This window comes from Gavia stellata, chromosome 17 (genome assembly GCF_030936135.1).
Source record: "Gavia stellata isolate bGavSte3 chromosome 17, bGavSte3.hap2, whole genome shotgun sequence".
Lineage (NCBI taxonomy): Eukaryota > Metazoa > Chordata > Aves > Gaviiformes > Gaviidae > Gavia > Gavia stellata.
Genome location: NC_082610.1, coordinates 19,376,282 through 19,520,460, shown reverse-complemented (window position 1 = coordinate 19,520,460; position 144,179 = coordinate 19,376,282). Strand labels below are relative to the sequence as shown.

General features: G+C 40.7%; 2 protein-coding genes across 2 annotated transcripts; both read left to right on the top strand.

The window, feature by feature from the left end:
- Positions 1 to 22,827: 22,827 nt before the first annotated feature.
- On the top strand, positions 22,828 to 73,528 carry MUC2 (mucin 2, oligomeric mucus/gel-forming). Its single transcript, XM_059826127.1, has 51 exons — positions 22,828 to 22,897; positions 24,549 to 24,813; positions 27,281 to 27,395; positions 28,081 to 28,171; positions 28,567 to 28,676; positions 28,915 to 29,131; positions 29,580 to 29,705; positions 30,426 to 30,543; positions 30,866 to 31,004; positions 31,650 to 31,760; positions 32,776 to 32,845; positions 34,532 to 34,669; positions 35,212 to 35,376; positions 35,958 to 36,052; positions 36,889 to 37,019; positions 37,673 to 37,924; positions 38,685 to 38,737; positions 39,010 to 39,119; positions 39,548 to 39,699; positions 40,164 to 40,302; positions 40,866 to 40,976; positions 41,291 to 41,470; positions 42,518 to 42,757; positions 43,987 to 44,143; positions 45,329 to 45,457; positions 47,368 to 47,515; positions 48,398 to 48,441; positions 48,999 to 49,196; positions 49,570 to 49,599; positions 49,976 to 50,470; positions 51,354 to 51,455; positions 51,537 to 51,578; positions 52,713 to 53,294; positions 57,201 to 61,261; positions 62,422 to 62,596; positions 63,157 to 63,404; positions 64,574 to 64,757; positions 64,889 to 65,093; positions 65,416 to 65,594; positions 66,250 to 66,319; positions 66,641 to 66,741; positions 66,906 to 66,937; positions 67,112 to 67,289; positions 67,943 to 68,047; positions 68,664 to 68,704; positions 69,371 to 69,493; positions 69,962 to 70,060; positions 70,684 to 70,812; positions 71,203 to 71,242; positions 71,534 to 71,663; positions 73,070 to 73,528. The coding sequence occupies exons 1-51, from the start codon at positions 22,828 to 22,830 to the stop codon at positions 73,323 to 73,325; spliced, it is 11,481 nt and encodes a 3,826-aa protein (XP_059682110.1). The 3' UTR covers positions 73,326 to 73,528.
- A 10,646-nt stretch (positions 73,529 to 84,174) lies between these two features.
- On the top strand, positions 84,175 to 129,379 carry LOC104256763 (mucin-5B). The gene is made up of 47 exons (XM_059825711.1): positions 84,175 to 84,256; positions 85,935 to 86,190; positions 87,652 to 87,766; positions 89,140 to 89,227; positions 90,569 to 90,702; positions 91,610 to 91,835; positions 92,637 to 92,762; positions 93,511 to 93,628; positions 94,893 to 95,031; positions 95,638 to 95,739; positions 96,769 to 96,838; positions 97,085 to 97,222; positions 97,935 to 98,099; positions 98,963 to 99,057; positions 100,556 to 100,682; positions 104,398 to 104,650; positions 105,686 to 105,738; positions 106,081 to 106,181; positions 106,482 to 106,633; positions 108,460 to 108,598; positions 109,351 to 109,461; positions 110,221 to 110,400; positions 110,795 to 111,031; positions 111,937 to 112,093; positions 112,283 to 112,411; positions 112,859 to 112,943; positions 113,150 to 113,187; positions 114,248 to 114,403; positions 115,625 to 115,717; positions 116,412 to 116,653; positions 117,166 to 117,343; positions 117,644 to 117,894; positions 118,323 to 118,506; positions 119,060 to 119,252; positions 119,936 to 120,114; positions 120,642 to 120,711; positions 120,863 to 120,984; positions 121,347 to 121,378; positions 121,824 to 122,001; positions 123,008 to 123,112; positions 123,754 to 123,794; positions 124,382 to 124,504; positions 125,451 to 125,546; positions 126,741 to 126,869; positions 127,749 to 127,788; positions 128,504 to 128,627; positions 129,205 to 129,379. Exons 1-47 carry the CDS (start codon positions 84,175 to 84,177, stop codon positions 129,377 to 129,379), a joined length of 6,327 nt encoding a protein of 2,108 aa, XP_059681694.1.
- The last annotated feature ends 14,800 nt before the right edge of the window (positions 129,380 to 144,179 follow it).

Genomic DNA, 144,179 nt, shown 5'->3' with positions numbered 1-144,179 from the left:
CAGGCCATTTGGAGGCTATGGGAATGCTTTTTTCATGACTAACCAGGGAGGGGCTCTGAAGGGTGTGTGATGTTACGCCATTCTCTCTGAAAAAGAACAGTATTTCTGATGTTGATCATCTTCACCAACTGCAAGATGAAGCAAAGTGCATTTTGATTGGAAATGGAATGTTAGCATTTCTTTACACAGAGGAGAAATTTATATGTTTCATGCTAAGGCTATTAAGAAGTGCTTTATTTGTTGTTGGATAGCAAATGCTGTGGACTAGAGGAAGCAGCTGCTTTTCGTAAGATAGAAATAATCTCATTTGTATGATAAGGTTGTCTTACAGGATGGTGAATGAGAAGAGCACAGGTGTCTAGAGAGAAAAGATTCTGACTTCCTGGGGTTTTGGCAATTAAAGGCCAAGTTGTAGTAAACTCTGTTTAAGTTCAAGGAAGGAGGAAGAAGGGAACATGACAAGAATTTGCAAACAACCCTCTTTAGTTTAGGCCTATGCTGATGCCAGTGTGGCCAGATCTTGAGAGATCTCAGATCTCAGCCTTTGAGCGACTTGCAGGCATTGTTTGAATTGAAATCTTTCCTCCTTCCCTGTCTCCAGAGAGAAGCAACCAGTTAGGGTTGCTGCAGGTGACAGAGCATATCTGGCATTCTTCTAATGAACACACTAGCGTTTGGATGAGTCTGTACTAGAGAGAAAGTATCTGTCAAACCTCCTGTAGAAGAAAAGAGGATTAATGCAGAAACTGAAAGCTAATCCTCCCTGCCCCACACAGTTGAAACTGGATCAGACTTCCCATTGCTTCTCCATCCTCTCAGTTTTGTAACAGCAGGAAGAGAAAGGGAAAGAGGGGACACCCTGGACATAGTTGAGGGACAAAGCTGTCTCCTGCCGTTTCATACCTAGGCCCAGGAGGAAGGTGGATGGTCTTTGAGGTTGGAGGAGGATAATAGGAGCATGCATCGGAGTTGAAGTAGAAAGCTAAAGCATGTATAGTTAATTTGGGGAGATGAAGGAGTGGGGTGAGGTGAACACAAAAGGAATGAACTAGAATTTGGGGGATGGGAGAGAGTGGAATAACAGGAAGTTAGATGCCCTGAATCCTAGGGCAGACTTTTCTGTAACCTAGGTTACTTCCTGTAACCTAATTTTATATTAAGAGCTCTTGTATTAAAATCCAAATCACCTTACTTCTCTGTGTTTTGGAGAGTCGGTTGTTCTGCAGCCATATTAAGTTTGAGTACTGGGGAATTGGGAAAAACAAAGATAGACCAAAAGAGGAATTAAAACCCCTACCCATGAATTTTCTGTGGTTTGGGTTTTCTGTAGGTTCGACTAACAGTACCATGTACCTCTAAGAACTGATACTGCAATTGCAATCCTTGCATAGCCAATACTCTTATTTTCTGGTGATTCCTTTATGGTTACTCTTATTTTCTGATTATTTTCTCACTGTCTCAGCTGGAGGCACAGTTGTTTTGGATTAGTGCTTTTCACTCAGTTTTGTTCAGTTTGTTTTCCCATTCAATAGAAGTTAAACTTTTAGAGACACTTAATATTAATTTACTGAAGGATGTGTGACGTTAATGTGAAGTCTAATGGAATTTCTTCTATGTGTGTGTAGACAGGATCTTTCCAATGGTTAGCAGTGGTAATATCTATTACAGTAGCAATAACATCAATGAGGTTGAGAACTGCAAACTCAGTGAGCAGATTCCCCATATTAATCTTTTGAAAAGGACAAACTCTTTTAAGAAACAACAAAAATGTCGCGATATGAATGAATGACAGTTAAATCATATTACATAGTTTCTTATATTTTATCTTCTATCTCATGCCAATGCTAGCAAAGCTAGGTTACATGCTTAAGCTTTTGGCTGGACTTTGTTCCTTTTTGCCTGTGTCTTTCAGAATCATAGAGTCATTTAGGTTGGAAAAGACCTTTAAGATCATCGAGTCCAACCTAACACTGCTAAACCATGTCCCTAAGTGCCACATCTACATGTCTTTTAAATACCTCCAGTGATGGTGACTCAACCACTTCTCTGGGCAGCCTGTGCCAATGCTTGACAGCCCTTTCAGTGAAGAAATTTTTCCTAATATCCAATTTAAACCTCCCCTGGTGCAACTTGAGGCTACTTCCTTTTGTCCTGTCCCTTGTTACTTAGGAGAAGAGTCTGACACAGAAGTGACTCCATAACTGATGTCAGCAGAACATGTTTAGTACGTGGACTCTTCACCTAAATTTAGGGGACACTATACTCAGTAAAGGCATCCTTAGTGTCATCCTCTTTGCTAAAACAGTATGGGAACTGGTTATCACTTAAGTACAACATTTTAAATGGTTCTTTCTTGGCAGGCCAGCAAATAGGCTTATTCTCTTCATTGGAAATACTGTATTTGTTGGAGTATAGAGCCTAAAGAGCTTACACAGTGAACTGCAACACCCAGTTACACTCTATTGAGGTTTGTTGTCATGCTATAAAACAGCATTAGAAAGCAGAGGATGAACTCTAAAATAGCACGGAGGCCTCTAAATGAGATCAGTCCAAAAAGTGCTGCCTGAAATGCTGTATTGTGCCTGGGGTTTCCAGCAGAAAACTCCTAGAGTGCCTGAAGATATGCTAATGTACATACTTCATAATCAGTGACTTTGCTTTAAGCTAACTGTCTACATGTCCCATCTCCTTCCTTTGAACTATTAATCCGGGAACTAAGTGACTTTGTATTTAAACTCCCTGAAGAGACTGGTATGTTGGCATGCTCTGAACATACCTAACTCCATCTGACTGTGCTGAGTCAGACTTAGGCCAGCACTGACTCCAAAACTGTTGCTGCAACCTGAGAAGGTTTAAACATTAATTTTGAGAGTGTCTTCACCAAAATTGTCGGAATGTGGTAGTGGATGTCCCTCCATTCCTGCTGAGGCTAATTAACTGTGAGAAAGTCAGCTAGTAAATCAGGAGCCCTGACAGGAAAGAGACAGTCAGCTGGAAAGTGGAGAGACCCTGAACACAAAGCTTCCATTGTTTTCTGTATCTAACGCCTCCTCGTGATCGTGATGTAATGAACCATAACTGCAAGTGCCTAAGTGACTCTGTGAACCCATCAACATTGTGATTTACAAAAAATAATCTGAAACACCTTTCTTAGTTTCTGTATCAACTGGAATGCATTTCTTAATCATATTGAATCTCTGTGTTTACCATTACACTTCTTGGATGGTTAAAAGCAATTGTGTCCCACCTGAGTGGGACTTCAGTAGAAGCATAGCTGTGGAACAATAAGATTTACTTTACTCTGGCCCTTTTTTACAGATATTTAATTACATTGCATGCAGACACTCAGAAATTTAGTTCTCTATTATGCTATCTCAAGCCAAACTCTATAGAAGAATGATTTGAAATTGGCACTAACAGCTTTTTTAAAGTGGTGAAATGAAGTGGTAGAATCAGTGTATGGCTTGTCAAGAGAACTTTTTGTTGCCAAAATTGTTACTCCTCCAAATGACAAATGCTCTTTTTAGATAAGATGTGAGAAGTTCCAAAATATGCTGTATTTTTGTTAGGGAGATTTCTACCACAGCTCTTTACATGGCCTTAGATTTCCAGTTTTCTTCTCTTGCTGTATTCATCCTGAATCCTTTATGAAATTTTTCAGCTGTCAGTCTTGGCAACAACAGCTAAACCAAAATACAGCACTCATTCCTACGTGAGCAAAATAGTTTGTTCTACAAAGATAAGAATTTTGCTGGATTATTTGGAATGTACAAAAGTTGCTTTTTACTCAGCGGTGATAGTTGCGTAAGATTAATGAATTCACATTTATAATAAAAATGTTACCTCTGTGTGAATGCCATTAACTTTAACATTGAATTAAAACATCTTTGGGTTGAGGAATATAATTGAATGAGAGGTTATTTAGTGTTTAGCACAATAGGTTCATGTCTGGATGGACAGATCTATGCTACTGCTACAAAATGGGAGAGCTAGATATTTAGAAGTTCTTTGATCTGAGTCTGCCCCCAACAGATGTAGTTACAAAGCGTTTATTAAAAAATAATGGCAAATCTCCCATAAACTTAAGAATATAAATTATTTTAAATTAATAGCAATAATGCACATAGATTAAAATGTTGGAAAATAAAATATACTTACGCACTTAAGTATATTAACTAAAATGTAGTTAAGTGGACAATATATTGTACTATCGAGCCTAAATGTAGGAACATAAACTAAGCAATATTGGTGGTTTTTTCACATTTTAGAGTTCTGTTTGTAGCGCTGTTTTCAATCCAGGTGCTTTAACAGTCACTTCATTTCAGTATGATGATTATAAAAAAATATACTGTGCAACAGAATATGTGGCGTTTTAACCTATGGTCGCAGTCAAAACTCATTGACCTGCTCTGTTGCATACAAAGATGACATAGTATCACTATGTTATCATGTATGAGAACTGCCTATTTTTATGTTAGGGGAAGAGGCTAATTTTCTTAGGAAATGATTAGTAGAATCTTACATTCATACAGTTGTAGGAAGGGCATTTGTTTACAAAACCGGAACTCCCTTTCCTTGCACCAGGAACTTGCTATAAGTCAAGTCACATACGTGAAGACGGGTGCAAACTCCACATATAGCAATCTCATAATCATTATTTTTTTATCAGCTGTGGCAAGCAGCTGTTGTTAATTCTTCAGCTCCTCCCAAAACGTTTATTGTTTGTTGCCTTTGGAAACTGGGCAGAGATTAAATAATGACTGTCCTTACTGGATGTTTGTCTTGGGCCAGGCAGCTACTTTAATGAGATTGCTGTTCTTTATTGTAAAGAAAGTTTTCATTTTCAGAATCTCAGTATTACTACAGCATTTTGAGAATTTAAAACTACTTCTTCAGAACCACCAGCTTCTCTTCAGTGTTCTTCTCCAGAGTCGGTCAGAGTTTTTTCTGTACCAAAGTGATCCAATTTCAGAGATGCTTCCCTCCACAAAGTGCAATCACTGACTCTTAATGGCCTTATCTTTTGACTGAGAATCCAGTTAATGAAAAATAAGTGTGTCATGTCCAATAAATTGAAAGTGCATGTCTGTGTTGTGATGAATGAAATATCATTCACCTGTTGAGCTGTATGTTAGTGCAGGTTATTGCAATACGATTCTGGAAGGCAGAAATCCTTTGTTGAGGATAGAGTTACGGCATTTGGTTAAGGTGGTTGTGCAAGCAGCGGGCTGTATTTGTGGGATTGGAGGAACACTCGGTGCAGAGAGCTGGTAATGATTTTCTACTTTCACTGAATATGAATGTGTGCACTGAAACATGGTGTGAAGTACATATTTTTTAAATTGAAAAAATACTTTAGTACTTAAGGAATAGAATACACCTCTGCACCTGGGGGCATAAAACACTTCATAGAACCACAGAGTTGATATAACACAGTCAGTACCAGTTTGTGCTGCTTTACCCTGTCTCATCATAGTTTTGCTGATGCAGAGTGACCACTGGCAGTAATGAAAAAATATATTAATTATTGTTGCATTTGATTATGATTTGAGTCAGATGAATGCCTGCCTGCAGAAGCTAGAAAGAAAATAGCACATTCATATGCATACTACTAAAGCTGTAGTGATTTAACCTCAGTACCATTACGTAAGTTGGTTTCCAATTTCTGGCCAAGATATAAAAAGGCTCAAAATCCCATTAACAATTCTTGAGAAGATTAAGAGACTACAGTGTACAGTACTGTGCAAACTATGGTATCTATTTCAGGCTTCATGCTTTTGCTTCTCATGTGCAACCTTTCTTGGTATTTATCTTTTAACCGCTTTTTCCAATCATGCTTAATTTTACGTGTGATTGCTAGAAAAGTTGCCATACTTGTGAAGGTTTCTTTTCAAACTGGGTGTGCAGTGACTTTACTGTGACTTTAAGATGGGATATAAAAGGAAAAGGCTAAGCTGTAATGACATGCTCTTGTTTATTACCCCTTAAACTCTGCTTCCTCCTCAATTGTTGCTTTAAAAAATTGAGGTCAGTACAATGCACTAGAAGGTGTGTGGTATTAGTGGTACCAAGTGTAAAGGGACTGGTCAATCTATATGTCATCTATGCGTATAAATGCATATATAATGTTTGCAGGGCTTTTTTCTAATAATTACTATCCTGTTGTAGTTCAGTCAGCAAAGTATTTCCTTTTCTTTTTGATGAAGAATATTAGATTGTCCCTGATAATCTATTGCAATGCAGGTATTAACAATATATGTTAGTTTTGCTACTGTTAAAATGTGTATGTTCATTATACACTAAAGATGGCCATACATTTAAGAAGGGCATAACTATTCAGTGTAAAAATTCAGGAGAAATTAGGACTGTAGATAGCTGCCAAGGGAAATTTAACACTTGCTCACACTTACTAAAAGCCTATGGATGTCAAAAAGTGGAATATGAATTATTTCTGGAATTCAAAAATAAGAGAAGGAAGCTATACAGTGGAAGCTCCTGGAAATGCCATCATTTGAGTCATTTACAGCTAGATTTAAGAAAATAAAAAGTATATGCCAGAAAGCAAGCATGTCTGCAAAGAGCAGAGACAATAAAAAGAAGTGTGTGTCTCTGCATTCAAATAAATTAGGAGATAACTTTCAATCACATTTGTCTGTATTCTTTGACAGGAAAACCCAATACACACATGATTGATCCAATATAGTTTTATATTCACTCTTTCTTAATGTGGCTTTTATTTGTTGGTCTTTTTTTTGCAATAGCTTGAAATAACTTTTGTGACGTAAGAAGGAACTAGCACTAGCATCTATAAAACTATTGTGTGCATAAGCAGTTTAGTTTGTAAAAAGGATACATTTAAATAAAGTAGGTAAATAGAGGTGAAAAGGCAAGTCTTGTCTAAGAAATGAACCCTGTAAAAGAAGTCTATCAAATACCGACATATTACATAACATCTCACTGCAAAACTGATAGGAAGAGACAGTAATAAGCAGTCAAGCCCTCAGAGTGAGAGGATTAATTAGTGGTTCTAATTGTGGGGCAAATTGGGGCTTTTATTTCACAAGTTAGAAGACGCTAAATTGGCAGAAAATGCTAAATATTGGTTCTCAAGCCAGTCAGAATAACTATGGGACTGTACTGCAAATGCTACAATGCTGTATTCTGGCTTGCTAAAGAAAAGACTTGATGAAAGGAATACTGATCAAAAATCCCATTGTTATATGAGATAGTACTGTCCCAAGTATTATGTTACCCTGTTAGCGTGTCCGTGTTCATCACCACCTTTATTGAGAGGCTGTGGGGGTTGCATAAATAGGAATAGCCAAGACAGGGTAGTTAGTGTGTTGAATTACCTCTATTCTTGCAATGTATTACTATTTATGCGCAAGTGACTGTACATCATCTGAAGTCTTCCTTCAGAAGAATAATGACTAGAGACTAGTAGCATGTGCTTAATGTGTGTTCTTAAGGCCTTTGAATGCAGCATGTTGTGGAATGGTTTAGGTCCAATTAACTTGACTGGTTTCCTTCAGTTGAGATTTTGGCCCCACACCTCCACAGGTGAGGAAGTTATGCTCCTCCACTCTTGCAGTAAAGAAACGAATAAAAACATTTGCCAGAGCTAGTGTTTGCTTTCAGCACCATGGCCAGAGCACACGGTCTTGACAGAGACAAGACGGCTGTGGAAATCATTTGTAATAAGAAGTAATTTTACCATGGATATGTTGCTGGCTGTACTTTCAGTGGATGACCAGTAGCATAAGGGCAGCTAGATTTGCCAGGCGTGAAACTGTTTGATTTCCTTCTACTCCTGATAGTCAACCATTAACAACAGCATGTTTGTTTCCCCTGGAAGTCAGAGCTGACAGCAAGTAAGGTAAATTGCAGCATTATTTATAATCCCTTAATCAGAAGTGGAAGATGTTATTGATTTTTCCAGATTTTAAATCAGGCCCAAAGGGAACTACACTCATGTCCTCTTCAGTGGTGCCTTATTTGGTTTCTTGCTCAGCACCAGAAGTCAGGAGTTCAGATGTTTATTCTAGGAAACATATTTCAAGTATGAGAAAAACACAGTAAACATTAGAAACTCAAAACTGAATCTGAAGGTATAGTTTAGCTTCAGAGAGAGAATAAAGAATATGAAGGATGTGCACGATTGTGCTTCTCTTTCTGCCTCTGAATCACAAATATAAAAATGGTCGTCTCAGCTTGTGCCCTTCGCCCCCAATCAGTTTGTAATCAGCGGCATATCACTCTGTAAGAAAACTTATGTTATAAAATTAAATGTGGGATCTTACGGGAAAGGAGAGCAATGCTTATTTACAAAATCTCTAAATGAGTGTATTTTATCCTCTTACCTTCGTTCTTTCATGAATTTCACTCATTTGCCCTTGCACACCCCCATAGTTACAAGCATCGAGCTTGGGATACCAAGTTTTGCCAGGTTTGGCCAGGATTGTTGGTGTGCAAAGTAGAGGATGAGACGCTGCTGTCAACTCCCCGTTGCATTTTTTATTTCTTCTTGATTGGTGGTGACAAACTACTTCGGACAGATCTGTGTATCCTTTTGTAGTCATTTGCTGTTAAGACATGGTCCTTTGCCACAGAGTATGGCTTATTTCAGCTTTCTTCGATCTTAGATCAGATTACTGCTCATTGTCCGTTTTTCTCCATTTGAATTATTTGTCTTTAGTCTGTTTTCTTGGTGAACTAATGGAAAAGGAATGGTATATGTAACATGCTGCTGCTTCATTGCCATCCTCCTGATATCACAATGCAGGGTCTTCTGCTGTCAAGTCGTCTGTGCTGTGGTCTTAGCAGGGTGCAGGCCTTTTTTTCTTGATGTAAACAACAGTCTTCCACTTTATCCCTGGGAGCAGTGTCTTGGGAACAGTTTCTCCATTATAATTGTGTGCTGTTCTTTCAACCCTTGTTCTGCTGCTTCTTCCAGTGCTTAAACACATACACGTTTCCATTCATATCACATTCATACCAGCCCCAAATCATGTGTCATTCATTCTGAAAATGTTTAGATAGGCTGAACTGGATCTTCACTTTCGTCTGTCATCCTGAAGAGGTTTTTTGCAGAACCATAACTAGTTGTGACTGAATTGACACTTCTGGTTTGGTTAGGCTGTAGAAATCATCTGTCTCGCATACACTGATGTTGTCATCTCTCCATGGTCAACAGAAGCAAAAAGCTGTGTGAACAAATACAGTGTCACAAACGCAAAAGCAAGTCTGAGGAATTTGCTGATGCTTTTATGATACCTTGCAGGATAGAAACATCATTTAAGCATCTTGGGAGTAGTCAGCAAGAGATATTCTGTTTCATGGTGAGCAAGCCAAGCACATAATAAGATTTTCCACAGCTTAACGCTTCTCAATTCCCCATTTTAAATATGTTGCTTAGTACGCATTTCTTGTCCTAGTGGCATTACTTGATGAATTGTAATTTTGTTTCAGATGCATGACAAGGGATATTGTGCCTCTGCCCACTAACTTGCTGTGTCCTACACTAAAGTGAATGTACTAGATTTTAAATTTCTTTAAGAAAAAAAGTCTTTAAAGACCAATACTGTGGTTTTAGAATAGACTACCAGAACATCAGTAGACCTCACCATTACCTAGTTCTGGAAATCATTGCCTTTTAATGGTGTAACCCACACTCAATGTCACTTAATATATAATATATACATTTAGCAATGGAAAAAATGGTGTAGAAGATGACAGCCAGCCATAGTTGTCTATGGCCATAGTTGTCTTTGTCCATAGCTGTCCACATTCAGTCCATGAGATGCATCTGAGGACATCCAAGGTCCTTGTAAGTGGTGAAAAGATCATCACTAGAGCCTGACAGGTGACTTTTTGACATGCATCCCACCCTGACTCTTGTTTTCCTTCTCTGTACCTTTTCTAGTTTTAAAATATGCTTCTTGGAATAGACTGCCTAGAATGGGAGGTAATTTTTTTTAAACATGGTCCCTCCATGAATGCATATAGAGTATTATAGTGTTGCTTTGTGTTTTGTTCTCTGTGCCTTTACTAACACTATATTAACATTTTGACTGTGACTGGTAACTTAGATAATATTATTCTGATGCTTGTCACATTGGTTTCAAGATATTTTTCCTGAGAGCTGATGACTTAACACTGCGCCCTTTGTGTGTGCGAGATAGGAAGACAGTGTGGGCACACTGGAATTCTTTTTTGCATTCACTGCTTTATACTGGTAGTCACTGATTTTCCTCTGTTGTTTTATTCCCTCTCAGTATTGCAGGCTAATTCTGCAGTTCTCTTTCAGTTTAGATTTGGCTCTCCTGGATAATCTAGGATCTTAACAAACCATGTAACATCACAGTTCCCAGATCTTAAACCCTGATGGAGCCTATCAGTTATTTCTGTCTATTGTGACAACTGGCTTTCCTACAGTTCGTTTAAACCTCCCAGGAAGTTGCTACTCCAGGAGGTGACCACCTATGGGAGCTTGTCCATTTAAGAGCTTTTGTTGGATTTTAGCAGTTGTATACTTGAGCTTCTTTAGAACACTTAAGGAATGCCATCCAGCCTTGGCAGTTTGCTTACTGTTCATTTTATCAATTTATTCTAAAACCTTCTGTTTTCATACCTTGAATTGCAAGAATACTTCTGACTCATACTCCATAAAAAGTGGCTGTTATGTAGGAGTACCTCTCCATAGTGAGTTAGCACTTCTGTAGTGAACAGTGGTAGAAAAACATCATTTAACTCTTCAACTGTCGTAGTTTCTTCCTTGCATGTTGTTTTTATCATCTCTCACTTCATTAAGTAGCAGTTCTCCTGCTTCTAATAGAATTGAATAATATGTTATTGTTTTCTAATGTCTCAAGGAGCTAACTGCTCCTTAAAGCCTTTGTAAGCCTTTTTGTTATTATTTGGGCCTCATTTCCTTTTGTTTGTTTGTACTAAGATGTTATTTTGCCTCCATTACTGTTTTGTTTGGCCATGCTGGCTTTTGTTCTCATTTCTAGTCCTTTTAGGTCTGTTTTGATTGGTGGTATTTGCCTATTCTGAGCCTCTAGTACGGTGCCTTCAAACAGTGACAAGGTCACTCCTTATTTTGACTGTTTCACTTGTTCACAGACATTTTGTATTTTTAAAGATAAATATTAATTTGCTATTAATTGCTTTATTACTCCTATAGGTGTTGAATTACATACATTAAAGCATTATGATAGCATCTCATATCTCTATTCCTACCTATAGCGGACAAGTCCCCACATAGACACATTGCAAACCCAGTTCTCTCTATGCTTGATAATCAGATTCCCAACACTGTAGCTCTGGTAGTCTCTGCCTTAGTGAGAATCTTGTTCTTAGCTGATGTCCATGTGTAAGAAAAACAAACAAAAATTCCCCCAAACAACCCTGCCCCCTAACATTTAAAGAAAAATAAATGAACATTATAAATGTGTCATTATAATGAACATCATAAATTTGTGAATCTACCCAGCAAAAAAAAAAAGCCACCTTTAAAAAGACATGTTGATAATGTAAATTAAAATGACTCCTTGACTCAAAACTACTGCTGTTTTAGTAGCTGAACAAGCTACATCCCACAAGCATAAGCCATAAACCTGCAACAGAAAGAGGCTACTGTGTCAGCTTTCTGAAGTAGGTGTGTAGGATATGGATAGAGGCATTAGGCCTGTAGGTGCTCTAGATCTAACTGTCTTTTCTAATACTGTGTCTCTGTGACTTATGTTACAGAGGAGGTATGCAAACTAATTAGTTGTAGAACTGGAGAGGTGTAGAAAGATTAGGCTGTGTCTCGTGGAAGTATGTTTCCAACTAGCAATGCTCAGGATCATCTGAATATTTTCATTAGGTTTTCCCCAGAGTCAAGAAAAAGGGCTCTGGGAAATTGTACTGGTTTGGGCTGGGATAGAGTTAATTTTTTTCACAGTAGCTAGTATGGGGCTGTGTTTTGGATTTGCACTGGAAACAGCGTTGATAACACAGGGGTGTTTTCGTTACTGCTGAGCAGTGCTTACACAGAGTCAAGGCCTTTTCTGCTCCTCACACCACCCCACCAGCGAGTAGGCTGGGGGTGCACAAGAAGCTGGGAGGGGACACAGCCAGGACAGCTGACCCCAACTGACCAAAGGGATATCCCATACCGTATGATGTCATGCTCAGCATATAAAGCTGAGGGAAGAAGAAGGAGAGGGGGACGTTTGGAGTGATGGCATTTGTCTTCTCAAGTAAGTGTTACGCATGATGGAGCCCTGCTTTCCTGGAGATGGCTGAACACCTGCCTGCCAATGGGAAGTAGTGAATGAATTCCTTATTTTGCTTTTCTTGTCTGTGTGGCTTTTGCTTTACCTATTAAACTGTCTTTAACTCAACCCATGAGTTTTCTCACTTTTACCCTTCCTATTCTCTCCCTCATCCCACCGGCGGGGGGGGGGGGGTGGGGGGGGGGGCGGAGGGGGGGCGGTGTGTGAGCAAGTGGCTGTGTGGTGCTTAGTGGCTGGCTGGGCTTAAATACAACTTGAGTCCTGTGTGGTTCACGGTTTGTTTTTGTTTTTGTTTTTTTTAAATATATCTTTTTTTTTTTTACTGTTCTTTTGCAACTTTTGACTCACATTTGTTTAGTGATTTTTGTACTGAAGCAGTTTCAGATACGAAGTGGCTTTTGAGATGCATTTGATTACTACATGGGGTAATAGGAAATGAGAAGATGAATGGTGGCAATGAAAGTTATGAAGGAACTAAAATTCAGTGCATTTTTCTATCCAAATGACAATGTTTAGGCGATCGTTATTCTGACATACCTGTCTTGGATTGAATTCAAGTATCTGTTTATGGATTGTGTAGAAAATTAGAAACTGAAATCTTCTATTATTTTAATTTTCACTGTGTATTCTTATCTCTGTTTTGTTCTCTTCTCTTCCAGCTAATCAAATAAGAAATCTTACAATCAAATAAGAAATCTTATATGCACAGTCTACTCATGTAGACTGTGCATATACTCTCACCTAATTTACGCTCACTGACTCAGTAGTATACACTAAACTTCTGTTCACATCAGACTTCTTTTATATTTTTTAAATTTACTTTGTGAAATGGGAGTTACCAGATTGTATGGTAGTTCCTCAGGAATCACACAGAGGGTACACCTTCTTAGTCAGTTAGAGAGCTTATTATGAAGGTAAATGCCATGAGTCACTTCCAAGTTCATTCAGGTATGCTTTGTTTACTGGCTTATTTTAACGTAATTTATATAACAGGTGTCAAGATAACGTACAGGATTATACAAATACTGTTAGCTTCATAAAACCAAATTCTGTTAGTTCAAAATTACTGCCTGCACCCTTCACGCAAATCTCATCTATGCATCCCAGTTTAGGATGAGGTGAATTGCTCTTTCCCAGTTCACCGAATTCCCCTCAGTTAAACTGCGAACAAAAAAATAATTTTTATTTTGGCTATGTTCCACAAAATAGCTCACGTGAGAGAGACCTGGCAGGTACCAGATCACAACATGAAAATGGCAGTTTCATCAAAAGAGGAGGTTTTTCCTACAACAGCTACAAAGTAGCTCCTATTAAAACTCAAATAATCCATGTTTTGCAATCTGTATGTTTAATCAGTTCATATTCTATGTGTTCGATATAGTTTTGTGTATAATCAATACCGTCCCTTGTATCGTTAGCAGCAGATTAAAATCTCACACATCCTCAGTCAATTCAGGGTGATTTTTTGCTTTGATTTGAATGACCTAATCTGAAAAGATTCCTGTGATGACAAAATGAAAACAAAGTGTTTAGAACAGGAGATGAAAGAGTTGGAAAATGGGGTTTTCTTTGACATATCTGTATTCCCATAAATTTCTTGCAAAGAAAGGGCAAAGTTTATCCCCAAATGCATTTAACATTACAGGAAACAATAATTTTTCAGGTGATGGCTAGAAGTATGATTTACATTTTGTTTTATTATAATAGTCTTCTTCAAAAGCTCATGTGCCTGTCTCAGTCTCTTCATTTCGGTAATATTCTAAGTTACTTTGAGAAGTTTGTAATAAATCTGCATTAAAGTCTGACCATTTTTAACCATTTTTGTTGTTTTAAACACCATTTTTGAATGATGGATGATTTACAGAAGAACTCTCCCCTATTGTCAGACACTGCTAGCACTTGGATTCAATACCTGTAGAGTAAATGTCTAATTGTATTGTTAGTTTATAGACAAGCATGTTCAGTCGGGTCTAAAATACTAGAAAAGATCCTTTTTGAAACATGAGGCTCTCTGAGATGGTAAAGAGATGTTTCTGTAATAATTTAGGTACAGGTGTATTGAGTTTACATGGCAAGATTTTGGTAGCAGGGGAGCTGCAGAGGGGGCTCTGTAGGAAGAGACTGGGACCACCCTGTGCTGGACACAGATGCTGCCAGCTGGCTCTGGCAGACCCACCACAGCGCACCGCTGAGCCCATCAGCCAAGCTGGTGGGGCCTCTGTGGAAATATATTTAAGAAAGGGTAAAATGCTGTGTAGCAGTGGGAGAGAGTAAGGACGAAGAACAGTCCTATAGAGGAGGGGGAGTGAGAGAGCTGCTGGGTGAGGATTCACAGCCAGCCAAGGTTAACCCACCACAGCAGGAAAGATAAAGACTCTTTTTATCTAATTACAGGTTTGCCTGACTAGAGCAACACTTAATGCAGTATTGGTGAAGTACTGTTCTGAACTGGAAACTTTACTCTGGTCTCTGTCTTGGGAAAGTACAGAGAAGATATTATCACTTATCTCCTGGACCTGCTTTCGATTTAGCCTTTTTATTAAGTTATTTGCTTAGAGCAAACATCTCTTACAGAGTTGTTATGAAATACTTTTTCTCTATATTGTTTCTAACATACGGAAGCATTGCTGGAAAAATAACTGTTCTTCAAACTGAGCAGAGAAAGATGATTTTACTCTGTTAGCCACGTTCTGCATGCTCTTACACATCAGCAACATTCTGCTGCAGTATGTTCAACTAAGTGTTACTGTTCAGGTCAAGATAAGAATTTCTTTTTTTTTTTTTTTTTAAATCTTTCTCTTTGCATAAACTGAGAAACATCTTTGTAAATGACCTTAAAAAAATTGGGCTTATATCCATACCAAAGTTTCTATTCCCAAGACATGAGCTATATTTTATATCAAATGTTTGGATTAACTGAGACCACACCCCTCCTCCCTCTTCTCATCAGCAAGTCCCTCTAATTTCTGCATTGTAGAGTCATGCTCACTCCTGCTTTCCTCGCTTTCGGAACAATGAAACGCTTAAGTATTTTGAAACTCTTCAACTTGGCACAGAAGAGGGAGGGAGCCCAGGGATTCAGGTATTAGAACAGAATTGTTCAGTTGGAAGGGACCTACAACAACCATCTAGTCCAACTATATTCTCACAGGAGATGTGAATGTGAGTCCCCAAGACAGATATATAGGTATGTCAGCCCTCACTGAATGAGTATTCAGTGAGCTGTAGAATGAAAACAGGAGTCCTCCTCTGGCATAATTTTGAGAAAAGACTCTGTTTTTTAAAAGGCATGAAGCACCCATGTTCATGAAGAGAATCGTGTCGATGAAGGTATTAGTCATGATGCACAGAAAAGAGTTAAAATTTAGACATACTCCTTTTTTTGAGGTTTTCCTCGTGCTTTGTCCAGGCAGCTCCTTGTTCAGAATGCTGGATGTGTACCTCTCATTTTGAGCCCTTGCTGTATGTTGCCTAAGTACTTTTGTGGTTGTGTATCTCTGCGGTTTAATTCTGCGGTTGTAAATATTGGGACAGGAGTTTTGTGGAGACACATACATCAAAATTGTGAGGTATCCTGATACTCTGGGAGACAGTTCTTCTGGATGTCAACTACCTATAATTTGAAGTTATACTCAGAATTTGTTTTCCAAATTGTTTTTATCCAGCCTTTCCAAAATTTGAAGGTAGGTAGTCTTAGTAGTTGCAATACATCACTGGATGGCATGGACTGTCAGTCTCACTGCTGGCATTTTTTAGGGCAGATGATCTGCTTCTGAGAATTGACATTTAAAAAAGCAGTAACTGAAAAGAAGAAGCACCAAGGAATGCTCATATGGATATTTTGGTTTTCCTCCTGGTTTTGTTCTCTATTTTTTCTCCCTTTCAGAAGGCACCTTAACGAGTGATTGGAGTCAAATTTTGAAAATGCATGGGAAATAAACACATACAGTGCAAAATATCATGGAAGTGTCTGAAGGAAAATATTTCTCAGGTTGTCTAATTCATCCTTCTTTCTCCTTTGCTGTGTGGGAGATAGCAGCTCTCAAAGTGTTCTTCAATATACACTGTTATATTCACAATGTTGATGTGATACAGCTCTCTGTATTGACAGTGTTGTCTTTTTGATGATTCAAAAGTTAATTATAAAGTAACGTTAGAAAATGTGCATGGCAGCTGGAAGGCTTGGATATGAGTCAGAGGTATTCTTGCATTTGACGTAGCTTTTCCCTCTCACACGCAACAGAAGGCACTATTAATTACGTAACTGCTTATTTACATAGCAGAAAAAAGTTAAAGTTTACCATAACTATGGCAAGTGTAGTAAATTGTACCAGCAGGATCGTACTATTTGGTGGTAGGAGGAGGAAGACTGAAGATTCTTAGCTAAATGTCCGTGCAAGTGAAGTCAAGTTTCTGTAGTGTCCTGTGGAACCATCACTGTAGTTATACCACGGTTCAGAATATTGTTTGGCTCAGCTATTTGATATTAAATCTTCAATTTATGAAATTCTGTCAGGTCAGTAGAAGTGGTGACTACATGCCATTAAGTAAGCCATTCCATTAAAAGTTGAGCAAAATGGAAAAATTTTAATCTATCAGCCAAGTCACTAGACTGGACATTTCGTAAAATAGAAGAATATACTGTATTAAGCAGGCATTCAGTGTGATATTTGGAGGGTCATTCAAAAATTCTGGTTTTGAAAGCTAAAAATTAACTCACAGCAAATGTTGACTTGGGGGCCATATCCATATACTGCTACAAAAAGGAAGGGACGAGCAAAGGGTTTGCTCTCTAGTTTTGTTTGTGGCAGTGAGTCTGATTTCCCACATGGCACCTGAAAATATTAAGTAAATGCAAATTTACTGCAGTTCCACCATCAGTGTCAATAGGAATTTTGAGACAAGGACATGGTAGAAAATATTAGTAGAGGAAAATTGCAATTAAAGCAAGTATGCTCACTTTGTTTCTTGTTCAAACTCTCTCTAACACCTCCTTGATATGTGAACTCCATTGAGAGAACACAGGTTTAGGTGTGCAAGCTTTGCCCAGAATGTTTCCGAGCTTCTTAGTGACCTGTATTTTCAGAAAAAAACCTTCTCCAAAGGACAGAGACACTGGGGTAAAATTGCCAGAGAGAAAGGAATGTGGAGTGTAATTCCCTTGATGCCTTTTCTTTGTCATCTCTTCTTGGCTCTGTCCATTTCCCTGTAGTAAATCCCATAGGTGCTTGAGTGAAGGAGAACTGTTCTAATCTTTTTTTTAAATCGTCCAATATTTGTCCATGTGTATTGATAGAGAAGCTGTGGTGCTGAGGCTTTTCGCAGACATACCTCTTCTAGAAGGTAAGTGTTAGTAGGAAACCTTACTAATTGAAGTGATTATTTACTACATCTATTCCTAATCTCCAGTAATTGTGTGTCACATGTTTATCCCCATTTATAATTAACTGGAAGAGAAAGAAATGTTTTGCAACCTTAGTCTCAGAGAATGAGCTACCAACAAAAAGAAGGAAGCATTATGAGTGGAAGATGGATGCTCATCTTAAAATTTCTATGCTAAGCCATTTAAGGAAGGGCATGTGAGAATGTTATACTCCAGCTAGCACTAGCAGATACCTTACACTATTGTATTTGTTTGAATAAAAAAGAATGCAAATAACCCAAAGACTTGCTCAAAGTCACAGCGATGAAATTAGTGGTAGAGCTGAGATTAGTCCAATCAGAAATCAAATACCTGAGGGTAAAATGATAGGATAATTAATTACATATTAGCCTGTTTCCAGAAGGGACCTAGGATCAATCAAAAGTATGTGGGGTTTTGTGACACTTCCTTAAATAAAAGCTTGATGGTTGAATACATTTAAATGGTCATTCTGTGTATTAAAGTTCTTTTTGTTAAAAATAGTAACTAGTGACTCCCCATTAGAAAGTCTGAGAGAGCAATAAATTGGTTATAGCCATGGGTTTTGCCACTTGTTTCTAATTCTTTAATAACATAGACCCCATAAATCAATAATTTCAGTAATTTTATGCCAGTTGTACATCCATATAAAAACTGGCTCCTTTTGTGTTGATAATTTTAGGTTAATCTGTTGACAGCATACATATCAAAAGGAAATGCCTCCCCATTACTTCTACGTCATCACTTTCACACTCTCTTTCATGCACTGTTCTGCCTTCTGCTGCTTGTCTCTATGCTTTTTAAGTTTTTGTCAAGGTGTGCTATAGAGTGCTTACTGGTGTCTCGGTCAGGGAAGTACTGTGATTGCGTGTCAGATATCTCTTAATTCATAATCTGTCTAGATTTTGCCAGAGCTATTTCAGAATGGCTGCCAGGGAGTTCAGACATTCCATCTCTGTGCTTGACATAAAGGGAATGATGTGTATATTGTGCAGTTGGATGGTCATGTGGAAGGCTTTGTGTGCACTGGTGAAATGCTGGCAGGCGAAAGAGTAGCAGAACAAAATCCCATGGCTACTTCTGCAGTGCAACATCACTGATAGAACATTGCTTCTTGGTTTGGCAGCCTGTGATCAGCAGCGAGTCAGGAATACAAAAGCAGATATGGAAAAAATTTCAGTCACCAGGTATAATTGTACTTTCTGAGGTATTTGTACAGTGGTCATCCTGGGATTGCTGTGACAAGACTGCAATGAGATTTCCTTTTGGTATGTTAACAGGTAGAAACAGACCCCAAATTCTTGAAAATTTATTTATTCTTCCTAAAACAATAAGCCTAGCCAGGTCTCTGCTTAATTTTATCTTAAAGTAATATAAATTTTCCATATAGGCCATTTTCTTCTGCTGTGTGAGTCAGAATGAAGACAATCTTCTGTGTAGGTTCTCTTTGTAACAGAAAGTATACTGCAAAATAAATTTACACTGTAATTAATATGAACATTAAAAGTTAGCTATGCTGATGGAATGATTAGAAATAGTCTCATAAAAGTTTAAGGGTAGGGAAACACTCAATGCATTGACACAGCTATGACTCAAAACACATTTTTTATCTCTCCTTCTGCATCTGCTGCTATAACAAACACACTTGCCATGCAACCAGTTTTGTTTTTTTTTTTTTAACTTTGAATTTTAGCATTGGTTGTTGTAGCACTGGTGTTGGGGCTCTGAGGTCAGGCATATAATGAAAGATTATGGGAACTTGTATTTCTACTCATGGACTTCAGGAACTTTTAAAAAATATCTCAGTTAAAACTCAGCAGTGGGACCTAAAGATGAAAACACTCCTTCTCATCGCTTGTTCTGGTGATGCCACTTGCCCAGTGATAGCTTTAACCAGTTAGGATTCCATATGTTTTCTGTTGTAGTGTCCCTACTGGGAGAGGACTGAAGTGCATGCAGAATTGTAAGAGAAAGTGTCATTGGTATTAAAGACAGATGAACACCTGGTATTGGAAGGAGGAAGATGACTTCTGATTAAGATGACCAGAAGCAAGGAAGGGCATGAAGTTCCACAGATGTAGAGAACTGATGTAAGCTTAAAGCAAAGATGCTAATGCTAAAGCAGAAACATCTTTGTTCCAAAATGGATTGATTACTTCAAGTTGTCAAACAATTTATAGTAACTAAATTAATGCATACATATGGATGTAGAGCTACCTGTGCATTAAAAGTGAGATTCTTCTGGATTAAAATGTGTAATCCAATAAACTGTAAGGTAGCTGAGCCTGAAATATTGCAGGCTATGATTTCTATAATCAGTCTTTGAACTGATGATTTCTGAAAGGCATATAAAGCAGCTGGTAGACAGGATCATTACCCATCTGGCAATAAGGAAACAGAGAAGGTATAGTTTAGGACACTTTCTAATGCTAGCAGAAGTACAAATACTTATGAGTTGTGAAGATAAGGATCTCTACTCATGTCTCCTTAGATTAGCACAGCCATGTAGGCTTGAGTGCAAATTCTGTAAGAATGGTCTCAATGTTCAAAGGCATATTGCTTTCCCTTATTCTCCAGTTTGGGATGTCACAGTGAGCCACAGCTTATGTCAGAAGAAGGGACAACGAGAAGTTGTTGGTCACTCTGAGAAGAAAAGACTGGAGAAGGAAAATAGTCTGGTTTAACTTTATAGCCCAAGAAGGAGTCATGCTCCCTGTACAGGCAGGCCAGAGCTGGAGCAGAGAAAATCAGTCACTAAAATTTAGTGGTGCTTGGCTAAGAGTAGCTCTTCAAGGGGTTAGACCTGTCCATATCACCTAAAGAGTGCATGTGTCTCCTTCATAGGAGAAAAACTCCAGCATATTGAACTGAGGGATGGTGCATCTTTAGGTGATGACCTTTCACAGTCCCAGCAAATGAGCGAGGCTGGTTCCAGATGTAGAAGTTTCATGGCAAAGAAACCTGAATGGAAAATATGCAAGTTTCCAACTTAGACCTGTGAGCATACACATCCAAATTAATCTAAAAAGGGGTCAGGTCTGCTGTGTACATGGAGTTGCTGTTACAGTTTGCAAAGACTGTATATGAATTAAGTCTGTATATGAATTAAGACTGTATATGAATTAATGGAGACTCTTTTTTCTGGGGTAATAGTAGTTCTAGACAGGAGACTATGGAAAAACACAGGGAGGAAAAGAAAAACTCAAAATAAAGTCCTTTGGGAATCTCCTAAGTATTTTTAGAAAACATTTCTAAACTAAGAGTTTTGGTGGCATAAAAGACAGAAAATTCCAAGATGGGAGATGTCTCTAAGGTGTCATAAGAAATTAGACCTGCTAAAGTAACCATCAGGGAAAGGTCTCTGTAGACAGTGTTTCTTGTTTTTTCTCTGAACGGTTTGTTCTAACTGGTTATCGCTGGTTTTATTTTTATTTTACAAGAAGGAAAATCAATTCTATATTCTTCTAGTGATAGACTCCCAAAGGAGAAAAGGGTGACTACTTAATTTCAGTCATGAATGTTGAGTGAATGATACCTATGTACGGGTGAGAGAAGTGCAAATCTGTATCTTCAAATAGGAAAAGCAGAAAGTCTAAAACCTTTTGAGATGTATTGAGGGAAAACAGGAAGATGTTCGTGTTGAGGCTAGGCTGTACTTGAGATAAAAATAGCAAATAAAAGAAAACAACAGCTAAAGACATGTCTTTTTGACAAAAGGGTGTTTCTAGTCGACTAGAGCAGCCAAAAGGGCTAAGTGAAGAGTTTCCTTGGTGTTTTACAAAACATAAAAGTTCTATTTGTAATTTGAGCAATGAAAGTAAAGAACACTCTGAACAATTAAGAGGATTAGAGATTTCTAGCCACTGTACTGAAAAACTTTTGATGAGAAAATACAGAGCTTGGCCTGGGAGCTTTAAGAAGTAAACCCTGTTAGTGCTATGACGCAGCCGTGTTAAAAGATCTGTTGAAATAAGTGTATTTTACCTCAAGGAGCCTGTGTTTTGCCTTCTGAAGAGAGCTGCAGAAACACCTTCTCAAAGGAATTTTTCCGAGTAAAATACAGTGCATGTGGAAATCTTGTATTTCTGAAGCAGCATTCTGAACTGGTTCCTGGTTCTGTTTTCTGCTTTCTTCAAGGATCTTCTTCATCTTTCTCTGCACAAAGTAAAGCTGACCCTATAGCTTTTGGAGGATCTGACATGGGACAGTAGACTGTAAATTTATCATTCATGTAGAAGGTAAGCAAGAAAGAGGTGTTTAGGGGGATTCTGTCTAAAAACAATTGTCATTCAGTCTGGACAGTAAAGTTTTCAGCTTTTTCCTCCCCCCCCCCCTTAAAGCTTAATATGTTGTGAGAGCCTCTACAACGTTTTAATGGACTTTCTGTTGTACCATGACAATGTTTGATACAGCATCTCTTTGGCTGTGAATTCCTTGAACTTACCTTGTCACCCCATCTCAGTTATGTTTTGGGCACAAAGTTTTAGATGCTCCCCAGAGCTTTACAAATGAAAGAAATGCAACAGTTGTCAGCAAAATAATTTTACAATGCACAGTGTATAATTTTTATTTGTAAGGGTTACTGTTGTCTACAAGGAGCTTCGCAAGCTAATTTTTTGTGCTGGTTTTGGCTGGGGTAGAGTTAATTTTCTTCATAGTAGCTAGTATGGGGCATAGTTTAATTTTTACATAAATCATTCTGTGTGATGGTGAAAAATGAAAAATCTTTTGGCTTTGAAGCCATTGTTTGAGGGTATCTCATCCTAAAGTTCCTTCAAGGGACTTCTTTGTTCAGCCATTCCAAAATTCACTATTTGTTATAGGATTTACTGAAGGTTAAACTTGGCATGAGCATTTGAAGGATTTTAAAAGCATAGCATCCTGTAGATGACATAGAGCAATAAAAAATTCCGTGATTACTGAATCAATATTATACCATTTCCTGTACACTGAATTCCTTCATTTATGGTGAAAAATACCTGTCTGTTTACTTCTTCTTATCTTCTGTAAATATCACGCCTATTTTTTTTACCCCTCCTCTTTCCTCCTCCCTTTGTATCTCCTCCCCTGTCATAGAACCAATTACATCAGTGGATATTATATAAAGTTTTCAGAGGAGTTCCCAGTTCACTCACCTTAGCCACCATGGGGCTAAGAGTTGCCAGCCTTTTTATGCTCTGGCTGGCTCTTTCCTATGCAAATGAAATAAGAAAAGGTAAGCTCTAGAAATGAAGTGGTAGCAGATTGCGTCCTAGAAAAGAGGGAGAGAATTAAGATACCACTGCAGAGGTAGGAGCCGGCAGTGCATTTAAATAACGCACTGGAGTTTTAAGGTGCCTTAATTTTCTTAATTAATATTGAGGCTACATGGCTCAGCCAACATAGGTAGATACTGCTCTCTTTGGAGAGATTAGTACCAATATCTACTGCATTAATCTCTAGTTTGATGTGCTTGGAAAATATTTTCAGTGTTGCTTTTCTTTCCATGCGTTGAGACTTTCCTAGGTACGGCAACTACTTGGCAGAAAGCAACTATAGGAGTTTGGGAGGCTCATTGTCGCAGCGATGAAGAAAGTGGATGATTGTGCCTTCCATTACTTTGGAATGACAAAAATACTTTCTTCAAAAGTGAATGTAGTAACATTGGACAAAGCTCATTTTGTCATTCAGGACATTAATAATCCTTCTGTAAAAGCTCTAATTTACTCTATTTGTTATCAACTTTGTTTGAAGTGTTCAAATGGAGCTCTTATACTGAAAACTATTTTTGGAGGAATAGGCGTTGCATTTTGTGCAGCGATCGGGTTTGGGGTATTGGTCTCTGTCTGCTGCGTCTTGAATTCAGGATGGGAGGAAAGCATTATCTTGCATTTGGTATTCTAGCTGTGAGCTCTGGGAGAATCTCTGTGAGGCCTTCCTTCTGGGGAGAGAAGCATACCAGCTTGCCTGGCTATATCTGGTATGATTGATACCATCAAAGTACAATAACTTAGAGGTCCCCTTGGTAGTTTTGCTTTCTCAAATTAAACACTGCAAGAAGATCTTGTAAAAAAGAGTGGCATGTGTGCTTTTGGTACATTGGCAAGCTTTGCAAATATGCTCAGCTTTTATGTTCTCCCCTAACCTACAGCATCTTGAGATTTATCAGATACCGTGTTAATTTGTATTATTTGTTGGTATAAATGGCTGGGAAGGGAATAAGTATCATCATCTTTTGCTATTGCCAAAAAAATTTTTTTTTTTTTTTTCTCCTACCATGGTTATTTTCTGATCTATCTTCTGAAAAATTTCTATTCTGTATTAATAGAAATCACTGCTACTGTTAGGAAAAGAAGGAATTCTTTAAAAACTCCTGTTATGCACAAGTCCTTTCATAACATTTAACCTGTTTGCCTTCCAGAGTAGGAGTGGTACTTTCTTGGTTTCCTAACTCTGTTTCCTTTCTAGTGCATGTTGCATCAGGGAAGAAAATAGCTCTTAGGAATATTTAATATTGCTAAGAATAATACTGTGATTCAGAATAAATTCATGTATTTGGCAAAACAACTCCAGTGCACTGATGCACCAGCTTGTTAGTGGTCAGAGGGTCAAGTTTCCCCACCTCATGTAGACAAGTTCCTTCACCTCAGTGAGGATTATAAGATATACCCAGGTCTCAGCAGTATTTGTTAATGTCTTATTTTCCATTAGAGATTCACATCTCTTCTGCTTAATAGGCAGATACTTGATCAGGCTTGAGATCTGTGGAATCACTGTGCACATGAGTGCAGGTGGTTTCTACTGTAAAATGCAACACTTATCTTTTCTTGATGCTAGCTCGCTCCTTTCACTTTTTTCATACCTATTTCTTTTTCACCACTTAACAGGAAGGAGAAGAAACCATGGCCACTCTGTCTGCAGCACTTGGGGAAACAACCATTTCAAAACTTTTGATGGAGACATCTACCAATTCCCTGGCATTTGCGAGTATAATTTTGCTTCTGACTGCCGAGACTCTTACAAGGAGTTCTCTGTCCACATTCAGCGTGCTCTGAACAGCAATAACCACCCTGTGATCCAGTATATTCTGATAACAGTCAAGGACTTTACGGTGTATCTCAGACCAAAACTGGCCGTGGTGGATGGGCGGATGTAAGTTCCTTTAGTATGATAGTATTTCAGAGAAATGTGCTGGGAACATAAAAGCAGGATTGATTCTTTACACACCTGTCTGTATACCATTAAGGTAACTGCTACAAGTATTTCCACAAGCAAAAAAAAAAAGCCCTTTGAAATCCAGTATAAAAATTGTTTTGGGGAGAGGCTTTAGTATTAATTGTAACTTCTACACTGGCATAAGGCATGATTTAAATGAAAGTCAGGAAGAGGTTTGAGTGAATCCTTCTTCTGGTTGTGCAGGAAACAACGCAGCTCATGAGCCAGATCTTTCAGTGGCGTAAAATGACATAGCTTCATTTGTTTTATGGCATCACCTTAAGTTTACCTTAGCAGATGGTCTAGCAAGTCCTCAAAAATGAAGATGCCTTTCTCCAGGGTCTTTTATTTTGTGGCAGAAGAGAGGTGTTTTGCTCTGATATTCATAAATAACTCTTTAAGGTCCAATGGCCATTCCTCAAGGGATTATTACAGATATAATGCAGGTCAAAATCTACACTAATCTGTATGTGGCAATATGTACTTTTTCACAGTAAGTTGTAGTATTTTTCTCCTCCTGTAACATGGTCACATAAGGAACTAGTCTGACACCATTACTGGTGCGAAGTAGTGTCTTAACCTAGCCTTTCCTATCGTTAGACTATGCTTTCGATGTGTGCGTATATACACACTGAAACAAGTGAAGCAACTCATAGGTTAAGACATAGATCTGAAGATGGAAGAAACTGGCTGTTAGTATGTCTTAGCATAATTTAAAAAAAAATCCTTTATTGTCATTGTAGGACTGGGTTTTGTCCAGAATTCAGCTTTTGCTCTGAAGTTTGGAAGCCACTGCAATGAAAATCTGTTCAAAGATAGAGAATAACATTCAATTTTCCAGGGATCATACCAGAATACATAACAAAATTATATGAAGTTATAAAAAAATGCATTCTTGACCCAAATTGAAAAAGCCCTTTATTGTGTACTCAGGTCTTAAAAAGAACTCTATGAAAAACAAGTTTAGAAATCCTTTAAAAATTGTTTTTCTTAATACAAAAAGAGGCTTAGTTTAGGTAGTGTTCATAAAACAATACATCCCTTCTGAACAGGTTTGTGCTGCATGGGGGATTTAGTTTTTTGTAGAACTTAATTTTCCATATTGCTCTTTAAATGACATATGATCCCTTGTCACGTAAAATAGCATTTCACACTACCGAAGTGAAAACTGTAAAGTAGAAAAATGTATGAATTTGCCTTTTGGTACCTGATCCACTGATTGACTGAATGTCCTAGTATGAGAAAAAAAGAGAAATATTCCACACTGTGATAGCTGAAAGGTGAAAACCTGCCCAATGTTTTATAATCCCTCTCCAAAAACATGATCTCTTAAGGCCTCGTTGTCCAGAGGATGAACAATGCAGCCAAAAGTAGAAATAATGGCTTCTGAGTTCCCACCTAGTATTTAGATGTGTAAGTCATTTGGCCATGTTAAAAATGCCTGAGGTAAATAGTTGGAAAAATTCCCAGTCAAGAGACTAGTTAAGAGGAGATGTGCGTAGACATACGTGAATCCTGATAGGTAACAATTATATTGACAAATCTGTAGAAAATGAACTGGTTATTTTGACTGGATTACAGTTTATGCTACTTCTGTTTGAACAGACTCTAGTTCTTTAGATTTTATAGGATGAGGCTGCTTGCCACAATCCCTTTATTGCTGAACGAAATTGTTACCTAGTGCACTCTAAGACACATGTACAAGAACAGGAGAGAGATCTGGTGAATTGATTCTTTATCAGACAAAAACATCTATGCTCAGCCTTCTGCAAAATATCTTCTGTCACGTCAACACACCTTGTTGTCACCGTTAACAAGCTTGGTCCTGTCAACCCAAAACTAATGAATTAACTACTGAAACAAACTACTGAATTCCTCTTAACATGCTCTTTTCTTTTCAAACTTTTGTTGGCAGTCCCTGTATCTGCCTGTGCTTTTTCAATTCTCTCTTGAGGAGGAAGATCCTTGTAAAGGAACATTCATTCTCTCTGAAATGGTTGTCAGGTCTTTTGCTAATGAAAAGTTTCCATTTATGTTTTTACTTCTTTCATTGAAGTAATTTATTAGTGAATGTTTGAATATCCTCTGTTAATACCAAAATGATGATGGATTTTCCTTTGATTAAGTTGAAGACATCTGATATTTTGGCTTCTTTCTTAAAGAACCCGTGCCCTCAGGGAAGCTTTGCCTCTGAAATTGCTTTGCCTTTTAAAGGCAATGAGTTACTACGTCAAGTATCAGAGAGAGGAATTTATGCCTCATTAAAACAAGGCATCCTGTACAGCTAGGATCAGGTAGACAGAGACTGGTTTCTCTATTCATTAGGGTATTTGGCTTGTTACAGACATTCATATCACCCCTTATGTTTCTGTACTAATGCAAAGTGTCTGATTTTTCTTCCTAGTGTGAAGACACCTTACTACAGCTCTGGTGTGCTCATTGAGAGCAATGACATTTACACCAAGGTTTATGCCAAATTAGGCCTGATTCTGATATGGAATCAGGAAGATGCACTGATGGTATGTGTAATCCGAGTCTTTTTTATTGGTATTTCCTGGGTTTAACAGATTACCGTATACTGAGCAGAAGTAGAATCTCATGAACTGAACAGAGCTAGAGTGTTAGGCTGACTCACCCAACTGACACTCATAGTACCTTATTTTAAAAACATAAAGTTCCCTTCTCTGCAATGTGACAGAGGTAGCAGTATGGCATGCAGATGATCTTACTTGTCTCAAGAAAGGGAGAAGGCACTTTCTGAGAAACAGCTAATGTTTTTGCTACAGCACCCCCCCAATCCAATCTACGTTTTCCTTTGTCTTTTAAAGGACTGCCATCATCGACTTTCCTCATTCATAGCAATACTTAAATTTTATCCCAGTAGGGAAAAAAAGAAGGTTAAAAAAAAAAGTCCTGTGATTTTAAGAATGCTTTCCTTTTCATCTCTGTCACCGTGCCATTTACTGTCATTATTGAAATACAGGAACTTTAGTCCTTTCTTTCTGTTTTCCGTGTTACTTTTTGCATCTAACTGTGTTTATTAACTATGTTACAAATCAATTTGCAATAGCTGCTTCTCTAAGACTTTTCCCCATCACTTCTGTCACTTAGGAACTTCCCTTTTGAGTAAACATATTTGCTTTGGAATGTCTTCATGCTCCATTTAATTCTTTTCTGTTTTTTCTTCTTCTTTCCATTACCTAGGTGGAGCTGGACAGCAAATTTAATAACCATACATGTGGTCTCTGTGGGGATTACAATGGACTTCCAATCTACAATGAGTTTATCAATGGAGGTGAGTCATCCTACCATACTGACAGCTGTCACAGAAGATAGGCTGATAAGCGTTGTGCATAGGAGCATCCCAGGAGAGCAAACTTCACCTGAGAGATTTCTGTATTGCCCCAGAATAAACATTATGTTCCAGTGCTGCATTCCTGGTCTAAGGTTATTTTATTCCAGATGAATCATCTTGTTCTTTTCTCTACTGGCCTTCTTTTCTCGTTACCACTTTACATTTTTAAGCACACTTAGACATAATAGACATAGTTCAGAGAGGAGACCTGTGTCTGACAGGCATATTTGATACCTTAGTATCTGTTTTCCTTAATCAGTAGAGTCCCAGGAATCAGATGCTTCTCGTTAATTTTTGGGGCTCAGCAAGTCCTCTTTGTAATTTTTTTCTCATAGTTACAAGCTACAACTCAATTACGTATGGGAATTTACAGAAGATCAGCAAACCCAATGCCAAATGTGAAGATCCTGATGAAACTCAGGCTCTTCCAAGCTGTAATGGCCATGTGAGTATTCCTAGTAGTGAATGTCACTTGCATGACACATGGAGACATCCTTGTGCTATGGGGAGTTAGTGTGTGAGGAGCTGGGAAGACTTTGTCCCTTCCAGGGCAAATGCTTGCTTCTTCCTTTCTTGAATAACTGTTGCTGTTCAGAAGACAATGGTTTTGAATGACAAGACAGGAAGTGTCTAGAAGCTCAGGTGCTTACAAATCTCTTAATGTTATTACTCTTCCTCCTTAGCGTCGTGAGTGTGAGAGGCTGCTGACTTCCTCTGCATTTACTGATTGTCGGTTACGTCTTAATTTGGAAACGTACATCCAAGCTTGCATGCAGGACAAGTGTGCATGTAATGGAAATGAGGACTCCTTCTGCCTCTGCAGTACCATCTCTGAGTATTCTCGCCAGTGTTCGCATGCCGGTGGCCGGCCGGGTGAATGGAGGACACAGTACTTTTGCCGTAAGCAGCTCTATAAATTTTACAAAGAAACAAATGTCTCATGGATGTAGCACTGTGAAATATTTATATTAATTCCTTCTTTACAAAACTGTAGGCATATATTATAAATTTCATACCAGTAGTGCAATAAACTACATACTATGTTCTTCCTGTTTTCTTCTTCTGTTATCCTTATTGTTAAGAAATATTTTTCAGCAAGCAGAAATTCTGTTCCCATTAAAAAACTGTGAGATCTGATGCTGCAGATGACTGGGATAATTTGATCTATTCAAGACCAAAATAAGAAAATGTAAAAAGTAGGGAAAACAGTTCAGAAAGTGACAAACATGCTTTGCCAGATGGAGTCTGGCTTGGGACACCACTGACTTGAGGGGAGTAGGGATATGATCTGTGGTTTCTCACTAACTGTGGTTTCAAATAACTGGTGGTGTCTTTCTCATTCTCTCAGCCAAGACCTGTCCTGATACCATGATCTATAGAGAAAGTGGCTCACCCTGCATGGATACTTGCTCACACTTGCAGATCAGCAGCCTTTGTGAGGAACACTACATGGATGGTTGCTTCTGCCCTGAAGGCAAGTGTTGTTCTTGCTATTGTATACGGAACAAAATCGAGAGCTTTGGCAAAGGAGGTCATAGCTAGAATATTAAATGTAGTCAAATTATATCTTAAGAAGTTAGCACTGCTACTCATTATTTCCCCCCCTAGGGGAACATAATTATAAGGTTTTTAAAAAAGGAGATCATAATTGATTAATTAATCAAGGATTTTATAGTTAAATCATATTAACACAATGATAGGTAATAAATCTGCTTCTTAATTCTCAACAAATGGACTTCTGCTAATATATAGAAAATCATGCTTTTTATGTTGAATAATTCTGAGACAATGGACATCATTTGCCCAGTGAGTGATAATGAGGGGCAGTGAATGAAATTCTCAGACTTACTGTCAGTCTTAGGAAAAAAGATTACAATGATAGTCTACAGAGTATGCCAGAAGTACTGAAAATCTAAACTTGTATACAAAAACAATCTCAGAATTTTATGTATTTTAAGCTTTCTATCCGTGTATTATTGTATAAATGGATAGACTTAGATTTTCAAGGCTGGATAAAAGTGTTTTCCATGTGCCTTATATTACAAAAGGTAGAAACAGTATCCTTGACAGTTTTGATAATCTCAGCCTCTGCTTTCTGTGTCAAGATGAGAGCATGCCTCCTCTCAGAGTTTACCCTCTGTGGAAATCGCTTATTTCAGAAATAGCTGCAATAGTTTACTGTTGCGCTTTACAGGAACTGTGTATGATGATATTACTGGAAAAGGCTGCATACCTGTTAGCCAGTGCCCCTGCAAACTCCATGAAAAGGAGTATTCACCTGGAGAAAGCATTACCAATGAATGTGAAGAATGGTAAGGATCATGGTTGTTTATACACCTTTTTGTGAATGATTGTAAATGGGTCTGCATTTTTCAATCTTCCACTCAGTCATAGGAGACTTCATGAAAGCATTCTGCACTTAACGTTTATATTGCACGACTATACAACCAATTTTCTGAAAAGTCATCTTGTATCTATGGCATATGGCAGAGCGGAAATCTTAAGGAAATAGTCAAAGATACAGTTTTAAAACACCTGGGGGTATCTTGCTGTCTGCTAGGCATACAGATGCTTTCAGTGCTCTCAGCTCCTGTAATATCTACAAGCATTTTTTTGTTATTTGTCTGTTTATAGCACCTGTGATTCAGGCAGATGGACGTGCAAAGATTTACCCTGTCCAGGCACGTGTTCAGTGGAAGGAGGTTCCCATATTACCACTTTTGATGGGAAGAAATACACCTTCCATGGAGACTGTTACTATGTGTTGGCCAAGGTACTGTGTACTGTAGGGCTTTTCTCTTGTAGAGTAAACACAAGTGTCTGCGTGCTGATAGGTAACAGCTATAAATTGTTGGTTTATTCCATTTTTATGGGATGAGGGAAGCAGAAATGCTAAAAGCTGTACTGGAAAATTCAGGATGGACTGTAATAGCCCTAGAGGGGAGTTGGGCACTTACTGCAATGGGTGGTTAACTTAGTCAGATAGTAGACTATGTATGCTGTCATTATCCAGTGGAGTCCTTCATGTATGAGAAATCAAAGGATCGCTCTGGCTGCATGGATCGGTAGACTGCAAAAATTGGCAGTTCTCAGGATTAGAAGCTCTCAGCCAGATCTGTAATAGCTGTTTCTGTGTCTGAGTGTCAAAGTCAACTAGGGAAAGCAGCTAGGCAGCTATTGTCCCTAAAATATCTGGTGCCTGTTTTTCTAGAGAATGACAAAGATCTTGTTGAACTAGAAACCATACCACTCAATTTCTTTGAAAGACGGTTCAGCTTCCAGAGCCAGTGCTGAAATGGTGGTCTTAATAGCTAAGTTCTAGGAATTGTTATTGCAGCTGATGACTTTAGTCTTTGTTTTGGAAATATTGTGAGATTTTTGGTTGGACTAATGGACATTTATTTCCCTGTGATTGTAGGGTACTGTAGATGACAGTCATGCTCTCCTGGCAGAGCTGGCTCCCTGTGGCTCCACAGACAGGCAGACCTGTTTGAAGTCTGTTGTGCTGTTAGTAGATCACAAAAAAAATGTAAGTGTTCTATGGGTTCTGCTAGATATGTTGAAAATTAGCATATTTCCCTTACTGTGGACCAATGACTAATTCTCCTGGAGTTGCTATTGTGGATAGATAAGGCACCTCAGACAGGCTGAAAAACAACTCAGGCTTCTACCTCGAGAACTCAGAACAGACCTAAACAGAACAAAAAATGAGATTCAAATAAGCTGGCATTTTCCCCTCTTCCCTTCTCTGCTCTGTGCTTTATGATTATTCTCACTGTATTCCAGGCTGGCTGGAAGGAAGAGTACCATTCTTCCTCCCCTCACAGTATTTTGCTTTGTTCAAATATAATTTTATAGATCTAATTGAGTCTTTTTCAGATGAGATCCCATCTTTGAATGTTGATACAGTCCAACCTTCTTAAATATTTATATTTTCATTCACTTGAGTATTCTGTTTGGTTATGGGAGTATCTAGACTATATTTATACATAATTTTACATATATGTCCACATAACTTTCCTCCCATGTTTCTGGTCTTCCATGTCCTTGCCAGCAAAACTAGAACAAAACCAAACTAAATCAGAAACCCATCATTTTATGTTTCTGTATGTACAGACCAGCATTTTACGAGCATTTAACAAACTGCTTTCTTACCATGCGCAAATCATACTAAACCGTTACACTGAAGATGTAGTACATGCTTTTATAGGGAATAGGAACTGGCTATAGATTCTGAAGGCCCAATATTTTCTTTTACTTGCTGAAACCAAGGTGCCCAATATAAACAAGCTTTGCATTTTGTTATTGCTATAAATTGTTGTAGGCAGGTGTAAGTGAAACACTGAATAGCAAGACAAAACCTTGCTTGTATCCTACAGGTCTGCTGCCACATTCAATTTTGAGACAGATTCTTCCTTTCAAAGATTTTAAATTCTCGTCACAGTCTAAATGTGCAAAATGTCTCCCTCCTTCATTTTTTTTTTTATTAGTTCGTTTTCCTCTCAGTACCTGGAACCTCATTGATTCTATTTGCTATTATACAGGTGGTGGTTTTCAGATCAGATGGCAGTGTGTTACTGAATGAGATGACAGTGAATGTACCTCATGTTTCAGGTAAGGGACATAGCCTTGTGTGGCTTCTCATGCAGAGGTGTATTTTTTCAGAGGCAAAAGTGGAAGAGAGGCATATGAAATTCGTTCAGATTTTGGAACAACTTGAGGATGAATGTGGTTTAATAGTCATGACTGAGAATTTCATGGTCAGACTGACTCTGTATACAGCAGATGATTGAAAAAAATGTCCCTTCACTTTTTTCATACATCTTGAATATCAGCATCTTGAAAGTCAGCAGCGGGGCTCCCCAGGGCTTGATTTTTAGGGCCAGTGCTCTTTAATGTTTTTATAAATGGTCTGGATGCAGGAGTTGAATGTACATTAAGTAAGTTTGCTGATGATACCTAATTAGGAGGAGCTGCAGACTCCCTCAAGGGTAAAGAGATCTGGATAGACTAGAGAGCTGGTCAGTCACCAACCATATGAAACTTAATAAGAGCAAGAGCCAGATTCTGCACCTGGGACAGTGTAATCCTGGTTATATGTACAAATAGGGGGACAAGAGCCTGGAGAGGAGCCCCACAGAAAGAGATCAGGGGGTTTGGGTTGATGGCAAGTTGAATATGCATCAACAGTGTGCCCTGGCAGCCAAAAGGGCCCACCGTGTCCTGGGGTGCATCAAGCACAGCATCGCTAGCTGCCCGAGGGAGGTGATTGTCCCACTCTGCACTGCACTGGTGCAGCCCCATCTTAAGTACTGTGTGCAGTTTTGGGTGCACATATAAGGTCATCAAACTATTAGCGTGTGTCCAGAGGAGGGCAACCAAGATGGTGAAAGGTCTCGAGGGTGAGACTTGTGAGGAGCAGCTGAGGTCACTTGATTTGTTCAGTTTAGAGAGGAGAAGGCTGACGGGTGACCTCGTCGCAGTGTACAACTTTCTCAAGAGGAGCAGCAGAGGGGGAGGTGCTGATCTCCTCTCCCAGATGAACAGCGATAGGACACGAGGAAATGGAATGAAGCTGTGTCAGGGGAAGTTCAGGTTGGACATTAGGAAAAGGTTCTTCACTGAGAGGGTGGTCGGTCACTGGAGCAGGCTCCCCAGGGAAGTAGTCATGGCACCAAGCCTGTCTGCGTTCAAGGAGCATCTGGATGACACTCTTAGTCATATGGTTTAGTTTTAGGTAGTCGTTCAAAGAGCAGGGAATTGAACTCTATGATCCTTACGGGTCCCTTCCAACTTGATCTATTCTATGATTCTAATTAGGAAACCTGGTTCCTCCACTATGCTGATTTTGTATTTTAGTTCTGCTGATGTTTCTATAATGGCTTTCTTAACTTATGTATAAGCATCTAACGTTTTAGTAGTAGTAGTATTTAGCTATGTATTGGCTTGTAGAGACACACTTATTACTTATTGTATACAACAGTGCTGGGATAATACTTTCTCAGAAAACTTCTTGCTCTTCAGATTGCTCAGCATTAATGAGTCAGCATTGAAGCTGTATCGCAGAAAATCTAAATTTAGTTCCAACCCCAGGGATGAGTCATTATAGGTAATCAACTTGTTAAGTTAGTGGAGACCAGCATTGTATCTATTGGCCAGCAATTTTTAGAGGAAAAAATGATTAATTTGTACCCGATCTCAGAGTTTTCATGGCAGGTGATACCTTAGAATCTAATAAGAAGTGTTTCTTTTGGCAGCCTATGTGTGTGTTTACTGCATAGTTCATGTTTTGTTTTTCAGCCAGCTTCTCAGTATTCAAGCCATCGTCCTACTACCTTGTTGTACAAACTTCTTTTGGGCTTCAGCTACAGATCCAGTTGTTTCCAGTCATGCAGCTGTTTGTGACTGTGGATCAGTCAGTTCAAGGAAAACTTCAAGGCAAGTGTCTGTTCCACAGCTGAAGAGTCGTGTATTCTTTAAATGAGTGATAATTCTTGCTACTTATTGATTTAAGAGGAGGAAACTAAAAGTAGAACCCAAAACGTTGGAAGAGGATTGACTCAAGCGATCTAGAAATGAGTTTTTATTATTTCATATTGAAGAGACCTATCACTCTGGTGCCAGTACATGAATGTTTCTTAGAATATTCCTTACTTTTGTATTCAGTTCAATTTCTAACCACAAAACCAGGCTTTTGGTGCATTTTGTGGTTTTAATATCATCAGAAAAAACACATGTTAGGGTAGTGATCTCCTGAGGCAGAGATATTTTCATGAAGACTATTCTTCTTAAGAGGTTAAAGATTTAAATTAGGGCTCCTAAATCTTCAGCACTTATAGTATGCATTAATATTGAGGTGGAATAATCAGCTGTATGAACTTTTTTTTCTAATGTTTGTGATCAGTTGTTCCTTTCCCTTTGAGCTTTTAGAATGAGAATGAGTAATAACTAGGTAAAATTTTTACTTTCTTTTTCAATAGGTCTTTGTGGAAACTTTAATGGAATGGAAGGTGATGACTTTAAAGCAACCGGTGGGCTGGTAGAAGCTACAGGATCTGCCTTTGCTAACACATGGAAAGCTCAGTCCACCTGTATGGACCAGGTAGAAAAGCTGGAAGACCCCTGCAGTCTCAGCATCGAAAGTGGTAAGCACACTAATAAGTCAGATGGTTGGCTTCTGCCAGAATGAGCAGTGGTTGCTGTATATTACTGCAACAGGCATGTAAGAGTTGTAGTGTGGCACTGAAGTTTTTTTTAGAGGACTGTCAAATTAATAATTAATCTTTGCAAGTATGTATACATACGAGCACTACTTTTCTATCAAATTGAAGTGAAAGTTTAGGGGGTGATCTTAGAGGAAGATAGGGAAGCAAGGTCATTAATTTATATTATCTGCAAAGGCAGCTTGTATTTCCTAGTATTATTTATCCCTATGTTTAACTTAGTTTTATGGTCCCCAAACACAATTCCATGTAGACAAGTTGCAGCAGTAAGATACGATTTTTGATTTTATGATTGCGTGTCTACTGCTAGATAACTGAATCAGATATTTGAAATACATGTGCAGTGATTGCACGTAGTTTCTTCACTCCCCAAAATGCACACAGTTCTCTCATTTGTATGGTTGCATTGCATTTATGTGACAACATAACTAGACATAGCACAAGGAAGATAAGTGAATGTGATGATTACAATGATATAATTTCCTTTTTCTCCTTTTTTTCAGCAAATTATGCTGAGCATTGGTGTTCCTTGCTGAAAAACTCAGAGGGTCCTTTTGCAAGATGTCACTTAATCATTGATCCTTCAGAATACTATAAGGTATTGTAATCTTGCTGTCTTTTTAGTACTGCTTTATTTCAGATGGATGACTGTAGACATTTATCATTGTTCAAACATTTGAGACATTACTGGGTAGCTTGCCCATAAGAGCTGGTGAAGTTTTTGCAGTGATTAACAGAGGCAGCATGCATCCAAAGTATGTCCTATGATGAGATTCTTATGGAGTGGTGCTGAAGAAAAAGATACATTTGTTCTTTTGTTTTTTATGTTTTGTATTTAATGTACATTTTTATTGGATTGAAGGTCAGAAAAAAAGAAAAAGTAAATATTTGTTAAGTTTCCTGTATTGGTTGGAATGTAACAACAAATAATTTTTATTCCAGAATCTCCATGGTTTCTTTTTCCCCTGCGCTCATCACTGTTGAGCAGTAAGTGAGCAAAAAAGAAGAAATTCCTAAGTCTTTGCTCATACCTGGAACTCAGTCTGAGCTCAAATTTTGTGAAGATCTTCATAGATTTGGTTAATATTTTGCCATTATGATTTTTGATTTTTATGGATCTCTGCATTTCTAAGTTGTAACTGAGAAAGAATGGTATCAAAATCTTTTAAGAAAGGTATTTTTAGGAGGCTGGCTACTTTTTAAAGGTTCAAGAGGCTTGGCTTAGGTTAGGATAAGCATCCAAACTTTTTCATTGTGTATGAGATGAAGCAGCACTTTAAGTCTCTGGTCTTTGTCCATTCCTTCCATTGTTCTCTGATCATGGGAATTAATAAAAATAGCGTCAGAAAAAGGACGCAGGATATTTCATAGCAACTGAGTTGCAATTGCCCCTTGGTTTCCTGTGGGCTTACTGACCTTTCATTCTTTTTTCAGAAATGTAAATATGACACCTGCCTCTGCGAAGACAATGAAGAGTGCTTGTGTGCTGCCCTGTCCTCTTACTCAAGAGCCTGTGCTTTCAAAGGGGTCATACTGGGAGGCTGGAGAAAAAGTGTCTGCAGTAAGTGGAGCTGTAATCCCCGTGGAATTAATTAGCCACGAGAAATAAGCATGTTCTCTGAATTTGGTTGTCAGTGATCTCAATTTTAAGGCATTTGGAGTATCTTAGAAATGTGTAATGGACTTAGAAGAGACACTGCTTATAATGTTTACTAATTCATGTTATATTCTTTAGCTGTCATTTGTTCATGACATGTTTAAAAGTAGAAAGCAATATTTTTCACTTTCACCTTCTTTCCCCAGTTTAAATAATAATGCTATTTCTATCTTTGACTAATGGTATCACAGCCATCGTGGTTTTTACATTGTCTTTGCTTATCAGGGTCTTTGTTTATCGTTGTGCTTGCTTTTCATCAACAGTACAGTATTGTTGAGACTAGGAGTTTATTGTATTGTGCTCTCTCTCTGATTATCAGGATGTGAAAAAAATATGGATATGAAAGTAGTAGTAGCAGTTAAAAAGAAGTCTTCAACTGGTAAACAAAGTTAGGCTAGCATTACTTGTGACTTATGACATTTTTGTACTTTAATAAGATGTAAGGGAGTATTTTTACCACTCCATGCTGCACAGCCAAAGAAACAAAAACAGAAATGTCAAGGTTAAACTGCCCATCCTGCATCCCTTATTTATCAGTTTGTTTATTTTCCCTCCAGCTAGGGAAGTGTCTACCTGCCCAGGAAATCAAATCTTCCTTTATAATCTTACAATGTGCCAGCAAACCTGTCGTTCCCTTGCTGATGGTGAAAAGCATTGCTTGCAAGACTTTGCACCTGTGGATGGCTGTGGCTGCCCATATAATACATACTTGGATAACCATGATACCTGTGTGCCTATCTCCAAGTGCCCATGTTATTACAAGGGGTCATACCTGGAACCAGGGGAATATGTCACAAAAGATGGAGAACGTTGGTATGTTTTATTGTGGCTTCTTCTTTGTGGGGATAAAAGCCCTTTTGAAATTTGCTTATTATGTGTAAGCTGCTTAGTGCTTTAATGAACATTTGTAATACATTTCACACCATCTTCACGCTGAGCAAAGCATCAACCTGTTGCTATGTAATTTAATAATTGAGAAGTGCAGCTTTGTTTGGAGGTGTGAGTACTGGCCTTCACAGACAAATGTTACTCTGAAGCTGCACTGTTAACAGGGCTTTGTTGAGCAGAGAGGTAAAAGAAAGAAAAAAGGCCAGCTATAATGTTACGTTGCTGTTTTCTTTTCTGTCAGAGACAGATTGCTTGTATTTTCCACTGGAGGAAGGTCCCCTTGATATGTCTTTACTGTAGCATAGGCTTTTGAAAACAAATTTCACGATTCTGCTATTTTTTATCATGAACTCTTGACAACTGTTTGCTGCATGAATCATCAGTGCAAACTGTGACAAACTTCCTTCTCTCATCTGGCAGATGAAGCATGCTGGCCAACAAATTTGCAGCAGATGAGTTGAATAGGCATGAAAATATACTGTGTATCCAAATGAAGTCTTTGATTTAAATTATCATTATTATCTGTTTCATTATTATCTGTTTCTCGAGTCATCAAAAAGCATAGTATTAAGGATTAACAGAATAGCTGTCATTCCTTAAAACGTAACCTTTCTGTGCTTTATGCCTAAAATCTTGCTACACTTTTTCTCCAAGTTCATTGCTACTTATTTCACTTCTTTTCTAGTGTTTGCCGAAATGCAAAGATCCAGTGTACTTCAGTGATGATAAGAATGAAAAGTAAGTGACATTCTATAAAGTAAAATAAAATAAAAAAACATAGCCCAAATCCAAACCTACACTTCCCATCTGAATTCTCTACTTACTTGTTTTGCATGTTTTTCTCTTTATGTGAAACAGTTACACATTTTCACTTTGTTCTGTCTTCATCGAGCCTCTTTTTTTCATAAGGATAGACATATCCTGAGATTTCTGTCTCAGTAACTACCACCTTTCAGACACGTTTCTTTTGCCTTTTCTTGGTTCATCTAAACCAACAACATACCTTTCAGGTGCAACAGAATGTTCTTCTAACAAGACTTACTTCGACTGCAATGCATCCCCAGAGTGGACTTCGCAAACGCTTGTACAACTTAGCTGTCATGCTCCTCAAGCTGATCATGTATGTGTTAAATTTTTCTCCATGGCATGTTTACTTTATTCTATATTCTTTAAATGACACAGTGCAACACAGAAAATGCAGTTGTAACTAACAGCTTATTTCTCTTTGGTTTATTCTTCCTTTCTTTTCTCCCCAATGATATTACTCTGTTGCCAGTTTCATGATGATTCCCCTTACAGTTTCCCTCTCTGTTTTCTTTTTACTGTGTCTTCAGTAGAGTCATACCTCCCAAGTGAAATATGATTTGGGTTCTTAGACAATCAAAAAAGAAAAGCAAAACATTAGAAACCTAGAAAGAAAAATCTTATAAAACAAATCAATATTAGGCTGTTTGGTTATAAATGCAGTTTTTACCAGTGTTTATGAAGAAGTGGAAGAAAAATGCAGTGCTTTTTCATAAAGTAACAATTTCTCCTTATATTCCTTAGTTCCAAGCAGAGTGTGTCTCAGGCTGTGTGTGTCCTGAAGGTCTATTTGATGATGGGAAAGGGGGCTGTGTTGAGAAGAAGGACTGCCCATGCATTCATAACAACCAATGGTATGCTCCTGGACAGAAGATAACAGTGGACTGCAACACCTGGTAAGTTATAATTTTGTACTCTCTTCTAGAATATATTCTATGCAGTAAATTAATAGTCATGTCTAGGCTTATGTACTACAGTGGCTATGATAGCTGCAGGTATTTTCAGGCCTTTATTTTCCGGCATACTTTCTGCTATCTGAGGAAATACAGATTGCGCTGAATATATTAGGATAATAGCTACCTCTGTTTTCAGTAGGCATCTCATATTGAGAAAGCGCACGCATTTTTTAAATATAAAAGCTATCAGATCTAAAAAACGTAGCTGTCCGGAATTAAAAATCATGTTGTAGGCTTAAAAAGAGGCTAAGCTATTGAAGTTGAGACTTAAGACACTCTGTAACACTGAAATGGGTATTATGCACATTGTGTTGTATCAGGTAGCTGCTTGGTTTGTTCTGCAGTTTTCCGAACAGCACACTCTTGGTGAGATCTGAAAATTCAACTCTTCTGCTCTTTTCTAGTACCTGCCAAGAAGGGGTTTGGAGCTGCACTGTAGATGTGTGCTATGGGACTTGTATGATATATGGAAGTGGCCATTATATCACCTTTGATGGAAAATTCTATGACTTTGATGGGAAATGTGAATATGTGGCTACTCAGGTAATGCTCATCAGAAGGGCTGAAATGGCATCCGATTGCCTTGAAGATCTACTTTCCTCTTTGGTTTTGTCATTCCTTATTGCCTGCCATCACTGTTCCTGCGGTGTTTACACATTCTGCCAAGATAAATTCTGTATTTTCAGTGCAGGCAAGCTGTGTGAATGTGGGGTATTTTTTGGATACAGTGGTCATAAACTGTATGTAACAGGACTATTTTATAGTGAGAGCTAACAGCTCATTATCAGTTGTGAAATAAATCAAAATTCTAAGTTTACACAGCAAAGATATTTATATTTAAAGATATATTCCTCATTTTGTTTTATTGTCCCGCTTGTTGTCCCAGGTTTTGCCACACATGAGACTGTATTAATTCTTTATATGTATGCAGAGATGTATATGTTCGTGCATCTGTAAAAATATATATACGTAGGATTTCACATATGAAGCAGCAGTAACGATTTATACATTGTGGAGATTTAAATGATTGTAATTATTATGAGATTAAACTGAAAATTAAATATTCTACCTAATTTTCTTATGCTCATTTTTTCCTTTTTTAATAGGATTTTTGTGGTGACAAAAATTCCAGCGGCTCGTTCAGTATCATCACAGAGAATGTCCCTTGTGGAACTACAGGAGTCACCTGTTCCAAGGCTGTTAAAATGTTTCTAGGGGTGAGTAATGATACTCAGTGAGTATATATCAGTATTCAAGTATTTTAAAAAAAGTAATGCTCCAAAGCAACATCCCTAAAAGCAGCTATAACAAATAAAGGTTAGAGGCCCTATCACATTAATCTGTAAAGGTGTAGATTCTCAGGTACCAAAACCTCTCTCAAACAAAGGTGCTACACCACTTTCTGCCATCTTGGAAAGTCGTCCCAGACTTTGAGCTATTGGTTTCAGAATGAATTGTATTGTTACGAGCGTCTAATATTTTATCTTATCATAAAAGTTAGTGTTATAATATTTCTCTTTTCATCTTTCAGAAAACTGAACTGAAATTGGAGGACAAAGATTTTAAAGAAATTCAGCGAGATATTGGTGATGATGTGCATTACTGGAACAGGACAGTAGGCCTCTACCTCGTTATTGAGGCTAGCAATGGTGTGATGCTTATCTGGGATAAGAAGACTACTGTTTTCATCAAGCTGACCCCTGATTACAAAGTTAGCACCTGTTTGTCTTTTTCTGAAGTAGTAGTATGAATAGATAAATGAGATGAGGAAACATAAACGTTCTTTTATTCTGACTCCATGTTTAGTTCCTATATCCTGCACACATTGATGATTAGATTGCATTGTTACTATCACAGCTTGTGGAGGTGCTGCTGGTACTGCAGTTCCTTACAGTCAGTCCATCACAATGCATTGCAGAGGATGCATAGCATATGATTGCAATAAAGCTAAACATCTAAGGCATTCTGAGTTTGTGAATATTAAAAGCCAAGCATCCAAAGTAATTTAGGGGATGTGAACTGACTGTACATGCACTTGGAAACCTGCATGGAATCTCAGCCCTGAGTTAAAACCAAACTCCTTATGCAATGTGTGGAGATGGTTCTGATTTCTGAAAATCAGCATGCTGATTTATAGAGTACTGAATTCATTGGGCTGAACGAGGAGGCGTGGGCTTGCATAAACAGGGACATACTGTTGCTTGAGGGCGCTGATGTACCTTAAAAAGCACTACCAAAAATTCAGTGTTGTGGGTAAGGTGCTAAGTTCTTTCTTTCAAGAAAAAGGTGTCCCTGTTGGTTTTTTTTCCCATGGATGAAGAAATGGTGCTCATTATGAGAAGCTCTTAATAAAAACAGTTTTGAGCAGAATGAAATTCCCTCAGGCTTATATTAATAGCTGAGTTATGATAAATTGAGAAGAATGGAAAAGAAATTAATTCTTCTCAGCTGAAGGAGGCTTAGCTACTCTTTAGTGTTATAGGCTGGATGAAGGGCTGCCACAGGGACATTGAAATACACTAGATATAATTGGCTTCAAGAAGGGAAGACATGGCAGCTGAATAGTTTGTTGAGTACACAGACAAATAAAGGTTTAATTTCTATACAATGATTTGGAAGTAAAGATGAAAATAGGTCATTTACACGGAGAGTCAGTTGTCCTTTTTAATGTCAATGGTTTGCTCTTACCTTACTAGAGTCTATTTCTCACTTCCATGGTATATTTAAAAGCTGTGGATATGTTAATTTTCTTTTCCAGGGCAAAGTGTGTGGTCTGTGTGGCAACTTTGATGACAAATCTAACAATGACTTTACAACCAGGAGTGGGCTGCAGGAGAGTAATGCTCTGAAGTTTGGGAATTCCTGGAAACAGTCTCCCATGTGCCCAGATGTCACAGAAGAGATTAAGCCCTGTGATGTGAAACCACATCGGAAGTCCTGGGCAGAGAAAGAATGCAGCATCATCCGGAGTGAAGTCTTTCAAATTTGTCACTCCAAGGTTTGTAGAGGGCAGTAAGTGATGGGACAGCACAGTGCATTTCTGTTATTGCAGAAGCAGAGAGAACATCAGAAATGAATGAAGAGATAGTTAAATAGAATGATCATCAACTAAGTCTTCAGTACAGCTACAGGCGTCAGTGCATTTCAGCGGGCCTTAGTCAAAGTAGTTGGAGTATCTGTGGCAACAGGACTGTGTTAGTAGTGGTGCCAGCCCAGGCTGCACAAGCCCATATTAAGTACCACAGTTTCACTGCTACTGCTGTCCAAGCTAGCTTCATAAATCTAGCTGACCAGGTCTGTGTGTGCTGCAGTTGCACCATCTCTTGTTGAGAGACTGTCAATACTGTAAGTTCTGAAAGGCCTTGGGATCATCAGACCCGTCTTCTGACAGAAATGCATACTATACTTGAAAGGTGGCTGTTGAAGAGACCACTGCTCCTTGTAATACTCAACACACAGAAAGGATCTTCTTGGAAACTACTGACATGGTGCAGTTTAGATGGTCTTAGCTGCTAGTACTGTGCCTCGAAATTGTTATAGCATACGCTATGTCAGGTCCACAGCTTCCAGAGCACAGTGCACAGAGAGCACTCCTCTCTCTTTCTTGTCTCTTTCCTGAAGTATGGTAATATTAACAACAGTTTGTTCTTAACTCACAGTGGAAAAGTCACAAAGGATTATTAATTTAATTAACTTAATATATGTTTCTATGTTGATTCCTCCAGCAGCAAAAATCCAGTCTAAGTTTCTCCTCTTGCAGTCCCAAGCAAAAAAGTGGAAATGTTTTGCTAATGTGTTATTGGATAAACTCCAAAAACTGGCAAGCACAAAATTCTCTGCTTCATATTTGCTGTGGAGCGCAGCCTTTCTGATATTGCTCACCACTTGGTTGGCAAAGCTTGCTGGAAGATTCATTGGCATCAATCCAGCTTGGGTTTGAGAGCAGTAAAATGGAACTCTGTTAGAAAATGTGGGCACTGCCAAGGACTCTTATTTTATTTTTTTAGTCATAGCAAATTATGAAGTTACTATATTGCTTTAAGTCTATTATTACCCAAAACACATTAAGCCGCTTCAAGCCTGTAATGTTTGTTTGTGACTTGGTAATTCTTAGAAACAGTCCTATTCCTGCCCAGCTCAATTCCCATATCTCAAGAGATCTCTCAAGCTTACTAGTTTGAAAACTGATTTGGAGACAAACTGGGGCATCATTTCTTTCCTCAACAGGTGGACCCGATTCCTTTCTATGAAGCTTGTGTTCATGATGCCTGCTCTTGTGACAGTGGTGGAGATTGTGAGTGCTTCTGTTCTGCAGTTGCTGCGTATGCTCAAGAATGTACCAAGGCTCAGGCCTGTGTCTTCTGGAGAACTCCTGATATATGCCGTGAGTAACAGTTAAACACAACTGTATCTTTCTGGCTGCTGTCAGAAAGCCTATCAAATAAATCATTAATACTATCACTGCAACGTCATGCTGGTTATGCAATGCAATTTATTATCGCAGCATATCAGGGAACAAACAGAACTAGTAAATTTGTGTATTTCAATTATCTTTTATTCAGCCTGGCTTGTCTTTTTTCCTTTTAGTCTTTTTTCCTTTTAGTCTTTTTTCCTTTTAGTCTTTTTTCCTTTTAGTCTCTCTTTTTTTTTTTTTGTATTAAGACTAGGTTTCAAGTCATTCTTCCATTTTGCTTGATAATCGGTGAACGGCAACTCCTGTTATCTTTCTCCTTTGTTGTTTTTTCAAATTATTCAGAATTTTATTTTAGCAAAAGTATATAGAAGTACTCCTGTGTAGATGAACCTAATCAGTATTGAGCAATTAAGCGGTGTCCATTAGCGGTGTTAATGCTTGTACCAGTACGTCATAAAATAATATAAAATAATATTTAAATTAATATTTCCCCAAAAAGTGCTCAAAACAAAATTTTGAGATTCTAAGTGGCAGAAATGTAAAATTTTTTAATTTTAAAAATTCATTCTGATTTGGAATTAAGGCTAGTTGTAGTTTTTAAGTGTAAGAAGTCAGTGAAACAGAAGTTTTATGTTTCAGTCAGTTCTGATATATCAGTTTATAAAAGCTCCTTCCTCTGTCCATAGTCATCTAAGCTGAATTCTGTTTTAAGTTGTATCCATAATGTCTCATATGCTTGCTGTTGGCCTGCTGGAGGTGACTCTCAGCCCATGTGATACATGTGATTTTGAATATACTGCAAGAGTTTTTTGAGTTTGCTAGTAGATAGGTAAGAAAAATACTCTCAGAAATTTACCCTTAATTTTAAATTAAAATCAATACTGATTTATTAAATTTTTTTTTTTATTTGAATCAAATATTTTCACCCTGCGGCTTGAGTATTTAATATGAAAATCTTGGGCCCCAGAGTTTTGACCCCAAATTTTGATATACCCTATGTTTAATTATAGTAGGAGAAAGTCCAGGTCCTATGCCTCAAGAGCAATTTTGCTGGCTTAACATGTAGATTCATTTAGCTTGTACCTTTTAAAGACCTGATGAGAGCTGTGTTCTGTCAACTGTGTTTTTAATGAACTTCTCTTTTTCTCTCATCAGCGATATTTTGTGACTACTACAACCCTCGTAATGAGTGTGAGTGGCACTATGAGCCTTGTGGCAGTAATATCATGACCTGCAGGATGATTAATAATGTCAGCACCAACTTCTCAGTACCATACCTGGAAGGTAATAAATTCCTTGCCGTTTTTGTATTTCATTTCATATAACTTTGTCCAGGTATCATTTAATGAATACGGAATAGTCAGCTTGACAAGATGTTCCTAAATTTGTTATGTTTAATTTGTCTCCAGTTTTACATAAATGTTTCCTATAATGTAGTTTATTATTTATTAACATCAGTGGGTGATAGTTACACTGCTGTCAGCCATAAAAGTAGGTGTGTGCTTGGATAATATCCTGAAAAATACAAGATCATTACACCATTGTTATTTTGCATCCCACCCTAAGGGCATTTCAAGAGAAGGAAAACCTTTTACATGGCAAAGAAGCAAGCTACTGATAGTTGGGGGTTTTTAACCTTATCATTCCTTATGCATCAGATCCATCTTGACCTTATTAGATTAATGTGCAGCATCCTCCTATGTTTACAATGGAAAATATCTTTGATATCAGACGCACTGATGCTGCTATCTGTTGGATTCTTAATGGAGACCACAAAATGTTGTCAGAGGGCTACTGGGGGCTCCATTTTTAGTGTATTTCATTTATAGTTTTTGCTTAGTCTTTGAGGCCAAGATGTGAGGCTAAAACAGGTTATTCTGCATTCCAGCCCAGTTAGAGGATGCACAAGGCATTTAAATCCCATTGAAGCCCTCAAAGTATGTGGAGATATGATATTAGTAGGTGAAAGTCCTTGTGCTTGATAACTGAAAAGGGATTTCACATTATGGGGACTTCAATGATCCAAGAATGTGAATGAATTTACAAATATCTTCTGTTTTACCACATGATAAAGTTGGAGAAAACAGCCACGTTTTTGGCCACACAGTCTTTTTGGTCTGTGCTGGAAGCCGTTATCTCCAGTTTAGGGATTGGAAAGAACTGCCCAGAGTTTGACTTTGCTACTTTAATCCTTGAACTGCTAGTAACAAAACAAAAAAAACCCAAAAAACCCTAACCAAAATATTAAAAAAAAAAAAATTAACTCTATGTTTTGTAATAGATTGGTTTAGATTATTAGAAAGATTTGGAAAGTGTCAGAAGGCAGATTATTATATATCCAATTATCTTTCTAAATTATTTTTGTTTTTTATCTTCAGTGGAAATGTAGAGCATACTTACTTTTGTTAGGACATCTTTAGTACAGTCTGGCTGTGTGAAATGACTTTTAACTACCAGGTAGTTACATGGTCATTCAGTTTATAGGCTATTTAAAACTCCAGTACAGTATAAAGGGGACTTTACGTAATTAAGAATGGGATTTTATGAGAGTTTATTTGGAAGCAGGACACAATAATTTTTTAGAAGTGTATTTACATGAAAAATGCAATGAGAATTGACAGACAATTAATTCCTTGCAGGGGTGGGGTTTGGTTCACTGGCCAAGGGTACAGAAAAATGCAGATAAATTATCTGCTTGGGGTAGAGATAACCTGGTCTGTTAAAGGCACGTAAACAAGGTCTAGCATTCCAATAAATGTGGTGGAAAACCTGTCTGTTAATGAATCCACTTCCATATTCTTCACAAAAGTATTCTTCATATAGTGATCACATTTCAATATCTGTAGAAAACTCAGGTTGTTTCTCTGTCTTAAAATTACTAGCTGACCATAGAAATTAATATAAACTAAGGGTTTCTCCAAGATCTTGAACTAGGAAAAAACCAACTTCCTTAGTTTTCATGACTAAACTTTTATTTACTCCTCCTCGCCCCAGTATTATCAATGAGAATTGTTTGATTTAAGTCCTTTGGAAAGACTAATTATCCAAGGATTAATTTGAATTGGAAATTTTTGATTTCTTTCACTATGCTTGATTCAGTGAGAATCATTTACCTTCAGAAGGTTATCCTATCATTGAGTTAACTCTTTATACTTTTTCTTCATCCTGTATACTGTTCTACTTGTCATCAACAGGTTGCTATCCCAGATGCCCTACGGACAAGCCTATTTATAATGAAGAAACAAAGGAATGTGTGCCTGAAGATCAATGTTGGTGTTATGTCAATGGAACTCATTTTCCCCCTGGAAATGAAATACCCACAGAAGAGAACTGTACAAAATGGTATATAAAAAATGCAAAAACACTTTCCGTAATTCAGGAAGGAATTTATGTATGCTGAGCCCCTCATTTACTTTACTGGGCCTCAAGCAAGTAGAAATGCAACTTCAGCTGAAGAGCTGTTGTATTCTAGCATTTATCTATACAAATCAGAGGAACAATGCTGTTTATTCCAGTTGAGACTTAAACTCAAAAAATGCTGCACTTACAGTACATAGAGATTCTAAACTTTTCATTCATAATTTTCCAAACCCACAATAATTGAGATTTCAGGTTGATAGTGTTGTTATAAGTGTATTAGCAAATTCATTAAATATACTCTTCAAAGTGTCATGAATGATACAATGGCATGAAACCTGGGTGTATTTCTAGAACAATCTTTTAATTCTCATGGCTCTTTGAGAAGACAGGAGCTACTCTGCTTTGCATTCTCACTTAAAACTGGGATTTCAAAATCACTGTAATCCAAAATGATCTGTACTAGCCCTGAAAGAGATAGTTGAGTCCTAACTGCTCATTCCTAGAGCCTTACTAGTGATAGCACTGGCAACTATGACTCCACATGGTGACCAGAGACAAAAAACCCACCTGATCTAGCTACAAGTCCACTGCCCTGAAAAACAGTTGTTATTATTGCACTATTGCAACTTGCAACACAAAGCGGTTCATGATAGTTTTAAGATGTTGTACTTAAAGGATGAACATGATGACTTAATTTGAATGAAATAATGATAGGCAATATTAGAAAATACTACACCCAGAAAAATATCTAGTAGTATGAATGAAGATCAAGAGACAAATTTCTATGTTTCTGTGCTCTTCGCTCTGCTAACAGGTGCCATAAAATATCTGCAACATTTTAATTTTTGGAAATTTTCCTTTTAGTATCTGTGGCCCCTCGGGATCCATAGAGTGTACACCAGTCCCAGGTAAATAACGCTTGGGTTTTTCTACAAATAAAAAGAAAGAAATGCATAGAACTGCTGTAACTGTCTCTACAAAAGACTTAGTAGTGTTTTGGGATAATTCTTTCCAGTACAAGTGAAAGAAAATTGGGCAGCACTTTTGTTGAACCTTGCTCTTAGTACTTCTTTTTCAACCTTTTTCTCATGTCCCTTTATTCTTTCTCCCCATCTCCCATATCCAAACTAATGGATTTCACTGCAAGAGTTTGCACTCCCAGAACACGTAGTATTATAGAAAAGTGTCAGATAGTGAATTGCAGTTGTTATTTCTCTCAGAACATTTTAAAACCTGGTTTGTAAGTCTGTTCTTCTAAGCGTTTTTTGCAGGGCTTTAATAAATATGTTTTAATATTCCTCTAAATGTAAAGATAAATAAGTGCGATGTATTAGAACTAAGCTCCAGGTATAGCTCTGAAAGGAGCATGCATGACTCATGTAAATGCTTACTTGTCCATAAGTAGTTTGCCTTTGTCTCTTACCTGGTAGTAGGAAAAATTGCACAGTAAAGCTCTTTCTTGCAGGGTGTCCTTGTGTCATCAATGGAACGAGTTACGAAGTGGGTGAAACTGTGGCACAAATACAGGATGGCAACATATGTATAACATACATTTGTACAGAAAACGGTTCTATAGGTGTTGACAAAGTTTATCCTTGTCCGACATCTGCTGTACCTACCATCATTTCAACCTCTTTTCCTACCAGTACTCTTACCACCACAGGTAAATCTTCAACAGAGATGTGCATCTAAAAAATATTTTCTTTAAGGAAAATACTTTAAAGTTAGAATGTACAAGTATATGGGCTTATAGTTGACACAGAGTGATACTTCTGAGTAGTTTTATCACAATACATTAAGAAAGATTTTTAACGCTTGGAGTTGACTTACTTCTCATGGAAGAAATAGTAACTATAAAAGTACAGGGTGCCTTCCTAATTCTGAAAAACATGTTAGCATCTCAGCATCCTGCTGGGATAGTAGAAATTGTCTCAGTAGTCTCAGCAAAAAAATATAATTATGATATTTAAAACTGCTATTATATTTTTTCCTGAAGGTTGCAGATGATGCAGAAATCTTTTCTTTTTCTATTTCAGTTACCACTACAAGCCCTCCAGTAACTACAAGTAAGTTTTGAATAGAATAATATGTTGTTAAAAAATGTCAAAGGAACATTTAAAGGAAGATGAAATTAAATTAAAGATGGCCACTACAAAAAAATATATTTAAAACAAAAATAAATAATTCTTTTAAATTGCAAAATGTGGTAAGTATAGGGAGAGGAAAGACCTTTAAAGGCTTCAGCTTGGTGATTTTATTTCGATGCGAAGCTTCCTCTTGAAAAACCTGGTAATATAGAACCAATTTTAGAACTCTCTTCTCTTGGAGAAATGAAAAGTTGCAATACATTGCTCTAGTCCTTAATGGAATAGAATACAAAATTAATCTTCTCAGAATGTTCTCTGTAAGCTTAGATGCTGAATCTCTTGTCTTTTCTTACAGCTCCATGCTTTGGATTAATCTGTGATTGGACTGAGTGGTTTGATGTTAGTAAACCTGAAGAAGGTGGCGGTGACTATGAAACCTATGATGCAATAAGAAAAGTACATGGAAAAAAAATATGTGAAGCTCCTGAAAAAATTGAATGCAGGGCTACAGAGAAACCCCATCTGAGCTTAGAGGAACTTGGCCAGAAAGTAGAATGTAATGTTACCTATGGCCTAATCTGTAAAAATGAGGAGCAAGACCCAACTATGTGGCCACTTTGCTATAATTATGAAATCAGAGTAAACTGTTGTGAGTGGAGTGAAATTTGTGAGACTACAAGTGCACCGAGTCCAACACCAACTGCAACTTCAACCACCACCAGCACAACAATACCCATCACGACTACAACCAGGCAGCCAACAGCAATTACCACCACGCCCATACCCACCCCAACCATCACAAGCGAATTCACACCATCAGTCACCACCCCCGTAACTTCAACCTCTCCAGGTATTTAGCAGGCCAATACTCTCTGCTCTTGCTTTGCCATAGGAGAAATAAAGGGTTGTCAGCTACTGAAGGCATGTCATCTCCATAGCAGATATTGAGCTTGCAGGAAGTCTTATTTATGCTGGTTTGGAGCTCTATCCTTCTGGTGGAAAGAAGTTTCCCAGAAGGATCCCTTGTGCAAGACTGGAGTAGGCCTTGGTTTAGAGTACCATCATTTTAGGCATTGTCTGGGTGAGGCTGTGCAGAGTTCCTTCCCTTTCTCCTCCTGCTTTCCCTCTGTCCGTGCTTACGTTTGCCTGTGGTTATAGATCTAGGAAGGAAGGATTCCCCTGGCAGGCTTTCAGGAACAGTTTCACTCTCCAGGCTGCCACTTGCTGTGAACTGTGGTCTTTGGCTGCTGGGATCCACTAGTACTCTGTGAACCTCTTCATCAGGCTGACATTACATGACAATCAGGCAGGAACATATTCCTGTTCATACTTCCTTACCAGACCACAGCTTCTCCTCTCAGTTCTTACTCCATGGGATAGCAAGGTGTTCTAAGTATTAAGGCAGAGATAGAAAGCATCACAGAGCCTTACTCCTCCTTATGTCCTACCTATTGGTAGGTATTTTCAATTTAGTGAGAAGCACATTACAGCAACATCCCTAGTCTCTTTGCTAGGGAAGGACTGTCAAGACCCTGTCTGTGCACTAATTTGGAACTAGTCTGCTTTCTGGGGCCAGAAGGGAAGGCCTAGTGATATAGGCCTTTACTGTAGTAATAGTGGGCTGATCGCTATAGGCAGTTGCCTAATGCTTAACTTCTGTTCAGTGCATGTTGTGTCCCACTCATGCGTCTTGCACCTTTGTCTGTTTTCTCTGTCCCTGCTGTTTCTAACAGCCCCACCTTCATCCACAACGACCACAGTGTCCCCTCCACCCATATTGACAACGACTCCCACGACAACGCCATCGGAGCCTCACAGCAGCACTGCCACCACCACAATACACTCCAGCAGCAGCAGCCCGGGGACAACGCTGACTGTTCCTGTCACATCAACACCCACCACATCTACTGCAACCACATCCATGTCCACGCCAACATACACCACCACCCCACCTGGAGGTACTTGTCTGGTCTGTGCACTCGCGTGTTGCCTTGCTGTGGCAGAAAAGAAGGTCCGTGAGCACCTCAACTTGTGCCTTCTGTATGGGATCAGGGGTGGGAGTAATTGTTGTGCGTTCCCTGAAATGGCATGTGCCCAAAGCTAGCCTTTGGGCTGGCTGTTTCAGAAGTGAGGAGGGTGCAGAGGTCCTGGGTAGAAGGTCTTGTGTTGCCTGACTCAACGGGGCTCCGAGGAGTTTTTTCATCCTGGTGCCTCTGCCCAGCTTAGACTGATACTGAACTGACAGGAAGTCTTGCTTTCAATGCTGCTGGACCTCGTCCTTCAGCTGGAAAGAATGTACTCAGCGGGACCCATGGTGTGCAATGGGAGTGGGGCTTGGTTTTGTGGCACTGTCATTTCAGGCGCTGGTTGGGCGCAGCTGTGCAGACTTCCTTCCCTTTCTTCTTCTCTTGTGTTGCCTCTGTGACCATTGCTGCTGCTCACCTGCAGTTCTGGCTGTAGGAAGCTTCGAAGGCTTTCCCTGGCAGGGTTTGGGGAAAGGTTTCAGACCACGGGTTGCCCCTTGCTACAGAGCAAAGCTCTGGGCAGCCAGTTTTTCCCAGCGTTACCATGAACATTCTACTCCAGCTTACCCCGCACTGCTGGGAAGCAAGCTGAAGTTTTGGCAGCAGTGTGTGTCCTGTGCCTGCTTCCTTTGTCATCATGACCCTTCCTGGTGCTTGGTGCCTCCCTGAGATAGTGAGGTGGTGTGAGTGGCATGAGAAGGTGAGAGAGTGGCGGGAGTCCCTGCTTAGTCCTGCTCTACCTCATGTGTTGCCCTTACGTGAGTGGTTTTTGCACACAAGAAGCCCAACACAGCAATGTGCCCTAGCTGCGAGGGGGAGACACACATGTTTCAGCAGTGCCTGTGTCCTGGTTTGGCCCTAGTGTGCTTTGTAGGGCCAAGAAGGGGAGGCCAGCCCACACAAGTGAGCTTTGTTGTGGCCAGGGTTGGCTGACTGGTGTAGCCGTGCCTGAGGAGCACCTTTGTGTGCAGTGGACTCCCAGAGCACCACCCGCGAGTGTGCTGGTGCCCCAGCTTGCTGCCTCTGTTCCGGCTGTTTCTAATTGTTCCTCTTGTTGTTGTCCCCCAGCGTGTGACTGCATCTGGACGGACTGGATTGATGTGAGTTACCCAGATAGTTCTGACAGAAACAGTGGTGACTACGAAACCTTTGAGAATATTTGGAAGAATGACTCCTCCTGGGTCTGTGCGAAAGCTGAGAATATTTCATGCAGAGCAGTGCATTTCCCTGACACTCCCATTGCAGATTTGGGGCAGAAGGTGCAATGCGATGTTAACACAGGGCTCATCTGTAACAATAGTGATCAGCACATAGGAGGCATAATACCGATGCCAGTCTGCCTCAATTACGAGATCAGTATTTGCTGCGTCCCCAACATACCAGAGTGTATTCCAAGTACCCCCGTGAGCACCCCAACAGCCCCACCATTGTCCACAACGAGCACAGTGCCCTCTCCACCTGTATCGACAACCACTCCCATGACAACGCCATCGGAGCCTCACAGCAGCACTGCCACCACCACCACCACAATACACTCCAGCAGCAGCAGCCCGGGGACAACGCTGACTGTTCCTGTCACATCAACACCCACCACATCTACTGCAACCACATCCATGTCCACGCCAACATACACCACCACCCCAACTGGAGGTACTTGTCTGGTCTGTGCACTTGTGTGTTGCCTTGCTGTGGCAGCAACGAAGGTCCGTGAGCACCTCAACTTGTGCCTTCTGTATGGGATCAGGGGTGGGAGTAATTGTTGTGCGTTCCCTGAAATGGCGTGTGCCCAAAGCTAGCCTTTGGGCTGGCTGTTTCAGAAGTGAGGAGGGTGCAGAGGTCCTGGGTAGAAGGTCTTGTGTTGCCTGACTCAACGGGGCTCCAAGGAGTTTTTTCATCCTGGTGCCTCTGCCCAGCTTAGACTGATACTGAACTGACAGGAAGTCTTGCTTTCGATGCTGCTGGACCTCGTCCTTCAGCTGGAAAGAATGTACTCAGAGGGACCCGTGGTGTGCAATGGGAGTGGGGCTTGGTTTTGTGGCAGTGTCATTTCAGGCGCTGGTTGGGCGCAGCTGTGCAGACTTCCTTCCCTTTCTTCTCTTGCATTGCTGCTGCTCACCTGCAGTTCTGGCTGTAGGAAGCTTCGAAGGCTTTCCCTGGCAGGGTTTGGGGAAAGGTTTCAGACCACGGGTTGCCCCTTGCTACAGAGCAAAGCTCTGGGCAGCCAGTTTTTCCCAGCGTTACCATGAACATTCTACTCCAGCTTACCCCGCACTGCTGGGAAGCAAGCTGAAGTTTTGGCAGCAGTGTGTGTCCTGTGCCTGCTTCCTTTGTCATCATGACCCTTCCTGGTGCTTGGTGCCTCCCTGAGATAGTGAGGTGGTGTGAGTGGCATGAGAAGGTGAGAGAGTGGCGGGAGTCCCTGCTTAGTCCTGCTCTACCTCATGTGTTGCCCTTACGTGAGTGGTTTTTGCACACAAGAAGCCCAACACAGCAATGTGCCCTAGCTGCGAGGGGGAGACACACATGTTTCAGCAGTGCCTGTGTCCTGGTTTGGCCCTAGTGTGCTTTGTAGGGCCAAGAAGGGGAGGCCAGCCCACACAAGTGAGCTTTGTTGTGGCCAGGGTTGGCTGACTGGTGTAGCCGTGCCTGAGGAGCACCTTTGTGTGCAGTGGACTCCCAGAGCACCACCCGCGAGTGTGCTGGTGCCCCAGCTTGCTGCCTCTGTTCCGGCTGTTTCTAATTGTTCCTCTTGTTGTTGTCCCCCAGCGTGTGACTGCATCTGGACGGACTGGATTGATGTGAGTTACCCAGATAGTTCTGACAGAAACAGTGGTGACTACGAAACCTTTGAGAATATTTGGAAGAATGACTCCTCCTGGGTCTGTGCGAAAGCTGAGAATATTTCATGCAGAGCAGTGCATTTCCCTGACACTCCCATTGCAGATTTGGGGCAGAAGGTGCAATGCGATGTTAACACAGGGCTCATCTGTAACAATAGTGATCAGCACATAGGAGGCATAATACCGATGCCAGTCTGCCTCAATTACGAGATCAGTATTTGCTGCGTCCCCAACATACCAGAGTGTATTCTAAGTACCCCCGTGAGCACCCCAACAGCCCCACCATTGTCCACAACGAGCACAGTGCCCTCTCCACCTGTATCGACAACCATTCCCATGACAACGCCATCGGAGCCTCACAGCAGCACTGCCACCACCACCACAATACACTCCAGCAGCAGCAGCCCGGGGACAACGCCGACTGTTCCTGTCACATCAACACCCACCACAACTATTGCAAGCACGTTCCCAATACCAACAATAATCACCAAAACGCCGCTGCCTCCGTCTTCAGAACCAATAAGTAATTCTCTGGCTGTGTTGTCACTTGTTGCCTTGCTATGGGAGAAATCAATGTTTCTTGGCAGCTTAACGTGTGTCTTAATTTTTGTGCTCTGAGGGAGTGTAGTTGATGCATATCTCCAAAAAAATCCTAGAATCACAGAATAGCTTGGGTTGGAAGGGACCTTTTTAAAAATCTTTTTATCCAACTCCCCTGCTATGGGCGGGGACATCATTCATTAAGTCAGGTTGCTCAGAGCCCCATTCAACCTGGCCTTGAATGCTTCCAATGGCTAGGCATCCAACAACTTCTCTGGGAAACCTGTTCCAGTGTCTCACCACCCTCACCATAGAAAATTTCTTCCTTATGTGTAATCTAAACCTACCCTCTTTCAGTTTAAAACCCTTGCCCCTCATCCTGTAACTACAGGCCTTGGTAAAGAGTCTCTTTCTGTCTTTCTTATAAGCCCCCCTTATATACTGACAGATTGCAACAAGGTCTCCCCGGAGCCTTCTCTTCTCCCACCTGAACAACCCCAACTCTCTCAGCCTCTTTTCATAGGGGAGGTGTTCTAGCCCTCTGATCATTTTTGTGGCCACTTTCTGATCATTTTTGTGGCCTTCCTCTGCACCTGCTCAAACAGTTTCATGTGTTTCTTGTACTGGGGACCCCAGAGCTGGATGTAGTACTCCAAGTGGGGTCTCACGAGAGTGGAGTAGAGTGGGTCATGTACTGAGCTCTCCATTTAGGAGAGAGACTGCACAACATGTTTCTGCTTCTTGGTTCCATTCCTTTGATTATGGGGAACATGAGGAGTTTTTTCATCCTGGTGCCTCTGCCCAGCTTAGACTGATACTGAACTGACAGGAAGTCTTGCTTTCGATGCTGCTGGACCTCGTCCTTCAGCTGGAAAGAATGTACTCAGCGGGACCCATGGTGTGCAATGGGAGTGGGGCTTGGTTTTGTGGCACTGTCATTTCAGGCGCTGGTTGGGCGCAGCTGTGCAGACTTTCTTCCCTTTCTTCTTCTTCTCTTGTGTTGCCTCTGTGACCATTGCTGCTGCTCACCTGCAGTTCTGGCTGTAGGAAGCTTCGAAGGCTTTCCCTGGCAGGGTTTGGGGAAAGGTTTCAGACCACGGGTTGCCCCTTGCTACAGAGCAAAGCTCTGGGCAGCCAGTTTTTCCCAGCGTTACCATGAACATTCTACTCCAGCTTACCCCGCACTGCTGGGAAGCAAGCTGATGGTTTACCAGCAATGTGAGACCCCCTAACGTCCTAGTGAATCCGCCTCTGTGACAGTACATCATCTGTTCCTGTATTTTCTTCTGAACATGAGGGAGTTTACCTGACCTCACTCAAATGTGAATTAATTTTAGTTGAAGGTCTGTCCTTATGCTGCTTCTTCCCAGACAGTCCACATCTTACCTCCTCCTATCCTCCAGCATTATATCTGTACTCTTACGTAGGCAGTGCTTCTCTGTCTACCCTCTGTCTCTCATCATGCTGTAAAATCACAAACAGATGACTCTGAGACTGGCTTCTGAGTGTTGTGAACAAATTATAAAAAGCTAATCAAAAACTATTTTAAAGGTGCCTGCATTAGGGCTCATAATGAACACTGGCTTGGTTGTGTTAGAAGGAAAAAGCAGAGAAGTGAATTTGGGGTTCCTAGCATTCCAAAATAGCTTGTGGGAGAGTAGTTTGAAAGGCCTGGGAGTTAGGTATGGAACACAGATTGTTCCAGCAACTGCTCAGTTTCAGCAGAATCAAATGACTCTGAGCAAAATCAATGCTGGTGTGAACGTGCCACATGAAGTAGCACTGGGAACAATGGTCTATCTGTGGAATACAGCACGACAGGAATATAGAATTAACTAAAGACTTCACTCATCAAATCAATTAATTCCCCTGGGTTTATGACTGCTGAACTCTTCTCTGCAGTATAACTTTTAACACTACAGACAGCTGTTCCATCCAACATTGATCACTGATAAAGTGTTTACATTAATGTCTACCATGTAAAATGTAGGACATTTTTTTAATAACCCCTCTGTTATACAAAAACCATTAAAACAGTTTCTGCTTTATTCCTATCTAAATAACCTCTGCCTAGGTTTCTTGAATTTATTTTGATTCTTAGAAACTGAGATCAAGTTAATAACAAAGGCACTTTGCCTCTTAAAATAACTCCTCCTGTTTTCTCCCTGTCTTAAAGAGGGTACAACACCTGAAATGGAAACACCGACAATGACGAGTACTAGAGTTACTACTTCAGCTAGTCCACTACCAACAACTAGAACGACAGAAACCGAAAGTACAGTGTCCACCATAGGCACAACTATTCTAGAGTCAACTCCAACGGTATCAACAAGCCCACTGACAGTCACCACCTCTGGAGTCACTGAAACAGGATCGACCACCACATCCACCACTTTGGGCCCCACATCCTCACCACCCACTCCCCACAGCACCACAATAGTAACGGTAACAGGTAGCCACGAAACCACTACCACCGGGACTGGGAGCCCTCCGACAGGATCACATACCACCACAACCTCACGACCATCCACCCCAGAGCCTACAGTCAGCACTACTGCATCACCACCATCGCCGCCAACAAGCCCACTGACAGCCACCACCTCTGGAGTCACTGAAACAGGATCGACCACCACATCCACCACTTTGGGCCCCACATCCTCACCACCCACTCCCCACAGCACCACAATAGTAACGGTAACAGGTAGCCACGAAACCACTACCACCGGGACTGGGAGCCCTCCGACGGGATCACATACCACCGCCGTCAGCACCACAACCTTACGACCATCAACGCCAGAGCCTACAGTCAGCACTACGGTATCACCACCATCACCATCAACAAGCCCACTCACCACCTCTGGAGTCACTGAAACAGGATCGACCACCACATCCACCACTTTGGGCCCCACATCCTCACCACCCACTCCCCACAGCACCACAATCGTAACGGTAACAGGTAGCCACGAAACCACTACCACCGGGACTGGGAGCCCTCCGACAGGATCACATACCACCACCTTCAGCACCACAACCTCACGACCATCAACGCCAGAGCCTACAGTCAGCACTACTGTATCACCACCATCGCCGCCAACAAGCCCCCTGACAGCCACCACCTCTGGAGTCACTGAAACAGGATCGACCACCACATCCACCACTTTGGGCCCCACATCCTCACCACCCACTCCCCACAGCACCACAATCGTAACGGTAACAGGTAGCCACGAAACCACTACCACCGGGACTGGGAGCCCTCCGACGGGATCACATACCACCGCCGTCAGCACCACAACCTTACGACCATCAACGCCAGAGCCTACAGTCAGCACTACTGTATCACCACCATCACCATCAACAAGCCCACTCACCACCTCTGGAGTCACTGAAACAGGATCGACCACCACATCCACCACTTTGGGCCCCACATCCTCACCACCCACTCCCCACAGCACCACAATAGTAACGGTAACAGGTAGCCACGAAACCACTACCACTGGGACTGGGAGCCCTCCGACAGGATCACATACCACCACCATCAGCACCACAACCTCACGACCATCCACCCCAGAGCCTACAGTCAGCACTACTGTGTCACCACCATCGCCGCCAACAAGCCCCCTGACAGCCACCACCTCTGGAGTCACTGAAACAGGATCGACCACCACATCCACCACTTTGGGCCCCACATCCTCACCACCCACTCCCCACAGCACCACAATCGTAACGGTAACAGGTAGCCACGAAACCACTACCACCGGGACTGGGAGCCCTCCGACAGGATCACATACCACCACCATCAGCACCACAACCTCACGACCATCCACCCCAGAGCCTACAGTCAGCACTACTGTGTCACCACCATCGCCGCCAACAAGCCCCCTGACAGCCACCACCTCTGGAGTCACTGAAACAGGATCGACCACCACATCCACCACTTTGGGCCCCACATCCTCACCACCCACTCCCCACAGCACCACAATCGTAACGGTAACAGGTAGCCACGAAACCACTACCACCGGGACTGGGAGCCCTCCGACAGGATCACATACCACCACCATCAGCACCACAACCTCACGACCATCCACCCCAGAGCCTACAGTCAGCACTACTGTGTCACCACCATCGCCGCCAACAAGCCCCCTGACAGCCACCACCTCTGGAGTCACTGAAACAGGATCGACCACCACATCCACCACTTTGGGCCCCACATCCTCACCACCCACTCCCCACAGCACCACAATCGTAACGGTAACAGGTAGCCACGAAACCACTACCACCGGGACTGGGAGCCCTCCGACAGGATCACATACCACCACCATCAGCACCACAACCTCACAACCATCAACGCCAGAGCCTACAGTCAGCACTACTGTATCACCACCATCGCCGCCAACAAGCCCACCGACAGCCACCACCTCTGGAGTCACTGAAACAGGATCGACCACCACATCCACCACTTTGGGCCCCACATCCTCACCACCCACTCCCCACAGCACCACAATCGTAACGGTAACAGGTAGCCACGAAACCACTACCACCGGGACTGGGAGCCCTCCGACGGGATCACATACCACCACCATCAGCACCACAACCTCACGACCATCAACGCCAGAGCCTACAGTCAGCACTACTGTATCACCACCATCGCCGCCAACAAGCCCCCTGACAGCCACCACCTCTGGAGTCACTGAAACAGGATCGACCACCACATCCACCACTTTGGGCCCCACATCCTCACCACCCACTCCCCACAGCACCACAATCGTAACGGTAACAGGTAGCCACGAAACCACTACCACCGGGACTGGGAGCCCTCCGACGGGATCACATACCACCGCCGTCAGCACCACAACCTTACGACCATCAACGCCAGAGCCTACAGTCAGCACTACTGTATCACCACCATCACCATCAACAAGCCCACTCACCACCTCTGGAGTCACTGAAACAGGATCGACCACCACATCCACCACTTTGGGCCCCACATCCTCACCACCCACTCCCCACGGCACCACAATAGTAACTGTAACAGGTAGCCACGAAACCACTACCACCGGGACTGGGAGCCCTCCGACAGGATCACATACCACCACCTTCAGCACCACAACCTCACGACCATCAACGCCAGAGCCTACAGTCAGCACTACTGTATCACCACCATCGCCGCCAACAAGCCCCCTGACAGCCACCACCTCTGGAGTCACTGAAACAGGATCGACCACCACATCCACCACTTTGGGCCCCACATCCTCACCACCCACTCCCCACAGCACCACAATCGTAACGGTAACAGGTAGCCACGAAACCACTACCACCGGGACTGGGAGCCCTCCGACAGGATCACATACCACCACCGTCAGCACCACAACCTCACGACCATCAACCCCAGAGCCTACAGTCAGCACTACTGTGTCACCACCATCGCCGCCAACAAGCCCCCTGACAGCCACCACCTCTGGAGTCACTGAAACAGGATCGACCACCACATCCACCACTTTGGGCCCCACATCCTCACCACCCACTCCCCACAGCACCACAATCGTAACGGTAACAGGTAGCCACGAAACCACTACCACCGGGACTGGGAGCCCTCCGACAGGATCACATACCACCACCTTCAGCACCACAACCTCACGACCATCAACGCCAGAGCCTACAGTCAGCACTACTGCATCACCACCATCACCATCAACAAGCCCACTCACCACCTCTGGAGTCACTGAAACAGGATCGACCACCACATCCACCACTTTGGGCCCCACATCCTCACCACCCACTCCCCACAGCACCACGACAGTAACGGAAACTAGTAGCCCAAGAACAACCTCTGCAACTCACACTCCTCTGACAAGGTCAACTACCATCACCACCACGACGACTTTTGGACCATCCTCCCTAGAGTCTTCTGCTAGCACTACTGTATCTCCAACATCAGTATCAACCAGCCCCATGTCAGTCACCACCTCTGGTACAACTCCAACAGAATCTTTTACCATGACTTCAGAAACAACCTCTAGTAGTTTTAGCACAATCACTGCAACGACCACCACCTCCGAAATAGTTTCCCCTGCCTCAACTAGTACTTCTGGCCCATCAGCAACATCAAGTGCAGTCACCATTCCAGGAAGTTCTACGTACAGTACAGTTACTCCACTCAGTGCTTCAAGTTCAACTACAAGTCCACCACCAACCACTCCTGGAAGAAATTGTTCTATTTTACCTAATGAATCTTATGCGGTGAGTAGATTTCATGAGCTTTTTAGTGTTCTGCTTTGGATGGAGACTAGGCACATAATTTCAATGTTAGTAACATACAGAGTAGGTATTAATCTGGATAGAAAAGGGCATATCAGTCCTCTCTGTTTCTTTCTGTTTTCTTGGGTATCAGCATGACTTCCAGTGATACTCCGTTTGATAGCTTATATACTGCTATTAGTTCTTCAAGGATAGTTTTAAAAAGGCTTTCTTCAAGAAGTCAGCTCATTTTTTCTCTTTACTGTAGGATAGCTTTGATGAAGAGGTAACCGAGGGCTATGTGGTGCTAAACTATCTTTTCTGTTTCTGCTTTTTAATAGGTCTACAATGGGGAAAAGTGGTTTGTGTGTTTACAGTGCAGCCCAACAAGAAACCATAGGGCTGAACTAGTCTGAGTTTGGAATGAGTCGTACTTGGTCATAGTGTGCTTTCAGGAGAGGATTGTGAATCAAATCACCACATTCAAATGCTCGTGAAGTTTGACTCAGAGTTCTGAGTTTTTTGGAACTCTCCACCTCTGACACAGACAAGCTAATGTCTTGTACATCTCTAAAGCCTCCTTACAGCTTAGGTGTCTGCTAACTCGCTCAGTAGATCTGCAAGCGTAAAAATTACACATGGCTGAAAAACTGGTGAAAGAAAAGATGCATACAATCATAATGCATGCACGGAATCATCTTAGACTTTACTCTCCAAATAGCTGGTTTTGAGTGTAGCTTTAGCTGTTAATCTATTCTAGGTATTCATGGAAGGGGATTGATCATATATTGATGACTAATATTGATCAGTGTCTTTCAGTGTTGATTAGGGAGGGAGTCTAGGTGATGAGATTAGATCACACATCTAACTTTGAGAACTGAAACTAAAAAAGGCAATTCCCACTTCAGGTTACTGGCTTGACTGTTGTAAGTAATGCTTTTCACTTAACAGCTCTCAGCAGTGCTAGCTCATCTTGCAGGCCTTGATGGTGCTGACTGCTGTACTTCCTTCCCATTTTCAGACCTCTGGTGGGGAAAAAATTGTCAATAAACACACGGCAGTTTCAAACTCTGTAAAAGATATTCAAGCATAACTGTTGTCAGTCTGACTGCTTCATAAGGTTTCTCTCTCTCTTTGTCTTCCCCCTCTCTTTCCAAACACAGCCAGGTGAGTCCTGGTGGCTCTGTAACTGCACTAAGGCAATATGTATAGAAGACAATATAGTCCAGGTGATTCCTATAATCTGTAATCCACCTCCTAAACCTGCTTGTGCCAATGGCCTTTCTCCTGTGCCAGTCATTGATGAGGATGGATGCTGTTGGCACTGGGAGTGTGATTGTAAGTATATATTTTATTGAATATTTTATCTCCTGTGGGAACAATAGTAGTGTCAAGAGCATCAATATTTATCAGGGGACAAGTATCGCGCAAGGCTGTGACCCTCAAACTTCTAGTGTTGGTCTGTTTGGAGTGCTTCATTGATTCTTGTTAGTTAATCAGGGGCTTTTACTTAATTTGCCATCATTACTACATAACTATTGTGCTAGTAGAATAAATTGGTCTCCCAAGGCAGGATTTAAATGTCCAGATGCAGGCATCTATAGGCTAGAAGCCTACATATAAATTACTTGTTCAGATTATTGGTAAAGGTATATCTAGGATGCAGTTAATCCTATTCTCAGTTGTCTATCAGAAATAAGTCAGATGAACTGTGCCCTGAAAGTGCCTGTTTTTCTCTATTATTGATGAGTTCTAGATAATGAGCTTATGCATTGACTTCAAAAATTTTAACGGCTAAAGTTAGATGAGATGAATCTCACACCTACAGATTTTGTTTGTAGTCTGATCTGATTCTGTATGTTGCCATAAGAAGCTAACCTAGCTGTATGTTTTTGCAGGTTACTGCACTGGCTGGGGAGACCCACATTACATGACTTTTGATGGACTGTACTACAGCTATCAAGGGAATTGCACATACGTCCTTGTGGAAGAGATTCATAAGACAGTTGACAACTTTGGTGTCTACATTGATAACTACCATTGTGATACACGGGATGTAGTCTCCTGTCCTCGAACGCTCATTGTGAGACACGAGACTCAGGAAGTGCGCATGGCAACAGTCAAACCAAATACTCTACAAGTAGAGGTATTGGAGAATGTTACCTTTGATTTCTTGATTAAAATATTAATACAGCATTAACCTGATAATTATATTCACAACATTAGGAGAAAAAATTAAAAAGCAATCCATGTTTTAGATTTAATACCAGTTTGGATTATAAAATAGGACTGCTTTGAAGGACTGCTTTTTTGGCTATGAATGTGGGGAAAAATTTCTACAACTTCTTCCCTTTTTTATCTGAAATATTTGCAGTGCCTTATCTCTCCTAAATACATAAATGTGGATAAATTGCTAAGAGTTAAGGGTATAAAATAAATTAATTAAGGATATAAAATAAATTAATTTATAATTAATATTAATGTAACAAAGGAAAAGAATAGATGTTGAATGGAAGGATACAACATAAACTAGACATAACAATAAAGTACTGGGCTTAAGCATTTTTAAAAAGTACCATTACTATCTTTGGTCTCACCTTTTTAATTTTTCAGAATAGGGGCACTTCTGTGTTTATTTCATTGATAAACAAGATGCCCCAACTTTGGGGCTTCAAAAGTGGGTGAGAATTGTTTGGTTTTAGGCTTTTGTGGGGTTTATTTGGCTTATTTTTGTACATTACTGTGTGGGAATATTATAAGTTAGGTTGCAGCATATTGTTGAAAATTTGCAACATTTAGAACTTTTTTTTTCCCTCCAGAGCAAGGAAATCTACCATCACTGAGTAAAAGTAGTAGTGTTAGTTCCATAGGTATATGATGGCTACTGTATTTAAATAAATAATAAAGATTTTGCCTTATTTTTTTCATTTAATTTTCCTACAAGCATGTTCCCTTTATGCCAAGAAAGTTAAAACTGTGTGCACTAGGAATTTAGGAGAACTTTTTATTGCACTTTCATGGGGTCTCCTCAATGCCATAGTCATTCTAATAAATCTGTTGAGTGTTAGAATTTAGCTGGTTTAAACTCTGAATTTTAGCCTAGTTTATCAGTAGCTGATAGGCCTTTTCTTTGGCTCAGAGAAGAAAAGTTCGACTTTCCAGTAACAGAAAAGGAAACACAGGGACACTTGTTACAAACTAAATGCACGTTATTTGCCTTTACAGTCTATCTCCAATGCAAAGTAATGAACAGTCAATCATTTTCTGAAGTAAAACTAAATATATGCCTCTTTTCTGTTTTCTTTTATTTATTAGGTGACAGTAAACAAACAGGCAGTGTCTTTGCCTTATAAAAAATTTGGCTTGAGCATCTATGAGTCAGGCATAAATCGCGTAGTGGAAATTCCTGAACTAAAAATAAATGTGACCTACAATGGCTTGTCCTTTTCTATCAGAATGCCCTACAGCCAGTTTGCCAACAACACTCAGGGACAGTGTGGTAAGGCTTACTCTTCTAATTTTTGTACTCTCAGAAAACCACAGACAGATAAATGACAGCCCTGCTACAAAGATGAATGGAATTTGGTAACAAATCTGTGAGTGAATTCTTTCTCCCCTTACCAATTTTAGGTACTTGCAATAACAACACAGCAGATGACTGCATGTTGCCAAATGGAAACATTGCAGAAAACTGTGAAACAATGGCAGATCACTGGCAAGTTGTTGATCCCTCCAAACCACAGTGCTCTTCAGGCCTAATTCCTACAAAAACACCTAGCACAACCCCAAAGCAGCCTTGCAAAGAATCTTCCATCTGCAAGCTTCTTTTGGGAAGGTAGACGTTCCTCTGTTGTTTATAAGCCTTTGATCTTCAAATTAAGCAACAATTTTACAATTCATTTCTCAGTAAAAAGTGTTTCTAACTATTGCTCCATTTCTTGTAGCTTTGTGGGTTGCTTCCATTCCTTTTACTGTTTCTAGATGTCATTCTTTGCTGATAGTTTGCTTCCAACCCTCTGGCTGCTACATTAACCTTTCTTGATGTTCTCACATTCTTCATCGCTACCTGCCCTCCGCTGTCCTATGCTCTTGCCTTTTCCCATGCTCACTTAGCAGAAAACAAAGTAACTAATAATGATAAAAGTTTCTGTTTCTAGTGTGTTCGAGCCATGCCATGGCTTTGTCCGGCCTGAAAAGTACTATGCAGCCTGCGTTTTTGATAGTTGTGCACTTCCCAACTTAGACCTGGAATGCTCAAGTCTGCAGATCTATGCTGCCACCTGTGCTGACCAAAGTGTATGCATTGACTGGAGAAGTCATACCAATGGTGTTTGCTGTAAGTATTTGGCCATTTATCTTGAACTATTAGGGAAGCTTATGTGGAACTGTTTTGGCAATAATGTCCTAACAGTAAGTCACATTGCTTTCTGAGCAATGAAAACACCAATACATCACATCAGCTGCTTTCCTTAAGTAATTTTACAGGTAACATTTTTAACAATGGAAATTATAAATGAGCCTGCAAAAATATACATCTATTGACTGTGCCAGAAACATCTGCATCAGCAGATACTTTTTTGTACACAGGCAGTTTTGTGTTTTGCAGGCATCAGCAAATCACTGTATTTAGTGACATATACATTAATTTTCAGCTGTAGTAAGAAGAGGACAGAGGGTAGGAATACACTCCCCTTTAAGAACTTGTGCAGAAGAGACTGAACTTACAAAAAAAACTGTAATCAAAATGTAGAGTCTTGGCTTTATCTCCTTAATGTAAAGTACGGTGCTATATCTCTATGGCTAAGTTGCATAAAATAATTCCATCCAGAGACGTGAGTCTGATAGCTGGGGTTTTTTCTCTTTGCTTCTCAAGATTGTCAAAGATGCACAGGAAAATGAGTAGTCTGTGTTTAATTTCTTGGCATAAGGTCATGGAGCTTTTATATGATGTTGTTACTGAGCTCTTCCTCCTTTTTGTTCTCCCATTCCAGCTTATAAATGCCCCTCAAATAAAGAATACAGAGCATGTGGTCCTATTAAAGAGATAACCTGCAAATCAAGGTAAATAATTCCTTCACTGTTAGTTATAGCTCATACAACTGTTCAGTCATATCTAACACATAGGTAGATGAGAGAAATCAACCTCCTGTCATGTCTTAAACTGACTGTCAGATTTGGTACCACTGTTCTCTTGATCCTAAATCTGTGTGCCTGTACTGTTTATGTTGTTTGGCTATACCAAACATGAACGCTGACAATCCCTAAATCACAAATGTGCAGATCATTAGCCACTGTATCTTCAGTGAAAGGTAATTTGGCATAATCTTTCTCTGCATGCCTATGACACTAATGGTGTTCCTCTGAATATTTTGTCTCATACAGTCAACAAAATGAAACTTCAACTAAACAAGTGGAAGGCTGTTTCTGTCCTAATGGAACAATGCTGTATGACTCGGGTGTGGATGTCTGTGTGAAAACCTGTGGTGAGTTTTACTGCTTCACTTGGATGCATGTTTATTTCCTCTTTGTTGTTTCCTTCTCCTGTATGCAACAGAGATCTGACTGTATGCAGTACTCCTACAGCATATAGTAGAGATGTCTGCTGTTATATGAGTGGTAATGGAAATTTGTTTTGATGTTTTCACAGGCTGTGTTGGAGTGGATAAGATACCAAGAGAGGTATGCTGCCATATGCTTTTGTATTTCAAGTAGAGGCTGGGGGTGGGGAGAGGAGAGTGATCTCCACTGGTGCAGTCTTGTTTTGTGGTCTCCCAACTTTTAATTCCTGTTTTTACTTCTGTTCTTTTTAATTGGTAACCATGCAATCACTCACTTTATTTTCTTTAATGACAGTTTGGGGAAAAGTTTACAGTAGACTGTCAGGACTGTATTTGCTTGGAAGGTGAAAATGGCATTGTATGTGGGCCTCATGAATGTCCCAAACAAAATAAGATGAGTTGTGATGGAGAAGGCTTCTATGAAGTCAATGAAGTAAATTCTGAAGACCCCTGCTGCCCCATTGTCACCTGCAGTGAGTTTATACTTTTGTTTCTAGTCTTTCTGCAGTGAGTTTATACTTTTGTTTCTAGTCTTTCTATATCTTTTTTAGGAATAGAAAGGAAAAGAGAACTGAACTAGTTTAGCACCAGACACCTGCAGCAGGGAGTTACAAAATAGTATCTTTCCTCATGCTTTTTAAAATCAGCTTGCTCAGTGTTAGTGAAAATACGTTTTAATATTGCAATGACTCAGCATAACTGAATTCACAATCATGGGATTCAACATAATTGAATCTATGTGCTTGAGTTCAGGACCACATTTTATTCAAGTAAAATGCAGATAGATTATGGAATTCTGTGTGAGTTCTCATTTTGCGGCACTTGCCTACAACCTTGGAGAGAGTAACAGTTGTCTACTACTTCTCTGCAAAGAATTGTGATACTTTTTTAGCACTTGGTAATTACATAGTAGAAAAAGTTTCATAAACTACTGCAGTCCACCAATCCAGTGCCTGGATTCATTAGGAAAAAGTGTTCTCTTTCTGCAATTTATTCTTTGGAGAGGGTCTGGACTGTTTCCTAGCAGTGGAAAGTCTATCCTAAACGCTTTGATAGATGCTTATTTCTAGTAGCTGTGATTTAGTCTACTTTCTGGCTTACTCCTTTTTTTTTTTATTTTTTTCAGAATGCAATACAAGCTTGTGCACAGCTAAAGCCCGCAAGTGTACACTGGGATTTGAAGTTCATTCTTATATTCCCAGTGGTCAGTGCTGTCCTGTGTACGAGTGTGGTAAGTCCCTTGGAAATATATTACAATGATTAGCATTATATATTACATAATTTAGCATCACACTTAGTAAGACTGTATGTAATAGCCTATTGAAAGAGGTAATAAACACAGTCAGATTCTACCAATTGGTTACTATTAACATTGGTTACTACTGCTATGGTTACGACGAAGAACTATGAAATCAGGTATAGCTCAGGGGGCTCAAGTTCAGTTTGTAAGCACATGTAGGAACAGCTACAGAATTAACCAAGACTGTGGTCTCAGCTTAATCTGGCAAAATGTCCCTGTAAGCATCCCCAACAGAAGATAGCTTTACAAAGTCTGCTTTGTTCTGGTAACTGAAACAAGGAACTACTTACACCTGTTGAGTGGACATTCTTGACTATGAACTGGACTGTGTGTATTGGGCCAAATCTTCCTTCCTTTTTGCACATGCAGTATTTCTTCTTATACTGTATATATGTCATATCTGCTACCAGAAACGGGCAATAACCAGTGTATTTGACCATATGCATTGTGATTCATTGTGGAAGAAATGAGTTTGACTAGAGTGGGGTGAAGATCTTTTTTTTTTTTCCCCCCCTATATAACCACATAACTCCTTCCTTGTTAACAGTTCCCAAGAGGGTTTGTGTACATGAGAATGCAGAGTTCTTGGTAAGTTCCTGTTTCAACAGTCTTCTGAAAATACTTAAAAGACCAGTTAGTATACTTTATCAGAGGAGGTTTATCTAGTATGAGGAGGTTTATCTAGTACAATCCATATTTTAGAATTTTTCAAAATCCTGTCAGGAGTTCATCAATTTCACAAAGCCTAAATCTTTTCTGGAAAGGTTGCTGAGTATGAAAGAGACTGAAGACTTGTTTGTATGTCAGTATCAGAGAGAGTTTTGGGTTTAGAGTTAAGTGTGCATGCATTTTAAAAAGTCAGTCCACATTTACTGTCAGCACTTTATTGTGGTTTTAAGACTCTGCTTTCAAAAATGAAAATATTTGTAAATAAGTGTTATTCTAAACAGACTTAGATTCCTAATAAATTCTGTTGGGTCTAGTAATTGTTTTATTGCAGATATTTGTATGACACCTGTCCTTTTAATATCTGAGTTTATCATTGCTATATAGGACTTCAGTAAAGACACGTTAAATTAAACTCAGTATTTAAAATGTTGTCTTCATAAATAGCTAGCCAAATAGCTGTCCAATAGTGTTTATGATTGTTTCCTTTTCCATTGCTTGGTTTACACAATTTTTGGAAATTAAGAAATGTCTGTCACGTGTCATATCTCATTAATATATGAACCTTTTTTTTCTTAAAATTTATAGCCTAATTCCTCAGTCTTTGTTGATAAGTGTCAGAATTGTTTCTGCACTAATGAAGTTAACGTCAGCACTCAACTGAATATCATCTCCTGTGAACATATTCCATGCAACACATATTGTGAACCAGTAAGTGACAAACTTAAAACAAATAAAAAAACCCTCCAAAATACCCACGTACGTGAAAAGCAGTTTGATGAATGAGTGGTATAAGCAACGGACAGGGAGCAGAAATCCCAGGTCCCGCTTGAGCGTACATACCAACTGTCCTTGAGCAATCTATTGCATGAAGCTTGGCTGTGTAACTTAGAGTATTCACTTCGCATTGGGAGGTTTAGCTGGTAAATTTCTGTAGAGCACTTAATGGAGTGATATTTAATCATTAGGCATATTTATTATAGTGCTTTAATTTATTCCATCTATAGCCTGCTTTTATTACTTGTCTTCCGTTGGGTTGGAACACAGAAAAGCATAGAAAGGTACAAATCTAGAGTGCACTTCAAAGCACAATCAGTTAGTGGTTTAGTACATTTTCATTTATTTCTCAAAAATGCATCTGTCATAGTGGTTTCATTTTTAATTAATTTTAATATCTAGGGATATGAACGTCAACCAGTGAAAGGTGAATGTTGTGGAAGATGTGTGCAGACTAAGTGTGTTATACATACAGCAAGCAATTCTGACCTCATCTTGGCTGTAAGTATACTCTACATCCTATTTCGCTACCAAATTTGTGAAGTCCCCCCTTTCAGAGAGGGAACATCTCCTTCTCAGATATAAAGCTTAGTGTAAGTTTGCACCTGAAAGGTCAGAGGTTTACCTAAAGCAAAGCCTATCTACAATTTTTTTGGCCTGAAGGAGGGACTTAAGAAATCAAATTTTCTGGAAGGCTCTTCCTGGAATGACAAATCCAATACCATTGGAAAGGTTTTTCTTGTCATGTCTGGAAGCTTGGGCTTTTCTATATTATTTGATTTCTGGGTACTGAACAACACTAGCAAAGCCTGCATATGAAACAATTTATTGCCCCTGTCGGGTGAAAGTTTAGGATTGTTCTTAATTACCTTATAAAGTTTAGCTTTCCCTAGGCAAAATCCATTGGCATGGATGATTTTGTTAATAACCCTGATGTACTCTACATACTTCAGAGGGATTTTTCTTTTCCAAGGGAAATCCCACGTAAAACTGAAGATTCTCTCCACGGATGGCATTCAAAAATAATTGACTGGGAAACAAGAGGGAAGTGATTGTCAGAGCACAGGAAAATTTGTCTGAGCTCCCTTCAGTTTTCCTTACTACATTTTGTATTTCACTTGCAGCCTGGAGAGTTTAAAAATGATCCTCATGACAACTGCACCATTTATAGCTGTGTAAATATACACAACCAGCTTATCTCTTCCACATCTGAGATTACCTGCCCAGCATTCAATGAGGAGAGCTGCAAACCTGTAAGTAAATATGGAAAACTTACCCTCTACTCAATGCATAGATTACTGCAGTTTAGTTCAGCCATTTAACTAGCAACAAAAGTCAAATCACGCTCTGATAACCTTTCACCAAAGTTTTTCAGTCCCAAGGGCAAAGGTTTCTGCTGCATCCATGCACAGACCTATAGAGTGTATAAAATAAGATATCTGGGTGAGAGTTCAATCCTTTGTAAATTGATAGATTTCAACTCTGGAACAGACCATTATCCTTGTTTATTCAGATCAATGCTACAGTTTTCGCTGCTTATTTCTAGCCATTGAGGAATTGCTCTCCTCAGTTATTGGCCTAAAAGCCTCCTTAACAGAAGGAAAGAAAATAATATTATTTTTCCTGTTTCTTTGTTCTTTTAGGGAACTATTACATTCTTACCTAATGGTTGTTGCAAAACCTGTAAGTATGCCAATGTACCTGAATCAAAAATATAGAAAATTAATTTTTTCTTAAATCAATGCATTTTCTAGCCATAGAGGCTGATATGTTTGTATTTAAATAGATACTTTTTATATTTATGTTTGTTATTCCAAGCATTCGCTATCCGGTCTCTCTGGGAAAGTTTAAATTGAAGCAGAAAAACCACTCAAGGCAATTATTTGAGTGCACTAGTGAAGCCTAGAGAATGTTGAACTGCAAGGAGCTTCTGGAGCTATTTCACTGAAAGTATTTTCTGATCTTTCCCTGTAGGTGCACCTCTGGATAGTTCCACACCGTGCTCTGTCCGTCAAAGAAAAGACTTCATCGTCTATAAGGGCTGCCGTTCTGAGGACAGAGTTGTCATGACTGAATGTGAAGGAACATGTGGAACCTTCTCACTGTAAGTAAACTGGTCGGACAATGAGATTTCAATTCTGCTGGCACTGAGCTTGTTTATATAAAAGGAACAATAAATAGGTAGACTACAGAATGGTAGAAGACCTGAAACTATCAGGTCCCCAAACCATGGGCACAAAATCATGAAATCTGTGACTGAACAGTTGATTTGCCTTAATACAAAGCAGAAAAGTGTATTAAATTGCCTTGGGATTCAGACAGCTATGATAATGTCTATTCATCCATTAAAAGCTGGCTTGTCTGTCATTTGTGTCAGACCACCTTGGCTAGAGATCATCACAAAAGAACATGGGTTATTTCCTGTAATGGGAATGAGCCCAGAGAGCAGCCAGACCTGATGCTCATAAGCTGAAAAGCTGCTTCTCAGTATTAACATCTAAAATGAAATACACTTACATCTTTTAAAGGAAGATTCAAACATGCGCAATATTTATACAGTAAAGAAATTAGAAAACAAATTCTTTAGGGGTGGTGTTAGTAGAGTAGTTTCACTGTACGTTTTTCTCTGAGATAAGAGCATCTACAGGAAAGTGGCTATGAGAAAGTGGCTAGTAGGGCACCTGGTACTGAGCTATTAAAACCCTGGAAAAACATAATTCTAACTCCCCAAAGAAACTGTCATTTGCTGCCTATTACTGAATATGCCACAGGGCACCTTGCATGGGAGAAAACTGATCTTTAGTCTCAGCTTGAACCCTGATTAGCCAGTGGGTTTGTTAGTATTTTGAAATACCTTATCATCTTAGAGTCTTTCTGTGGTTGCCTCTGCACACAAATACAAGAAAAAGATGGCTCTTGACACAGTTTATAGCCTGACATTGACAGATTTTGCAGGTTAGGAGTGGTGCTTGGGAAGCTGATGAACACAAGGCTGCAAAAAATACTTTGCTGTGAGATAGGAACAGAAAGCTGCTGCTTCCCCTTCCTGTTAACACTGCCTGGTTTGGGATATGCACTTTGATTCAGTTGTGGCCCTTGTAGCCAATTGATTAATGTGATGCCATTGTAGGGGACATTGCAGCCGCTTGTCTGTGCAGTTTTCTTATTCAGGTCAGGGCTTTGTCTGATCTGGTGTATTTAACATCCATCAGCGCTGCGATGACGAGAGGAATCTAAGGAAGCTGAGCTCCTAGAACTCACTGCATTTTTTTTTTACTAGGACTTTGATAACTAACTGTTTTACCAGAAAAGATCTTAGCAAATGCAATGAATTTTAAAAGCATATTGTTATAACCACTGCTCTTTCAGATGAGCTTAGCACTTTCATTAGCCACAACTGTGGCTCTTCTACATTTTATTCCAAACTTCTCACAGGAGTTCTGCACCTAATTTCACCCTTTCCTGCTGGCTTCTGGCACAGAGTAATGTTGCCATTTTCCATATTAACAGATACTCTGCTGAGGCCAATTCTATGGAGCACAGCTGTTCCTGCTGCAGGGAATCAAGGACTACTGTGAGGCATGTGGAACTGAAATGCCCCACTGGGCATTCACTTTTACATAAGTATGTGTATGTGGAAAGCTGCAGCTGTCAAGACACTGAATGCAGCATCTCACAATCCGGTGAGTCAAAGAGCAGAGAAGAAAAAGACAAGGCGCACATTCTGAACCGTATCAAGAGGGCCATCAGCCTAACATCAAAATGAAGAGAAAAAAACCTAGCAGCATTCAACTAAAAGGACTTTGCACCACTTTCATCTTCCTTGACTACTTTTGAACTTTGCTTTTCCCAGTTACTGTATCCTGTTCGCTCTCTAGTTATTTTTAACAGTGCTTTATTTATCTGTGCACAAAATAAGAACACAAATCTGTGTTCTTTCAAGTGCACAGCCTTTTGGGTCCTGTTATAAATCAGCTTATTTTCTCCGAATGATTAAAAGCACATTTCAAAAAACATGGGTTTTGCACTCATTCACATGCTGTCTTGATGAGCCTGAGTTTTAAAAGAGAAGACAAGTTCTTTTTCAAGTTATAGGAAGTCAACTGACATATTTCCTAAATTTTTGGGGTATCTATTTCTGGCTCCTTAAAAACTGAAATATCAGAAGGTACTGTCTGGAGGACCCAATGTGTAAGGTGGGGCAGAAGTTGATGCTGTCTGCCAGAACAAAGCCAAAGATGAATAATGCATCATGAAGTGATTCGGATGACTCGGAGAAACTTCTAGTTCAGCAGCAGATCTCATTTTAGCAGGGCTGTGTATGTTAGAACTGTCTCAATTCCTCACAATTATGTATTTTCACTAAGAAAGTAGTCCCTCAGCTATAAGAATATGAAGTTCATTCACAGTCCTTGGGGGTTGTATAGTTAGTACAGTAGTAAAAGGTCTCCAAATTCCAACGTTTGCGAAAGAGATGCCAGTCTCTGAGCTAGTAATCCTAGGCTTCCTCTACAGGAAATAGAGAGAAATAGCCATTTTTGGCATTCATTTGTATCACAACAAAGGACATATCCAAAGGAGGTTAGCTGAATTGCAGTCTAAAGAGTGCCTGTTTATCTGATCTTACTGTAAGAGGAGCTGAAGGAGATTAGCTGAGAGATGGACATCTCTCTTGCATCATCTGAAGTATCCACACCTTCTGTTGCGTGTGGAAAAAATGCTTTTGGTATTATTTTGTCTCTGTTAATGAAACCTAATTGTTCTTTACCCTTCTGAGAACTTAAAGTAACTGCTTCAGCCACAGCCAACCTGACTACAAGCATCTTCGCTACCTAAAGAATTGGTGGCACCATTTGGTACTGCTACTAGACCTGCCAAATGTGTTGCAGCTTAGAATGGAGACACTGGTAGGAATGCACAGAAGATGAAACTCCTGAAGTTTTGCATCTTTAGAATACCATGATTAGAGAGCTAATTTCTGTGGAGGGGGAGAGGTAGCTGATCTAAGAAGAAGAAAGTTTCATCAGTTTGCAAAGCAAGCTCCAGAACTAATGAAGCTTGGCTTCTGCTTTAGTATGGGTTTCTAAGGATTTCTAGGTTCATTGCGAGATGTGACTGAGACTTTTCTCCTGGGGCATTTACAAGGTTGCTCCCCTCTGTGGATTCTTTGCTGGCTAACAATTTCTGTGCTGACACTACAGCTGTACTTTTCCTTGAGCTGTTTGCAAAAAACACTTTTCTCAAAATCTGTTGATGTTTAGCGGTCTTTGAGATCTTCATTTCTGCAGTTAAATTTGGCTGAAGTCAGCAAATAGCTTCTGGAGACAAACAGATAGAAGGCATGATCAAATCTGCCTTGTTTCCTATGAAAAAGAGATAAAATATTCCAAGTCAGTAGTGACATTTTGCAGTACGCTATATTTACACTGAAGACTAAAATCACTTTTGCTTAATTTTTTTCGTTTCTTCTGTAGTTTACATGGGCTCCTTCTGTCCTTTCTAGTGATGGGCAAACTACTTCTAAACAAGTAAGGCTGCAGATTTTGGCTTCACCACTGCAGGGCAGTCTATGGCTAAGAATGTAAAATTACTTCAGACACAAAAAAGCAAGCTACCTCCAAAAGGGAGTTTGTACTTCATCAAGTAGAGGGTTTTACCTCTGACAAGAATGAATGCTGGTATTTCCCTACAGACACTTGTATGCTCTTAGTAAGCACTGAAAAAAAAATATTCTGACAGGAATTTACATGCATGCACAGGATGGTGTTCTTTGCACTACTCTGGATTAAAGCAGCCCCTTCAGTTTTGATGCTGGGAGAATGCTGCCTGCAAGCAGGCTCCCAAGCGGGTGCTGTCAGAGAATTCTTACTTACAAGTGCCTGGCTGTTCCAGGTCAAACTGTACATGTCAAACCTCCACCCCTTTCTGCACTCTTAGTCACCTTAGAACTTTGCAGTTCAGTTCGCACCTGTATTTCCACTGGAACTGGATGACAAAATTGAACGGATTAAACTTTTTCCAACAGAGAAATCCACAAATAGTCTTTTGGAGAGAAAGGCAGGAAAGAAGCTTTAACTGTGTATCCCTAAAAAGAGAGTAGTAGTGGCAGCGAGCAGCACTTCTGCTCCTTCCTGCAGCCCTCTTGGAAGTAAATGGAAACCTGTCCTACCTGATCCCACCAAGCATTTTGTTTCTTAAGCAAGAGCTGTTGGGTCTGCAGGTCACAAGCAGAGATTATTCTGGAATACCCAGGGGACAAACTGAAGAAATCTCTTAGAAGGCAATGTCAGCCCTTTAGGGGCTCAGAGGAGATGGTGGAACCTTCTAATCCCATTGTCTCCCAGGCAGGACCCCCTGCAAGGGGCACTGACAGCTTCATAAAAAGCATTGGTGCTGGAAGGGAATGGGCTTGACTCCCTTTGTCCTCCAAGAATGATGCCATTCTCCAGGAATTTCGTTGTCATCTGGAGTCTAGCAAGAAGGGAGCAGTAGCAAGAGTTCAGCTGGGTGGCAGAGTGACTAAAACACTGGCATGTCTCCATGCCCAAGTCCTGTGCTCATCTCCTCATAGACTTTCTGTCTAACCTCCTACTTTCATTGGTGGCAAAGGGTTTCTTTTTGGTTTGTTTCTGTTTCTTCATGTCCAGTTACTTAGCAGTTTTAGTTTTGCCTTGGAAAAGGAGGAAGGCTTCTTGGGAGGCAAGTGGGACTTCTAGCCACACAGCCGTTGAAGGCACCAAAAACCAGAGTCCTAGCTCTTGCTCTCCAAGAGTTGCTTGGTTTGGCTTCACTTTGTCACATTGTCCCTAAGCAAGAGATGAGCAGAGTTCCTCTAAGCATGCGGTTTGAACAAATCCCTGAGGCCCTCAAAGAAGTGCTTGAACCTCCTTGGACATTCTGGTGAACAAAAAAAATCATGGCCTTATTGCTGCTTTCCCTAAGGGAAGGAAGGGCAGATACGGGCAGGCTGAAATTTGCAAGTACAGGCTGGAGCTGGGATTTACCTGTAGCGTGATTATTGCCTTGGTTGCCAGAGGCTGTGATTTTGAGTCCTTGCCTCAGGTGCAGGCTCCTCCAAGGCAGCTGGAAGCTCAAGCAAATCCTTCCCAGGCAGCTGCAGTCTTACAGGAAGCCCCTCACAGCACAGAGCTAGCTGTAGGAGAGCACTGCCAAACACTGCAGCAAACCTGAGTGGGTTGGCTGCAGCTCAGGGAGGGTGCTGTTGCCTCATGAGTAAAGCGCACTGCAGCTGAGGGCTTCCAACGCAGCTCTTGACACACTTGGCCACTCTAATAAGCAAAAAGAAAAAAATCATTGTCCTGTTGCATTGTGGGCCATTTGGGGGGGATACACACAAGTATTCCCTAAGATGCACCCTGAGCCTTCCTTATGGTAGGTTGGATGCTTCCCTGGTAGCAAGGTGATTGTGGCGTGCACCTTATCTGTGGAAGTACATGGGCTTCGTTCCCGGCTGTAGTCTTCTCCAAGGTAGTTTGAAGCTCAAACAATTTCTTCCTAATTACCTGGAAATGCACTGGAAACTCAATGTTGTTCATATGCCTCTACAGTAATACAGTGAGAACTTTCATGTGTAGTTAAAAAGGAGTTCCTAGAAGATTTGCTGATAAAGTGAGCACAGTTGTTTTATGAACCGTTACTGGACAAGTGTTTTGAGAACACCAGGGGCAGAAAGGAAAGTGCTTGTTAGCAATATGGGAAAATGCCTGCTGCTATCTGAGGTGAGGCAGATGGGATTCAGAAGCGGGGGAAAAAGCCACATGCAAACCAAGGAGAACTCTCCCCAAAATAATACAAGGTAGGGATTTCTGATCTAATAACTACCTTGTTTAGTGATATAACTAGGTATTATAACATTATCATTTTGTGCTGTAGGAGAGGAAGGGTAACATAAAATTTTCAATATGTTTACTGTTGGACTGTACTTTGCTAAACCATACTTCACTGAACTAAGCACATGCAACTCTGCACAAAAGCCCTGATGAAAGGACTTCAGCAAAGGCAAAGCCCTAAGTAAATAATCATGTTGTTACTGTGCTGGTTATACACTGTTTGAACTTGTGTAGCAAAGCAAACTCAGATACTAGGAAAAGAGGCAGCAATAGACTTGCAAACTCTAAGATCATGGGAAAGAAAATTCTTGTGAACTTTAGGTCCTACAAAACTGAAATACATTTAAATAACTGTAACATTGATACACAATTTCTGAAATTTCATCTCCCAACAGAAGCTTTGAGGGGTAGGGGTATTTTGAGGCAGAACAAGTTCTTCAATTTAAGCAGGCCTCTTCCTAGGCCAGATTTCCTAAACTAACTCGGATCTTTTCAGGCTACCACAAACAACTGTGTTATTAACTCGCAACCTCCCAGAATAACTTCCACCCAGGCTACGTAAGCCATATTCCCATCACTAATGTAGAAAATCCTGTAAGTTCTTTTTCAGCATCACCCTTTTAAAATCTGGTATGTTAAAACTAGACTTCCTTTAATGTTCCAATTTTTCAGCATTCACCTGTAAAATGCTTGAATTCCTTTCAGAAACTTGTCTCTAGAACAGTGAAAAACACCACTGTATTTTTTTCCTTATTCCAAGACTTTGAGAAAAGTAACCAAACATAATAGAACTCATAATGTATTTTTGATATTGCTTCAGTGCAATAACTTCCATATCGGAACGTCTTTCTGTTGCAGAGTGGTTTAAAGGCAGAATACCCTATTTGGCAGAATGTCACCTTTTGCTATGCTTTTGGCTAGCCTCCTCTTCACATTTGACAAAGAAACAGGTTCTCCCAACTGTCATTGAGCTTCCTTAGTTCCAGGAAATAATGGATCTTCCAGTGATAAGCAATTACTCTTATGAAGAGTAGCTTGTAAGAATCATTCTGGAAATTTGTTCCTGGTCATATTATACGGTATATTTGGCAGGTGAAAACCTTCTCATTTGCTTTGAAAGCTATACAGGACTAGTCATGAGAGCCTAGTTCAGTTAGTCACACAAATGCTAATCTTCGGTCATAGAAGAAGCTACTGCCTGACCATACCAAGGCTGTTAATCTCAGTCTGACCTGATAATAAGAGAAGCATCATAGATTTTCAAATCGTGCAAAGATTAGTATGTATGTGGGGAGAAAGGTGGAGAAGAAACCTCGGATGCTAAGTGAAGCAACACACATACAAATACCCTATTTGGCAGAAATAAAGTAGAGAGAAAGTGTGGCAGAGACGGGGTTGAGAAGCAGCACCTTTGCATTATGCAGCTCTCTTTTAAGCAGTAACAAAAAGCAACAGGAACTGGTCAAGAAATGTGGCTTTAAACAGTGCCTGTGAAATTTCAATAATCTGTCCCACTGGACTAGTGTAGCTGAGCACTTCTTGCACTTCGTTTGCAGCTCTATGGGATCTGTACGCTCATTCTTCTCCTTAAAAACACAGGGAGCCTGACCTAAACACAGCACACTAAGGGCAGCTAGCTATTGGGTGACTAATTCTAACTTTCGCAACACGCTAAGCAGAGGCCTGGGGAAAGACCGTGGCCCCGTTTGTCTTGTTTGTCCTCTCTCTGGATAGTCATTTGAATTTAAAAGAAAATTGGTATTCAGCCATCTACAAAACTACTTTGGTTTTAGTGGCTACAGCGTTCAAGGCAAGGCAAGCTCTGAAACTTGGATGACATAGAAAAGTTAGCTGCTTACTGCGAAATATCACAGTTCATGTTGAAAGGACCACAATCTCATGAGTCCGGTAGAAATGCTCTGACAGAATTTTAGATCAGGTCCTTAATAGGGACATAGTGTAAGTCCAATTTAGGAAAGAAAATAGGTCAAGGTTGCTTAGCTTCTCACCTCAACCTGTTCTCTGCCCCATCTCTCTGCCTTTCTTTTGGCTTCCAGTAACTTTCAGTCATGGTGGACATGGTTACTGGGTATGTAATTTCATGTAATTTCAGGGTTATACAGACTTCAGTATTAAGTATGCAGTGGCCTCTTCTGAATTGTCTTGGCGTTCATGAAATAAGAAATTGCTTTTTAAAAAAGGGGTGGAATCTGTTCTAGCCTGAAACCCATAAAGCTCTAATTCTTAAAGCAGAATGTTCATATCCTTCCTCACATGGGTCCCTGGGTTCCCTTTGTTCTGCTACTCCATATTTTTTATCAGGAAGGTTGTTTAAAGAAAAATCTTTCAAGTAGAAAAAGCTCAAGGGCCCAACCTCCTGATGAGTTGGCTTTCTATGCAGGGAGTCTTTCTTACGTGAGGAAGTGCCGATAGGTCAATGAGACCTGTGTGCACAAAAGCCAATCAGCCGTGTCATTACTCCTTGTATGTGGATTTTGAAAGATCTACATCTTCTTAAAAAAAAAACAAAACAAAACAGAAAAGAGGAGCTGAACTGATTCCTTGCAAACAGGAGTAACTAAATCTCTTGATTAGTTCAGGAAAAGTCAAGGAACCCCATGGCAAGATAAGAGGTTAAGGAGCTTTGTGTTCATTCTAAGGCAAAACGTAAGAAAACACGCAGCCATCTCCTATATCAAAATTTAAATACTGAAGGCATTCTTCATGTATTTTAGTTGACAATTAATGACAGAGAGCCATTCCCTGCTTTTCCTCTGCCTGTTACAGATCACCTTATACTTACTGCCAGCCATTTCAAACTGTGTGGTGGATGCAAACCTCATGGATCAAGTAAATCTTTGATGTGAATTTCCTAAATTCTATGGGATTATACCAAGGATAAAAGTAGAATCCATGTTGTTCTTAAATTCTTCTGGCAATTTAGAATGTGCAAAATATTGTTGTAACCATCAGTTATGCAAAATATTTTGCCAAATTCACTTCAGAAAACAAATTCACTTCACTTCAAAAACATGTGGATTATTGGCACAAGAGGACTTGACACCACATCCAAATTAATTGGTTTCCTGGTTAACATTAACTTGTTAATGAAGTACACAACATTTCTCTAGAGTTACTACCTAGGCAGTACTTGTAAAACACTATTTTATAATGGATTCACATTTTAAGAAGCAGTACCAGCTTTGCTTGAAATGAACTGCAGTATTAGAGGATTTCCAGGCTGAACCCCACCAGTGCTTGCACTGACCCACAATGGTGTGTTACAAAAGTCTTGGTAGCCTTAACACTTTACAGTACGTATGGGATCACCTTTTGACAGAAGGTTATGATACAAATGCAACTGCCAGGTTTCAGTACAGTGGCTGGCTGGGAATGGCATTAATCCACTAGATGCCCCCAGTTTGAGTGCCTCTTTACCAAGTGTGTATCAAAAAATATGAGATGTGAGTCACTGGCTTGTTACATTAGCTTCATGACGGTTTATCTCCAGTGAGTCAGTGGCGATAAAGAAGCTGAGTTAATATTTACCTGTTGTATTTACTAAAATCACATACCCTTTAATGGCAAATGATCCATGAAATGGGCTGTAAAGGGGCCAGGAGGAATTGTTCTTTTTGCTAGTACAGCTGCAGCAGAGTGAAGGCCTCTTATGCCGCAGGGCCCAATAAAGGGAAGAGTTATTAATCCCAGTATGTCACTGCAAGGAGAATAGTTATGACTTTCGTGCCTGCAATAGCAATGATTCAGTGGTAAGTGATCAACATATTCACAAGATCCCTGTCAGTCTGAATTTCCTTCTGAAAGCTACCATGTATTTCTTCTGAAATCCTCAGTGTTGCCACACTCGAATATAAAAACTTGATTGAATGCAAATATCCTTCCCCTGTCAGTAGCCCATTGCGGGGGATTGAAACATCCAGTGATTTCTAAGGAGTGTAGCCAGGACTCTCTGCAGAGAAGCCAGAAGCAGCAGCTCTGGTTAGTAGTCACTGACAGGAACTCTGCTCCCCAAGAAATGGCAAAGGAATGGCAAAAATGACAGAGCAGACAAGCAGAGGTAAGAAAATGGCTGGGTACAGAGCAAGAGGACTGGATTTCCTGTTTCTCTGAGTAGCAAGAGATGTGCTCTTGCTTTTCTCAGGCAAGGATCCCAGATGGCTGATACTAGTTCCTCTGCTGAGTGGAGCATAAATGGATGGTGGTTCAATTAATTATTTGTTTTATTCTGTCTGTTCATTGGACACAGTTTTATCATGTGCTGTTCATGTTCTTCCCCAGCCCCTAAGTGCTAACTGGGGCTTGCAGAGGGAAATCATGCCTTAGCTCATCCCTCCTGCCCACCCTGGCTTGCCCCTGAACCATGCCACATGTAGAAGTCAAAGGGATGGGAGTTGCAGTGGTCAGCCTTTGTCATCTAAGGACTACTCCAACCTGAAGGGTGTCTTTGGCAAGTAGTTCATATGTGGTTCCTGCTGCTTTTGTGCTGTCTGCTGGGAATAAAGGGATTTTTTTCTAGGGTCAGGATTCATACTCCTAGAGTCTTACTCTTCTTTCTGCTCTCATGCCAATACAAATGAAATAGGTGCCTTGATTGCCTGGGTGGGAATGGGAAAGGAGGAGGACCAAGATTAAAAAAAATTTACTCTATCTTGGAACAGTTCTGCATTTGGATATTGACACTAGCTTTGATTTGGGAAAATGAAGAGGTTTTGGCTTTCCATCTTTATCCTCAACTAAGCTCTCTTTGTCAGTGTCTGTGGTCTACCGACCTATGTGTTTTTTTCTCCTGGGCTTCACAGCCCTTCCCCACACCTGCCATTAACACTGCTCTGTGGCCCGACCAAGAACTCAATTTGAAAGTTACCATGCGAATCTGCTGAATTTGAGTGTTATTATTGTACTGCATTTGATTTCAGATCATCCTTCTATCTACAATGCCATATTCTCGCAGTTCGATTTATCTACTAGATATTCTACTGGTTTACTTTGTAACTATTTGGATGAAGATCAGCAGGGAAGATGCGTTGTGATGAAAAGGAAAAGCAGCAGAAGCCTATTACTTCCATCACTGGTGCCTTAAAGTCTGTTGGTTCTGTATTCCAGCCAAAATGGCAGGGCTTCAAGAACAGACTTTACCTTCCAGTAGTGCCCTGCCTCAAGTGCGACTGACAATGGAATTAATGGGGCACAGACAGTGGGAAAGGGGTAACATGAACTCATGTTTCATGTACTGCACAATGCTTTTCCCTGCTAGTGCAGGATTTTCTTAAGAGCAACAGCAGCAGCAAATCTTCATCTGGCAGACGTTTGCGTTCTGTAAGCCACTTAGTAAGCGGCTCATAACTGCATAGGGGGAACAGCTGGAAGAAGCAGTGGGCCAGCTTTAGGACACTTAACTTTGTAAATGCCAGAACGCTTGGTAAAGCAGTGAGTAAGACACAATTCTCAAGGACCAGCTTACTGTCTGCCAGCCAGATAAAAGGGCATGTATATTCCCCAGTGAGTGCATGGACAGACTCGACCTGAGGACTTGTAACAAGGGTGAGACCTAAGTCCACTTTAAACCCTATTTGTGCCCACTTACTACTGGCAATCATTCTGGCATTAGTGTATTCCCAAAGGGCCATGGAGCAGTTGAAAGTGTGGGAACTTCTGTTACCCGTGTTTGATTTGCTGGGACTAGGTGAGAGGCTTCCTCTGTGTCAGAGGCAGTTCCCCCACGGCACAGATAAGGTGAAGAAGTGTTAGGTCAACTTGTGCCAACAAAGCAAGTAAATCTCTAAAAGAGATCCTAAAATTACTGACATCAAACATCTGTGAGAGGATACCTAAGAACTGTCCTACAGTGGAATGTTAGGTTAGCTCATGACTGAGCCTGCTGGGATTTTTATGGGTATGTGATAGGATATTAAAGCACTCTGATAACACCAAGGGACCCTTTTGCAGCCACGTAATTTAGGAGGTGAAGGAATTAATTGTGGTCTACATTTCACTGGGACTTGGGCACTGCTCCCTTATGCTGTTTGGAGAAAATACCACCTCTGTGTGCATAAAGAATTAATTAACTTTCCATGTCTGACTGGTACAATTAAATCCCATTTGTGCAGTAGAGGCGAGAAGTTTGGACGGTGTGGACTAATGTCATTCCTGGTCTGTTGAAGCAGTAAATCTCTGGCCTTTTTTGTAAGATATTTTGGATATACTTCTTAAAGGACATTGCCCTTCTGCCAAAATTTTTTGCTCTAAATAAACCATACATTATGCCTGACCTTACAATATTTTTTGCTCTAACATTTAGAAGTCGCCTTCAAGCTAGCAGAGGCAACAAACACTTTTTCTTGAGCTGGGGGACTGTGCTGATGTGCAAGCCAGAGAAAAGCTCTGAAAGAGGGCAGCGATTGCTTGTTACTAATCAGATGTTATGAAAAACTATTGTTGCCAAAGAAAAAGCAACAATGTAGGGGTGGGGGGACCTATATTGAAGAAAGGAAATAAGAAAAGGACAGCTCTCTGCCTCCACTTAAAGCAAGAGAGAACTGGATACCTGTCTTTTCTGAAAGACAGGAGGTTGCTGGGTGCTAAACATGAACCACTGAAAGGAAATTGAATGAAGCTCCACCTTTCAGGGACCCTGCCATCAATGTTTTGTTCTTATGCCAAATTCCTGGACTATAAAAATCTGCCTATAAGCCAAGAAAAAAACACATACCTGGAAGGATTTTCAAGTTACCGCTTCATGGCAAGATGGAAATAAAAAAGGGGAGGTCATTTTGGATCTTCTGCCTAATTTGGATTTGTTGCAAGTGCAAAGAACCAGTTCAGATAGGTAAGAAAAAATCTAATTCTCAGATTATTTGCTCACATATTGCTCTCCATAGGTGACAAATGGAGTTGTCAAATGAAAATGTGTAACATATTCATGTAAGAGCTGTAGGCATGCTAGGTCTGTTTAACATTGTACATTTTCATCTTTACTGTCAACCATTTAAGTATTTTACTTTTTTTCTGTCACTACTAGGGAGTTTATCAACTGTTTTATGTCCTAAGTGACTAATATTAAAGAGGACACTCTCTGGATGCAGTTTGCATTGTAAAAAAATGGTAACACACTTTTCAACACATTTCACATATCTTCTTTACAGAAGAAGTATGTTACCATAATGCCTGCTAGGGTTGATTGACCAGTGTGAAATACTGCATTAGGAGTAATCACTTTTTTTGTGGTCTGCTGCACTGTTACCTCCTGGTTTGGTTTTGAATGTCTTACACTTTTCCCAGTTGCTTACTACACAAAAAATTGATGTGACAGTTACTGCTGTCTTAGTAATTCTAGCAACTCCACTTCCAAGAATAGCCAAACTTTCTGATTTCCCCTCATTATTTTGTAGAAAAGTGCTAAATTACCCTACTCCACTTCAGTGCTGCAAACACCTATGGCATATTACAGTCCCTTTAAAAAGCTGTTTCTGTAAGGACTTCTTGGCACTGGAGTTTTGTTGCACATTTCTAACATCAAGGTCTGAATTTTTCAGTGTTCCCCTGCTGGTTCTTAGGTAGGAATATTTAATAATATTTTAGAGTTCACTGAGTACACTAATGACTGGTTTTGATTTGATCTGTGATGGATGTTGCTATGTTCATTTCCCTAAATGTGCTACATAAACAACACAAAGAAATGTGCCTATTTTCATTTGTCATTCTTTCAGATGGGCTTAGAAGAAATGCTAAAAGCATTTTGTAGCAAGCACATCTTATTTAATTTAAGGTGATTCATATTGGCTTTGTGCAGCTCAGTGGCATGAAAACTACTTTCTGAAGTGATGTCTTATATGCACTTGAACTATGTATCCATACCTTTGACAGAAGTACAACTCACAGGCCCAAGACATGAGTTTTGGTTGAAACGAAAACCAAGTAGCTCTGAGCCAACTGCTGAAGCTGGTGGCAGCCTCAACTGCTGAGATCAGCGGCTGCCATTTTGGTGAAGAGTCATGCCACCCATGATATCTCCTGGAAGGGACTCAATTCAAGACTTTGGACCAAAGTCTTGCCTGTGATAAGAAGCAGGATTTCAAAAGTAGAAATGAGATTTAGGCAGCCAGGATGGGATTCACCTCACATCACTTTAAATATCTACATTGTAAATGTATCTACAGTGTAGATGTATCTACAGCAACCTTTATAGACAATGGAGAGAAACATGCGGTCTTGGAGCATCTTCTTCCTAGGTAGATATGTAAGGTAGGGAAGCTGAACCTCTTCTGCTTCTCACTGTTAGCTCCAAAGGAGCCTGGGCTCATCTGCTCACATTGGAGGTATCTCTGGCATGGACTTCAAAAGTTCAGTGAGATGAAACTTCTTCCCACAAGCTAGTATCTTCCAGGGGTTAATATTTTTGCCTTTGAAAATCTCTCTTTAATGTTTTTCAACAACAACAAAAAAAAAAGCAAAGCACCTCATGTGGGGTGAATTTCTAAGCTCCCCTCCTATGACTCTTTCTTTAGTCCAGGTCTCTACTGTCAGTAGGAGTGAATGTGCCACCTGGGGCAATTTCCACTTTCATACATTTGACCACGTTAAGTTCACTTTTCCTGGAACCTGCACGTATGTCTTCGCTTCACACTGCAATGACAGCTACCAGGACTTTAACATCCAAATCAGACGCAGTGACAAGAATAGCTTCCTGATCTACTTCACTGTCACCATTGATGGAGTGATCCTGGAGGTGAAGGAGACAGGCATCACAGTGAATGGGAACAAGTGAGTAAAGACCATACTGTTGTTTTCTTGTGCAGCAGTTTTATTGGTATGTATCAGCAACAGGTGGTCTGTCTAGAAAGTGGTCCTATTCTGCAGAGGTGCAAATGGCTGTGTATGATATGTTCACAGCACTTTGAACAGGGTATTGCGAAGAGTCCTCCCCATAGTGGTGGAGGAGACAAGAAGCACGTAAACCACATCTCCCAGGGATCAACACCAACATTTTAAGTGAAAGGCAATGTGTATGTTATAAAAACAGAACGTGTAGGTTTCCTCAGTGTTGCTTTGATTTGTGAGGGAGGGGTGGAGGGAAGGAGGTAAAATCAACACTTTATTTACAGAAGGTTTTGATTTTGTAGAAACTTTGTATTTTTTTCTCAAAACATTATTTCTGTGGTACTAACCCTGCTGGTGTATGTTGCTGTTCAGCAACAGATGGTCCTTTTAGAAAAAGAGTTTACTGTTTCTGGATAGATTAATCTAGAAAATTACACTGCTTTGCAGATCACAGCTTGCCTTGGATCTTCTTACACAAAAGACAGACATTTCAGAAGTCAAAATCCACACCTTTAATTCTAATCTGAAATGAACCAGAAAGCAAACTGCAAACAGGAGGGTAAAAATACTCCATAAACAAAAAGTCATATGTAACAGTAGCTGAAAGTTGGGCACAATTTTAAGGGCAGCCCTCATGAGAAGCACAGTGACCTGCTCCCAGCATATAGGTATGAAGGGCCAAGGCAAGCTTTGACTCTGGGAAAAACCCTCACAATCTCATTGAAGAGAAAATTGCAAGCATATGGGCTGTCTTCTGACAGCCTTCTAGAAACAACCAAATATAGAATAGCATCACTCAGTTGTAATTATAGTAGCAAAGCCCGGATGTATCATCTAAATCAAAAGGGCAAGAAATCTCCTATCTTTTAGCCATTTTCTGATTTTCTAATTTTTTCAGGCTCTGGGAAAATGAACAGTAATTGTCTTGGTGAGATGAAAAAGTAATGTACGTCTGAGTCACGTCAATACATGAGTAACAGAACAGACCTCTTTTCACACCTCTGTGAATCCCAAATGTCAAACAAAGCCTAGAGGGATGATGAGAACCTGCAGTCTCCTCATGTGGAAGGCTATTTTCCCAGTATTGTGATCTTGTAAACATGCAGATATGCAGGATATATAAACAAGCAGAGCTGCACTGGTATCAGTCAAGTGACTGATGTAGTATTGGTACCCTCATGACCAAAATACATTGTGTTGTGGATTAAGGTTGGTAAAAGCTCACAGTGGACAAGGTGATCACACCTAAATTTAATGCGTTGTGTGGATGAAGGCTGACCTTGAAAAGAATGTCCCCATGGCTTATTTAGCACCTTTTGATTCTAGTTTTTCCTCCTATGTCTCTGAGATGATTTCATCAGTCTTTTTTTCAAGGCAATCTTTTTTTTTCCCTTCAATTTCCAGGGTTCCGATGCCCTTCAGCTTGAAGAGCATCCTGATCGAGGACACCTGTGCTTACTTCCAAGTCACTTCCAAGCTGGGCCTGACACTCAAGTGGAACTGGGCTGACACTCTCCTAGTACGAACAGCCAGTTAGGTTTTTTTCTCTTGGTGAACCTCAGCAATGATGAAAAGTAGAGCTGGATGAAGGCACCATGTTGATATAAGAGACTGTGGGGGGGAGGTATCACTGTATCCGTAAGCTGATAGGGCCATACCAAACTAGGTAATAGTTTCATGGGGCAGGGGCATGAAATCACAACCCCCAGGCATTCCCAACTAATTTTCTGTGACAAAAGGTGCCACTGTTAATCCTGGAGATAGCAGCTCTGCAGTTACCTGGTTCATCCGTGGGGCACTGGCAGCAGCACAGCTAGTCCCTCCAGCTCTGACTTGTTAGTTATCCTCTGTCTTGATGCACATCTTGTGTGGGAAACTAATCTGTGTGGCCAGTTCAGACCTTGGCCTCTCTCATTCCAAAGCCTTGCTATGTGGGAGTTCCCCTCCATACCTCCATCCCAAAATATCCTCTTCTGCAACAGTGTATTTACACTTTTGGGCATGAACACTTATCCTCCACAATCAGGACTGATTAAATAAATGAAAGTTGTATGTCACATTTTGCAGTTCAGAGACACAGAGAGAGAGTAGAAGGTGAATAGAGAGAAAAAAAAAATCAGGAAGCAATCAAGCGGTATTCAAATTCTGATTTAATGAAGTATATGCTTTCCCCCTTCCCTTGTACTAATTAATACCTGAAATATTAGAGGTACCACCTGAAGAGTGGACACAATTTTAGGGTGACACACTGGTAGAAAAAGCACCACCTTTTTGGTGGAGCTGAGTGACACCAGTACTACCCTCCAAGCATGTAGGAGTGATTAGGTGCAATAGTTTCATCTAGCAAGGCAATAATGAGCTAACCTGGCTCTTTATTGCCCTCGAGTATGGGCAGAACAAGTTAAGCTGGACAGACCCATCCCTAGAAATGCAATGAAGTTTTCCATTTAGCCTATGGACTAGAAAATACCTCAAATATGGCTAAAAGCTGAGCAGAAGCTGCTTCTTTGCAGCATCCTGCATCAGAGTGCAGTTATCTGACCTGCCCAGAGTAGAGCTGTTGTACCTTGCAAGAGGTACCACATGTCTGCATACCAGTGTCTCTATACTGGGAAGCACTAGTCTAAGGATTAGTCCAGTATTCAGCATGCTTCAGTTAGCTCTTTAGTAGGTAGGAATGACAATTACTAGAGGATTATCTTCCCATTTAAATTCAACCTGTCTGCAGGTAAGTTTTATGGCAGGTTTGCAAGGGAAAAGGAGACTGCTATGAATTGGCAATGAGCATTTCTGCTACTGTGCTTTTCTATTGTGAATCACTTTGTAACATGTGCTGCTGATGTGAGGAAAAGCCTTTAAACTCTGGGTTTCCCCTTCCCTTTTGTTTTGTAGTTGGACCTGGAAGAAACCTATAAAGAGAAAATATGTGGTCTATGTGGGAACTATGATGGCAGTGAGAAGAATGACTTGATTTTGGATGGTAGGCCATGAATACAGCATATTCCACATAGAACAGAACTGTTAATATGTGACATGAAACTTCTTACCTCTTTCCTCTAAGCAGGGTTTCAGATTTCCTGACAGACACTCTGAAATACATGAACATTTCCATATACAGGAGGTGTATTTTAAGAGGTTCTGGGACGATTTGTGTTCCTCTGCTGTTTGCAAACCTGCAAGAGTCTCAAACCTCTTTGACCCAAATTAATTGCCTGGCTATCATGCAGCAACATTGCCAGGTTACCTACTGATAGTATCAAACTTTAAGGAACTTGTAGTCTCAAATGAAGCACGAGTGCATTTTCTGTCCTTCCATTTTCATCATTTTACGGTTGGGTATCAAGTGCAGTCATTTTTGCCTCTGTAATGAAATGAAAGCACCATCACTGAGCCAGAGAGATTTCACTGAGCATCTTTGCAGAAACCGTGGTGCCATCCACTGACACCTTCAGATATTGCACTGAACTGGAAAGAGGCCAACACAACAAATAGCTGAGGCTACAATCCTGCAGCAGGTTGTATGAGTGGAAAGAAACCTGCATCCTGGGATATTAGCTGTAGGACTGAAGCCAAAGTTATAACATCATCCCTCCTGTTTCCAGAAAAGTTAGTGGTAAAGCACCTGAAAACAATGCTTTTGTGGATGTCATTCTCTCAGGCCTGCACTTAAGAAAAAAAATTAAAAAAATCAGAGAATGGGAATTTATGCATTCTCTCCATAAAAATATATAAATTTCAAACTTTGTCAGAAAGATTTCTCACATCCAGGATCAAGTTTCTGGTAATGCTTTGGGCAAATGCAGCCCTCTAGCTAGTGTCATGGTTACGTACATGTATTGTGTGCCTGTCTTCCTCCTGCTCCCTCTTCCCATCTTCTCTAGCCTGTAAAAAGTAGGAGATTTCCCGATGATTACAAACATACGCACCTAAGGCTGTAGTTTAGTTTGTGATAGTAGAAGGCAAACTAAAATGTATGACCATCACACGTGCAAATACAAAACTCTGTAAGATCAAATACAACCATAATGAGCAGAAGTCTTTGGAAGTGATGAGGTGCAATAGAAAGGTCAAGAGCCTCATACGATTATAAATGCCCAGGCTGACAGCAGGCCTTGATACAAATGTGCCAGACTCACAGCTCTTGCTCAACAGAAGTTATATCTGGCTGTCGTCTTCTATAATATGGATGCTGTGGTTAAATTTGGGCATTTGGTGAAGAGCATACTGTCTTAGAGCCCAAAGATTAAGTGCATCTTTATAACCCATTAAGTGATCTAAAGAATTGCAGGCAGTTACTCAGATGCATCTGGGGATTTTGCAGGGTATAAAATGCATCCGAGGCAGTTTGGGAACTTCCACAAAGTAGAGGATCCATCAGAAAAATGTGCTGATGTGAGTCCAGATGACCACACTGGAAGACATCCTAGGAGGGAAAATGACAGATGCAGTAAATATGTAAGTATGTGTGGCCAAGAAGTATAAACCCTCCTGAACTACAGCCCTGGAGAGACTGTGTTGAAACAAGTGTTAATTACAGAGCATGCACTGAAATGAATTTTTCAGGAGTCTACGCATGAATCTGAGCAAAATGTTGACCTTATAGCTGAAAGAGTATCACAGAATCATCATAGAATGGTTTGGGTTGGAAGGGACCTTAAAGATCATCTCGTCCAACCCCCTGCCATGGGCAGGGACATCTTCCACCAGACCAGGTTGCTCAAAGCCCCGTCCAATCTGGCCTTGAACACTGCCAGGGTTGGGGCATCCACAGCTTCCCTGGGCAACCTGTTCCAGTGCCTCACCACCCTCATGGTGAAGAATTTCTTCCTTATATCTAATCTAAATCTACCCTCTTTCAGTTTAAAGCCATTACCCCTTGTCCTATCACTACATGCTCTTGTAAGAAGTCCCTCTCCAGCTTCCTTGGAGGCCCCTTCAGGTACTGGCAGGCTGCTAGAAGGTCTCCCGGAGCCTTCTCTTCTCCAGGCTGAACAACCCCAACTCACTCAGCCTGTCCTCATAGGAGAGGTGCTCCAGCCCCCTGATCATCTTTATGGCCCTCCTCTGGACTTGCTCCAACAGGTCCACGTCCTTCTTATGTTGGGGGCCCCAGAGAATATCCTATTATAGTATTAAAGAAATAGATAGTGGGAAAATGTACAATTGAATGACAGCTTCCAGTCCAAGAAAAAGGACCTCATGACAGAAAGTTAGCCTGAATAATCTCCTGAGGTCCCTTTCAACCTGAATTATCCTTTGACCCTGGAATTGTGTCATCAAAAATTGTGATGCACATCCATAAACCTGAAAGATGGTAAAACATCAAGTATTGCTTTTCTTCTACTTCTTTTCTTTTCTACAGAAAAAAAGATGCAAGAAGCTTATGTCCCGTTTTGGAAACTGCCCCAAAGTGGTTGCATTTGATGACTACGTAGAGACCTGCACTGAGGATATGTGCCACTGTGCAGTTAATTCTTCACACTCTGATTTGGTTTCCAGCTGCATATGCAGCACTTTAAACCAGTACTCTCGAGACTGTGTCCTCAGGAAGGGAGACCCTGGGGAATGGAGAACCAAAGAACTTTGCTGTAAGTAACTACTGCTCTGGAGATTTCTTTCAGGTTAGACATATATGCATGTATTCTGATCCCAGCAGAGCAAAGCTAGGAGCTCTGTCAACTACTGTGAATCAATCTGTAGAAATACTTTGACAGGAACATTGTCAATGGAAAAGCTTCTACAAATTTAACTTGATTTTGCCCCTTAAATTAGAACTATATCTTAATATTGTCCCTCTCCTTCTTATGGTTAAGTTTTCTCCAGTTCTTTTCTGAATTTTACCATGCACAGTTAACTCATAGATAGCCTTGTTTTAAATGTTAACATCTAGTCAGAAGAAGTCATTGAGAAGTCTAATGTGTTTGTCCTTAGCTTATCCTGTGCTTTCATACTCAGTAGTCGCAGCTACTGAGCAAGAAATCACTGTAACTCCAGGGGGAAGGCTACAGATAGTTCTCCCAAACTGCTGGTGTGGATTGGGATAGAAAATTAATGCCAGAACAACTGATGCTTCAGGCAAAAATAAACTATCATGACTCCATAAATTATTCTGGTGTCCTTTGCTTGTATCATGACTTCAGCCAACCTTGAGCTAGTAAAATAATGTGAAATAACTCATATTTCCCAGCAGTACTGTTTTCTCCAAAGATGAAGTAAAAGTGACCATAAAAATTCCTTTAGAGGTTAAACAAACATGACACATCTGGATAGAAAGTTTTGCAAACAAGATATGGGGAAAAGGAGGAAGGAGGAGTCAGGCAGTGATACAAAGATTTGAGAGATCTTATAAATACATCATTAACATACCCCGTCTTCATTTGGTCTTGCAGATCAGGAATGCCCAAACAACATGGAGTACATGGAATGTGGAAACTCCTGTGCTGACACGTGCGCCGACCCAGAAAGGAGCAAGATTTGTAAAGCCCCATGTACAGATGGCTGTTTCTGTCCTCCTGGTAAGGCAGTTCACTTTTTCAACTGGTCACATGTATCAAGGGACAAAGAGGGAAGTTGTTCCCTTTCAGTTAGTGGCATTTTTTTTCTTTTAATATTTTACACTAAAACCAATGAATAAACTGTTTCTTTTAGCATAATTTGACAACTTTCTTCCTGGAAGAACCAGATCTCTAAAGATTCAAGATCCTGACACTGGAGGAGGGGAGGGAAAGATTTCTAAGGACTAAACAGAAAACAATGGTACAGGTGTGGAAATAGGAAAGGTGTTCTCTAGACAGTAAGAATGCAGGTGAATGTACCTGATGAGGTACCTCCGTGTTATGACGCTAGTTCTTGCTGTAGCTTAAGTCACATGTAATATAAATGCATATATGCATGTATAAGCTTGCACATGAAGTAAAGGCTAAGATGAGGATCTGGTTTCTGTTAGATTCGCTCTTAGGAAAGGATGGAAACTGGCTCACATCCTTGCCATCTGGCACTTGATAATCCTGCTCACAGTGACAAATTCCAGTAACATGCAGAGATATTCTTTGGGTTTTGCACTGCTTTCATGTGAGCTCTAGTAAGAAATGTTTCCTATCCATTAACACTTGAAAGGGCCTGGTGTGGTGTTTTTCTTAAAACATATCCCATTCATTTACAGAAATGCTGAATACTCCAGAGTTCTTTCCTTACTCTAATCTTCCTTCATGGTGTTTCCCAGACTCACCAAAGGAATATCAACTAACCAATGTATCTGAACAGGAACTATCCTTGATGACCTTGGTGGCAAAAAATGCATACCCAGAGACAGCTGCCCCTGTATGTTTCAAGGAAAAGTCTACTCATCTGGAGGGACTTACTCCACTCCCTGCCAAAACTGGTACTGTTGTGAATGTGATTGCGCTAACAAGGCAGAGGCATTTATTTCAGAGCATTGATGAGTTGCATTCTGTTCTTTTCTCCTTTTTTGTTCTCTTCCTAACATTTGTCTTAAATAATAATGCAAAACCTGGGTCTGAATTTCAACAGTACAGGAAAACTTAGAGGTAGTCCTCAACTTCACATAGTTACCACCCTCACTTGGAACTGCTAGCAAAACCTGAGCTCAAGATTTCAGAATGCAGAAAAATGAGACTCTTTGCTGGTTAGTTCAGAGGCATTGACCACTAAAGTGAGGCAAGGAGTCATACCATATTAATGAGTTACATTTCCAACCAGCTCTAGATCTACAAATGACTGTTTCAAGGCCTGGATCTCAAAAGTCCTGATCCTTGAGAATGTCTGATTTAGAAAAAACCCTGTAGCTTGAATCCATCTCCACTCTGCACTAGTGAAAGGTGATAAGACCTCAAGTATATTATTCACAAAACAGTTTTGTTTCTTACTCTGATATCCATCTAGTGAATGAACAGAATGTGTTATTTGAGCTCCTGTGATACAACATTGTTTCTTGACCATAGGCCTAACTTTACTATAGGGAGGAATAAAATATGCTGTGGTGCATAGTGGGGTAGGCCAGATGTTCTGCAAACCCCTTTGGATCAAATATTTCCTGCATTTTGAGGAAATACTCCTCAAAACCAGCAATTTTGAGGAACTGAACTTGACGGGCTCTGGGTGGTTCCCATCTAGCCACATCCTCACTTATTCCTCACAAAGCCTGAGCTAACATGGTTGGGCTGTTCTCCTCTTGTGTGCACAGCTCTAAGAATTGTAACTGCTCATTATCTCAGGTCCTCCACAAACAGTTGCTGAAATGTTGCATCAGCAACTTGCTGAACAGTTGCATCAGTAGCATAAAATGTTGCAAGATCCTGCTTGAAGAGGTTCCTTCTTTCTTTAAAAAGTCGGGTAAACAATTTAGGCCCTGAAAAACATTTCTTGCTTGACCAGCTAGGTGTCTTTCTGAAGGAGCTAGTTCGAAGCCCAGTGCAGTTAACTCTCTCACTGAGAGGCATTCAACCTTTTTAATCTAAGGGCCTAATATAAAGCCTTCCTCCCACAGGGATTTACTAAGCAGCTGAATAACAAGCTAAAAAGACAAAGAAGGTGCCATCTGTGCAGATTCAGATACAGATGTTATCTCACCTTTGCTCCTTTAAAGCTATGTTTATTCTAACTGCTCCTTTTTGTGTTTTGTACAGTACTTGCAAAGGAGGCCACTGGAGCTGTATCTCTCTGCCCTGTTCTGGAAGTTGCAATATAGATGGAGGATTCCATATAACAACATTCGATAATAAGAGATTCAATTTTCATGGCAACTGCCATTACGTCTTAGCTAAGGTATGAACAATCTCCCATTTCACTCCTAAATCTCGTGAGTAGCATGAGGCATTAAGCTGTGCTGGAGCTTTATACGACTTAATTTAATTAAATGGCACCAATCCAGCAAAGCACTTCAACACATGCTCAGTCTTAAACCCCATAAATTTTCCCATTTGCAATGGATTGCAAGTCAATTGCTTGATGCTTAGCATGAAAGTTTTGCAGCTTCAACATAGTTTTACATCTTTTTTTTTTTTTAATGAATTAATTTTCTTATTGGATGTATTAGTGTAGATTTAAGTATTTCTCCTGAAGCTTTCTTCATGTATGACTGTCAAAAGGAAGTGGATGAGCAAGAATTCCTGCAAAAAAATTGAATTCCACATGACCAACTGCAAATACACGATCCACACAAGTTGCTAGCAAGGAAACAGAGTGCGGAGGAACAGCAGTGAACGTTATTGATTTTGGCAATGAAATAAAGCAGTTTGCAGTTAGAGATTAAATGCCCCAGTTCTTTCATTATTCCATTTTAGCCTTTCAGAGGCACCTTTTTGCTCTTCTAGCTCCCTTCCTGTAACATGCTAACAATGTCTGCACATCCCTTTTCTCATGTCTATTCAGAATACTGATGACACATTTGTGGTGATTGGAGAGATCATCCAGTGTGGGACATCAAAGACAATGACTTGCTTAAAGAATGTATTAGTCACACTAGGAAGAACTGTAAGTAACTTGCTTTAATTAGTGACACATAATATGTCACTTTTATTTAGGTTCAAAGATAGGATTTATCTAACACTGTGAACTCATTTTGGTCTGTTGCAGTCCTGAGACTGCAAGATTAATACCAGCAGATGATGCGGTGCATGTCTTTATTGGTTTTGTTCTACAAGAGTTATTTCCTTTCCAGTTCTTTTGGATTCTGACTTTTCCATTTTCTTTAGAGGTGGATGGCTGAAAATTATCCTTGTCGGCTTTCCCTCTCTTTTCATGACTTCAAACTTTTTCACTTGTTTCTTTTTTACAACAGTTCTGAGTCCTGAGGTTTTTCTTAATGCAATAAGTGAAGTAGCAGATTTTTCCAAATAAAGGCCAAAGGTTTCTCCTACTGAAGATTATGCCATGATTCAAACTGAATTCAGTGGAAACAGAGTTAGGGCTGGTATTTATGCACTCCTAAAGTTATACAGATTCATTCTGTCCACCTGGTATTTAACCGGTGCAGTCCTAACCTTGTTAGGAGATCCAACATCCTAACCTCCTTCTATAGTCAATAAAGGAAGATGGGGATCTCCAAAGGACAAGTCAGCCCACCTAGGGTGTGAGGTGTTCTTCTGGAGGGGCCTGTCTCCCTCCATTGACTACTGAGAGAGTTTGAGTCAGATAGCTCTTGTTTTGGGCATGTTACATTTCCGGTGAGATGGATCCAAACCTACAAGTAACACCTCACACGCAGTTCTCAAAAAGATAACTAACCTCTTAGGTATGTGAGAGTACTCAATCAAAGCTGTTGCTTATGGAGATGATATTTCATTTTTTGTTACGGCCTAGAGATTTGCTCTACTTAACTGTATGGCATCCGGACGCTGAGTCACATTGACCCCAGAGGTGATGATGTTTTGAAGACGCTACTTCTTAATGCTTAATGAAGCTTGTCAGGTTGCTGTTGTGCTGTTGAACATATGCTGTTGCATATGTTCATGTCATATGCATTTACTACTGTGGGCTTTTTCTTTTTCCTTTTCTATGCAGACTATAAAAATATGTTCCTGTGGAAATATCTACATGAACAATTTCATTGTGAAGCTGCCAGTAAGCAAAGGTAAATGTCCTTCTTCACGTCTTCCCCAGACTAGCCTACATCTATTTACAGCGGGATTCCTGCTCCCTTCTCTGAAAAGAACATGATCCTGCTCATTTGACTTAGGTGGATACTAGGTCTGGGACTCCCTGGGAATTCCTGTGTTACACTGGATGCACTGGTAAACGGAAGTTCCTGTTTACTCAGCTTCATGAAGATTTGCAGGTGCATACATCTTTTCATTTTTCTTCTTTTTTTCCTCTTTAGATGGCATCACCATCTTCAGACCCTCTACATTTTTCATCAAAATCTTGAGCTCAAGTGGAGTACGGATTCGAGTGCAAATGAAACCTGTAATGCAGCTCTCCATAACAGTCGATCATTCTTATCAGAATCGCACATCTGGTAGGACACATCATGCTCTTTCAGTTTGCTCTTAAACTGAGTAATAGCTGCTTACCTATCACTTTAAGTGAACAAATTATTTGATTTTATATTGACTTTGGTATGTTAGAACCCCTGGTTAAATCTATAGCCTTCCTGAAACAAAGCATTGGCTAAACCCTTCAATTTGCTGAAGAAAATTAGGTAATCCCTGTGATGTTTAGTGTGTGCAGGTCTTTTAGACTCTATCTGTAAAAGCAGGCCTTCATCAGAGACTTGCAAGACACAGACTGTGTTCTTGGTTTTGCCACCAATCTCCTGTTTGTATCATTTAAGTTTTTTGTCCGTCTGTTTTCTATCTGTGTAATGGGATTACGTCCTGTCTCTCTTACCTGTTTTGTTTTTGCTTTTACGATTTCCTTTGCTTATAAGCCTTTGGGTAAGGCACTTCTCTGTCTGCCAGTGTTTACTGAAGCACACTTAAGTAGCTTCCAATCTCTGTGCTATCACTAAGTGCTATTGTAATGCAGAAAAATAATAATTATACTCTAAAGACAGGGTCCTGTCTGATTTGTGGGAACATCAGGAAGTCTCTGAAGGAAAATGGGCTTCTCTCAGGAGAGGTCTGTTGTAAAGCTAAGAGTGTTCATCTAGAAGCCATTCCTTTTTCCACTCATGTAGCGATTTCTTCTTTTCTTTTGCCTTTTTTTTTTTTTTTTGCCACCCACACAAGGTCTTTGTGGCAATTTCAATAACATCCAGACTGACGACTTCAGAACAGTCACTGGAGCTGTGGAAGATTCAGCTTCTGCTTTTGGTAACTCATGGAAAACTAGAGCCAGCTGTTTTGATGTTGAGGACAGCTTTGAAGATCCTTGTTCAAACAGTGTGGATAAAGGTAACAGGCTTTTCATCCCTGGATTATCAGTGCTAAATAATTTTCACATTATGGATAATGAAAGTCTTTAGAAATCTCATAAACATCAAAACCCACTGCCTTTGAGGCTGCTACTAGAGAGGACACATTGGGTTTTGCAGGTCTTTACAGTGAACAGCTTTGCTTTTAAAACAAAAAGACTGCACTGCTGGAGAAAGAGCCGACACCTTCTTCACTAAAGACTTGAAAAGCACACACAGCATAAATGAGAACAATTTAGGTTTAAGGCAGAGCATACTTGGTTGTCAATATTTGGGCAAGATCTTCATCCAATCTAGGTTGTTACAGCTGTGCTGAAGTCAAAAGGAGTAAGTTATCAACAGTACTGAATTCAGCAAGCATTGTACTCTACTAGGTGCCCTGTCTGGTTTCTCCCTTTGACTGGGTTTAGCTATATCTAGCATTCAGATGGTACTCTTCTAGGTATTGCCACATGTAATTAAAGCTGCAGCTCACAGCCACACAGCTCACTGATAATTACATGCTTCATGTTATTGCTTGCCTATAATGAATTATCTGACTGTAAAAAATCAGGAAAATTTGATGGAAAACAATGAAAATGGGGAGTTTTTGCAGATGTTCTGCAAATCCAGCCACAGTAATAATGTTAGTACTTGGAAGGTGAAACCTTTCTTCTAGGGAGATGACTGGTCACTCATCCAACTATGCTTATCACCTTGATATGTTAATGGCCTGTATTTCCTTCCGTCATTATCTGAACACTTCAGGACATTCTAGTTCTGTGTGATACCTGATAAGAATATCGATTCAGATAGTAATGTGGTTTAAGTGACTATGGACAATGATTTTTTTTCCCACTTCAGAAAAATTTGCCCAGCATTGGTGTGCTCTTCTGTCTAATACAAGCAGTGTGTTTGCTGCCTGCCATTCTGTCGTAGACCCTTCTGTGTACATAAAGGTAAGACACTGGTCTAAACAGGTGGTTTAACTAGTCCAGAGACTGATCTGCCATGAAGGTAGTCTGGCCTGAGAGAGTGAAGTACGTTACAGTAATGCCTGTTTGCAAAGAAATTCACTGATGCTGATGAGAAAAATAACAAAATGAGAGTTTATGCAAGATACGATGGGCCTTTTTGGCTGCAGCCCTGAGAATATTAAGTGACTGCCGTCACTGACAGTTCTGCTGCATGATCCAGAAGCAAAATAAGAAAAAATGGGTTTGTTGTTCTTGAAAACTGTTCACTCTTTGAAAAGCCAAATCAGTGTTTCTGTGTGGAATTGAACTGAGAGTTTTTTCAGGCCCATGGATTCCCTCTGACTTGATTTAAAATTCACATCTAGGGGGAGAATATATACTGTATTTACATCGTTTATATCCCATTTATTACTGTGGAATCATGTTAGTCTCCTCTTATTTAAAATGCAAGAAGCTGCCCATAAGTACTCTTGGTGTACGGCTCTATAATGCTGTTGAGGAAGTTAGCTGAGCTAGAGAGTTGCTGGATTTATGTGAATAGTAGAAAAGTTTCTGCAAAAACGCAGAAAATTCATGTAGGGGGTGTGCGTGATACAACTGACTGAGAAAATACCTGAGCCTGAAATTTTGCCTAAAATTTAATACATCTTCAGGTGTCTTTAAAAATATGGTTTGTGCTTTACGTCTCCCAGGTTTCCCTCAGAAAATATGTCTGCTTGAGAATTCATGTTAACTATAAGTAAAATAGGAATTTGCAATTTTTCAATTAAGGAAAAGTAATAACCAGTTTCTTATGAATAAGTCTGTTACTCCTGGTGATCTCACCAGATTTTAAACCATGATTCACGGAAGCATTTTCCGTGACATCAGTAATGGCAGGGTAAGTCACCATCTATGCAGTATGACCCTACTGCTCTTGAGTGACTGGCTGTATCTAGGTTCTTCTGTCCACCCACCCAATTAAAAGAACTTGAGCTTTAAATTCCCTTTATACTTACCTAACTAGTTCTTTAGATGTCATTGCATATGATTCCCTATTAAACCATCTTCTGTTATGTCATTTAATTGGGTGTATCTTATCTACACACTAGATGCCAGTCACCGCTGTGCAACATTTTCAGTTCTGTATATTTTCAGATGACATATTTTGACATGTCCTAGATTGTACATCCTCATGGGAGGCTGGTATAGACATTTCTTAGTGCTTTAATGAACCATAGGTGCCCTTATCATTCTTATTATTCATCTGTTCATGAGTGTTAGATGTAACGTCATTGCAGTTACATGACTCTAATTTCTCAGGTTTGCATAGTATTTCATTAGCATACATTTTCTCTTACAGATATTACAAATTAAGTTTCACTGGTAATAATACTGTTTCAAAACTATATTGGTTGACTACTTTTTGAATTGCTATATGTTTCCCTGTTTCTTCTGTGAGCTGGGCATAATAATACCCATGTTCTTTTCTGTTCCCTAGAAATGTATGTATGACACCTGTAATGCTGAGAAGAGTGAAGTCGCACTGTGTAGTGTGCTCTCTACTTACTCCAGAGACTGTGCTGCAGCAGGCGTGTCCTTGAAGGACTGGAGGCAGGGCATCTGTGGTATGCATCCTAAAATACCTTGGGTAGGGATATGGGGGAACAGCTTCAGGAGAGCCCACTCCGTAGCAGTCAGTATCTTTTGCGCTTAGTCATCAAGTTAGTGGGTATTTGAAAAATAGAACAAGCATATATTCTATAAAAAGCTTCTGCCTGCCAAAATCAGTTCATGTCCACTTATTGCTCTTATGATGCACATTCCTTGTGTAAAATATTAGCTGAATTCAGTACTCAGAGAAGGAAGAGTATAAGGTGTATTAATCAAATCACAACAAGGAGTTGCAATTAGTTTTGAACACATGTATTTTAATTCTGATACCTTTTCTGCAGTTCGTCTCAGCCCTCGTCTCAGACATGGCCCATACAAATGGTGTCAGTCTCATTAACTGCATTTTTCCATGTTACAGTAAAATAGTAATGGTTTTTAATAAATATATATTGCCAATATCAGAGAATGGGATGAGATGTGATGAGAATCTGAGAAAGTATTTAAAGGCATTTGCAGCTCAGGACTATCTAACAAATGAATAAAAGTTTCTTGGACATACACATTGTCACTAAATCCTGGGTTTAGAGTCCACATATGTATATATTTTTCTTTGGCACTGCCAGAATTTATTATAAGATGGTATCAGAGCTGAGAATAAAACTCACAAGTCCCAGATTCTGAATTGTACTTCAACATTTCCATTTTCCCATTGACGATCAGATAGTTCAAGTGAGATTTGCCTAGTTGAACATGAAAATAGATGTATGGGTTTCTTGACTAATAACACATCTGAATAGGAAACAGAACAACGGTTATTTTTATGCAGCTTTGATGCAGCTATGATCTATTTAATTGCCTGACTTAGAGGCTAGCTGGGATATTTAATAAAGACAAACAATGTAACCAGTATAGTGCTTTGTCAAAGGTATTTGAGATTGCAGTAAGAACAATTTAACAAATCTGCACTGAAATAATTCAAAGGGAACACAGTGTAGTCCACAGCAAATTATCCTAGAATCATGCAGATTTATGTACTAGACACAGTCCCTGTTTATTGAAAGCTTTGTTGTCAACATAGAATTACTGACATTTTTTATGCCAAAACGAGACTGGTTTGCAGCATGGGTTAGGCTGAAATCTGTGGACTCATGGCACAGTAGGTAATATTGACTGAAACAGTGCAGTAACCTTGGGAGAAAAATGCTAATGGCTTAATCAGCACGATCATTTTAGGCCTTATTTAAGAAGAAATAATCTTTCGGGAACATGCCTGTGATAAGATTGAAGGTTGAGCTATTCATGAGTGAAAGAATAAATGGGCCAGAACAGTCACTCTCAGTGGTCTGTCCCATTGCAGGGCTTGGAAAGGCTCTTCGAGCTCCTGCAGCTGTGTCCAGCTGTGCTGGGCTGTAGGCAGCATCCAAGGCAGGATATATCCTAAGGGGATGTCTGCATTGCAGTCAGTGAAGTGTATGAAATAAGTAAACCCTACTAGCTAACTGTTGGCAGTGCGTGTATGTGACACAATCTTTAGTGGAAGTATGAACCATTAGTTGAGTTACTGGTTACCCAGAAGACCATTGGGGTTAGTAGCCTCTGCTAAGTCATGGCACTGTTTTTCAAGTGCTTCTTGTGCAAGCTAGCTTGAAGCTATCTTTGGTATGCTCATGTTCTCTCACTCACACCTCCAATTGTGATGTATGTAATCTAAGATTACAAATCCATGACCATGAGTACTAAAATCAAACTACCTTTTTCTTACCAGATCTCACTTTACCAAAATTGATCTTTTTCCTCTATGAAAAATTAAAGGGAGAAAGTAAACACATTATTTTATTGCATTAATAGCTAACAATTGAGACACCTATTCAGGTAAAACTGATGTAAACTCATGTTCAACATCTTTATTAATATCTTTCTTATTTGGCCTATTTTGATTTACAAATACCAGTTGCTGTATCTTCATAGCATGCCTATAAAGTAGGAGAATATGGCCTGCCCGATTTATACATGGGATATCATGTCTGCTCCAGCTAAGTCCAGGAAACCAACTGGTTTTTGTTGACAGAGGTGGTGGTTTTGATCATGTACACAAACCTAGCACGCTAACTAATCTAAGAAAGTGTACTATGGTCATGGACTGGAAAACCATACAGAGCTTTGTTTAAGCATGGAAACTATTGCCAATATGGTGATAACATTGCTGCGAAGTTGATTAGCACAATTGCCCATGAACCACTCCCCTGTACTTTCTAGGATATCTGTGTGTATCTGAAAAATAGCTGTGAGGTTAAATCTGCGGATGTGAGTTAGAAAGGGGTCCGAGATGACTAGATCCCCAGTTCTGGTTGAATTTAGAATCATAGAATCATTTAGGTTGGAAAAGACCTTTAAGATCATCAAGTCCAACCGTAAACCTAACCCTGCTAAGTCCACCACTAAACCATGTCCCTAAGCGCCTCATCCACACGTCTTTTAAATACCTCCAGGGATGGGGACTCCACCACCTCCCTGGGCAGCCTGTTCCAGTGTCTGACAACCCTTTCAGTGAAGAAGTTTTTCCTAATATCCAGCCTAAACCTCCCCTGGTGCAACTTGAGGCCATTTCCTCCTGTCCTATCACTTGTCATTTGGGAGAAGAGACCAACACCCACCTCACCACAACCCCCTTTCAGGTAGTTGCAGAGAGCGATGAGGTCTCCCCTCAGCCTCCTCTTCTCCAGACTGAACAACCCCAGTTCCCTCAGCCGCTCCTCATCAGACTTGTGCTCCAGACCCCTCACCAGCTTCGTCGCCCTTCTCTGGACACGCTCCAGCACCTCAATGTCCTTCTTGTAGTGAGGGGCCCAAAACTGAACACAGCATTCGAGGTGTGGCCTCACCAGCGCCGAGTACAGGGGGACAATCGCTCCCCTAGTCCTGCTGGCCACAGTGTTTCTGATACAGGCCAGGATACCGTTGGCCATTTCAGAGGAATCTGGATGCCAGGCTTTCTTGAAAACCACAGTCTTAATGCAGGTGATGTTAACTGACAAAATTTGATGTCATCCCTATGGATCACTAGTGCAGATTTTATGGCAGAGTTTTGAAGGTGGTGTTTCTTGGTAGCCTGTGAAAATTAACCAGCTTTTCACTGTCTTAGAGGGTCAGCTGAGCTCTTTAGATTTTGGTATTTAACCATTTCATCCACCCAGAGGTCTTAGAAACTGTTGCTTTTCATTTCCCCAGAGGACGACAACAAGAGTTTTCCTCAAGACATCTATGAGAATTCAAACACACTTTCTTTGGTAGCATCAAATGATTATCAGAGTTCCTTGGCACTGCCCATTTAATGTCAAAATTTACCCCTTACAGAATATGCTCATTTCTTAAATTATTCCCAGTGAAAGAAATCATTAGTAAAGGACAAAAAATTAATTTTTAACTACAAGGACAAGTCAGAAGTTATTGGTTGCAGTTCTTGGCATAAGATAGAAATATAAATAGTACAAATTACAAAATTCTACTGATTCCCTTGTTCATTCAAGATACACCCTGCTGAGTGTTTCAGTATTCAGGGTCACGCAGTTTAGGCTATGTGAGCAGTCTTTCCCCAGACCACTGGGGCATAAGGTCTTCTAGTCTGAAAAAAGCACATTTATGGCTACAAACGTGCAGAAAGCTGTAGTAGCAGCGTGAGTGATGACTGCACAGAGAAGGCCATACATCCATTTTATTTCTCTTGCAAAGATCCCTCTGAGGAGTGTCCTGAGACTATGGTTTATAACTATAGCGTGAAGTACTGTAACCAGTCTTGCCGCTCGCTGGATGAACCTGATCCGCTGTGTAAAGTTCAGATGGCTCCTATGGAGGGCTGTGGTTGCCCTGAAGGGACCTACCTCAATGACGAGGAGGAATGTGTAACTCCAGATGACTGTCCCTGCTACTACAAAGGCAAGATTGTTCAGCCTGGCAACTCCTTCCAAGAGGACAAACTGATGTGGTAAGCTGCTCCGATGATGCAAAGGCTGCATACCTTGGGGGACGTCAGGGCTCACTGGGGAAGTCCCTGCTCTAATCCCTGAATGATGTCATTTTACCGTAAGGAATAATGACCAATTTCTCCCAGACTGTACCAAAGCAAATATTGCCCTGCCAGGAAGTGTAGCCACAGCAAAGGTTAAGATCCTATATTCCTGCTAGCAAACAAGAACCTGAAAACATGTTAAGTAGAGTAAAGTTTGCAATCTGTCTCTATGCAAAGTTCATTGTCATGTAAAAAATATCAGTATACAGTGGGAGCAAGTTTTCTAGAAGACTGGAGGCTTGGGGAAGTTTCTGGCTTTGAAATGAAAAAGCAAAGTAAAAACGACCCTCCAATGCACCATCCTGTAGACTATTTAAAAAATAAAAATGGTCCAGGAAAAAACCACCAAGATCTCAGTTTTTAAACCAAGTTTTTTAAAAAGAGAGAGAGAAATTTTTGGGAAAATACTAAAAATAACATAATTAATTTGCATCTGCAGTGAAAAACAGCTGTCATTTTCTCATTTTCAACCAGTTCAGGGCAGCAATGCATATAAATACCAGGGGAAGGCTGTTTTATTCAAACAATTTATTTGTATCTTTAGATGTCTACATATTCTCTCTCTCTCTCTTCCAATTCCCATATTTTTTTCTGGGGATTCTAGGCTGTTTTGCAAACACAGATTCATTTAGTAATTTAAAAGGTCTCTTATTTAAGAAAGTATTAGTCTCATCTCACAGAATGGAAAATAGATGCTTAGGAAAAACTTGATTTAGGGAAAACACACAGTAAACCAGTGGCAGATGCAGGAAGAGTATTTAAGAGCTGGGTGTCTTAATCTTCCTTCTGGGGATGGTAATTCATGTCTGTGAACCTGATAGCTATACCAAATACTCATTTTGATAGGAATTTGTTAGTTGTGTGACTAGTGAAGCTTTGCAGTTCCTTTCTCTCTTGCGAGAGAGGAACGTGCAAAGAGCTGATGTGTTTCATTTTATGGAATCTCTTTAGCAAATGCATTCAAGGAAGATTAGACTGCATTGGAGAAACTGTCCTGGTAAAAGGTGAGATTTTGTTAAATAATGGCGTTACGGTTATCTCTTACTTTCTGTAATGTTTTAGTATTCTGCACATTTTTGCCTTCTCCCAGAAATGTGCTGGTTATTGGTAATAGTTTTCTTTGTAAAAATGTCACTAGATTTGCTGAATTCTTTAAAAGATGAAGATATTTCGTAAAGCTTAGAAGTTATCTGCCTCCTTCTCCCTGCACTGTTGGTGGGCAGAAGCAAAAGCTAATAGAAACTGTAAATGAGAGACACATGCTGCCCTCTGAAATGCTCCGCTCTGTTTTACAGTTGCTGATGGCATCCTTATTGCTTTCCTAAAATGTTTTCTTCCTCCTATAGACTGTCCAGCTCCTATGTATTACTTCAACTGCAGTTCTGCAGGTCCCGGCGCGATTGGATCAGAGTGTCAGAAAAGTTGTAAGACGCAGGACATGCACTGTGTAAGGACCTCACCTCCTAGCAGGAGCATGGGACAACATGACTGTGCATGTATGATTGTCCTTAACAAATGCTGACGGTAACATGTTACGCTGTTCATAGACCAACTACTTTACTGATAACACAGCAGCTATAGCTACCCACGTAGCTGTGATACTTGTAGTTTGATTGTCACTAACTTACAGTTTCCAGGATTTTATAAAAAATCCAAAAGTTTGGCATCCAGAGCTAGCACCTCTGCTGATTCCCTGTACTTTCTGTGCATTAACGAGTTGCCTTGTATTGTATCTTTATATACACAGTATGTCACAGAATGTGTTTCTGGCTGCATGTGTCCCGATGGGCTGGTATTGGATGGCAGTGGAGGATGTATTCACAAAGATCAATGCCCATGTGTCCATGGAGGACACTTCTATAAACCTGGGGAAAGCATCAAAGTGGACTGCAACACATGGTATGTTATGCCAGGAAGCCTTGTTTTATAACAAAGGCTGTTAAAATTGTCAGTGTGTAGTGCACCCATGGGGCAGGATGTGTTTTGGAACCTTCCTCTTCATCATTAGAGCCATCAGGCTTCTAGTAAAAATAAAAAGGGGAAACATTTCCTCTCAGCAACATGCTGCACAAGCCTGCACTTGGGGAGAACAAGTACCAAGATCTGTCAATCGATTTCCATCTTTTTCTGCAAACTGCTTCCACCCCAGCTTTAAAAGTACCAGCCTCATCCAGGTTAGTCTGTGGTTGGTCATTCTACAAGGGGGAATTGAGTCTGTGCCTGTTGGGCACAGCTGAACCCCAGAAAGGGACTGAATTTAGAGGAGGGAGGAATTGCAATGATCTTTCAGTGACTTGCAGTGCTTCTGGGTGCGTAATTCTCAAATAAGATAAATGAATGCTCTGGTTGCTCCAATTGCTGGTATAACTCTGCCATAGACTTCACAGTTATTACTGATCATGGTGGGTAAAATGCTTTGAATCCTTACCCTTTGTTTGTGAGGATGAGACTGTATAGTCCTGCCAAGAGGATGCACAGAAAATAAGAGCCAGAAACACTTTGGTCTGATCACCACTGGTACAAGCAATCAAGTTTAACATGTGAAGCCGAACCCTGATAAGCAGTTGTTGATATCACAGAGGCCATTAAGAGGTTTTATTGCAGTGAGGGCTTTGTTTTCTTATGAGAACAGGGCACACATGGGAAAAAAATTGCAGTCTCTGCATCAAGGGTATAACAACTAAAATTTTCTCTCTGTGGTCCCCCTGAACTGGAGGTAAAGATTGTTAAGATGTGGCGGGTTGACCTTGGCTGGATGCCAGGTACCACCAAGCCACTCTATCACTTGCCTTCTCAGCAGGATAGGGCGGGGTGGAGAAAATAAGATGGAAAAAACTTGTGGGTCAAAATAAAGGCACTTTAATAAAGCAAAAATAAAGGCCACACATGGAAGCAAAGGAAAACAAAAGATTTATTCTCTACTTCCCATCAGCAGGCAATATCCAGCAAACAAACGTTGTAATAATGAATGCACCCCCCCCACACACATACACACCCCCCCCCGGTCCTTTCTCTTAGCTTTTATTGCTGAGCAGACTTCATATGGTATGGAATATCCCTTTGAGCAGTTTGGGTCAGCTGTCCCGGCTATGTCCCCTCCCAAGATCTTGCCCACCCCAAGCCTACCAGTGAGGGGTTAATGTTGGAGAGACAGCCTTGACGCTGTGCAAGCACTGCTCAGCAGCAGCCAAAACACCGGTGTGTTATCAACACCTTTCTAGCTACCAATACACAGCACAAAACTATGAGGGCTGCTGTGGGGAAGATAAACTCCATCTCAGCCAGACCCAATACACAAGGGAAGACAGGGATAATATTGGTTCACACCACTGTAGTCTGGAACAGAACTGACCACATGGTACCTCACAGATTAATATTCAGAAATGGTTGAAATATTCAGTTCTTCACCTTGAATTTACCTCCTAAATCCCCACTGTCTGCTGCCAGGACTTAATGATTTTAAAAGCTATTTGAAGGAAAAAATAGAATAAAAATAGACAAAGTTCAAATGTGTCTTGGTAGTAAACATGAACTTTCTGATTAGTAAGCCATCTCACGGCGTGGTCTCAGAACAGTTGAGAGGGTAAGCCTGGAAGAGTGAGAGATGATTGCTTTCTCTGAAGTACTGCAAAAGACAAACCTTTGAATTACTCTGCCCCTGTTTGGGGTTAAGGAAAAACCACGCTTCATACAAAGATTGTGATTCTTTGCATTTCGCCTCCCAGCACCTGTAACAAAAGGCAGTGGAACTGCACAGACAATCCCTGCAAGGGAACCTGCACTGTGTATGGAAATGGGCATTACATGAGCTTTGATGGGGAGAAATTTGATTTCCTGGGAGACTGTGACTATATCCTAGCTCAGGTATCAATTTTTTTTTCACTTTCCTATCCATATGCTTTTCTCAGAACTTACACTGTAGGGTTCAGTTTGAGTAATTAAAGGGCTACCCCATGCAAAACAGTCAACACTGACGAGCAGAGCCTACTCCCCTCCTCTTGTACCTAGAGCAGATACAGTGAGATTTTCCATATAAAAGGAAAGCAATTAACCCTCAGAAGTGACACAAGAGGGCACTGTGTGATCCCAAACGATTAACTGCTGGGCTGGACAGCCATTTCCTGCTGTAACTCCAGCATCTGCAAGGGAGAGGAATTGGTGTGGTGTTGAAAAGCTAAGTGTTTCTCCCAGCCATCCAAGACCAACACTATTTTTGTTGTGACAGAAGCACGGAGAGGTTAATGTGTGAGCCTCGTGTATAATACTTCATGTAATGAGACAGTAGTCAGTGAGACATTTTGTCATCCCCAAATTACAGATGGTTTTGTTAATTTTAAGGAAAAATATTTTTACCTTTTTGTCTGTGCAGGACTGGTGCTATGAAAAGCTCAGTTTTCTCCTTAGCTTTTCTCTTTGAAATGCCTGGTCAAGTATGGACCTGCCACCAGGTCAGCTGCTCCCAGATTGTTCTAAAATGCCCAGAGTTTTGGTGAACAAAAAAGTGACAAAATAGCAGAAGTCAGATTGCAGTGTCGTTCATTTAGAGCTCCTGAAAATGTTTATGACTGGTCTTGTTGCCTGAAAAGATCTAATACAACCTTATCTATTTTTCTAAGGATTTTTGCCCCAATAACATGGATGCTGGCACCTTCCGAATTGTGATTCAGAACAACGCCTGTGGGAAGTCACTTTCCATTTGCTCCCTGAAGATCACATTGATTTTTGAGGTTTGTCTAGAATTGGTTATAACTGAGGAGCTGTAGTCTTGATTTTGTAGCAGTTAGTGTAGTATCCCCTTATAGTCCAACTCAGTTGCTGCTAGAGAGTACTTATGGAAGTCAAACAGCCAGAAAGCAGAGGCAGGCAAGCTGGGAAAGGTTTGGGTATTTGGAGTTAACAGGGCTGGACACTTCTGCAGGTGAGGGCATAGATGCAGGGAGTCAACAGCACTCCATGCATGTACGTGCATGTGTGTGTATTTGCATCTGTGACATTAGTGGTGTAGGTGTGATGGTGAAGTTTTTAGAGGACCCTGTTTCTGTACCATGGTTTGAGCACAGGGCAGATATAACTACAGAGGGAAGAGTTTCTTCCCTCCAGCTCAGGCTTAGCATTTCCCCGAAGTGTACACAAAGAGATTTCTCCACAGTGGGGGGTGAGGGGATGGTGAAACAAAGCAGCATGACGAGGGGTGTTCTAGCATGACCAATTGCCCGTGCACTCACAAGCTGCTGTGCCAGCAGAACAGATTTCATCTAGAATGAGGATGATTTCTGTGGCTGTGAGGTAAGACTTGTCATGCAAGGGCAAATGTTTCCCATTGAACTCAGTGGGTCTTGTCTGTAGCTCGCATGTCTGGCAATAGACCAAGACATAGTGTAAAGACTGCAGAAAAACAAGATGAAGGACAAGAGGCAGAATACCAATGCTGTTACACTAAGTTTTCTATTCGATTTCCTTCCATGCAATGTATCTGTTCCTTGCAGAGTAGTGAAATCAGGCTCTTGGAAGGAAGAATTCAGGAGATAGCCACTGATCCAGGAGCTGAGAAGAATTACAAAGTGGATCTCAGAGGAGGTTATATTGTGATTGAAACAAATCAAGGGATGAACTTCATGTGGGACCAGAAGACTACTGTTGTTGTTCATGTGGCACCATCTTTCCAGGTGGGTATGGGATAGACTGAGTTATGATTTCAAACTCAAAGTTATGCATCCAGAACTGGAGCCCCAGTTTGAAAAGTGGGGCTTGGAAAAAAGTTCAGTTCAGTGGACAAGAAGAAGCAAGCAAGCCATGTCTTATGTTTTATGTCATCGTTCAGTCAGTATGAAATGCTCCAGAATACTTGGAGCTAGAAGTAAAGCCAGACACTTTGCAGTATTAGATGGCTAACAGAGTGGTCTTGTCACTTGAAGTCCAGCTTTTTCTAAGCCATATTTTGATGCTGTTTAGAAATTTGCAGCTATTTTGCCTTGGCCTGTTCTATAGTTTATTTCTGTCAAACAGTGGGTTGCACTCAAAATAACCAAACCATTTACTGTGCCTTCGCAAATTACCCAGGGAAAAGTCTGTGGCCTTTGTGGGGACTTTGATGGCCGCTCAAGGAATGACTTCACAACCAGAGGGCAGTCTGTGGAGATGAGCATCCAGGAGTTTGGAAACAGCTGGAAAATAACAAGCACCTGCTCAAATATAAACATGACGGACCTGTGTGCTGATCAGCCTTTCAAGTCTGTCCTGGGACAGAAGCACTGCAGCATCATTAAGAGTAACATCTTTGAAGCCTGTCACAGTAAGGTAATCCTGTTCTCTCATCCTCAGTAGTTTCACACTAGGTATGTGTTGCTATTATGCAGCACGTTTGTGCACAAATTTTTACTACTAAATGCTATTACACGGCATCCTCAAGTACGAGGGCTACCTCTCTCAAAACCTCACTTTACAGCTATGCCAGTTGAATCCTGTTGCACAGTATTGAGGGAACAGCACTGCCTGTTTTGAGCAACTGAAGACAAAGAGGATAATAGTTGGCCACCAGAAGTAAAGAGTTAGGTATCAGTTTGTAAAATCTAGAGATAAGTTAGTGTAGGACTGTTTGTATGGGAATCCTTGGGAAAGTTTATTCAAATTGCCTAAAGAGATTAATTATTTGGTTTATTTTAGACACAAATTGAATTAATCTAAATGGAAACAAGGCTACTAATTCTTAATGAGAATGTCTTTACAAAGCTTCAGTGCACTTTAATAAGCCATTTTAAAAGCAAACTTGGCTTAATTTCCTTGGTTAGCCCATGTTGGCACAGGTTAAAACACAAGAGATGTGAAGTTCAGTGGAAATGGGATTTCCTTTCATACTCAATCACTATCTCTCAGAGAGTGCACACACTATATAGTTGTGCTAACCCAAAGCAAGGTAGTTGAGTCCTACAGAAATTACACTGGATAGACATTTTGAGCGTAAATGCCAGTATTACACACATGAGAATGGGAAGATGTAGTCTCAAATTCTACCAGGCAGGTGAAAATAGAAAACTACCTGTTGTAAAATATAGCTCCTTCATGACCATCCTAGTCTGTCACAGACTCAGCCTGATTTTGCCAAGGAAACTGCCAGTGGATGACAGAAATTCAGAGCTCTTTTCTCATTAAGACACAGTGCAGCAGGTACCTCTGTGGTAACAGATCTGTTGGTATTTTGATAGGTGAACCCAATACCATATTATGAATCTTGTATTTCTGACTTCTGTGGCTGTGACAGTGTGGGAGACTGCGAGTGCTTTTGTACCTCAGTTGCTGCTTATTCAAGAAGCTGTAGCAGAGCTGGTGTCTGTATCGACTGGAGAACGCCTGCCATTTGCCGTAAGTATTGCACTGGAAACGCACAAAGAAAAGCAGTGCTCAGTGCACTCAGGCACATGGGAGATAAAGAAGAGCAGAATTCTGACATTGCTGTGCATGCGTGACTTAACAAGCTCTTGTTTACAAGATTTAGAAAATAACCCCTGCCCAGTGTCTGAGACTTGGAGGTTTTTTGTTCTTCTGTTCCAGCTGTGTTCTGTGATTATTACAATCCACCTGACAAACATGAGTGGTTCTATAAACCCTGTGGAGCCCCTTGTCTAAAGACCTGCAGGAACCCACAAGGGAAATGTGGGAACTTGCTGTACAGTTTAGAAGGTAATTCTTTCTTGACTTTGATGCAGTTTATGGCAGTTGAAGCTATTATTATGGTTCTAAATGTCTTAAGCATCAAGGCTGCTGAAAGGCTGTCTGATTTGCCCCAGAAACTAATTGACCATGCCTCACCTGGGCTAATTCCCTGTGTGATGGTGCCATTCCTAGCATAATTTGCCTATTGCCTTTAAATCTGGGGAGAGTTAAAAGGTCATTCAGTCTAAATTTGCAAAGTATAATTATCTGCTGACAGAGTTAATTAAAACTTTTGTGAGAGAGGGAAAAAGAGGATAGAAGATGTGGAAAAATAATTGGTAGTGTAAAGAACCTTCACACTGGGATCACATTCATTTTGGGATCAAATCTATACCTGATATAGAGGTATTTATGTGTTTTCCCTGGTTCTATGTAAAGCAGGATAAGAATGCTTTGTTTACTTTAACTTTCCAGGCTGTTACCCGGAGTGTAGTCCTGACAAGCCATATTTTGATGAGGAGAGCAGGGAGTGCGTCTCCCTCCCCAACTGCACTTCATGGTAGGTCAGTTGATGGTGAGAGAGGTAGAACAGGACTGGAAAGGACAAGCTAGGCAATGTTTGGTTTATGTTCATGGGCAGCAGCAATTATCATTAAATCCTCCAGGAGCAGGCTTTTGTGTAAAAGTAGATACCATCACAGACATTGTTATTCCACGTACTGATTCAAGTCAATAAAACAAGTCTTCTTTTCTCTTTATCGTCAGCGATCCTGAAGAGAAACTATGTACTGAAGACTCCAAAGGTAACTTTTCACCACCCTCACCATTCATTGAGTGATGATAGGACTGAAAAAAACCAACATCACTTATTACCTCAGGCATATTGGCGATAGGACTCCAGCTAGCTAGTTCAACAGGTGGATGCACAGCAGTACAGATACACTTTGATAAGCAAAACGCAGCCTTTGACCTGATGAACTGTCTAAAGGATAATCATAGGGTGGAAGGAAAGAGGCGTGAAATGTGGGATAAATCTCATGCAGGTAAATGCCACTTCTCCACATTTACACTTGGTGGTCAGTGAAGACAGACAGAAAGGAGTCTGAAGCAGGCCATTCATGGTTCTTGTTTTAATGAGCACTTTTAGAACAGGGCAAATCTTGTAGAGGTGCTATTTCTTGTCCACTAATTTCATAATAAGCCTAGACAGCTAGCTTATGAGAGGCATGTTGGTGTGCCTAGAGGACGCATTGCTTAAGGTATGGTATCAGTTCATTCCCGTATCTGGGAGAAACCACATCCCAAAATGCAGGGTGACCCAGTAGAAGACACATCTTCAGTTTTGCTGATTTTGTTACAGTAATAGATATATTCCCTTGAGTTCCTGAATGTACATTCTCCAAAACCTGGAGGGCTTCTCATATATTTAAATGAAATTTTTTATCACTGCATATTCCTCGTTAGTGGGTGGAAATGGCTGTGCAACACCCTTCTGAGCCAGTGTTTTATCACTCAGCAAGGCAGTAATCCCAGTCACGTTCCCTGCCAAGAGGGAATGCACCTGTGCTCCATGCTGGGTGAGGACAGTGCCAGTTTTGATGCTTTCACCAGCCAGTAATTCTTCGGTGGAAGCTGAATCCAAGAAACATCAGCAACAACAAAAATCCCACCCACTTTAAATAAATGAGGTAGACTCCCAGTGCAACTTCTCAAGTAGAAACTGAGAAAGTTTTTCAGCCAGGTAGTTCATGTTTGATGATATGAGCTACAGAAGGGTAAATCCAGAGTTTGGTTTTCTTTTCATTTGTATTTATATTATAAGTATGCCCTGTTACCATGGCATTTGCTCTTTTGGTGCCTCAGATTGCCTTTGCTGCTACAACGGAAAGACCTACACTTTAAATGAAACTGTATACAGCCAAGTATATGGGACCGAGTGCGGTGATGCTGTCTGCGGCCCTAAAGGAGAGATCATTAAAACACTCATCCCTTGCAGAACACCACCCACACCAGCACAAGGTATTAGATTTATAGGAGATTTGATGGTGATTTTATGAAAATCTATAATGGTAATAAGATTCCTTCATCTTGGAAAAAGACTCCTACTGCATGTCTAGGATAAGCAGAGAATTTAAGGCAGTTGAAGGTTCAGGAATGAGGGGTCAGAGCTTGTGGGTCTCATGGTGGGGACCAAAAGTGTAATTTTTATAGATTCTTACTGTCAATGGGGTGAAGAGAGAATAGAGATTTGGCCATTTTTCAGTACAGCTTTTACAATAACCTTGGGCATACCACAGTTGACACTCTGGTGTTGTTAGTCTCAATATTTCGAACTTCTAAACCTTGTTTTTCTCCTTCTCATCACCTATATCACACTATGGTTCTTACTGTACTGTTTTCTGCATTGGAACAAGTCAGTTGCAAATGGGTCACTGGAGCAAGAAAATAAAGCTGCTTGGCAGTTTACTCCCTTCCCAAAAGAGAAGTTGCAGGGTGAAGGGGATGTGAATGAACAGAAAATAGGAAGTAAAAAGAAATAAAGAGAAGGTGGAATTTTGCCACATGGTTATAGCAAAGAAAAATAAGTGGCTAAAAAGATGTGTATTGTCCTGGTAGCAAATTATACAAAAGCGACGAGGAAAATTAAAAGTTAGCTTCTCTACTCAAGTGAGTGGAAGAGCTAAAGACTTGACGGTGAGCCCGTGTGTTTGGTATTTACTAAATGTGTTAACAAGTGGAATAAGTAGTATAGTGGAGTAATAGCTAGGAAAGGAAGAACTATTGAAAGCAAAGCGTAGATGGCATAGTAAAATGTCTAAATGATCTGTCTGTATTTAAACCAACAGATTCTTTGCAACAAGGCATTAAAAGGAAAAATGGAGTGCCACTGGAAATCGCCTCTCCAAAGTCAGGTGAAGTCCTGCAGAATTAGAAAGTTCAAAGAAATTAAATTTGGCTATATAAACGACAGTGGCAGGGCAGGTTATTGTATTCTATATAGAAAAAAACTAACTACAAGGGGGAGTGTCTGCATATTATTCTAGTAGCATACAGTGTAATAGAGAGTGTATATAAATACAGAGAGTATGGGTTTAGTGTGTACATGTACAGAATGTGGTGGGCTTATAAAAATGATTATTTTTTCCTCTTTTTGTATTTGTAGAGAATGTAATAGATGCCATAGGGCTTGAAAGTAGAATAGCAGAGGATTTGAATATTAATTGATTTCATTTTCTGCAGAAACACATATGCAATCTGTAACATCTGCACCTCCATCGTCAATGGTAGCCAGTCCCTGCTTCTGCAATGACAATGGACAATTGATAAAAATGGGTGAGAAACCAAGCAAATTTTTTTTCTGCACCATTGGTGTGGGAAGATGTACTCTTAGATAAAGGTGGTTCAGCAAGTGCTCATTCAGCCTGCTGCAGTTACACATTACCACAAGTTGTTACATCTTTGAACTGTAACTAACACCTTCAGAACTACAACTCTCCCATATCCTATAGCTTTGTCCTAGTTTGGATACCCCTGGTGTAAGGAAGCTTATCCCAGATACTAACTTCAGTGGACTCCAGCACAAACCCTGAATCCCATACCACTGAACATGGGCTTGTAATCCACAGCCATATTCCAAAAACAGAGGAGGGAAGACTATTCTTCATCTCTTAGTAGCTCCTGAACCACCTATCCCCTGGTCTTTGTGAAGACCAGATGCACTCAGTGGTGTATTCAGTATTCTCTCCTCTTGTATTCATTTTCAATTCCTGCTAATGTATGTAAGAGCAGAATTTCAGATTAGCTGCCTGTGGCCCTCCCTTTGCCTTTGCCATTTGGATGAATTGAGCTCCAGTTCAGTCACTGACTTCAAGGAGTTGCGGACAGCCAGTCACACCTGAACATGGCCATCGGGTACAGGCAGACCCATCTCGTTAAATGCAGGGCTGAGCACGTGGCCGATCTGTGGTGCATAGGCCTTGAGTTTCATGCACAGTCCAGTGCTAACGGTCGGATTTTGGCCTTGCAGGAGAAAATGTTTCTCTGCCAGTGAATATATCAGGTCATTGCGCTTACTCCATTTGCAATGCGTCATGTCAGATTGAATTAATTTGGGCAGAGTGTAAAATTGGTCATACTGAGGCCCTCAAGATCTGCGATCCAGACTCTGAAGCCTGTCCACCAACATCTGCTCCCAGTGCAACAAGGCAAGTTCCTGCTTCCACGGGGACTCCTGTGAGCGATTGTCTTGGGCTCATTCCTCCCAGAAAGGTGAGAGACTTGAAAGAAGAAGATATGTTTCTTCAGCTACAGCATTGCCTGCAGCCAAGATTTGGTGTTCTCCTCTGATGCTGGTAACCACCACTACAGCTGGACTGTAGGTGTGGCTGAATTATATGATTTAGAAGTATACCAGAAGCCCCCAAATAATTGAGGGAGTAAGTTGAAGATCATTCTGTTCACCTGAAACATCTAAATGATTGTACATGGGCAGAGCTACCTAAGCTGAACAAAGGCTAGGAAACCACATCTGGCAGTGCCCCATCATCAGAAGTTGTCAGGACCTTAATATTGAGTCCTATACAAAATGTTGTGGAGCAGAAGTAGATATCAAGGCTCTGTTGATTGCTATATGTTTCATATTGCCTGGTTTCCTGAGAAGGAGTAGATAGCAAATAATGCCATGCTAGGCAATTAACTGAATGCAGTCTAGTTGCTGTGTGTGATTTTAAAGATTTTGTTGCATTACTTTATGTGCCTCTCCTTTTTTAATCCGTCAATAGTTTAATGAAACATGGAACTTTGGAAACTGCCAGATTGCCACTTGCCTGGGAGAAGGAAACAATATTAAACTGTCCAGCATGACTTGCCCTCCTCAGCAACTGAAACTCTGTGCCAATGGTTTCCCATTCACGAAACACTACGATGAAACTGGTTGCTGTGAAGTCTTTCAGTGTCAGTGTAAGTACTGCGGGAGGACAATTCCTGAAATTTTTTATGTTCAGCTGGGCCTCAAGAAAGATAAGTCTATGTGGTCAATATCTATATTATGTTCATATTACTTCATTAGAATGTAACGGAACAGAAGCCCCATCTAAAACATTGGCTGTTAGGACCAGATAAAAGTGTCCTTACTAGGCTGATTTTTCTTTATCAAACTGGTTATTTCAGCTCTCAATGAAAGCGAGTAAAAGAGTTAAAACCAGCTTGTACTTACAGGAAGCTCAGAAGCCAAACTTGAAGTATGTCACTGTCTTCCAGGTATTTGCAGTGGATGGGGAAATGAGCATTATGTGACTTTTGATGGAACATACTATCATTTTAAAGAAAACTGCACCTATGTCCTTGTGAAGTCAATTCATCCTGACTCTCACAACTTTCGGATTCACTTAGACAACTACTACTGTGGTGCCATTGATGGGGCAATTTGTTCGATGTCCCTTCTCATTTTTCACTCCAACTCTGTTGTTATTCTGACACAAGCAATGGAACATGGAAAAGAAACAAACTTGGTAAAGTATTGTGTTAAAATGAATTCTCAATATTATTTTGCTGTACTTATATTACTGTACTACCTAATGTCCTGTCACGACAAAGGATGAAGCTTGTAAAAAATGGAATGGGTAGGAAATGCAATTACATTGCTTTCTCCCTCTCTCTTTTTTCCTTTGTGTCAACAAAAATTTGTATATTCTAAAACCTTGAGAAATTATTACATAATTGAAAGTTGTGTTTTTCTTCCTGACATGAGTATTCAAATATAAATTACAGTATATTAAAAAGGAATCATAGAGAACTGCTTAAATGCCTGCCTTGGACAGACTTCATTTGGTGCACCTGAGGTCTGCATTTATGCTTCTCTACTTCCCAGTTGCACAAACCGTCTACCTTACTCAACAGAAGGATGTCCATAGAGACCTTTTGTTTCTCTTCTTTTTAGATTTTGTTTAATGATAAGAAAGTTGTTCCAGACATTTCCAAGAATGGTATCAGGATAACCAGTTCTGGCCTTTACGTCATAGTTGAAATACCTGAATTAGAAGTTTATGTCTCCTACAGTCGACTTGCATTTTACATAAAACTCCCTTTCAGAAAGTTTTATAACAATACCGTGGGACTGTGTGGTGAGTGTCCTCATCAGCTGACAGTAATGAATGCAATAAATTTTTCTCCTACTTTCTCTTGTCCCCTTGTAAACATCTCTAAATACTTGCAACTCCACTGATTTCTATTTGTCACAAATTTTAACAAATTTATCTCTATTTGATGGAAAGACACTGTCAGGAGACAGAGTTTTAAGTCACTTGCTTTTGTTCTGTTCACAGTCTGTTGGTGGGTGGAGACAGGCTCTTTCAAAGCCCTTCCTCTTGATCATATCTACTCAATATGGGAATGTATGAAACCTGGAGAGTCCTGTGCTAGACAGAGCCATCTCAGTTGGTTTAGCCACCAGGAGAAATGCATCAACCAACATGACAACTCTGGTTTTCATGAGTAACTGGCAAACTATTTCTTCTAGCCTTCTCTTCCTACAAAGAGTTTTTGTGAACTCATCCAGGACCCCATATGTTTGACTTTCCCACAAGGAGGAGAACTTCCCTCCAGGTTTTCTCTAAAAGCAGCTTCATCAACATCAACTGTCTTCAAACTGTCACAGTGCTTTTATATTGCTACCAGGTACCTGCACCAACCAGAAGTCTGATGATGCTATGAAGAGGAATGGTGAGGTTATCGAGTCCTTCAAAGAGATGGCATTAGATTGGAAAGCCCCAGATCCTACCAACAGATACTGTAATCCAGGAGTCTCAGAACCAGCTGAAATTGAATATCATCAGCACTGTGAGCCTTCCAATCTCTGTAAAATCATCTGGTAAGACAACTCCCAAAAGTGCCAGAAAAATAAGTCCATAAGACAATTTTGTGCTTCACTACATGACTTGGGCGAACTGCTTATATAGGACATGATGAAAATATGAAGTCTAGCATACCTTCAAAAACTGAGCAGTGAACTGATGTGTGAATGTTCCTGAGTTTGGCACATATTTTTCAGCTGCATCAACAAAATCAGTCCTCCCTTAATAGTGTCCACTGCTTGGCTCTTCCTCTGCTTTTCAGTTCTGGAGAAGCCAACCAGGAACTATCTATAAATCAGTATCTGAAAGCTCTGGATGAAAAGGAACACAGTCAGAATATAGTAAGCAAATGTGTGTGTCTGGTTTTAAAATAATTTTGTGGTTTAAAATAGGATTGTCAAACATGCTGACATAAAAGTGTCAGCATATAGAATTACAGCTGTGAGCTGTGCAGGAGACTTTTCTTTGCAGATATCAGTCCAACATAAAATTGCTTCCTTTCAAAGCATTCTAAAGAATGGGAGGTAAAGCTCATTCTTAATTAAGCTGTGTGGGGGTATTGCCTATCAGAGCAATTTGTAGGTGTATCTTTACCTTGAGGCTTTCTTTGGATGAGGATGGGTTTGGTTCTGAGTTGAATTCTTCCTTGGAAGTAGCCCAAGGAAGTGAAATGCCATGTTTATCTCCTTGCTTTGTGAAGGAACCTGACCGAGTGCCATGGCGTGGTCAACCCCCAGCCCTACTATGAGGCGTGTGTGGCCAGTGGGTGCTCAGAACAGCACCCCAGTACTGAGTGCCAGAGCATGCAGACATACGCAGCCCTGTGCGGGCTCCACGGGGTCTGCGTGGACTGGAGGAGGCAGGCGAATGGGCGGTGCGGTAAGCCTGGGAAAGACCTGCTGCTGGTGAAGGGACTCCGGCCTGTTCTTTCCTCACCCACACGCCTGTTTGTGTTCCTCCACATCATCAGGCTTCAATCTTTCCTGAGCTGCTCTGGACCTGAGAAAAAGCAGGAACAAATCAAAAAGGTTCTTCCAGTCCAGAACTCCTGCAAAACAAGTGGGAAACAGGCCCATAGTCTCTCCTGGGCAGCTCAGCTGAGGAGCCCTGTGTGTTACCTAGAGCTTCATCACTAGATGGCAACACACAGCTTCTCTCTGCATGCTTTGCCCTGCTCAGGGGGACCCAGTGATGCAGGGGTAGGCACAACTCGTACTGTCGCAAGCACCTTGCTGAATCCATTGATCCCCTCTTGCTGAAGCTGCAGGGACCCCCTCGCTGGGCAGGAGCCCGGGCTGTGCAGAGCCGTGGGGTGGGCTGCGTTAGCGTGTGCGGTTCGTCCGTTGTGAATCGAAGGGTACGCATGGGTCTGGGCTTTCTAACCTGGGTGTTGTAATGCTCCACAGAGGCCAGCTGTGCTCAGGATCAGGTATACAAGCCATGCGGGGAAGCGAAAAGAAACACTTGCTTCAGCAGGTGGGTCATTTCCTAAGGCACTTTTCAAGTCCCTAACTTGAAAATTGCAGAGGAAGGCTGGAAGTTCACATTCCCCTGGGGTTTAGGTGTCTGATTGCCCTGGGGCATATTTCTGCCTCTCATTCGTTCCTTTTATATTCTAATTGTGCAGAGAAGTCGTTATGGACACCCTCCCCTCCCAAAATAACACACCAGTGTTTGTTGAGGGATGCTACTGTCCTGATGGAAAAATTCTGCTGAATGATCATGATGGCATTTGCGTCTCTGTCTGTGGTAAGAAATAATCTAAATGGTGGGATGGGAAGGGGCAATATGACCCTGACTGGAAAGTGCGCATTAAAGGGGATGTTCTGGGTACAGAGGAAATGGGGGAGACCTTGGTACTGACCCTTTCTAGTTAGGCTGGAAATGTTTCAGATTAGCAGTTTCTGCCTGCTCTGATGCAGAAAGTGCAACTTTCAAAAGAACAAAGAGGAGGATCCTTAAGAAGTTTTGGGTACACAACCTGTGACTTTGCACTCTGATTTTCTCTTTGTAGCTGTTTCTCAGTTTTCAAGACCTTTCTATTCCTGTCCTGCTTCTGTTGTTTTCCCGGGTTCAGTTATCATTAAAAGAATCTGTAATTCATTTCTTAGGTTGTACTGCACAAGATGGGTCAGTGAAAAAGGTAAGGAAAAGGAAAATACTGTCTTTATACTATAGCTGGGTGCTGTGACCTCCTGTAAAAATGACTGCATGAGTTTCTTCTTTTAATTCTAAGCTTAAAAACCAGCGAACTGCAATGACGGTGGGGAAGAAAAGAGCAGATTTTCACTCCAGAACTTTATTAATCACTTGAGGTACAGAAGCAGAAATAGCAGTTTGTGGGAATCACTGTTTCCTGGTAGAACTACCAGGCTTCCCTTCTGGAAACACATAAACCTGCAAAGGATGGTGGCAGATAATAGCATTCTTTCTTACTGTTCCCTTCTCCTCCCTATGGTATTTGAACTCTGATTTTCCTACATAATAAATTAGGGCAACCTAGCCCTACACTGTCTTGCAGCAGGCATTCATTAGTACAATGCTTCTAGTTTTTGCTCTCTGAACGACTATCCCTGTTGTTTTCACAGCCTAGAGAGGCTTGGGAGCACGACTGTCAATACTGTGCTTGCGACGAAGCAACCTTGAATATTTCTTGCTTCCCCCGCCCTTGTGCTAAATCTCCACCTATCAACTGCACTAAAGAGGGCTTTGTACGCAAAATAAAAACACGTCTGGATGACCCGTGCTGCACAGAGACAGTCTGTGGTAAGTAGATAATTCAGATGTCACAATGCGGTATCATTTGCCTTTAGCAGCAATCCTCAAGTGAGATCTGGTACCCCACAGGTACCAGATTCAAATAAACACACTGGAGTGGTCATTTATTCCATCTATATGCCAGGAGCTCTTGCTATCAGAAGAGACCTCCTCTGGCCCATCTTGTATTCTAAACTAGTGCCGTGATCCGCCAGATACTTACATTGGAAAATCCCCCATGGACCGTTGGGAGCACCAGGTGCTTCACAGGATCCTCTGGCTCTTGTCCCTTCTGAGATGAGAGGGTGATCCTTGCACAGAGATCCATGCAGTAAAGGAGGATGTGCTCATCTTCCAGGCTCCCCCAGGGCCTCCTTTGGAGGTTCTTGATATATGTTTGCCCTCACCTTTCCATTTGCATCCTCCCCGTCCCAAATGTCCAGCAGAACACAGGACCTCCTCATCAGGCTGCTCCTAACCCTGGCCATTCCCAGCACCTATAGGAAAATGCAGGACAGGGGATCTTGGCAACGGTGGTGGGATGTTTTTCTGTTTCTCATCCTTTCGTGCTGCCAGGCAGCGGTCCATTAGGCTCCTTGGAAGCCTTGAGGGAGCAGTGGGCACTGTCAGGGTGCTTTGCCTTGCATGTCCCAACCTTTACATCTTTGGCTCTTATCCACTGTCTATTCATTTTTTTCACTCTCTGACTCATTTACCTTTACCTCAACTTGTTTCCCTGTCACTTCTCTGAGATGAGGGTGTTTAGGTTTTTTAGAGATGACATCCAGTGGGGGAAAAGAAGCAGGAACAAGGGCCAGAAGTATATGTCCAGGGAAGAGGCTTACAGTAGAGCAAGCTTGGAGATACTTCACCTGAACATGTCCCAAACTCCAAAAATGTGTGGTTCAAGAATCATCTATTTCTACCCAATTTCTTAGATGTTCAAGCTTTGGTCTGCAAGTAACACTGCTGGATGGGATGCTTTGGCTTACTTTATCTCTGTTGTCTATTACAGAATGCGATATAAAAACCTGCATTATCAGCAAAACAGCATGTGACTTAGGCTTCCAACCAGTAGTTGCTATATCTGAGGACGGTTGTTGTCCTATCTTCTCCTGTAGTAAGTACTGTGTTTCCTTAAGGTGTTTTATTTATTCCTTAAACTATTTCATTTTTTCTAAATGAGTAAAAATCATAAGCAGTAGCCTCTCCCCTTCCCTCTCAGCCTTTACAATTGGTGCTTTTTTTTTTTTTTTTTTGAGGTGCAGTAACTGGTGTCAGTTCTCTGTAGCTAGTATTCAGTGAGTTAAGGTATTGATCAGATACCAAATGTCAATTACATTGAACCCATCCTGAAGCTCTGCTGCCAAATTATATTTCCAGATTCACATACCTGACCCAGCTTCCCATTGGCTCTGTTACCAGCAAGGTGGTTAACAATAAAGAAAAGCTCAACTAATTTCAAGTATGGGTAAAAAAACATGAGGAGAATAGATTTTTTCCATATGCAAAATACCAGGATATACAATTATCCCCCATTTCATGCATAACATCTGAGCAGATGTTACACGTGGGCTTCCAAATAACAATTAGCACCATGTACTAGTTACTTTTTCCCCCTTTTGTGCTGGTTATTAAGGCTAGTGAATAAGCTCAGTTCTTTTTTTTGTCTCCTCTACATCACTCACAATTCAAAGATGAGTACAGTAACTGTTTACATCATTCCTAGCACATCCTTTTCATTTTATTTTTTTCTTACAGTACCAAAAGGTGTATGTGTTTCTGAAGGAGTTGAATTTAAGGTAGGTCTTCTTCCAGACACATCTTTCCACAGGTTAACGCTGCCTGAGTTACAATTTTCTGAAGTTGTTATTGTCAACACTCACATAAAAAGCAGGATTCAAATGGCCCGTAATTTTTCCCTGCCAGTAGTCATATATACTATTGGAAATGTAACTGAATAGAGACCGGTGAATAGAACTGAATAGTAATGCTAGAGACCAGTGGCTTGCTTACTAAATGAGATCTTTCCTATATTTTAGAGTCAAGAAGTCAGAATTGTGATTGAATACAAGTTTTAAACCTCATTGGATGTTTTAAGATTAATTGCTAGGTCAAACTGAGTGAAAATTGATGCATGAAATTTATGAGATAATGTAATAACTCATTTAATGTGATTGATGCACTTGGGAATGCCAGCCTTGTGTTCATTTTGTGATACTGACAGTGTGAGGTTTCAGAGATCTGGAGGTATTAATCTCAGGAAGTTCTTCCAAAAATAAATCTGAAGCATAAGCATTCATTTTTGATAGTCCAGGGCATGTATGTTTATTCTGGAACCCACTGAATTCTTGCCATGGCCTGTCTCCTCTCTCCTCTATATTTCCAGCCTGGGACAATGGTGCCTAAAAGCTCTTGCGAGGACTGTGTGTGCACAGATGAGCAGGACGTTGTGACACAGACCAACCGCATCCGGTGTGTTCCAGTGAAATGCCAAACCACCTGCCAGCAGGTCAGCGCTGCACGCTCAGCCTCCCCAACCACGAACAATGGCTTTTGAGGGGATATACTGTAAAACTGGGATAGTATAACTGCTTCCTCACTGAAAGATAGCAGGATATAATCTTCTATTAGATTTTTTGTAAAGTCCACCAGAGTGCTGGTTATTTTTGCTCTAACAAATTTAACAGGTCACCCTTGGAAAGGTGTCCTAAGGGAGAACGATTGCAAACCTATTTAAGAGAAGTCCAACTGCTGGAAGATGACGTTTGTGCCATTCTCTTGGTGTTGCCCATTGTCAGCTCAAAAATTAAGATTGTAAAGAAACTGCACAGTGGTTTATATGTTTCCAGACACTTCTCAGTACTCGTGAGCTGAGAGTGCACACAAACTGTTCAGTCTATCACTGAATGTAAGCAAAGAGTGTTTTCTTTTCCATTCTTGCCCAGATAAGGCCAGACCCACCACCAATCCTAAAAAATGGATGAAACCATTATCCTTTATCCTGAAGCCAGCCATACCCACACCCATCAAAAGACCAATGGATACCTAAAACGCAGGGGAGGAAATAGCTGATGCATGATCTTCACATGTCTGACAGTAGCAATTCTTGTGGGTAATGATATCAGACCAAGCACTGGTGGTAGATTGTGCAAGTAATCATACGCTGAATTAATTTATTTGGCCTGACTTGTGTGTTAGCCCGAGGAAGAATAGCCCATGACAGGTCTTCATGGTAACTGAAGTGCCCAGAAGTCACTGTTCATTCAATAAGGGAAAGAAATGGTCAGCTTTGATTGTCAGGCTTAAAGTTGTTCCAACAGGTTTCTAAAGACAACAGAAATGAAACCAGAAGGTTGGCTCTTTTCCTCTGCCATCTCCAGCGTGGCTTTGATCCAAAGGTGCTTCATGAACAAGACATCAAGAAACATGGCTAAATGGAAACTTTACTTCCACAGGGCTTCCGCTACGTGGAAGAGGAGGGTCAGTGCTGCAGCCAGTGCCAGCAAGTGGCATGTGTGGCAAATTTTCAGTTTGGCAATGTGACCATTGAGGTAAGCACTCCCTTGCTCTGCACACAAGGCTGAATTATCAAAAAGACCACAGCATTTTTTGAACCAGTGTCATTCATTTTGAGGCTGGGAAGACCTCGAGGAGATTTAAAAATGTCTGTATTTCAAAAGTAAATGTAGACATTTATACAGCTGCTCTCTGCTGCGTGCATCTCACAGGCACCACTATGTTGAAAATTATGCCTCTCCAGCAGGAATGAAAATCATGTTACCTCCCCTCTTCCTGACGTGCAACAGAAAGAAAGAATTTAGAGGGGATGGTGACATTGTGTAACACTGCTCTTGTAAAGATACGTGAGCTGGCTTCACATCATACTGCTCCGACCTGGAAACAGTGTCATTATCTCGCCCTGGCGATACAGGGCTAAATAGTGTGAGTGAGCTGATACAGCTGTACTAGCACTAGTTCTGAATTTGCTGAGGCAGAAATCAAAAGTGGCATATCTGCTGTAGTATCGTGTGACTTGGTAACACACCCAGGTAATACATCATTTCTTGTGAGCGTAGCGTTGTGTAGACATGGGCTGAGCCTCAGGCTAGCTCTTTGGTTTTATTACAGCCTGCTACTCCTGTGAATGGTTAATGACGCTGTCTCAACCAGTGACTATTGTCTTACATGCTACTGCTTCTCTGGTAGCTCTTGTGTTCTGCATCTGTTCTATTTCATCCTTTTATTCCTTGATAATTTATCTTGCAAGCTAGCTTCTCCTGTGCCAACATGCAATTTTTATGTTTCCATGAGGAGGCTTTGCATTTATCCATTAAACTCTATTATGAAGACTTTTCTCCTCTTTCACACTTTTTGCTTTTCTTCCATCTATTAAAAAAGAAAACTGTTGAAATCCTTTAAAAGAGTTATTTTTCTTTTGTGTATATTTTATTCCACATATATTAACATACCTACTTGCTGGCATTTCTGTTCATACCTCTATGCTGATTCTGTCACCAGCTTTTGATTCTTTCCACCTAGGTGGCCACAGAAGGGATTTTGCATAGGCTAATAGTGGTGAGCTTGGTACCTGGTTTGCAGATATGAGTTCCAGACACCTCAGCACTTTCAGAGTGATATGAACAACCCAGTCCCTCTGCCAGTTCATTGACTGTATTACTATTGCATTATTCTGCTTTCATTGCAATACTATATTGTGTTGGGTTTTTTTCCCTGTTTTTATTCAGGTTGGAAAGAGTTATAAAGCTCCATATGATAACTGTACTCAGTACACGTGCACTGAATCAGGGGGCCAGTTTTCCTTGACTAGTACAGTAAAAGTCTGCCTACCATTTGAAGAATCAAACTGTGTCCCAGTAAGTATTTTAGAGCCAGAAAAAAAGCCTTCTGGAATGAGACCTGCTGCTGGTCTGAGAGTCCTTTTACTGTTTTGAATGAGCCACTTCAGTATTTCTTGATCTTTCTGAACTGATCATCCTTGTTTGAAGGAAATGGGTCTTTTCAGCCCATGGAAGTAAAATAAAACTATTTGCAAATAACCCACACATTTTACTTGTGGTATAAGCACTAGAACTTGAAAGAGAAGAGCACTGGGGCAATAGCAAGGTGGGATTTTTCATCACTTGAGGAACACCAGTGTTACGAACCGCAGTTGAGCAAATGGTAACTCACCATGGACCCCTGGGGGAACTGATGAACACCGTGTCTTCTGACAGATGGTGCATCAGTAAGCAAAGAGGTGGTATATGAATGAGCAAGGGGTATCATTCATGCCCTGGCTTTCAGCAATTAGTGGTTTCCAGTAACTTTCAGAAGCATTCTGGGGCTTAGCAGCAGATCTGAAACCCAACGCAGGGACAAAGACAGCCATTCACTTGAATTAGCTTTGGGGTAGGTTCTGCTCAGGTCAGGCTGTTCAATTCCAGGAGCGGCTGTCATTCTCTGGGGCTGGGTTTTTTGTGCTGACTTCAATAGGACCTACATAAGTTCAGGCATGTGTTACAGGACATTTTCCCTGGCTTGTGACAGGATATATAGTTTTAAGAAAATTCACTCCCTTCCTTGCTGGATTTTTTTTAAAGCAGTTTTTATATATAACTGGTACACAAATAGGTGTGATGAGGAATCTGTGTTGGTTAGAGATGAGGGAATATACCCAAACTCTCACTGTTGTTATTAGCAGCTTAGCAATACGTGCATCTGAACTGTTCTGGTTATGTTTGTTTTCAATACAGGGGACAGTTGATGTGACTTCAGATGGCTGTTGTAAGACATGTGAGTGCATTAGATCACTGATTCCTTATTCCAGTACTGTTAGGTTCTCCCCTGCTTGTAGTCCTGTTTCTGCATGCACTGAGGTTCTGCAGTTTCCACAGACTGGAAGACTGTTTTTAAAGCAGCAAAGCTGTTTTGTACCTCACAGCTGAGGTTAAAAATCTGCTCACAGCTGAGCCTAAAAATCTGCCTCAGTCTTTCAATGGGGACACTAAAATTCTTTGATCTCCTTTTCTGTGTTTTTAAATAACTGAAATAGCGTTAATTTGAACTATACTCCTGATAAGAAAAATTGTAGAAAATATGCTCTGTATTCTTCCATCTGGAAATTGAATGGAAAAAAGGGTCTTTTTTCTGTAGCATCCACCTAGAAATCATAGGTTGTTATAGACTCACAAATGTCATTTATAGCAATTTTAAAAAACCCAGACACTTCATGTCTCCTTTAGGTCTTGGTTCAACAGTATCTTTACAGGAAGTTATACATAAGCCTTCATTTAAGCTAGTCCACAAATCGAAAAGTGCCTTGACCAGCAAGAAATTGCTTTGCTGAATTAGTCCCTCTTTGCACTCTCTTTTTTTTTTTTTTTTTTTGGTTTTGCATTTGAACTGTAAATTTTGGTAGGATGATCTGCCCTTGGTTTCCTAGCAGATACCTTTCAAAACATTTACTCCCCAGTCTGAAGAAGTCTAACAGAAGTGTTCTCCTACACAGGTGTCGATCTGCCGCATAAATGCAAACGCAATATGAAAGAGCAGTATATCGTCCACGACAACTGTAAGTCAGCAGCTCCGGTCCCAGTGCCCTTTTGTGAAGGGACGTGCAGTACCTATTCTGTGTAAGTAGGAAACCTTTCTCTGTCCTCCCCCATGTCTGGTCTTCCTGGGTTCTAGTCGCCAATGGGCTGTTTGTCCCCTTCCTGCTGTTTAAAAGGACCTGGTTGGGAAACTGGGTGTGCAGAACAGCAGTCATTAGCAATGTGACTGAATGTCTTTAGTGTGACAGGAGTGCCTTATCGTAGCTAGGAAAATAGGTCCCTTTGAAAAGTCATCAGCTAAATTTATTAACTATCTGTTCTTAAACATGTCCTCATGTGGTTTTTGAACAGCCCTGGTGTTTAGTGGAGTTTTTTTCCTGCTCTTTGGTCTCTGCATGAATTGCTTCTTTCTGTCTGGCCAGAATGGGGCTAATCCAAAATCCACTGATGTTACTGGGATTTTCCCCATTGGTGTCAGAGGATCTGGCCCTGCATGGCTAGTAGCGTCCTGAGGAAAGACTGTTACGAATAAGCAGAAAAAAAGATAGGAAATTTAGCTCCTCTACTCCTTAGAAGTACCTCCATTTGGAGCAGCAAATATGGATCAGTTTGGGAAGACAACAGGCAGCAGACTGATGTGCAAATCTCATTTCTCCAGGTATTCCTTTGAGACCGGTGAAATGGAGCACAAATGCATTTGCTGCCATGAAAAAAGGAGTCATGAAGTGAAGGTGGAACTGGTTTGCTCTGAGCATAAGACAGTCCAGTTCACATATGTGCATGTAGATGAGTGTGGATGTGTGGAAACAAAATGTCCAAAGAGGAGAACATGAGCATAAACTAAAGGAAACGTTTCAGCTCCCATTTAATGCTTCCCTAGCAAGTGAGTAGTTTAGAAAACAGCTGTGAGTAACCTTCAAATGACCATAATTCCCTCTTACGCTTTTTCCGTCTGGTACTATATGTAGTTATGGAAATTAGTTAAAGATTTTACTCTAAATGTTTGTAGAATAAACTGCATTTCAAAGAGGACTTGTTCTCCTGTTTCAGTGATGCTGCTAATAGGGCAAGGTGGCTAATGTCTTTAATCCCATAGCGGTGTGTAAACCAAGGTTATTACAAGACACTCTCTCTAGACAGCTGATGCCTTTCAAAAGTCCTGCCTGAAGAAAGCGCACATTGTAAAACCATAACCACACGCATCACTTCATTTCCCTTAGAAGGGACACAGCAATCACTTCCAGAGCTGCAGTTCTGTCGGAGAGGCAGGACTTAGCTTGGGCACATTCACGTTCTTCTCCCCAGTGGTCCTGAATCTACTTTGGCTGTGACTTTGGGTCACTGGAGGAAAGCAAGGTGCTTTTTTCCTTCTGCACAGTAAGCACTACATCAGGAGTGTAAAAACATGTTTTACATATGCACTATAAAATTACTGTATTTGCACCCTTATTGTGAGTCCTTATCTCACTGGTGTTTTTTGTTATTTGCCAATATCAGACTCTGAGGTGTGTGTCAGGTGAGAGGCTGATGTTCAGTCTCACTAGTGGTTACATGACTATGATGTGCGTTATAAACAATTACCTCCCAGTTAGCATGTCCAGTGGTACTGGTGACAGTATCTTATGTGGACAGGGATCAAAATGGTCCAACAATACCTTCAGAATACGCAAGGAAGGCAGATGCTTCTGGTACTTGAGCAATTTGGTCTTCTGTGACCTGAAAGAGAATGGAGGACTGTAGAGTACAGTGTCCTGCGTCCTGCTGTGTGGGGGCTTTTGGGAATCGTTTTGAAGGGAATGATTTTGAACGGACTAAGTAGATATGAAGTACGTTAACCTTTAGTGTTCCTTTTTAAAATGCTGTGACTATTGAGCCTCAAGTAATCTTTAATTCTTTTTCATAATAAATCATTTCAGCTGATGTCAGGTTACTTTCATGTGTACTGTTTCATGATGGTGTTGCTGATCTTAAAATTGTGGGAATCCTTGACTTTGAATAGGCATAGGAGTTGAATGGTACATGTTTTTCTCTGCTCTCACCTGAGAGTCCCATGCTTATTAGGTCATCACTGTGATGCAATAGGGCAGTCCATGTTATGCCTCTGCAGGATTCAGTTCAGATTGTTTTAACTAACGCGTTCTCCAGCTCCTTTCTGGAATGATTTGTCTCAACCTAAGACTGGTGTAAGAGCCCTTGGGAAGTTACCAGTTTCTCAGCACTGGGTATTTTGAGAGCCAGGGTAGACAGCTTAGGCAGCTGAAGTCAGAGGAGGTGAATTTCATCCTTTGTTTTTATTCTGTTTCCTTATAAACAACAAAAGAGACCCTGAGTGTACCTAACAACCACAGTGGGAATAGGCACACTGCAGGTATCTTTGGGAAACATGGACAACAAAATCCAGCGGGGTGTTTGTGCTGAAGTAATGAATTATAGAACAATAGAATCATAGAATATCTCAAGTTGGAAGGGATCTACAAGGATCATCAACTTGAACCTAACTCTCCCACTCTCAGCCTCTGCACCAGCCAGGGACCAATTTGCTTGACTGTAAATTATAGGAATCTCCAAATAATCCAGTTAACTGACAGTGCAATGCAACTCCCTTGGAAGGCATGTGTTGCAATTGCTTGACAGTGAGGCTCATGTATAAATTTCACATTAGCCCAGAAAACATTCTTACTGATACAGATCAAGTGCACGCATGCTTTTACAATTCAAAGAACAGCAGCAAAAAAGGACATTCCTTTCTTTCCTCCTTGCCTTTCCCTGAGGGGGAAGAAATCATTCTTGAGTGCTTTTGTCATCAGAAGAGTAAACAGACTCTGTAAGTAGTCAGATACACACTCATGTAAATCCTGAAAATCAATCATTCTCAGCAGGATGGCTTAGCAAGAACACTATCAGAAAGCTTTCCCATCTCTGCATTACCTTCAGATAGGAGAAAGGCATAAACCACAGTCTAATCTTAGCAGGTGCACTTAGATTTATGTTCTGTTTGTTTTAGTGATGATGAGACTTTATACAGAAAATGAGAATGGCATTGATTTAAAGGTATACTTTCCTGTTCATTTTTGGCATGCATTTTACTTTTCAGGTAAGTGAAATGCTGGAACTAAAGTCATATTCCCATCTCCAGAGTACTTTTGAATAGAGGATCATGTGAAACCTCACATACTCCTTCTCCATTTCCAGTTACACTTGGCACTTCATTTGCTCACTCAGCCCAGCATCTAACTGGCCTGTGCAATACTATTTACAGCTCTGATGGCCAGGTATTAAAGTGAACTCATTGGTCCTCTGTTTGCAGGTGCAGAGTCCTATTTAGCTGAGATGCAGTCAGCAAGGCAAAGCCTCTTTAATGAGAACTTCCAGCTTCCTCAGCTCAGAGATAGTCAGTGGGTCAAACATCTCCCCCCACCCACCCACAGACAAATGCACAGAAACAAAAATCACCCTGAAAGCTGCTCGATCTTGGGAAAGCGATACACTGGAAGCAAAGAGATATAATGACCCACTTGCAAGATGGCTCTTCTTGCTGAGTGGCTCTGCCTCTGCATGCAGCAGCATTGCCACTTGCTCAGAGCAAGCTGGACTGCAGCTAAAGTCTGTGTGTCCTTCTCTAGGCTGTTGTCACAAGCCCCCCACCAGAACTGGCAAAGTTGAACACAGGCAGGTCTTCTAGGAAAAGCTTCCCTGTGAACGCTTCACTTGACCATGATCCTGCTGCCGCTGCTGTGTGGCTGCTTCTCACGTGTGCACGGTCAAGCCCTCATCTGTAGCCCCAGGCCATCTCTTTCAGTTAGTGAATAGCCTCTGCAAGTCAAACATTTCCCTGGCATAACTCGAGAAAAATCAGTGGCATTGCTCCAAGTACTGTTTCTTCCTTTTGCGTGAATTCTTTACACCAGCATCCACTTCAATAGGGTAACCCCAGGAGAACCAGCGTTCAGCTGAGCCAGTTGGGCCAGGGCTCAGCTGGTTTCAGCCTGTAGCCATTCTTTTCTTATCATGCGAGGATGGTACTCCCACTCACTGAACAGTTCTGAGGCAATACACCAGGAAGTACTGTCCCATATTGCTAAAATAAATATTTGCCAGAGATACTGCCTCGCGTCAGGTGAACAAGTCCTAAGACACTTTATCATGTCACTGGAGTGCTCTGAGCCTGGGTTGCCATTATGAGATGAACTCTGACTTGCCTATTGGTTTGTGGCTTGGAAAGGTCAGTTCTCAACACTACTTTGACGTAGTTTAGCTAAATTTTTGTTTGTTTTTTGTTACCAATTATTGATGGTTGCAAGGAGGAAGAGAAAATTAAAGGCATGCTCTGGATTTTTATTTGGGGAGAGGCACTGTTCTTTTACAAACTTCTCCGCTGCACGGATCCCCTGGCTGTGGAATCGGACCTCTAGTGTTATCTACGGTGTGCTGTATCGATATCAATCTATTCTGGTATCTAGAATCTCGAGCTGAAAACAAAGACCGTGAACTGTAAATGCCCTCTAATACAGAAGGGATTGTTTAAAAGAATGCTGCACCTATTTTGTTTCAGCGTACCGGCTTAACAATTAGAATGAGAAAGTTGTAATGTAAACATGAAAAAATTTGTCTAACTATCACTCAGGAAAGTTATCTGATTAGTAATGAACCAGAAAAGAAAGTAATCTGGCAAATTCGATGGATCGTCTTGCAGGTAAGGGGGAGACCAAGCATTGGGTTGCCCAAGAGCTGTGCCTGACTCTTCTACAGATTCCTGTGCTCAAATACACGTTCTTGGCCTTGTTTATATTTCCTTTCTGATCTAAGATAAGGATAAAGGTAGGCTTTTGTTTCTTTTATGTGATTGCAAGATTTAAGTTCATAAACCCTTTTTGCAGTAGTATATAACATGCTTTTGTCAGGCATCCCAAACATCCTTTAAGAGAAAGAACTGCGACAATTTTCCAAAGACACCAAGACAAAGGTATATCAGTTGTGAAAATCTTTCTGGTTTTTACACTTCAAAGGAGCTGATTATTCAGTATCTTTAGGGCAACAATGGAGTCTCAGTTTACCTTGTATAAGGCCATTCTCACATCCATTTAATTCTTTGACAACAGCAATCCCTCTCTCAGGAAAGCAACCTGTGCCCAGGCAACTGGCTTTGTGTCAAAAGTAGGCCAGGGTTTGATCATGAAGCTACAGAGAGGTTGTAAATTCTTATGTGCTTTACTTTTCTCTAGGTGTGAAGACCCAGTTTTCATCAGTAGTCGCTAAGGCAGTTTAATTGATACTTGCTGGCTTTAATTTAATGATCTTTTTAATTCAAAACTGATGTGTCCAGTGGCTTCCTGTAGCTGTAGGTTGACACCTTTGTTTATAGATATCCCTGTTTCACTCGAGCTTGCTTTCTGTGAAGGTCTGTTTTTAAAATATCCTCCTTATTGGAAAGACAATGTTTTAACTACTGATCCTCCAGAGGAACCAGTCCAGTGAGGTGTCCCATTGATATGAGTGAAGAAATCAAAGAGGACTGGGTGGGTAGGCTCTGGTTTACCCATCTACCTAAAAAAACACGTGTATAAATTAGGATTTGAGGCACTGTAATCATTCTGTGTAGTTACTGAAAATTGCTATGCATCTTGCCTGAGAGCTAAGCTGTCTTCTGGAAGTGCCCTCACCTCTCCCTCTTTTGACTTCATAGGCAGTCTGAGGTAAGTACAGCCAATTTTATATGTTTGTAACGGGAAGCGACAGAGATTTACTGCAAATCCTGCCAACCCTATGTCCTGCCTTTGAACAGCTCAACCATCTTCAGGACTTTCAGTGAAAGACCCTTTCACCCTGATTTCTAATAAGAATGATGTTGAGAACAGTTTCATTATTTTTGATAGGTTCTTTGGCGAGGGCTTCATCTCACTTTTAACATTTGTAGTGGACTTGTGAAATTTCCCTTTACTCCCTTTTGGTTTTTTAAATGTAGTCCTTAGTAACTGATCTCATTCTCAACCCTGACACAGAGTGAGTCATATTTTGACCTACCCCAATGTCCCTTAGCATGACTCCAGCAAATTAAAGGGAGCTTAAAATTGGGCTGACTTAGCAGGCAGGAAGTTTGCTGCCATTCCTATGTGTTTTATATTTAAGTTAGAGTCAACTTGAATTTCTGAAGGGCACTGAAGAAGTGCATAAACCCTTTTGTGTTCCAGCTCTGAAATGTTTTTTCCTGTGTCACCACCTCTCCCTGCACTGCTATTCAAAGATAGTAATGAGGCAAGTCCACTGCCATTCCTTTACAGCATCTTGCCTTCACTTCTTTACATATCCAGACATTTTTCTTTATTGACTGATTCATTTCTCGTAATGCCGTAGAAACTTGGCTTAAAACCAGAGTTTAATCTGACCCTCAGTGAGCATTGTTCTACAAACAAAAGGCTGCCAAAGTGCAATGTAGCCATACCAGCTGCTACTTTATGGCCTGGAATTAGCTTTTCCCCCAGGGCTATTTCTCTCAAGGACCACAGCAGATACCTTTACATCCCCAAGCACCCCAACTTACTAATAGCTTGCCCACTTACACTTTCTGTTTGCTCTTGATCATGTTCTCTGGCTTTTTCAGATGCAGTCATTTCAGGTTAGGCATGGAAAAGGTTTCCTGGGTATGTGATACATGCTATAAATCCATCTTTCTTTACTGTTACCCCAGGAAAATTTTCAGGAAGTGCTACGATTCGTCACACCCTTCCTAAATAACTAGTTTGGGAAATCCTTCAAAGAATTTTTATAGCCTGCACTGCTTGCTCTGTATGGTGAAGTGCCCATCTGGAGGCCGTTTACTGAGAACCAGAATAGCCCCTGTGGCACCAGTGTGGATGCTTATTCTTCTCCATCACCAAATAAATTGGACTTGACATCTTCCTAAAGACATCTGTGCCTTTCCAGCAGCAAGTAGTTGATTGGGTGACGTCTTTCTATCTTGTGTTGTGCGGCTCAGACTAGATTATAATAATGACCCTTATAGTCTTTGTAAAAGGAAAAGCAGTTTCAGGCACATTCTCACCCTACATCCACACTTTCGTAATTGGATAAGTAGGTATTTGACTACTGGTCATACAAAGATTTCTGGCGGAAACAGAAGCTATGCCTATTAATTCACCTTTCCCTCAAGCTCAACCACTTGAAAAACATCTGAAAAAGACCCTCCCAAGTTAAAAAAACAAACCAAGTTTTCCCAGTGGTCTCATATTTTGCTTTAACAGGAATGTTTGAGAGTGTGCTCGACTTCCCTGACATGTTTTTATTAATAACTAATGAATTAAGCTGCTTGCTTTTGAAGTTGATTTTTCACTGCAGAGTAAGACTCAATGAAAGGACTTTCTTTGCATCCTGGACATGAGTGTTACCACTGTGTCTTAGGCCTACCTGACTGATATATGTCCTGGGATAGCATGGTACTTCTGACAACAAAATTGTCTGTTCTATAAAAATCCTAAGAAATGAGTCATTATTTTATCTGATGAACAGTTCCACATCACTGAGTAATATCACCCTTGCTCGTAGATACGTGGGGATTCCATAATACAGTTATATTTCACTGGTACTGTATCACTTTGAATTCTCTGGTTTCTAATAGCTTTGGATCTCATTCTCTTCCAGTTTCTAGTTTATAAATCTGGGATAATTCAGGAATCATCTTTTTTTTTCAATCACAGCTTTTTATTACAGCTTTAAAACTGAACTACATCTTTAGTCTTTATTTCCTTCATAAGGTGGGCTGCCTTGCCTGAGAAAGATTCTTCTAACAAAACAATAAATAACAAAGTTTTTCATTATCATCAGCAAAGTTGAATACTTCGTACATGGAGCTTGTAAAACACTGCAGTCGCCAACTATTTGAACAAAATAGCCTGTTAATAATGCATGCAAGGGATTATTAGTAATTAAGAACTGTTTCTCCTTGTTCCCGCAGTCAAAACAACGGAGCAAACATTGAAATATGTAATCTTTGTTGCTAATGGATTCTGACTGGACTAGCAGGTACTGCTTCGTCTGCACAGCTTTCTTTGAAGGAAATACAAATGAGTTATGTGTTCAGTCGGCACTACAGCTGGAGAGATGAGATGGGTCAGTACTGTCCTTTAGAGTGCAATACATGCTTACAGCAGCAGAATCTGAAAGTGAGAAAAGCCCTTGCTCTCTGTGAAAAACCCAACCTGTCATTTGATACGAGCTGACATTGAAAGCGGTATTATGATGTGACAGAAACGTGGTGTGACAGGATCCCCAGCCAGACGGTTCACTGAAGTGGAATGTTTTTAAAGTAAAAAGGGCTCTCCCATGCCAAAAAAATACCAGATACTTCCAGTCCCTACAGCTGGATTTTACTAGAGTACAAAATAATAATCTGCAATGGGGTGACTCTCAGCAGAGGAACTGCAGAGCTGGTGGGTGAATAGGATTTTAAAAGGTTTGATTAAATAGGTCCCCTGTCAGCCGTGTTCATGGAGAGTGGGTCCTTCCCCAGTCCACCTCCTGCCAGCTCCACTGGGGTTGCCAGGTCTCTTCAGGGTCCCTGGGAAGCCTCCTTCTTTCCCTTGCCTCTGAAGTTTGTCTTTGGGTCTGCTGTCATCTGCAGAAAGCCCCCGCTCCTTGTCTCCCTGTCTGCACTCCTGCTGCAGGCTCATCCCATACCCTTCACACCCTGTTTAGATGCATTTGCCCTCCCAAATCTTCTCCCAGCTAAGCCTGTGCGGTTACTCTCAGGAAAGGAGTCACCTCGCCTTCCTTGAGAGGGTCTACTTTAGGCTGCAACAAGTAAAAATAAATCCCCAGTATCCATGTAGGCTGGGTGATGAGAGATTGAGAGCAGCGCTGCAGAGAAGACCTTGAGGATACCGGTGGATATAAAATCGGACGATGAACTGGCAATGAGCGCTCACAGCCCAGAAAGCCAATCACATCCTGGGCTGCATCAAAAGCACTGTGGCCAGCAGGTCGAGGGAGGTGATGCTCCCCTTCTACTCCGCTCTGGTGAGACCCCACCTGGAGTACTGCGTCCAGCTCTGGGGCCCCCAGTACAAGAAAGACATGGACCTGTTAGGTCCAGATGATCAGAGGGATGGAACACCTCTCCTATGAAGAGAGGCTGAGAGTTGGGATTGTTCAGCCTGGAGAAGAGAAGGCTCTGGGGAGACCTTACAGCAGCCTTTCAATATGTAAAGGGGGCTTATAAGAAAGATATAGAAAGACTTTTTATCAGGGCCTGTAGTGACATGACAAGGGACAACAGTTCTAAACTGAAAGAGGGTAGGTTTAAATCAGATAAAAGGAAGAATTTTCTTATGATAACAGTGATGGGACACTGGAACAGGTTTCCCAGAGAAGTTGTGGATGCTCCATCATTGGCAGTGTTCAAAGTCAGGTTGGCCAGGGCTTTGAGCAACTTGACCTGGTGAATGATGACCCTGCCCGTGGCAGGGATGTTGGGCTAGCTGATCTTTGAAGGTCCCTTCCAACCCAAACCACTCTATGATTCTCTGTGTTCTTCTCTACAGAGACACACTCTTTAACAGAACGTGCAACAAACAGCAATTATTTTCACCAAGCTGAAAATCAGTAATGATTACTTTGGGGGCTTTTTTTTTTTTTAATAGACACAAAGACCAGTGAAAAACATGGCAGTGCTCTGCATCCCTCTTAGGCAGAGGAAACCACTCCAGTACCCACCACCACCCCCAAAAATCCCTCCGTGTTCTCTGCACCTCCGTCTCTGACCTGCCAGGGCACACGAGCTGCCTTTCTAGTTGTTTAACTTGCAGCTGGTGTCAGCCTTTTTGCAGGCTTTTGTCCCTCAAAAATATTAGCAAAGTAACCGCAAGTTGTAGTAATTTCTGCTGTTAAAAAATTTCATGCATAATTGCATCACTGGAACAGAAACCTCTTGCAAATCTGTCTTTCCCCTTCAGTGACGTTGTTACTCCTGTGCTCACTACGAATGCTCAGCATGGCATCTTCTTTGTTTTACATAAATCCTGGGGTTTTTTTGAGCAGAGATTTGCAATACTGGTTTAGAAAATAACCTTGGTCTGAACCTTTTGCAGTATTTTTAAATGTGACAAATTGCCAAGGTGAAAAAAACCCAGAAATGCATTTTTTAAAAACTGTTTGACTTAGATTAGATTACTATACTGCTATATTTGTAATATTATTTGTGCTCTGGCTTTTAAGTTATACCAGGGGTATCATAGGCATTCCAGAAATGAAACTTTATAAAGTGCCAGTTCATTCACTCTGGCAGGCCTTGATCTTTCCTTTACAATACCTAGAGAGCACAATAAATACAATGAAGCTATTAACAGAACAAATTAAAAGCCACAAGTCTATGTTATGCTTAAAAGTACCGAGATGCTTTCTCATGTTTTGATAGATGATTAGTCTAAACTGCATCCACAAAGGTGAAATTTTAAGAAAATAAAAGCCACAGTTTGACCATGTGTCAATCCTAGGTAAATGTTTCCTTGATTTACTGGAAATTATTTTTGGATTTAAGGGAAACATGGAGAAAAATTCTTTTTAAACCAGTTCTGGAGATAAATTACTTGATGGCTTTCCATTTCATTAAATGTCAGAATATTTAGCATGATGAAAATTTTATTTATAGTCCTTATGGCCATACTTAACTATTCTTACATGGTTTTTCATTTGTTTAGATATAATTTATGATTTCCTACTGTGTATTTGGATAGCCTTTTTCCTTTCTTCTGCTTGCAGCAGGGTCTAGTGCAGTCATATTACTAATTACAGTCTCTCAACACATTTATATCATCAGTTATGGAACATCTTATTATCGATGACTTTACATCAGTTTTAGCATAGCATATGCACATATAGAGAAAATATTAAGCACTGCTGATTGCCTTACCCTTTAAGTCCACTTGAAACAGTCCTATGTTGCTATTGCAGGTGTCACTGTTTTTACTTAGGCCAATATAAGCCAAAACAAAATTCACTGAGGTCAACAGAACTTTAGTGAGACAATAAAGAAGTGGTGTGAAGAGAGAGTTATTCTTTTGTTTACAGGAAAGCATTGGATTTATTAGTACGACATCCATTTGATTGTATACCAATCCTGCTATTTCATGTATCCTGTCTTACAGTTCTCCTATTTCCTTCTTACAACCATAGACCTTCTGTCTGTAAATAGGAATGTTTGTTGAGAACCAAAAAGATCTGATGCTGACAGAGCTCTTTCAGGTGAAGGAGAAAGCCAATTTACATATTTTGGTGCACACACCATCTGCACCCAGAAAGTCAATACAAGAAGGGTGGAATAATCAACAGGTTTTACAGAGGTATTTGCTTTTTCTTCCTTAATCTGAAATCAGATATAGTCTATAAGCCCTCAAAAGTGAAAGGCCCTGTAACATTTTTTCTTAGAGAATGGCAAAGACAAAAAACCTATTGACTTTAAGGTAGAGATCAATACATTTGGGAGAGATTACCTGATATGATTCCTTCTAGGTACAAGAAGGGAATCTGGTGACCTGAGAACTCTCTTCCACTTTGGGGTTCGTAACAAATTTCATGGGTAGACCAAGGACGTAAGTTTTAGTGGAACAGGACAGGAGGGCCATGTTGATGCTTTTAGTGCACGTTGAAGTCCATATTGCCTGTTTGAACATGTTCCTGACCGTTGGCGTATTTCTGTACAGAGAGCCAAGTTAAACTTCATCCTCTTGCTTCCAGTACATGATCTGACATAAATTATGGCTGCAATGGCACGTCTAGGACCTTTGCCAGACTGAGTATTTAATGTAGCTTAAGTCCTGACCTAGTGTTCCTTCCTCAGTTCCCACACTGGTTTTTTAACATTAGCTTTATAATTTCTATTATAATTGCGGTAATGTTGCTGAACGTCACCTTATCTTATCTGTGACCCTTTCTTCACCATGAACGTGCCAATCTCAAAGCCTGAAGTGAAATCAAGTGAGCTGGCTTTTTTTTGCCGTGCCTGACAGGGAGATGTGGGGGCTTGTAAGACTGTCTCTGTTTCATGACTCACCTGCTGTTTGAAATTCACTCTCTTGGGCGTTCATGCTGCAAAAAGGGTGACTGTATCTCCTTCATCCTAGCTCAGATGTATTTTCTTTTCAGCATAGCATATCCTGTGGGACCAAGTGTTACTCCGGTGGTATTCTGCCATACTTTGGGAGGTCCCAAAGGAAAACATTAGTGAAGCGAACTGCTGCGTGTCACTAGTAGTGTTCTTGCACTGGGCAATGTTTGCTTTTCAAAACCCATGTTCAATAGAGGTAATAAATCACGTAATTGCTTTCCACTCGTCTGCTGCAGCACAGCTAACCTCCTGCTTAACTGGCCAGGCAGACTTCAGCAAACACTGTAGACAGGAGAGGTGAAAAGGGGCCCAAACATAATGGCAGGAGAAAACTTGTTTCTGTGTTGGCAAAAACAACTATTTCTCCCTAAATCAAATGCCAGCACAATGGAATCACCCCAAAATGCAGTATATTGTGTTGTGCTTAGGTTTTAGCACGGGAGTCTGTGCCCTCATTGTTCTTTCCAGTATACCAGTAAGTCGAAGTGTTTACTGTACAATTTCTATGGGTTCAGCTTTTGTGCTTAGTTAATTACAAGGAAGCAGCTACAATTTAAAGTCATTGCATTTCTGAAAACAGGACAAAGTGCTACCGGACAAAACTTTTATGTTCTGTAACTGAGCAAGCACTTTTGAATGGCTTTTAAAGGCACTATGGACTGCATTCTTCCCATCCGTGTTCAGCCCTGAGTCTTTTTCACCACCTACCAGTGAGCTCCATGCCAAAGGTGAACAAATTTAGGAGTTTAGTAAATTTGCAACGTCAGCGTAAGTGACAGGAGCTACCTGGGGAGCAGCAGATGATCTACATGGGGTCTGGAGAAGCCCTGTGGCCTCTTGCTCAAAACACCTACAGTGGAGGATGACAAGGGCCAACACTGCAAAAAGGTATTAATGCAAAAGGCCTTTAATGGATTCATTGCAGATGCTAATAAAGCAGTAGTGAGACAAACCCAGCTCTGCTAGACAAGGACCGCTGTTTTCCTGTAAAAATGACCCAGACTTAAAGAAGCAACTTTGTTGCACAGGTGACGGACACATCTCCTCCCTTTTAACCTGTACCTCAGGTTCACAATCTGGAAATGCTCCTGCGCAACAAGCTTCCTAAGAAATGGGCTACAACCGGCTGCATTCATGTTTTCTCCCAGTGATGTGACTAAAGATTCCTTATTTTTTTAGAAGAATTCAGGTTTTTTTGATGACCCACCAAGGGTGGGGCTCTGCAGAGCCAAATGTTAGGATAGTTGCTGGAGGGTTTGCCTCTAAGCTTGTCAGGTGTATTGCACATCTCCCAATGTCCTGAATGGTTCAAGTATACAATAAAACCACTCCGAGTGACACTCCTGGTTTTGGGAAAGCTGCTGCCTAGTGAGGTTCCTCACTTTTTTCTTCTTTTCTTTATATTCAGCCCATCCTTTTCAATGGTTGTTTATAATTTTGCAACCATTTTATGTCTTGGTTCTCAGTTTATTTTTTCAACTGAGTTTATCAGCAAATGCTGGCTTGTTAAAAAAGAAACGTTTCTGATGGCAACTAGTATGGGAGAACTTCTCTCATTTTACCTTTGACTTAAATTAAGTGTAAGTCCTGGAAAATAAACTAAGTAGTGAAACCACACCTCCCGTTCTGCTTTCTCCACTTACACTGGTTGATTAGTGAACTTACTGAAAGCTTATCTCCTGACGGAAGTGAATTTGGATTAAGGGTGTGTGTATGAATTTAAACTGTGCTGCTTGCCATTGACTGGCTTCCTGGGAGATTGCTCTTATCTGGGAATTAAGAGTGGTCTGTGCACAAAGCCAATGCAGAATAAAATACTCCTTCCAGCTTCAGAAAGCTTTTTTTTTTTCTGAATTACCTTCATCTACAAAGTACACCTATTCCGGGATAACAGGGTCACACAGGGAGGCAGTGTCAGTCCTAGGATGAGATGCTCAAAAGAGGCAGAGGAAGGGTTGGAAGACAAGAGCTGTGCTATTGGCCCTGTAGAGCATCAAGCACTAACCTGCCACCTTTTCCATAACCTGCAAGATCTGATAACAGGTGAGACAAAAGACATGTATATGCTGCTGTTAAGACTCCATATGCCTTCTGTGAATAATTTCATATCTTGGATAACATTTACAGTTCTTCCTTATTCGTGGGCAATACAGCATTTATAGTATTTTTCTTAGAGGTGGAAGTGTTAATGACCTGGCATCCTGGGTGTATTCCAGGGTGCATGCTTCCATTCTGCTTACCCATGTTAGCCAAGTAGTTTCAGCTCCTGTAGCCAAAGCATTTGCTGCTTCTTGTTCTAAACTGGCAAATAATAGCCATGTTGTCAGTCTGTTGACTCACGGGGCAGGGCATTCATACAGCTTGTGCTGTTACTACATCTGTCTGGTAAAGAAAGCTTGTTATATTACCCGTGCACAAAACATTTTAGCTAACACCATCTTTCCCTCATTCTTTTAACTATTCAAACATTTACCTAAGGAATAGGCATTTTCCGTGCTTGGCCACCAAGAGATTTGGGGTTTGTTTTTGTTTTGGTTTTACTGGAAAAATAGTTTCCAGACATTGTTTGTCAGAAATGCAATTTGACTTCTTCCTCTGACATTGTTTTCATCATAAGTGATTGCCATTCTTTCTCTTTTTCCTATTTTCTGATTTTTAGATATGATTAAAAGGGCCAATAGATACAATTAGCATACTAACTCTAAGATCACAAATGAAAAAAATCTACACCAAGAAGAATAGAGATTGTTTAAATCTTGGGCTTGTAAGCAGTGCCAATATTGACTACTTCTACTATCTACATTGGCTAATGATAATAATATACTCACAGATCCTAAGAGAGAAAAAAATAATTAATAATCTCTCAGCATTCTCAGAGAGTAGCACAGATTCTATGCTCTTATCCCCATCACTCAGAGATGTTGAGGCAGTGAAGGCATTGATGGGACACACTCTATTCACAGTGGCTACATGCCACACATGGTGGAAAGGATTTCAATGTCCAGTTCCTAACAAATTCCTCCATAGCATCCGTATTTAACCCTTGAGCAGTAAGAGACAGAGGAATGATTCATATTAAGTTTGTATTGGAAAGTCTTTACTTTTGGATTTAAAGAAACACCCAGCTCCCTTAAACACTTCTCCATACATTTTAGTTTCTGATGCGACTGTCCCTCTGGACCTAAACAATGCTATATGAGCCTTGCAAGCCTGTCAGTGTTTACTGAATCAAGAATTAAGAGGACTTTTGTCAGTTCATCTACATAAAGATGTAAGGATTGTTTGTTTATTTTTAATTGAGATAACTAGCCTAAATTGCCAGGATGTATAGTCTGATGACATTAAGCAGCATCAGCTACTTTTAAGAGTGTTTTTCCCAGGGTTGACCTCACATGCCTTTCTTGAGTAAAAGCAGCATGCACCTTCCTGCTTCACTCAAGATGGGGAAATGAGGGCTTACCTCACGTCTTCTGCATGCCCAGAGCGTCAACAGTAATGGCTGAATAGAACCATTGAAATACTAATACTGTTCATTAAGG

What these genes read in the sequence shown, in the direction of transcription:
- MUC2 (XM_059826127.1), top strand. Translation starts at nt 22,828, where the DNA reads ATGGGGCTAAGAGTTGCCAGCCTTTTTATGCTCTGGCTGGCTCTTTCC. An exon ending in AGAAAAAGTGTCTGCAGTAA is followed by an intron (nt 37,020 to 37,672) that starts GTGGAGCTGTAA and finishes CCCTCCAGCTAG; the next exon opens with GGAAGTGTCTACCTGCCCAG. An exon ending in ACAAAAGATGGAGAACGTTG is followed by an intron (nt 37,925 to 38,684) that starts GTATGTTTTATT and finishes CTTCTTTTCTAG; the next exon opens with TGTTTGCCGAAATGCAAAGA.
- LOC104256763 (XM_059825711.1), top strand. Translation starts at nt 84,175, where the DNA reads ATGGAAATAAAAAAGGGGAGGTCATTTTGGATCTTCTGCCTAATTTGG. An exon ending in ATCACAGTGAATGGGAACAA is followed by an intron (nt 86,191 to 87,651) that starts GTGAGTAAAGAC and finishes TTCAATTTCCAG; the next exon opens with GGTTCCGATGCCCTTCAGCT. An exon ending in ATGGAAAAGAAACAAACTTG is followed by an intron (nt 117,895 to 118,322) that starts GTAAAGTATTGT and finishes TCTTCTTTTTAG; the next exon opens with ATTTTGTTTAATGATAAGAA.